Raw genomic sequence first — 142797 nt, forward strand, 5'->3', positions numbered from 1 at the left:
AGCCCATGCTTGTCATTGTGCATAGTGATCTTATGTTTGTGTATGGCTGCATGGCCATGGAAAACCATTCATGAAGCTCTTGACATGCAGGTCTTATGCTAATGTTGCTTCCAGAGACAGTTTGAGTGAGTGATACAACAGAGAATAAGTGGTTTTCAAGCTCTAGTCACTTCAGCACTCAACTCTCAACGGCCCTGCTTTATGAGTATGCATGGTATTTCATCACTTCACACTTGAGCTGTTAGTGCTTCTAGATTCTTCCAATTTATAGTAATAGTGTTAATGTCCTTGCAGGGTAAAAATTCAATGTGGCTTAGCTGACATGATATGACTGCCACATTTAATAACACTAAACTGTTTAGTATGAGATTGAATGGAGCGTTGAAAAGAGATTGAAAAGCCTATAATAGGTTACACACAATTTTAAAGAGCTGTAATTCCTGTTAAAATGATAAATAAATAAAAAATACTGCACAAATAAACTCATTTATTGTGTTATTAATGTTAGTTAGTCTTTAAAGACATATTGGTTATACAACAATTTGAGACCTGAATACATAAATATTCTGTTCATTCTGTATTCTGACTATTCTGTCAGCAGTGGCATAATGCAGAAAACTGGAAGTTGATTTTTTTCCAAAAACAGCACATGCAGAAGTGTTTTCTTCCTCTTATACCACACCAATGGCAACCTTTTTCCTTTTATTTTTCATGTTTTATATAGTTAGATTTAAATCTTGTGGAACATACAAGAACAAATTAGTTCCTATTATTGTTTATGGTGGAACAGCTATAAACTACTGTTCCCTTGCCAGCATCTTTTTTCACTCTCTCTCTCTCTGCAGCTTGTTACAGAGAAACCGAAAAGCTATCTGTTCTGAAGACTTTGTCATGCCAGAAAACTCACCAAATGTTGCTGTATGGGGTCACCACAGCAGATCATCTCGTCCTCATATTCAATTTGGCGCAGGTTTTACACCAGATGGCCTGCCTTACACAACCCTTCTGTTTGGGACCGGCACTGAATGTTAGCAGCTAGGTTAACTCCATGAACCGGGGAACGCTGCAATGAGAGCACAGGATCATTACACTGGACCACCAGGAGGCATGAAAAGCTTAATAAATAAAAATGCTAAATAAATGTCTCCAGGAAGTTTCCCCATAACTATGATTACACAAATTTATGTAGTGTATAACGTATCACGTACTCAAAGTGTATGTATTCATTCATAATGTTTCAAGGTCTAGTATTTTAAGTGAATACTTCATTTTTCTACTGTGCTTAGGAGAAAATATGTCTTTAACTCCTTAGCATTAGTGTGCTGTGAAATCTTTTATGGCCCACCTTCCAGAGACAGCTGTGGATCCATGAAATTTCCACCTGCATATTATCAAACCAATTGTAGCTCTGTAGCAGTTTCCATTCAAGAGTTGCTTAATAATATTGAGAACTTTATGAAGCTCCTTTACCTTTACTATGATTGCTAATTCTTATGTGAACCCTTATACTCTAATAGCAGCATCTGCAGCATTTGCATAAATGTGTTTGCAGCATGTATGTCTTTTCTTTTTTGTTTATAACATTTACATATATTCATTCATTTATTTTCTACCGCTTTATCTGAACTTCTCGGGTCACGGGGAGCCTGTGCCTCATTGGGCATCAAGGCAGGATACACTCTGGACGGAGTGCCAAACCATCGCAGGGCACACACACTCGCATTCACTCACACAATCACACACTACGAACAATTTTTCCAGAGATGCCAATCAACCCACCATGCATGTCTTTGGACCGGGGGAGGAAACCGGAGTGCCCGGAGGAAACCCCCGAGGCATGGGGAGAACATGCAAACTACACACACACAAGGCGGAGGCAGGAATTGAACCACCAACCCTGGAGGTGTGAGGCAAACGTGCTAACCACTAAGCCACCATGCCTCCCCTTTTACATATATTAAAAACATATTTTTAATGATGCTTCTGAATAATTTTCTTTTCCAAAACACCAGGTTAGACATTATGTGTGTAAGAATTAGTACTAGATATGTACTGGAATAAAACTGAATAACAAAAATGAATGTCTGAATACTTTATAATATTTTCCTTTACTGTAACATTAGAAGTTGCACATTAATATAAACTTCATTGCTGAATCTACTGCTAGAGTCATGCTATTATATAAAATTGATCACAATAAAGAAGTTAATCAATCAGCACAAATGCTTTACGAGAGATATTATTCAGCAGCTTGGAAAACAGAAATAAGCTACATCAACCAGAAAAAGGGGCTGCATTTTCCAAATAATTTAATTGTTGCACATTGCTAATAGTCTGTTAAATAGAGTTAACAGATAAGAGCACAGATTAGTTCTGCAGCTGTGACAACTGCAGACAAAGTAGACAAATCTAGAATAGATGTCTGTAGATGATTCTGTCATGATGTAAAAAAGTGACTAATTAATTTATTAAAATTATTTCAAGCATTTTTTTTTATTAAGCAAAAAACTCTTAAAAACAGCTGTGGTGCACCACTGTCTCTCTCTCTCTCTCTCTCTCTCTCTCTCTCTCTCTCTCTCTCTCTCTCTCTCTCTCTCTCTCTCTCTTTCTACTTGGTTATTCCTGGTCAGTGAAACTAAAGTAACCCATTCGACACCCTATATGTGGAAGAAAGTAGTGTTTTATTTGGACTTTTTAACACACACAGTCTGAGACACAGAGTAGTGCATTTTTGATACTGGGCTGCTTTCCTGCAAATGAGGTCTGTGTATCTTGTAATACATACTACTGCCACCTCCTGGAGTTCTGAGTCATGTCCTTTAATTCTGACACAGAACGTATGGACATAACCTACAGTATGTTGGCCATCACATGTCATTTCTGAGGTGTGTTTTAAAGAAAATGTAATTCTTATGTAATAATGGCAATCCTCAGTTGTCCATTCATCTTGCACCCCTTCTTCATTGTTTACGTTTTAGAGCCCTAAGGAAATATGAAAGGCTTTTTAACATCTTATCTGGAACACCAATTAAAAGTTGTCTATATATCCATTTACGGAGACATCAAAAGCAGTTTTGGAAGTTGGTCATCTGCTAAATTCCATACATTTAAATGTAAACAGTTTAAACTTCTCAGTAGAAAATAACATGCCTCTGCATCCATGTCTTTTGGTGCTGACCTCTATCACATCAAGTCTTTTGTACTAGTAGCATGGTCTAATGACAGCCACAAAGCACACTATTTACATTTCAGGAAGCTGTATTTATGCTGCTTCTTACACCTGTTTAAGAAAGACATACCGCAATGACCAGTTGGTTGGGATTCACTCAACCGCATTCTGAAACTTACAGCCAAGTAACAACTGACTTCCACGCTGTTCCAAATGATGAGCTCATGCAAGCAACAAAAAGCCATTTGAGTGACCATCTGGTGTACCACATCTAAAACTTGACCTTTTTACTCTGGAAAACTGTCTGTGTATGCATTACAGTTGATAATTAATTGTATTAAAAGGTGATTTTTGACTGTCAAATGTAAGGGTTCAGATAAACACAGAGAATATGTGAGATGATACCTTGCTTGAAAAATGCTAGAGAAAAATAACAAGAAGGTTCTCAGCAGGCCATGGTGCAATAAAATGGTGCTCTTGTGATGTGTTTAAGCTTATTTGTTGTTATGAGTTCAACATTATACTTTTATCTTGACTTGATACTGTACCTTGGTGATGTAAATCTTTTTCTGGTTCCAGAAAACCTATACGCAGATGCAGGAAGTAACGTAACCTCTATTACTCATAAAGAGATTAGAAAAATCTTTAAGGTAACCATTTTCCCCACCTGTATGGCTGAAAATTCAGCCTGCACCTCATATTAAAAGTGGAATTTATAAAAAAAAATTCAGTTATACTCATTTCCTGAGAAAGTGAAGAATAGTGTTACCATACCTGCGCTTGGAGGATTTTAAGAAAAGGAATGTGGGCTTCAATGGCTGGAGCTGAGTTAAACATTAAACATAGGGCCCCATGGTAATGTCTGTCGGACATGGCCATAAAAACTAATAGGAGAAACAGAACTCAATTGGGTAATGTCATATTTCATCTCTGACCTGTAAAAACAAATAAGAAATCTGTGTGATTGTCAGTTTACTACTTTGAGGCTCAGACTAAGTACTTTTAACTTTCTGGAATTGAACTGTGTATTTGGTGAATGGAAATTAGAAATTTGCCTGGAATGGTTCTCGGGGTCCTTTTTATGATGATTTGTTTGCCTCTTTCAGCTTTGAATAGGTAAATACAACCAGAGACATCAACACAGACAGAGCACACAAGGTAAGCATTTAAAGGCACTTTTACTAGAGATACTTTGGCATCAACAGAAGACAGTGCCGTATCATTATTGACTGGGAACACATGGAGTAGTTGTAACTGGTGAAGATTGGAATTCCTTTTTCCTATCTGGTGAAGAGGAAAGAGCCCAACTGCTGTTCTGTTTGAACATTATACAGTTGACGTGGCAGACATGTGTATCCCAGGAGTTTATCTCCAAGGCAGCATCATGGGATCTTGGCAGGGTTTTTTCTTTCTGCACTCATTCAACCAGGGAGACAATAAGATTGTATTTTAATTATCCAGATCTCATTTTCAGGCAAATGGAAAAGCCAGTGATGTTGTGGAATATCTACTGGACTTCAAATTTTGTGAATATCTGCTGGACTTCAATTTTGGAGAAGGAGAGCCCCAGAAGAAATGCCATCCAGCTAATGGACCATTATAAAGGTACAGGGGGAGAAAAAGAGAAGCCTTTTGTCACTACTGTTGCAGATTTATAGATTTAACCCCAACCCTGGCCTTGTCAAAATTTGTGTGAAAGAAAAAATATAAATCATCCAGACCTGACATATATAGATTCATGTTCAATTAAAGCTAACCTCCTTTCAAGATACCTTCTAGTTTCTTTGGCAGGCACATGGTATGTGGTTGACTGAATCAACATTCAGTGAACTATTAGTGCAAGTTTCTTACCAAGCCTCCTGAGTGTATGTATTGGGTTACATCAGTGGATCTGGGGGCTGTTTTGGGGCATGCACAATGTGAAACTTTAATAGTATACTGTGTGGCATTTTAAAAATGTTGGCATAATGAAAGAAAAATCAGGGAAAGATTTTTGCTCTGTTTATGTTAATGTGAGCCAATTGGGTATGAAATCAGGAGTGTAATGAAATACCAACTTGAAATGCAATTACACTGATATTGATTACAAATAAATGCATTTCATTTGAACAATGAGTATATGACAATGTGAATTTTTTCCTTTATTAAGTGAATCTATTATAAGAAATAGGGCATAAAATACAGATAATCAGTATACCAAATATGCTGATTTAATATATTATATCTAAGACTATATCACCACTACGAATAAGTAAAATGATCACTTTTTGGGTGAATTATATTTAAATGATTTTCTGCTAGGGGGCACGGTGGCTTAGTGGTTAGCACGTTCACCTCACACCTCGGGTTAGGGGGTTCGATTCCTGCCTTTGCCTTGTGTGTGTGGAGTTTGCATGTTCTCCCTGTGCCTCGGGGGTTTCCTCCCCCGATCCAAAGACATGGTAGGTTGACAAAGGTAGATTGATTGGCATCTCTGGAAAATTGTCCGTAGAGTGTGATTGTATGAATGAGTGTGTGTGTGCCCTGTGATGGGTTGGCACTCCGTCCAAGGTGTATCCTGCCTTGAAGCCCAATGACACCCGAGATAGGCACAGGCTCCCTGTGACCCGAGGTAGTTCGGATAAGCGGTAGAAAATGAATGAATGAATAAATATATGTATATATACCCTCAGAAATACACAAATACACAAATACCCTGATTGTAATTTGTAATTGTCATTAACAATAGTGACTGTGAGATGATATGGAGAAATACACTTTATATTCATTAGCTTTATATTTAGAATTATTTATTTATAATTCCAAAATGCTTTTTTTTCAAATCACAAAGAGCTCATTAATACGCCTCTGAAAATGGAGGAGGATAGATTACAAGGTTTATGAATCTGTTAAAATAATCTAGTCTAATCTAATCCCAGCTGGTGATATTAAAAAAGCAACATGTGCTTTGTGGGAGTGGACATGGTGGAAGTGGACATTTCCCAAATAGCCATTCCTAAACGTATACTAATATCTGCACCAAACCTGACACTAAATAACTATTTTATTAGAAAAGAAACTAAGAGTGTGGTGTCTGAGATGTTTTCACATTAAGAAGTGTGAAGGGAATTTTGTGTTTTCTGATGAAATGCATTTTTAAATGCAAGGTTAATTAGGGAACATCAGTGTTTTGAATGTTTATCAGGGATCACATGAACTGTTAAGAAATATTTGCTGATGTCTTCACAGTTTCTATGCATACAACATCTGTTTCCTGTTTTCCTATCTTAGCATGTTCAGGGGGATGTGATAAAATATTGCATTTGATTTGGAAAGTTATTCATTTGAACTTACAGAAGAAGAAGTATATCACTGTACTGTCATGTATATGTGAAAAATAAAGGCTAATTCTTTTCTACCTCTATGTTAGTTAATCATTATACTGCTGTAAATGTGCTACCACATATCAAAGCTACTGAAAATTATTTAGAATTAAAAAATCAAGGAAGCTAATCTTAAAGGACTCATCTAAAGCTACATTTTACCAGAATAAGCCATGCTGAATTCAGCTGAGGTCACAAGTTATAATAAACTAAGGGGATCATTAATAATTAGAACCAACTTATTATATGGTGAAGAAAATAGAGGACATTGGTTACTAAGGAAAGTTAGATAATAGATAAACTTGTGCATAATATTCATGGAAGGGGTCCCTTGTGCAACCATTGAACAACTATTTCATTTAAACGAATAGTCATTAAATAAAATGTAATAAATTGTAAAATGCTAAAATGCTGACAGTTGCTAAACTAATTAGCAAATTTAGCAACCGTCACCAGATACAGGTATTTTGCATTTTGTGTCTGATTGCAATATTATGATTATTATAACATTTTACAGACCTTCAGGTTTATATGCAGATTTTATTTATTACTCGTTTTTCACCTTTGTTTATTCTTCTTTTCATAAATTACTGTAGAATACTTGAATTAAAGCCTACTTGCAATATACATAACGTCAATGTCTATATGTACCTTATGCACAGTCGTAGACAAAAGAATACTTCATTTCATTTTTGTATATTGTGCACTTTTTAAAAAAATGTAAGCTATGGTAAGGGAAAACTTTAAAAGCATATGACTTATTAAAGGATACCAACCCAGTTACAAGGGATAATACAGATAAATATAATCCCGTGTAATCCCGTGTATAATGGAAAACTAAAAATAAGTCTATTGTGCAAAAGTTTGTGAACCCCCTGCCCTATCATCTCCTGGATATTGGTAAGCCCCGCCCTCAAGCAGGGCGCTTCTCAAGGTATATATGCGCGCGCGTGCTCTCGGTTTCATCGTGGCGGAAATTGCGGCAACATGGAGCGACTGACTCTGTGTGCGCTTGTTGTAACGTTAATCGCTGCGGTGTTCGCCGCAAAATCACCATATCAGTCTGTTCTTCAGCACAGCCGGATAAGAGGACGACAGCATGGGTAAGGACTTTTTAAAACATACATTCTGCCTACTTTTGGGCTATCTGAAGTGCTGCAATTCTGTGCGTCACTGCACTGATGATCAGTTTCATTGTTACTACTGAAATAAAAGAGAAGTTTTATTGTTGATCAGTTTCATTGTTACTACTGAAATAAAAGAGAAGTTTTATTGTTGATCAGTTTCATTGTTACTACTGAAATAAAAGAGAAGTTTTATTGTTAAACGTGTTATTTGGGACATTATTATTTAGATGTATTTATCTGAGAAAGGATCAATTCTTGGACACCACTAAAAGTTTGAAAAACAACCTAAATAACTAAAATGTTTGTTTTTATTTATAGATGCAAAATAATAATTTAGAAAAACGGTACAGTGAAGAGTTCTTAGTCTGTTTTTTTTTTTTTTTTTTTTTTCCCCAGCCCAAACGTTTGCGCTATGCAGAAGATCCAAGGAACCGAGAAGAAGTACTTTACCAACTGCAAGCAGTGGTATCGCCGCAAAATATGCGGAAAACCAACGTAAGTCAACACAAACCGGTCTGAAAAAATCTGTGTCGATTCTGTCTGTATTTTATTTTTAATCTTTACTTAGGGTTGCATAACGTTTTCACATGTTTAATGGCATGGAAATGAAATTGGAAAGATCCTGCAATATTAATATTTTTCATTCATTCTTTCATTCATTCATTCATTCATTTAAGTCCTTTGTCCTGGTCAGGACTGAGTTATTTACCCTGTTGAGACTCACTACAAGTGTGCAAACAGGAACAAAAAACTATTCTGTATGTCTGTGAAAAATCTAGCCCTTACTTTAAGGCGCTGGAAGATGCATTGTTATTCAGGAGCTTAATAGCAATGGTTTTAAAACTCCAAACAGTGAGGCAGTAAGTTCTGGAATGGCATTAGTGGGCTTTTTTCCCCCAGTATCTGGAGAAATTCTTACATGGTATTCGCCTTTTGATAATTTCCTTATATTGGGTCTGGTTTCTGTTAGGAGAAGTCATTATGGTTGTATCAGCATACCCAACAGTTTAGTCAACTGCAAAAGATAAAAGGTCATGAAATGAGTATTCATTATCCCATGGTCTTACTCAGAACAGCACATGGGTTAGGTTTTTTCTTTAGGGACTGGATTAATATTAGATTGCATGTAGGATTTTGTTGCAGTATATGCAAAGCAAATATTGAGTGGAAATAATAATAGTTAAAACCATCAATAGGTGAAGGGGTTCAGTGCTGCAGATTTTTGCACTGCTTGTGCAAAATTAAAGCAGTTACATTTTTCTTGCCATCACTAATTGCATTTAAAATCTCTCAGTTTATCAAAGTGTGGCGCATTTTAAAGATGATCTGCAGCAATTTGAAACAGGTCACTATGGTGTAGAGGTTGAGTCAGTTTTCCCCAGCCACTGCTCAAAGAACAATAGTGATAAACGTTAGCATGGCGCCATAGCCTGCAGAGAAGAAAGTTCTTGTCCCTGCTTAAGTCTGAGGCTTATGTGTTCCTGGAGTACTGCTACTTGTCAAGCGAATCATACAACTTTTCTCTGGTGGAATATTTTAATGACTGCTTCTTGAAGAGTGCATGCTTTCCTCTAAACTATCTACGTAACCTTGACATTGCATAACATATACAGTTTTGTCTGTGTATAGGAGATATCCATTGTGGTATTTAAGACGTTGTTATTTGTCACATATACATTAGAGAAAGTTCTTTTTAATATAGCTGTTCTGCAGTTTGAACCCCCAACCTTCTAATTAGTAGCCCGGAGCCTTAACCACCAAGCCTCCACTACCTTGTAATCATGCCTTATTGTATTATTATGCCTTATTGGTGATGTATTACAAATCTCTGGGGTTTCACTGAAAGCCATGAATTGGACAACACAGTGGAAGGATTGACTTTTTAAAAGGAAACTCTTCATTATTGAAAAGATCAGAACATTTCAGGCTTTGAATCCTTAGTTATTTAAAAAATACTAAAATGCTGTAAAAAAAAAAAAGAAAGAAAGAAAAGAAAAAAGAAATTACAATCAAAAGTTGTAAACTAATAATCAGCCATGTTTGAATATTGAAGCAAACTGATGTATACAGTACATACTACATGTTCTTGCTAAATGTAGTGGTTAGGAGACTGGTAGAATTTTATTAGGCTAACTCAACCCCAACTCTGTTTAGGCCAAAAATCACTATGAAGGGAAGTAACATGTACAAATTAGAATACAAAATAAATATTTAGCAATGGTCACTCGGGTTCTGTCTTTAACCAAAAATCATGGTAGAGGCTTCTTGGGAAATCACACCTCCACATCTCTTCCTATCATTGCTGTAGTGGAGATTATTTTAAAAAGTAACTATGCATAATACAGTACAAATCTGCCAAGAATTTTGTTAGATTGTGCTCCGACATGGAGCCTCTTCCGTAATTTGTGGACTGCAGAAGTGTCACTTTGTGCAAAATTAATTTTGGACCATTTCTCTTGAATCTATTGAAACTAGTGTTCACACAGTATAAAGGGAACTGAGATTTACTTATTATAAGAAAGCTAAATTGATTCTGTCTATACAGCATGAATGTGTATGACATAGTTCTTTTTGTATACCTTCGATATGTCTTTAGACATATTCACATTTTAACCAGTATCAATAACGGGCATGTTTGGAATCTAAGAATTGTTTAGGATTTATTTCTTGCATTCTGCAGTTACCATATTCTTGTTTGTCTTTTCATTTATGTGTTGCTTACCTTTTTTAGGGTATCTACTGAATTTCTGATGGTGAGTTCAGCTTGAAGGACTGATGCTAATAATGGCTTCCATGTGTCTCATGTACCATGCAGCTATGAGTCTTTGTGAGCCTGAATTGTTCATAATGTTGAGTGCTATTCTGTGGTCTCCACTATGCCATGGGGAGTGAGTCAGGCTCAAAGCGTAGCTACAGACTCCACAGAAGTTCTCTTTGATTGACGTCCAGTTTAATGTTCCCACAGGGGGGGAAAGGTGTTATTGGTTTCTGGCCTGAACATTCCACAGACATGTATATGAGGGTCAAAGGGAAACCACATGTGCAGAGTGTTACATTCGTAGGTATATATATATATATATATATATATATATATATATATATATATATATATATATATATATATATATATATATATATATACACACACACATTCATACACGAACACTTTTATCACTGCTATGCATTATTCTTAAAGCCTAGCCGAGGGCTTGTAAACGAAGAGTAAAAAGACTGCAAGACAGAAGAAGACTTGTTTTATTCATCTTTTCCTTTCTTAACAGTGTCTCTTTCATAGCATATTCTCATGAATGCCAGAGAGGAAGTGAGAGTTACCATGGGTGCTCAGATGTTTTTAGAAAATGACTGCTTGCTCTGAGTCAGGTCAAGGGCTGTAATATACCCCAAACACAGACAAATCATTCACAACTAACTCCTCATCCTCTGAATGTGCATGACATCTGTTGAGTAAGGCTGTAAAAGGACACCAAGTGACTTGTGAAAACAAAACTTACGCTATCAATTTGAAATTGATTTAGCTTTTTGGGTGTGTTGAAGCCTATGGTTTCTGCATTTCAGAGCAACAATCTTTTCTTTGTGTGTCTGGATGTTTGTAGGTCACTTGAGGAGAGATGGTTTGTAAGAGACATAAGAAAGGCAAACATTTATTTTATATATGAACGTTATCTGGAAGTGGATTTGCTAAATCCATGATATACAGTACCTAAGCCACTTTTGCTCTGGCTTTGGGTCATTCAACATTTAACATTTAACAAATTATAGGATACTTGAAACTGATTACCACACTTGTCTATGCCATTTTCTTATAGTCTGCTCGTGAATAAGTCATACAAACACTTCTCACACTGTTGTTCTTATGATGATACGTTTTATTTGGATTTCCCTCAAAAGGTGCAAGAGCTTCAGAGTATAAATAGCCTGACCAATGATTTTTCCTATATTGTATAAGGTCTTGGGAGACATGTTGGTGGCAGTGGGAAGCACTCACATCTCCAGAATTGGCTCTGAGCTTGTGTTACTATATGTGCTGCTTTCTATACATGTTCTCCTCCAGTCTTTGTGGATTTTATCTAGGTTCTCCAGTTACCTACCTCCCACTTCCCAAAAACATGTCAGTAGATGGCCTGGTGATGGTAAAATGCCCTTGTCTGAACGAGGGAATCTGTGTATATCGTTCCTCCTTTGATGGAAAGACATCCCGTCTGTGGTGTATTTACAGGATGTATTTTACACTTAGTATTTTTGGTATATTTTTGGCTCTGGAACAACTGTGATCCTCACCTTAATAAAGCTGTTACAGAATGTGAATATATATGATGAATATATTGTGGGTGCCTTGGCTGGAACCTTAGCTGGAACCTTAGTTGAGCCCTGTACCCATCTTGCATGGACACCCACCCACCCTGTGCACTCTGCGCCTCAATCCAACATATGTAATACAAAACACATGCATCACTCACTACATTGTACAGCCATTATAAGTACTTGAGTTGTCTTTGTGATACTCATAAGGCAGTTTTTTTTTAATGTAAAAACCTTGTGAAGTTCCAGTTTTAACTCAGTGGCCAGCAATGACAGCATTTTGAGACTTCATTGGCCTATAAATAACATTTATGAATTCATTTTAGATTATGTGATTTTGCAGTCATTGGCTAGTGTTCGTGTGTCATGTTCTGCATGACAGTGTAATAGCATAATCATTCATTTCAGATTGTTGATGGTCCCTTTGTGGCCAACAACTCGCCTGGCTGGTAATTTTTATTTTACTTGTAAAATTGCATGTGTGACAGAAGCTATACAGTATCACCTTTAGTGTCCGCCCAGGGTATTTTCCTTGCTGTAGCATTTGTTAGTTTTTCAATAGACATTTAAAATTGAATGAACAAATTACAGAATGTTGCTAAGGAAATTGTGCTGTTTGTTTTGACATCCATGCCATTATAGGAACTGATTTTTTTTAGCAATAACCAGACAGTATGCTGACTAAGCTGGAATTCGCTTTATAGCAGATGGTGATGTCCATTAGACTCATGCAACTTTCACAACTCTTCTTGTGGAAAACATAATGTGGTTTTTAGAAATGTAATATACGCTGTGTTTGAAATATCCAGCCATGGTGTTTATTTATCCGATGTCCATGGCTACCAACATTGTTTATGCTGGTGGAGAACAAATTAGAGTTGAGTTAACATCTGTTATGATAAACTGTCCAGTGTGCTTTTTACTTTTACAAGTGTAACCCATTCCTTATTCTTAGAATTTTCTACTTTGGATGACTAAGGTCTTTGGACATTCTATATTAAGCAAGTATCTCAAGAATAGAAGTATCTTAAGGAACCGCCTATATTATTCGAAAATAGTATATCATTTAGGAGATTAGATATGTATTTTATTATAAACCATCTAAAGTAGTGAGCCCTTATGCTAAGGTGGATGGGTGTATTCATGCCTTTCAAAGGAGACTTAAACTGTACCAGCAAAATATATGATGGATTATATAATAGTTTCTGTGTTGGTCAACTATATTATATTGGTTATTTATACAAATAGATTCTGTAATGAAATGTCTATGTACACTGTTACATGGCCAACAAAGTTAAGTGTGCCCTGTAAGTGCATTAAATGTGCCTGAAATAATGTAACTTATATTTTGACTGTTTTAAATCAAATAAAATATAGCATATTTAAAATGTATTACAGAGTGATAATTGTATTTTTTGACCACAAAAATATCCAGTAGTCTAGTGTTTGCACCTAGGCTTAGCAGTTCTTAAGAAAGATTCTTTTTGTTTGTACTGGCAGGAGTTATTACTTCAGTATGAGTCTCTAACTCCTTCTCTGGAGGTTCCTCTGGCTGGTGATGTGTCATTGGTTTTTCCCTAAACAGATTTCATTTGATGGCATTCCAGGGCCAACTGAAGCCTCAGAGGATATTTATTGGAAACACATCTAAATGGAAACAATGTGGGATAGTCCAGTCTGCCTAGTATCTGTGTACAATGAAGTGTGAACGATTGGAGCTGCTATGGTATTAAGATTCTTAGGAATAATATAAAAGAAATAAATAGGCAAGCTTTTCAGATAAAATAATAATAATACTATTATCTGATAATATATCCTAGGAGAAACTTTTTTGGGGTTGGGTTTGTTTTAATTCACTACTTTACTCAGTAGAGTTATGCAGATTATTATATATTGCATATAACTAGTGATAGACCTGGCTGTATAATAAATAAATAAGTTAATGATGATGATTATGATATTGTTATAATCTTAATCAATATTATAAGTATTGCCTTGCTGTGATTTTATTTTTGAAAACTATTAAAAATATATAATTTTTTAACCATAAAGTTTGTAACAATTTTTTGCAAAGGGCAATGGGGAAAAAAATTACCTGTTTATGTAATACATGAATTAAAGTGTATGTGAAGGTAAATGCTAGTGAATTCTATCCTGTGATTGTGACTTTGATAATTTATGTATTGTGATATACATTTTACTCTCTTGAACTTGTCTTACAGTGTGATTACCTATGAATGTTGCCCTGGTTATGAAAAGCTGCCGGGAGAAAAGGGCTGTCCTGCAGGTTTGAATATTATAATTTTAAAATTATAACATTTTTTTGTTTAAAGTAATTTTTCTCCAAAATAAATATATCTGAGTTTATTCATAGGGGTATGATGAATATTGTTCTTGGTCTCCACCAGCTTTACCTTTGGTGAATATCTACAACACCATGGGGGTGGTTGGAGCCACTACTACTAAGATATATTCTGAAAGAGCTAAACTGAGAGAGGAAATTGAAGGACCTGGCAGTTTCACATTCTTTGCCCCAAGTAATGAGGCATGGTCTGCTCTTCCCATTGTGAGTGAACATTTGACTGTTTTTACATTTTTTACTTTAAGCTTAGTCCAACCACATAATGCACATTACATGTTTCAGTAAATGCCTTTAATGTGTTTTGGAAGAACCAAAAATGATATAGCACTATTATTTCAGGAAATTCTGGATGCTTTGGTGAGCAATGTCAACATTGAGCTCCTCAATGCATTACATTACCACATGATAAACAAACGCTTGACTTCAGATGACCTTAAGCATGGGTCATCCTTCTCCTCAATGTACCAGGATTTTGATGTTCATATCCATCACTATTCCAATGGCGTAAGTGATTTCTGGTTTGACATATAAGATTATACCAAAAGAAAACACCAGCATTCATGTTTATAGTAGTGCCTCCAGTGCTATGCTGTTTATTTTATTTCCTTTTTGCCCACGCTACTTAACATTGCAGTGTAGAGTCAGTCCTTGCCAAGCTGCTACATCTTAAACTATTTTCCACTGGTGTCTGAACATGAAATTTGAGAATACTGTACACATTTGAGTATACAGTACAATTTCCATAGAATCACTGGTTTTAAGCACATTATTACTAATACTTAATATCATTAGTACTAAATTTAGATGGGAGGAGCAAATATCATTTGTTAACACTATTGATATTACTGTATAATATAAAAATTATTTCTCTAGATTGTGACTGTAAACTGTGCAAGGCTGGTGAAGACTGACCAGCATGCAACTAATGGAATAGTTCACGTTGTTGACAGAGTTATCACAGCTGTCACCAACAATATCCAGTCTTTTCTTGAAACTGAGGATGATCTGACAACACTGCAAGTATGATGATAATTCCTTATTATACATTATTTCCTGGATAGAATTGTCTAAACAAGTTTTAATAAGAAATTTTGAAGAAGTCAATAATGTCAGATTTTCTTAATTTGGAGAAAAAAAATCTGTATTATTTTATGTACAGAATTCACTTATCACCTTTTATTTTAGAAAGCTGTCGATGATGCTGGTCTTACCTCAGTGTTAGAGAATCAGGGTTCCTATACTGTATTTGCTCCAACCAATGAAGCATTTGAGAAGATTCCTCCAGAAATGATGAACAGAATCTTGAACGATCCAGTTGCTCTTAAAGGTGAGTTTGATTAACAGAATGAATTGTGTATATATATTTCTATACATAAATTATTTAAACATGTTAATGAATATTAGTTGTATATAGAATGTCTTGTTTAAAGAAAGAGAGGTTTGCATGGGACTGATTGTTTAAAGGTGCTTTGAGAATGTTCCACTGCATTAAATGGAACTATACTAGTCATTCTGTAATTTATAAAAAAAAAAGGAAAAAAAAAGAAAAGAAATATTGGCAAGTTGCTGTGGTATAATTGGAATAAAACACTTTTATCAGGGAAAACTTCAAACTATGCTGTGAGTTTCCAGGACAGAACCATAGAAAAAGTGCATTAGCAAAACAAATGATTATACAGCTTTTTTTTATTGAAATCAATGATTTGTTCACATTTAAGCCTAAAAGAATCAAACTTATATTTAGAGTTGTGTCCATTTTATTTTTTTCCCAGATTTGCTGAATTACCACATCCTGAAGAACATGCACTGTGCTGAGTCCATTTTGGCAGGGACTCCCCTAGAGACACTTCAAGGCACAGTGCTGGAGGTCGGCTGTGAAGACGACAAAATGACCCTCAATGGCAAAGCCATTGTGACAAGCACAGACAAACTGGGCACCAATGGAGTTGTCCATTACATTAATGAGCTTCTCATCCCTGACTCAGGTACCCCTACAGACGCTCATTCTTATCTTTTCACTGTCATGTTATATTAACAGCTGTTTTTTTATTGTATAATAGTTAAGACCCTGAAGGAACTTGCTGAAGGTGATCCCCAAGTTTCCACAGCTACTAGGCTTTTCACAGATGCTGGTCTAAATCCTCAACTTTCGGGGTCTGAAGCATTTACATTGATAGCACCTCAAAATGATGCTTTCAAAGGTTGGGATAAAGGCATTTCTATTAATAACTACATCGCTAAACTTTCTCAGCCTAATTTTATTTCACATGTATTATATATGAACAGGTACTGTTTCTATGACACCCGCGATGAGAAAACTACTGAGGAACCATGTTCTGAAGGGGAAACTCTCCTCCAAGGGTTTGTACCATGGACAGGAGCTGGAAACTCTTGATGGAACTAAACTTAGAGTGTTTGTATATAGAAATGTAAGTTATATTCATACTGTAATTCTAACAAGACAAAGACTAGCTCATGCTAATTACAATGATGTCTTAATATGTGAATAAAATGCTTATAATTTATGACTCATTTTATGAACTGTTCGAATAGATTTGGAAAATTCCATTTGTTGATTTCTTTCCCACACAAATTTGAAGTCAGTCATGTCATCCAGCTTTCACTATGACACATTACATAAGCATTACTTAATATGGAATATATGTGACATTCTTTTGTATCTGTGGCTTTTTGTAGATTTATTATGTGAAAACATTACTATGATTATGACTGGGCTACAATGTCAAAGTCTGAGGATAAGATATGTTAGACAACTCAATAATTTGTCACATTGATTTCAAGCATTTAATGTCCACTTATGTTCTTGGTACTAGTGGTGTAGCTCAAACTTCAAAAGTCTCACATTTCTTATGCGTAATGGAGTTTGCAGATCACCGGAAACCTCTCCTCTGGATCACCCTAACATTTTCCACAGCTGACTTGCACACCATCAGTCATCCAAGAAACACAAATTTAGCATCCCTCATGGGTAAAACAAACCACCATGAACTTACGGCTGCTCTGTCCTTCGCAGAACCTCTGCATCGAGAATGCCTGTATTGCTGCCCATGACAAAAATGGTCGCCATGGCACTATGTTCATCGTGGATAAGATTCTGGCTCCGCCCATGGGCACTGTTATGGATGTTCTAAAGGCAGACAGTCGTTTCAGGTGAGCAGCATATCACAGCAAAAACATGAATCATGCTTGACTATAACTAAAGAGGTAAAGTCAAGAAATAATTACAGACACAAAACCCATTATCTCACAGGTGCTACCTGGATATGTGCGGCTATTTTGTGTTTTCAGCAGTCCTCTTTTAAGCTTAAAAGCTCCATAAATTCTCAAGCAGGAAAAATCCCTTGGAAAGGGATTGTAATGGTTTTACCAGAGTCGTAGGTTGGAAAGAGTATATACAGCTGCTTCCCCTCCCACATACTGTACAGTACATCCAAAGAAGTCAGTGTCATTATACTCGGAACACTTTGAGAGTTTAATATTCTAAAATTCTGCCCAAATTTGACATTCCTTTTAGAAAAAAATAATCTGAAATCTACATTTCCAGATCAACAAGGCCTACACTTGTGAAATGTATACTGTAAAAACGAATAACTGCAGCAGAAAACTAATTGAACCTTATTAATCTTTGAGATACTGTTTGGTTTTATATAAATTTCTGTCTGTCTTTTCTAATAAAGAATAGATTATTTTCTAATCTATTACAATCTCTTATGCTAGCAGACAGAATCTAAATCAGCTTTATCTGTGAATTTGGAAATACATTATATTGGCAAAAGGTTGTGACCATAATATGTATGTCATATGCGTATGTGCTTCTTGAACATTCCATTCTTGATTTAGACCCTCTTCTGAAGTTATAATAATGTCCACTTTTTTGGAAAATGGCTGTGAAGATTTGTCCATTCAAAGAGAATTTGTGAGGTCAGGCACTGATGATAAGAGAGAGGTCTGGGGTTCACTTGGCATGACAGAAAGGTCTTCATTGGGGTTGAGGCCAGGCCTCTGTGAAGGACACTTGAATTCTTCCACTTGAACCTTCATAGACTTTGCCTCGTGCACAAGGGCAAGTTTGGGGAAGAACCAAATATGGGTGTGATAGTCAGATGTTCACAAACCTTTGGCCATATATTATATAATATTTAGGTTTTTCAAATATTTCACTAAAGCAACATTTTATTTCATTTAAATTCTAAAAGAAAAAATATGAATCATTTTCTGCTAATGCCAGACAGAACCTTTGTTTCAAAATGATCACTAGTAATTTACATGAATTTTTTTTTGTGTTTGATTGGGTGGAGTTTGGATTTCTAATGTTTACTACACAATTTACTATCTCACAGCACCTTGGTTGGCAACATACAGAGGGCAGGCATGACTGAGCTGCTAAACAAGAAAGGAACTTACACCATCTTTGCCCCCACCATTGATGCTTTCCGTGCCATGCCCGCAGCCGATCTCAACAAAATCACGAGTACTGTGCTTTCCTTTCTACTACTGGCTTGTGTATTTAAAAAAAACATGAATGTATCACTTTGGAAGTTCTTTTGCATTCCTGTTCATAACTTATAGCTGTTGGTAATGGTCTGTTTAGGAGATCACAGAGAGTTTGCCAACCTTCTGAAGTACCACATAGGTGAGGAGTTTCTTATTAGTGGTGGTGTGACCTCTCATACCAGAATGAAGCCCATGTCAGGGGAAAAGCTCGAGCTAGGCATGGTGAGGACACAACAGCTGTGTAAATTCGCAAAATCTGAAATTTGCTTTTTCAGGCTTATGTGTAACTAGGAACAACTGTATAAATGCTTGTTTTTGCCAGTTCAAGGAATATTTTAAGCAATTACTTTGTTTTTTACTTTTTTATTCCTAGAGGAACTCCACTTTGTACGTCAATAGGGTGCAAGTCGTTGACGGTGACATGATGGCTACTAATGGAGTCGTACATGCCATTAATTCAATCATAAAGCCACTGCGTAAGATCTTGCTTTTTTAATTTAAAAACTTATTTATATTTCATGCACAGTTCAATCATTTGTTACCTTTTATTGAATTTCATTTTAGCCCCCAAAGCTGTGAGTGACCAGGCAGAAGACTCTTCAGCAAAACATACTTCTGCAGTAAGGGTAAGTTATATTCTGCTATATGTTTAGAAAAATAATTAGTGCTTAAAAATAAAATTTTTGTTTGCAAACTGCAACTGTTTCCCCCCCCCACAGGCTGGCAGACAAGTTCTGAAAAAGGGTAAATATTCTTTAACAAATTACTAGGAAATTAAATGACATGTTTGATCATTTCATTTGAAGGTATAGGAAATAATAAATGACTGCTTATTTTATCATATTTCAGATGAACTTTTCCATAAGGTTGTGAACAGTCGTTCCAGCAGAACAATGACTCAAGTACAGTAAACTCGGTGAATTTATGAAAACCTGAAGTTAGTCCAAATCACCACTGATCTTGAAAGACTAACATGCACAACGAGTTATTGTTCTGTAAGCAATGAATTGGTAAATTAACTGATTTGCAGCAAAACTTTCAGCACACCAAGGGAAATGGATACATTAAAAGTGGAAACATTTTACTATTGTGTGTGAATACCAAAGACCGTGTTGATGGTAATTACTGTAGTTATATATTTGTTTAATTGACTTGTATCTCAATTTAAATTTGATTTAGAGCTCTAGAGCCAACTTTTGAGAAATGTTTTTTAAATGTTTTAATTTGTTTTCTACATTTGGGTTTTTATTTTGTTTTGTTTTATTATACATGTAGCATGTTTGCATGGACTAAGTTGGAACAAAAACTGCTATTCAAGCACAAGCAGTGCGGGCCAGGTTTAGATTTTTTATGGTGCAAAAGCTGTTCCTGTGAAAATACACTCTATTTAGAATTTATTGTACACATGTTTGACAAAAATGTCATATCTGTGTACCCACTAAGCAGACTCCTTAGCTAAGATCTTATAGATAAATGCCTGCATATCTCTAATCCAGCCAAAATAAAAAGATCTAAATACATTGTAGGCTGTGATTTCTTAAACAAAAAAAGGTTAGTTTGCACATATTTACATTTACGGCATTTAGCAGACAGCCTTATCCAGAGTGACTTACAACTGAGCAACTGAGGGTTAAGGGCCTTGCTCAGGGGCCCAGCAGTGGCAGCTTGGTGGACCTGGGGTTCGAACCCATGACCTTCCGATCTTCCGACCTTCCGATCAGTAGCCCAACACCACAAGAGGCTGAGGAAAAGCAAGTGACATCACTGTGATGGCTATTTTGTCTGCTTAATCCTGATGGAGCTGATTAATGTGTGGATGAACAAAGTCTTTCTGATTAAGGCACATTTCACAATAAAATTCCTTTTTTTACCCAGAGTTATTCCTTAGATGACTACTTAGTAATTCCAATGCTTGTGAATTGCTTCCCATTGTACTAAAACTAATATATAATATCATAATTCTTATTCCATAATATAGATGGATTGAGCAGAAGTACTCATATATCAGTCTTCCAAGAAAAGCATTGTTCATAACAGACACTCTGTAATGGAAAAAATGTGGGTCCAGACGTTGCTTACAAGTGAACAAAGGGTAATTAAAGTGCGTTAACAGGATGCAGACACCCAACCTTCAAAGTAACATTAAGGAACAATCATGGCATTTTGAACTAGTTTTATATCTTTTATCTCCATCATTCTGGAATTTAGTGTCCCACAGTAGCCCAAGGGATGTTACGTCTAATGGAATCAGGGAGGAAAACATGTGTGCACGGTAGCTCTCTCTCAGTTGGCAGTCTTTCTATGGCTCTGCTCTGAATGAAGCATTTCAGCAGGTTTTTAGTCTCAGAGCCAGACAACGGCCGGCTGTTTTGAGCTGTACTGAAAGGTCACTGTTAAGAGAGGAGCATGAGGAAAGACCATCTCATGTGGTCTGCATGTTTTCATCTTAAGGACTGCTCATATAGAGTGATATTAAAATCCAAACTTTATTAAAAGGTATTCAAGAGAATTTGTTTTGATCAAATCCATGTTTCTGGTGACGTTTTCCTCCATACAGTGCATTTCCAGTGGATGACTTATGGACACTTTGAACTAATTGTATAGTATATATTTAAAAAAATACATATATATTTACTTTACATTAAACATTCAACTAAAACTTTTGTCATCTGTCATCTAGTGTAGTGAAATAAGCAGCTTCTCACTCACACTAATCTATGTACAGTATATATGTATGTGTTTTCATTGATCCTTGTTGAAATATGAAGAATTATGGAAACTAGCTAAATAGGTAAAGTTATCTGTAATATAAAACATATGTGGAGTTGTTAACTCTCACTGTATGGATTTGCCATATGTAAAAGCCTTCAGTGCTGTTGCAGGAGGATATAGGAGCAAAAGGCCACAGGAAGCATTTGTTAAACAGTGAAAAAGCTCACAGCAGTAATCACAGAAATCTATGCTTAATACAACACAATAAAAGCAAAGCTCACAATTCCATAAAACACTTCATTGCATGTCATAGTTTTCCTGAGAAATGTCTTCTTTCCAGTACTGTTAAGCTGTTCTTCTTAGCAAGGCTTCGGTTGTCTGAAGAATAAAGCAGTTTACACTAAGCAACTGGGCAGTGTTTAGTTTTCCTGTAAGTAAACTGTGACAAAATGAAGGTGATAGATGGATACTATCGAGCATCAAAGAGCAAGCCTCTTCTTAGTGCTTACAGTCCAGGCAGCCCTCATACAGACAGAGACAGATGTTTTGGTATAGGGCTGAGAACTTTTCTAGCATGCATGACCTATGCTACAGCTGTTGCCCTCTGCCCTGGCATTTTTTTTTTTGTGTGTGTGGGCTTCACTCACAATAGCTCCTTTATATTACACACAGGACACCCAGTGAGAATACACTCTTGAACCAGATCGTTCGTGTTTCCAACCCTGACACTTTCTGATTACTACCACATTCTGCTTGAGTGATCAAGAATCAGCATGTTATGTGTCATGAAAAATGAGTAACCTGTATCTAAAATCTCTTCACAAAAAAATATATATATATGCATGTGTGTATATATGTGTGTGTGGGTGTGGGTGTGTGTGTGTGTGTGAGAGAGAGAGAGAGAGAGAGAGAGAGAGAGAGAGAGAGAGAGAGAGAGAGAGAGAGAGAGAGAGAGAATACACCCTAATTCTGCTGTTGAAAACATATAAAGCTAGTGTGTGAACTAAGCAGGCAAACGTCGCACCCTGCTGGTCATATTTGGAAAAGCATAAAATTACCAATGCAGCGTTGAATAACTAGGTAACTGTTTCCTGGAGTGTGCAGTTACCTACTTACTCAAAGATGGACTGGTTATGTTATGCCTTTCTAAATGTGGCCAGCAGGGTTTGTTGTTTTTGTAGATTCTTAGAACAGAAGTTTTTATTTTTAAGCTTAGAAGCGTAGTCATTAATCATTCAGGGCACCTTTCCAATATAGAGCAAAGGTGGCAAATTGTGACTAATAAAATGTACAGGTCTGAAAAGTTTGTAAAATTGTGGAATTTAAAAAACTAATTTATAAATGTTTTGGGAATAAAGATGAATTTTCTAGGTAGGACTCAGGATCCTTCACAGTTTCCTACATCACATCTCATGTTTTCCTTTTTCATGACATAACTAATGAGCACCAGACGTATTAAAAGAAAACTCATATAGGAGGTCTGTAGAGTTTAAAAAGCAAATTATGCAAAGTTTTATAGGTGAAAAGGATAAGATCTCTGTTAAAATATTTATACTGTACTGCTTGTCCTGTATTGAAGTGCTATAAATTTATACTTGTCTAAATGTATTTATTACAGCGTGAACCCATGGCATTAAATGTTGCACGTTTGTTACAAATGAGGCTAGTTAAGAGAAAGAGAGAGAGAGAGAGAGAGAGAGAGAGAGAGAGAGAGAGAGAGAGAGAGAGAGAGAGAGAGAGAGATTAATAGATTTGAAAACTGAACTCTAGTCTGACACGAGCAGTCAGAAAACACAGATAGATATCACTACTCAGTACTTATAAGTGCCCTAAATAATCTGGCTAAATATAAATAAATCAATGAAAGTGAACAGTGAGCCCCTGTACATGTGTGTGAGTGAGTGAGTGAGTGAGTGAGTACATGTGTGTGTGTGTGTGTGTGTGTGTGTGTGTGTGTGTGTGTGTGTGTGTGTGTGTGTGTGTGTGTGTGTGTGTGTGTGTGTGTGTGTGTGTGTGTAGTCCGGAACTCCTCGCCATTGGTTGCCTGCTTGTTGAGTTTTCAAAGCCAGACAGAGTGGAGCCAAAGCACGTGACGTCACATGGCTGCAGAACACCTCACAGTCTATTGGAAAGATTGGAGCAGAAGACGTGTCCTTCCGCCGAACTGCTCTTGACTACACCATTGTTGTACCTACATGCTGCGTGGACCATGAGCTATCAATTTTACGCAATTATACTAAGATATGTATAATATACAACTAATTTAATTGAACAGCTTATACGATAAGACTGCATTGTATCTCATGGTTATTACTTACATCAAACCATTGCAATAATAACTAATAATAATAACAATAACAACAATAATAATAACAACAACAACAATAATAATAATAATAATAGTAAAGATACTACTACTAATAATAATAAGTGTAGGGGAAATGTTAATTTAATTAATTGTTTATTTTTTATTTTCTTATTTCATTGTAATGGGGGGGGGGGTAATCTTGGGGTAACTTGGGGGTATAATGCAACTGGATCACCTCACACAGAAAAATGATCTTAGAACTAACCCTGATATCCAGACCGAAATATGACAATTCATTACAGTTGGAAAACATTTTTTTTCCAAAAGAATAAATAATATATTTATAATAAATAAATATAATAAATAAATTAGTATCCTTTTTAATTTCCTCACAACTTTCTGTTTCCCATCGTGCTCAATTGATTTGTCTTTTTACAGTGAAGTTGAGAAATTTCTCTCTTTTCGTTCAACTCACAACAAATCAAACGATGAGTAGCTGAGGTTGACTGTCATATAGGCGGAGGGATACACCCTGAAGTTGTTCGGCTCCAGTCTCTTAGACGCCAGGAGAGGAGCAAAGCGGGGAACGACTGAAAAAAAAAAGGGAAAAAGTCCTGCTTCATGTTGGTTGGTGAAAACAGAGGAAAGGTCGGAGGACGTTGTGATTTTAATTCAAGGTATGCGGTTTTCCATAATTCACCAACAATCCAAGGTGTTTTTGTACATTTTACATTAATCATGTTAAATAACTGGTATTTTCCACACAGGGGGTGGGGTGTATTGAAAAAAGTTTTCCTTGGATGGCTTTGCTAATTTTTCTTGCTAGCTATCCTAATGTATAGCCGAGTCAAGACAAACCATGTAAAAGTTAACAAAAAAAGTCTGAGTTTTTTTGTTACATAATTTGTACACGCTTTGACAACGTGTACGTGATTTATGAAGTAGTAGATAATCGAACAGAACGCTTAACCGGGTTAGTTAGCTAACTAGCAGTAACTTTTTAGACAACGAACTCCGCTTGTTCACGGCTAGTTAGCTTAGCGATGTAGCATTGTTGCTAGTAGTTCTCGTCGGACAGCGCGAGTCGGTGAAGAAACTAATTTGTTTTCAGACCGCGTTGACGCACGAGTGTGAACAACGTCAACTTTGTTTTAATCAGTTAAATAGAGCATGTTGGTGTAGGAAAACCCAGCGGTTTTGCTGGTTAGGCGGCAGCTAACACCAGTTGAAGACAGTTAGCTGCAGCTGCGTGTCGTGGCGTGTCTCTTGTTGGCCGCTACGATTTGATGGACAGCTGTAACTACTTTCCGAAACTGTTCTAATGTCAGGATTAAAGTAACGTGAGCTTATTTTCACGTGCAGTAAACATGCTGACCAAAATAACTCCTTTTTATGCAAAAAAAAAAAAATCATTTAGGTTCATCGCGAATCTGTGACCTGTTTTGGTTTTCAAGTAGAACGCAAGTGATGAGTTTATTTGCTAAATATCGTCCTTCTGGTTGAATTGTGCGAAATTGTGCTCTTTTACCTAAAAATAGTGTTTATTATTATCCGTTATTTTGGAGTCTAAAGCCATTAATTCTGCCGACAAAATGTGTACATTTATTTATTGCCGATCTGTTGGCGTACGTTTGAACTGTGCCTTTACAACCTTAGGGAAACCAAAGCCAGTTTGGTTGTGATTTTAATGTTCTGTCATTGTTCACAATTTGTCTTCGATTCGAGCTCGTTTGACACCTTCACATCTCATCATAGATGTGTATAGATTGACATTGAACACAAGTTATTTAGATGTTATTTGTGTGTCATGATCCATGGTAGGTCATGATGATCCATGATCGTTTAAGAGGTTGAATCCTAGGTCTGACATTGCAGATGAATTTCTACAGTGCACGATATAAGAATAAAAAATAAATATAATTTTAATAAATGTTTTAGGTGATTATCAGGTAGGATGCAATTGTTTAGAGCGCAATGTTGAGGTTGATCCTTTTTGTCTTGCTTGCATTATACTGTAGTGCATGGCACAATCTTTATCTAAAAGATAACCATTTGTATATCAAAGTGCAATATTTAATTCTGTGTAACTTAAACTATTTGCAGTCAATGCAGGAATTTTGTCACTGAATTGACTAAGCTCATCCCATACAGTTTTGTACAGGTTCACGTTGAATGTGATCTTTTGCAAACAAAGATTAACGCTGTCAAGTAATTTTGTTGCAAACATTATCAGTGCTGTAGTAAATACCTTTGTGTGGCCTGGCTTGTGGTAGTTTGTGTTGATCGAACACTAGCTTTCACTTGGTGCAGCAGAAAATTGTCATGGCCATCTGAGGCGAGGAGTCTGGAGAATTAATCTGGCTGTGCTGTCTGGATGGGAGGGATGGTGTACCTTCTGTCAATCACAACCAGATATGTCAGTATCTTCTCTCAATCGCATTTATATGACTCAATGCTTCACGTATGCAGATGAGGGCATATTTCCTGCAATTAACTATGGATGTGTTCTGCTGGCATGCAGTGAGGCATGTTTCACAAAAAAAAAAATTACATATATTATATATGGTACAATGGGGTTTGGTACCTTGAAATTTGAACATTTATTGTGACAATGAAATGTAAAGATTGGTCAGTTACTTGCTTGACAATAACCTAACAGCCTGTCTCTGTACTGTGTGGTTACTGAAAATTTAATCAGTTATCTGCTGTCATTGTAGTTATTTGGTCACTGAATCAAACTCAACTCAATTACAAAGCTAGCCTGAAATGTACAGCTTTGTGCACCTGGGTGGCTGGTATTGATATTTCAATATTGGGAAATTCAAATGTGTGTTTGTACAAAATAAACATTTATTTTACTTTCACTTTTGATTTTAATTACTTTCTAGTGTGCCCTTTTTGGAAGTCATTTTTTGTGTTCTTTTGGAAGACTCTGATTACAGCCCTACAACTGTTTTGACTGAAGGAGAAACACTGTATTGTGAATAAAAAGGCATGGCCCCCACTTGTGTGGATGATGCAAGTCTCTAAGGACAGAGGTGCTTTAAAATGTCAAGAGCATTAAAACCAAGCCCAGTTAAAGCAACTACACCTTTAGTCTACACTAGACATAACCTCTTTTTATATAAAAAGAAATTATTTATCTATTTTTATTATTCAGTCATTTATTTTAGTGTAAAGGGTGACTACTCGGTAACAAGTCGTACAGTCTATGTTTCTGCTTAAACGTGTGGCTGGTTATTTTTTGTACAGGCCCTGCACAGCCTAGATAGTTAGTTTTCATCATTTTTAGATAATGATGGTGCTTTAGAGTGTTCTGCACGTTTTTTCTTACCTCATTAAGGTTTCAGTAAAGCCTACACAAGCGGATGAGGTTTAGCAGGATGGGGAATCGTCCATGAAGACTAGGAAAATCAATAGAGGTAAATGCATTCGATTAGTGTGCATTTAGAAAATGCAACAACAAAGCGTGTGGTTCTTGTAGCTTGAATTAAGGGTGGATTTTGACTTGATTTTCAGACTTTTTTTTTTTTTTTTACATTAATCTTATCATGTAAATTTAAAGCTGGGGATAAGAGTTAAGTAATCGCACAAAAATATATTTGACATATCTGCTCTTAAAATGTACAGGCTATGGAACCTGATTGACTGTAGGATTAAGAACATCAGATGATGTGTTAAGAAACTGCCTGTCCTAAATTATGACATGACAGTCAGTTAAATTAATTTTAGAGTAATTTATTTTGTTGTATACAGTGGATGTATATTTTTTTTTTTTGTGTGTGTGTGTGTGTGTTTTTGGGGGTTTTTTTTTTCTTTATGGGGTGGTGGTGGTTTGTAACCTGCCAATTTTCACCCATATGGTGGCTCTCTTCAAGAAAAAACAATCACTCTTTAAACTCTTCTTATTTCTTAGACTTGGTTGAATTGCATCTTAAATGCTTCCTCCAAATTGTGTGAAAGCAGCCAACTGCATCATTTCAAGCTCCTCAATCCTCATCACAGAGCTACATAACATCCTTGAAGGAACACACTTTCTGCCTGCTTCTGTGTAGTCCCAGATGTCTACGATTTGCTAGTGTCTCTGTAATTGACAGGGAGAGGAGAGCATGCCATCTCACCTGCTGTAGACTCAGGGGGAAGGATGTCTTTGGCCTTGTTTTCATTTAAACTGGTGACCTCCTGATGATTGGGTAACAATTGTTCTTACTAAATTCTTACGTTTCTGTGTTACCCCTGCAGTAGTGCAATGGGACAGCTCTGGGATCAGTCACACGCAACAAACCTGTTGTTCCCAGTGTGCACAGAATAGACTTTTAACTATTGGTTAATATTGATCTACACAAATTGAATGAAACTGTTGCTTGTGGAGTGTCTATAAGATGATTACTGCTCCGGTGTTGTCTTGGATTCTCTGAATAGTAACAGTTTGTTCTGATGGGTTGGGGCAGCATAAGAGGAGGTTAGGGGGAAGGGATGTGGCTATAGGAAGTGGCTCACACCGGTCTGATATCCTTTTTGTCTTTATTCTGCTCTCGACCTTTCCAGCAGCTGTGTTCTGTCTGTTCTGCTGACTCGCTTGGAGAGCTCCCTGGGTGGGGCACGGGCAGCCTGTTGCTTACAAGTGCAACACAATGGCGCTCTGTTACACTGCACCACAGTACATGGCAAATGGATACTTCCCACAGCCATTTAAAAACCACGGATTGGATTTTTTTTAATGCTTTTGAGTGTATATTATATGACAATTGTAATAATCACATGTTTATAAATGTCACACTTCAGGATCTTTTGAATCAATTCTCAGTTTCCTTTTTCCATATATTTTTTTTTGAGACAACAGCTCTTGTTGAAAGTTCTGCATGTGGCAAACGTCAATTAATTAATGAACATCTGTGTCCTTGGCCTTATGACAGCTTGCTTGTTAGATGTAAAATGAAAGTATCCAAAAAAAAAACCTGGCAGGATTAAATATTAATGCATCAAATATGGAATTTATGGTTGGCTCTTTTGTAGTGAACAAGCTATGATCGTGTGTGTGCATATTACGGGATCTCAGGGAGACTAAATAGTCTTTTCTCTTTTATAACTTACTGTAATGAAGAATGATACAGAGGAGACTGCATTTAGAAAGAAGTGACTTTGTTAGGTCCTTAATACATTGCAGTGCATGTCTTATGTAGATTAAACAATGTTGTGTACAGGTGTTTCAAAATGTCATGCTGGTGTACAAGTTTGGATTTGTGTGTTAAGTATTTAATCTATCTTATTGTCTTGCAGGTGCTGAACTGTAAATTTGCCCTTTTCTTCAATCCATCCTGTTTTTTAGCATGGATTAAACCAGCTGCATTCTACTTGAGCTGCAGTTCATTACTGGTTTAACAGCAGCTCCAATTATTGGTTATTTCTCCACATTAGTTCCCAAGTGGTTGTGACCCCCAACCCACACACCCCCCAGTGCAGGCCTTCCTGACCACCAGCAGCTGCGTCCTGCCTCTGTTTCCTGTCCTTGGCCGTGCAAGGCTGAAGTCTTCCACTTGCTAAATACCTCCCCACTGCATACACAAACACACGCACACAAAAACAGGCATCCTCCTGGCCCGGCAAAGCCGAACTAGCGGTCCAGCTCCCTCTTCCTGGTGCACTGTGGCACGATGACCTCCATGTCCAGCCTATTCTCATTCACCAGCCCAGCGGTGAAGCGCCTGTTAGGCTGGAAGCAGGGAGATGAAGAAGAGAAGTGGGCTGAGAAGGCTGTGGATGCACTGGTAAAGAAGTTGAAGAAAAAAAAGGGTGCCATGGAGGACCTGGAGAAGGCCTTAAGCAGCCCCGGGCAGCCCAGCAAGTGTGTGACTATCCCTCGTTCATTGGATGGCCGTTTGCAGGTATCCCACAGGAAGGGCCTCCCACATGTAATCTACTGCCGCGTGTGGCGTTGGCCTGACCTTCAGTCACACCATGAGCTCAAGCCTCTGGAGGTGTGTGAATACCCATTTGGCTCCAAACAGAAGGAAGTTTGCATCAACCCTTATCACTACAAGAGGGTAGAAAGTCCTGGTAAGCTATTGCTAATTCACATGCTTAAGGATAGTAGATGTCGGACTGCTTCTTGTAATGAGTTCTAAAGTCAGTTCTCAAGGCTGTTACATTCCTCTTAAGACTCCAGATCCATGTAACACATGTTTTGCTCTGCTTTAAAAAAAATCTGTGTACAGGAAGTACTGTATTGAACTTTTCAAGGACAAATTTAATGTCGTGCAGGAGAGAAAACCTAATTTTTGTTGAAGTTGATTCATTTTACTTTTTTACTGTGTAGCCACAGCCAAATAATTACTTTTATCTAAAATGTTTGCTTTTTTTCTGTTTAGTGCTTCCACCTGTGTTGGTGCCTAGACACAGTGAGTTCAATCCCCAGCACAGCCTTTTGGTGCAGTTTCGGAACCTGAGCCACAATGAGCCACACATGCCTGTGAATGCCACCTACCCTGAGTCTTTCCAGCAGCACAGCGGTGGAAGTTCCTTCTCCATATCTCCCAATTCACCTTATCCACCGTCTCCTGCCAGCAGTGGCACATACCCTAACTCTCCTGCCAGCTCTGGTCCCTCCAGCCCTTTCCAACTTCCAGGTATTTCAAAATATCAAAAGTCCTCAAAGGTCCCCTGGTTGTTTAATTGTGTATGAAATTCTTAACTATCATTTTGTTGTTAGGAATTAAGAGAGAAAATACAGAATATGTGGCATTTTGAAAGAATTTTCATACAGCAGTAAACAATATAACAAATGCAATTAAGCAGATAGTACACAAGTCAGAACCCTATCTTACTAGAATAGAGTAAATGCAAGATAAAGAGCACTAATCAGAGACACAAAGCTCATCTCTACATACTGAATGTGAATTTATTTTACAAGATTCAGTGAGGAGGATAAAATGCTTTTTATTTATGAGACACTGTGTTTTTTGTCATGAATTGTTGAAGCTTTTTGACACCTGTGATGTTTACTGGCAAATTATTATCATGCTGAGATGTGATTTAGAGATTTTGCGCACAGATGAAACCTCACATTCATTTTGGCTAAAAATGTGAGCTTATTTTATGTTGTTACTCTATTTACACTAAAGACCCTGCTCATTCAGTGGACTTTCAGAGGACTTGTTTTCATTATTTGCAACTATTTTGATGAAGTATATTTCCTTAACATATTTTGTAATCATGAATTATTAAGCTGCATACTTCACTCCCGTTTTGCCCTGTGAGTTTGTTTTTCTGCCCGTGGTGTTTATGCAGATTTATTTGCTGTATATGTAGCTAAAGTTCTGGATGTTTATGATAAATTTGAGTAAAAAGTTGAGTTTACAATCAGTAAAAATGACCAAAACACACACTCAACATAAAATCTCATAGTATTAGTTTCCCCGTTTACAGAGAGAGATTTAATCTGCATGGCTGTTAACGATGTGACTTCTAAATTAAATTATAGCAGAATTTACTATTAAACATTTAACTAAAATGTTAACAGTGCTCTACAAAATATCTACAACGCTGACCACACTATTCAGTTTTAAAAAGGTAATCAACGTTGAAAGGATATTTGCATTTCCCTGATCATTATTTGTTTGATTTTATATAACTTACATTTTATATAGCTTTTTGTTTTTTCATTTTGTTTATTCAAGCTTTGTGCACAATATAATCTGATCATGCAATTTGTGCTTTGTAGCATCCTAGTAATTTGATGCATCATCCTTGCTGTTGTAGCAATAATTTCCCTCAGGAATCAGTAGACTTCTCTATAATCAATCTAACAATGATCTCTTGCTGTTTTGACAGGGTTTCTGCGGGGTCATAAAAAGTCATAAATTTAACAATAAGAATTTAAGGCCATAAAAAGACATAACGTCCGGATTTTCCATACAAGGTCATAAAAAACATTTAGCCACGTCTTAAATTGATATGCTTGTCCATTAATTTGTTCTTCAATCAAAATTTTTATTACTAAAATAATAAAGACTTTTGAAAGGAATTTTAATGACTGAAGTTATTTATCGTAATTCGTGTAGGTCATAAATTCAAATCATAATGGTCATAAAAAGGTCATAAAAAGTCTTAAATTTGACTGATTAAACCCTGCAGAAACCCTCTTTGAATACATCACTGATGATTGATAATGCGACATGCTCACCGGCACACCCAGCATGGCAGCATGGTAGTTTTATTTGTTTAATTTAACATGACAACCTTATTTGGAATCATCTTGTACAGGGTGAAATTAATTAAGCAAGCAATAATCATAAAAGACCACATTTTTTTCCTTCGCTTTCCTCTCCTTCTTTGAGTGCTCTGGAATGGAACTAGATATCCTTGTGGAAAGTGTGATGGCTCATGGGTTGATTTTAAATGGGCATTTCATGTCAGGGGCTTGTGAAATCAGACACTAAAAGCTGTCCATAAAATGTGGGAGGGAGAGGGGTTTCACTGCAGATCCATTGAAACATTGATTCAGAGGTATTGACTCTGCACTTTCTAAGAGCTCTTCTTGTGGTGTCTTATTTTTCCCAGCTGACACCCCTCCCCCTGCCTACATGCCTCCAGAGGAGTCGATGGGACAGGACGGCTCTAATCCCATGGAAACTGGCAGCAGCATGGTGCCAAGAGGAGGTAAGGATGCCAAAAAGAATCAGATAAACATGGCCCATGTTCTCAAAATCTTTATTGTACTCCCATGTTTTTAGGTGATTTTTACAGCATGAATTGATTTTGTTTGTAGTTCAATTATGTTTTAGATTGCATGGCTGTTTCATTTTTGGTAATGTAGTATTTTTTTTAATCCTTTGTCAGATGTGCAGCCTGTAGAGTATGAAGAGCCAAGTCACTGGTGCTCTATTGTGTACTATGAGCTGAATAACCGTGTTGGTGAGGCTTACCATGCCTCCTCAACTAGTGTGCTGGTGGATGGTTTCACTGATCCCTCCAACAACAAAAATCGCTTTTGCCTGGGGCTGTTGTCCAATGTCAACCGCAACTCCACGATTGAGAACACTCGCCGCCATATTGGAAAAGGTGGGCACTGTGTACTGGTGTGTGTGTGTGTGTAGAGGTTTTTTTTTGTGTGTGTCCAGCTAAAATTTGTCTCCTGTCAAATCATAGGTGTTCACCTGTATTATGTTGGAGGAGAGGTGTATGCTGAGTGTTTGAGTGACACCAGCATTTTCGTGCAAAGCAGGAATTGCAACTACCACCATGGCTTCCACCCTACTACCGTCTGCAAGATCCCCAGTGGCTGCAGCCTCAAAATCTTCAACAATCAGGAGTTTGCTCAGCTGCTTGCCCAGTCTGTCAATCATGGCTTTGAGGCTGTATATGAGCTCACAAAGATGTGCACCATCCGCATGAGTTTTGTAAAGGTATTATTTTTGTTAATGGTGTGCGTGCTGACATGCCCAATAGTTTTTTTTAGTCATGTTAAAAAAAAAAATCATTGCTATCATCTCTTCTCAGGGTTGGGGGGCTGAATATCACCGACAGGATGTGACCAGCACCCCCTGCTGGATAGAAGTGCATCTGCATGGTCCACTTCAGTGGCTGGACAAAGTACTAACACAAATGGGTTCACCTGTGAACCCCATCTCCTCAGTTTCCTAATGATGGGCCCTCCATGGGATATTTCCATACTCCATGGGATGAGAGGATATTTTTTCCAGTTTCTAAGGAAATGGAGGTCTTAAGGGCTGAACTGTTTACACTAGCTGCAAAAGGGTCATGAAACTCTGAAGCAGTGCGAACGATGAGGAAAAACTGAGGCACATCTAGCAGAGGAAAATTCTAGGCAGTGGCATACAATGGACTAACTACTGCTTTAGCATTTGCCTTTGTGTCTGTTTTTAAATGATGCTTGTATGTGTGATTTTTCTCTACCTGTAGGTAACCTTGTAGTTAAATAAATCTTTAACAAATTCACATATCTTGACTTCATCTTACACCAGTCAAAATGGCAATCTTTTGATTCTCTAAGAATCTTTGTACTTTTTATGTTGTCTAATCCCAGTTACTCTCAAGTAAGACATAGTCTCTCTTATGTTTACTATTAGACTCTGCTCACTATGGTTTGTTTCCTTTTTTATAGCTTTCATTGCCTTAAGGCAAATCAAACAGTTACTGCTTTTAAATAAAGTCTATTGAAATTGTCTGATGAAATTCAGGTGCATTCTTTTAGCTGGTATGCTGTTGGCCAGGTGTTTAACAAATAAGCATTTATCTTTCACTTTTTACTGTAGCCTACATGGATAACTAGGGGTTAAGTAGCACTGTTTTTTTTGTTCTACTTCAACTATTGTATTCATGAAATTCAACCTGGGTTCAGATTAAAGCAGCCATGAAATAAACGTATTCTCCTGTGTGTTTATTTAATGAATTACAAGTCTTAAGACTCTTGTGCGGGAGGATGGTGTAATCTACCGTTTTGTGCCCTACACTGGTTTTAAGGTTGTGGTTCCTTGCCAAGCTTTGGTTAGCCTGGAAATACAACACAGCTCTTAAACTTGCTGGTGGAAATGTGTATTAAGCTTGGCTTCCTAAAAAAAATGCTAATATGTTAAAAAAAAAAAAGAAATGCAGTGTTCCTAGATGTCATGCTCAAAAATATTTGGGGGAGCAAAACCTGATGAATAACAGAAACTCGTTTCAAGCTATTGTTTTTTAATAAAAACGTGCTTTTTAAGTTAGAAATATAGTAAGAATTGTAAGCAAAAAACCTTCAAGTATTTCAATCGCTTAAATAACACCCTTTTTTTAATATGTTAATAAACTAACTTTGAATGAGTTGTGACACATAGATGGTTTACGGTAGCAGTTCTGGGTTACCTGGACCAATCAGATCCAGCCTTTTCATCCAGGCGTTTACTTTCTGTAAAGTTAATCATATTTTAGATTTATATTTCCTGTAATCATTACCTGAGAATTTATTATTCTACAGTTATTGCTGAATACTTCTATGTTTTGCTAACATCTATCTTGCTTTCTTGTGAAATTCCTTTAAAAACATAGTAACCTGGAGAAATGACGTTGTTTTCTAATATTTACGGTTTTGTGAGGCTTGCCGGTGACGTCACGCAGGAACGGCGGAAGTGAGGTGGCCTTTTGTAGAACAAGCGAAAAATAAACACGTAATCGCCCGAGTGCTTCTGCGAGCCTTATATGTGTCGGCTGAACCAGACGTGATTGTGTTGGATGGGGATATAGACGTGGTCCATATTTTATGTGTCGGCTACAGCGTTGAGCTCCGCTCCTTTGGCTCACAGTGCGGAGGTTTCTGCCCTTTGTGAAGCAGAAGCGGGCGGTAAGAGGAGTTCAGGTCAATCCGCACTGCAGGAGCTCAGAGCTGAGCTATGCTATGCTATGCTATGCTATGCTATCCTATGCTACGATTAGCTGTGTGGCTAATTCACACCGAGGTAGAAGTAAACTACCATCATGATATCTGCGAGACATTTTGTCACCAAGTTACAACTAATTATGTTGCTTCAGAATCTATCAAGTAGTAGTTTAGCGTTTACTTTTCATCTGCTAGCTAGCTAGCATAGTTACAGGAGGATATCTAAACCAAACCGAAGATAAGCTAATAGATCTTGGTATATCTGGTTTAGCAAAAGTCCACAGTTATTTAAGATGTGCTCATATTCTTACAAATATGTATTTTATATCAGAACTTGAACAGAAAAAAAACCCATTTGTTTATGCTAATAAGCCTTCATCAAGTTAAATATATGTACATTTGCATACTAATTAAAACATTTGCTTTTTATTATAACCGCTTTATATTGTTTATTAATAAAAAATAAAACCATGCAACGTTTTTTTTTATTAAATCTAACATAACTCTGGTAACGAGTAGTAATAATAATTATTATAATAAACATTTAGGGTAATTTCTTTAATTATTTTTATCATTAGGAATAATATTGCAGATATAAAATGTCAATGCTGGTCCAAAAACTGGATCTGAATATAGGAAAGATTATTTTGAGTAACGTTGAGGTGAAAAATGCTCACCTCGAACCCTTATTATTAATGATCTGTTTAACCTGTCTGAAATACTGATAAAGATAAAAGCCTGTGTACTTTTTCCTGAGGCCTGTATTTTATTTGTTTTTATGTCCCCATTCTTACAGCACAAATATGGTTCGAGCAGCTTTGGTAACAGCCACCAGTCTGGCTCTCACCGGAGCCGTGGTGGCTCATGCCTATTTCCTCAAACACCAGTTCTATCCTACAGTGGTATACCTCACCAAAAGCAGTCCAAGCATGGCAGTAAGTGCATCCAAATGATTATGAGAGTGCTAGTCAGTCCATCATAATTATTTACTTTCTCTGTTTCATTATAGACTTTCATAACCAGTACATGGAGACATGTTTTTAATGAAGAGTAAAGCAGGCTTTTTTTTTTTTTTGTTCTCAAAGCCAAAACACCCACATCACATAAGATCGGCAGCGTCAATGGCAGTGTGTGACCGTTGCTATAACAAGTGGCACAAGATTTTACAGTACAGATATAGCAATAGCAGTGAAAATCCCTAAATGATACAAGTTAATGAACAGAAATGTTCCAGTTCCTGGCTCTATTTTCTACACAAGCCATGATCATGCTTATGGCTACCATAAACAGAATTTTTTTATTAATTGCAGGTCTATAAGATAGAATCAGAATCAGAAGGAGATTTGTTGTGCATGGAAGGAATTTTGTTTGTTTTGTACGATTCCAGGACACAGACAAGGACGACAACACACAGAACATAAAAAATAAGATTAGAATTAAAAAAAACATATTGAAATACAAATAGACAAAACTATTATTATATAATCTCTATTTTATAATCCGATATTGAGAACATATTTTAGAGCACAGACTGTTCTAAAATTGGGATTGTCTCGTACAGTTGAGGCAAGTAATCAATTTAAGACTGGTAATAATTATACACTGTAAAATCAGCTTTAGACATTTCCTGTGTTCATGCAGAAGAGTGATACTGTTTGTGAATACTTTTAAATATGAACATAAATTAATATAATAAGTATATAAGTAATATAATAAGTAATAAGTAATTTGTGTTCATGATTTGTGAATTTAGTAGAGTTCATCCGGTTTCCTGAGAGTGTGTTGATTATAAAGAGTCTGGTCTCTTTGACAGGTTTTATATATCCAGGCATTCGTGTTGGTTTTTCTTCTGGGAAAGTTCATGCGCAAGGTGTTCTTTGGCCAGCTGAGAGCTGCAGAGATGGAGGTATGCACATGTGCATCTGAGTAAAATGGGCTCTGGTGTAGCCTGAGGTTTTCTACATAGGTGTGATGTCAGCCTTGCATTTCACATTGTGTCCCTCCATCCACCAGCACCTGATCGAGCGTTCCTGGTATGCAGTGACAGAGACTTGCTTAGCCTTTACAGTCTTCAGGGATGACTTCTCCCCCCGTTTCGTGGCCCTTTTCACTTTGCTGCTCTTCCTCAAGTGCTTTCATTGGCTGGCTGAAGACAGAGTGGACTTTGTATGTAACTAGGAATTAGATATTCTGTTAATCCTGAGGATCATTCATTGTTGGATGATGCTTTAGTTCATAGGTGTTTAGTTTTGCTCCTGTATTACTCCTGAGTTGTAGATTGTTACTTTCATGCTATTAAATGTTAATGTTGATCCTTTTTATGAAACCCTATAATTTCACAATCAAAATGAAATATGATCTAAAATTATTATTATCAAAATGAGCATGTTATTTGTTTAATTTCTATTTTTGCAGATGGAAAGAAGTCCAAATATTTCATGGGTCTTCCACTTCAGAGTTCTCTGTGAGTATAAATTGTATACTTATTGTGTTTATATGATCACTAACACTGCATGGTGATGGCTTTTTTCCTACAAGGTTTTAGGAGTCACACATCATCACTTGTCACACAAACGGAAACTGTTATGAACTTGTCCCAGATTGCAAGCGTATTTACATTTCTATATTCAGCATTATGCAAAATTTGAGGCTGCACCTGGTCTCAGAATTGAAGGCAGTGTTTTTTTACCTTATTTGGAAAACATGGCTTTATATTGCATCATGTTTTCTCAGCTGTTGACACTTTTTTTTTTATCTTCTCGCACAGCTCTAATGGTGTTGCTAGGAGTACTAGATTTCTTATTTGTCAACCATGCCTGCCACAGCATTATCACCAGAGGAGCTTCAGTACAGCTAGTCTTCGGTTTTGAGGTGAGCATTGTTTGTGAGTTGAGATTCTTACAAGCTTAAATAATTTCATCTGAAGGAACCTTCTTTTTAAATGATCAGTTTCAAGTATGGGGTTACTGTTGCAATACCAGGTGAATGCCCTGGTTCAGGGGTTTCAAAACTTTTTGGGCAAACAACCCCTCAATTAACTACATGTTTAAATTCCAGATGCATAGTTTTAGTTTTGTAATATATAAGTAAGTGTCTAGAAACCAAAGGACTTGCACTGGTTTACCGGTCCAGTGGGAAATGTTGTGCTGTTCTAAGGAAAATCCACACCAAGGTCTTGTGATGCTGCCTGATGCCAAGCAGCCTGGATTACACACGATAAAAAGCTACATACTTGGTGCCTATCTTATGCACATCTGGTAGATTTAAAAAGTAACCTTCACTAGATGGCATGCCAGAGCCAGAACTTTCCACTCACGGGTTTCCAGGTCCAGCCGATGATTAATATTTCATGCACAGCAATGTTAAGTACAATATCAAGTTCCGTCTCTCAATACTTTTCGCAGTTGCTATGATAGTGTTGTTTAGTGCTGCATCTCAAATAGATCTGGAATCTAGAAAAACCAGAAGACTGATGTGCAAAAAGAGGTTTTTAAAATACCATAATAGGAAAGTCAGTGTTCATAACAACTTAGAAAAGTACATAGAAACTTGGCTCGTCTCAATGAGACTTCCAAGTAGCATTTTTTCCAAATATCACCACACAACATTTATCTTTAATATTTACAATGTTTATTTAAAGAGATTGTGAGTTTCTCTCACCACCCTAATTGTACATCAAGCAACCCCTACGTAAGGTCAGGACTCCTAGTTTGGGAAACCCAGTCCTAGTATTTTGTTGCACAGTTTAAACCAGGAACATATGACTCGTTCTCTCTGCCTTTCTTTCTTTATCACTTTCTCTTTCTCTCACTCTTTTCACTTTGATCTCTTTCAGTATGCAATTCTGATGACCATGGTTCTCACCACCTTCATTAAATACACTCTGCACACCATAGACCTTCAGAGTGAGAACCCATGGGACAATAAAGCAGTCTATATGCTTTACACAGAGCTCTTTACAGGTGGGATGTTTTTCTTTGAACAGTATAGCATGCAGAAGCATAGACATAGATGCTCTCTCACATGTTCACACGTGTTGTCATTTCTAACCTGCAGGATTTATTAAGGTGCTGCTCTACATGGCATTCATGACCATAATGATCAAAGTGCACACCTTCCCCCTGTTTGCCATTCGACCCATGTATCTCGCAATGAGGTGAGGCAATATGGAATCTCATTCTGATTGGTGTCCTTTATTATATGGATGAGAAGCTGAGGTAAAAGTCTTGGAACTAGCACATGGAAAGAAAAACACTATTAGTGTCAGAATTTGAAACAGTTCATCTGGAGATACTGTCATACCTGGTTTTGTTTTTGTATATAAAACTGGACAGACTTTATGATTTCTGTCTGAAAAATAAACATTTAAAACAAAATTTGTATTTAACAATAATCTGGTGCTCGTGACTTTTGCAGTGTTACATATTATTTTTTACTGGCGGTATTAGTCTAGGAAAGTCATTAATCGTTTTTCTTCCTCTTCTGGAAAGTCCCATAACAAATTGGCTATTTTTTCTCTAAACATAGCATTTGGTTGAAAACAAAAACATTTCCTTTTGCAATAGACAAAGCAGTATTTGCATTTAAACTGCAAAGAAGGAACTACAGGTATTTTTTTATGAAAAAAAATGTTTTTTCATTACAGGCAGTTCAAGAAAGCTGTAACAGATGCCATAATGTCTCGACGAGCCATTCGCAACATGAACACACTGTAAGTGATTTTCTAGAATATTTGAAACATACATAGACTGCATACATTTCGATATTAAAACATTCCTTGGTCTTTTGTAGTTACCCAGATGCAACTCCTGAGGACTTGCAAGCTTCTGACAATGTGTGTATCATCTGTCGAGAAGAGATGGTAACTGGAGCCAAGAAGCTGCCTTGCAACCACATCTTTCACTCTAGGTTGCTGTTTTCTTCTCTTGAATTGCACCTTCTTCAGTGAAACACATGGTTCCATAGCTTGTCTAATCTGTAAATTTATTTGTCACAGTTGTCTTCGGTCATGGTTCCAGAGGCAGCAGACATGTCCGACATGCCGCATGGATGTTCTGCGAGCTTCACAGCCAAATATCACTCCTGCTGCTGCTGCCCCTGCAGCCCCAGCAGCTCCAGCTAATGCTCCTGCTCCCCCGGCTGCTAATGGTAAGTCCAGTCTTCTGATCTGCACTCACTTTAAATGAATTATTATTAACCAATGTTTAATGCAGTCTCTTAATAGTTGTGTGTATATTCTTCAGTTGCTCCGGGTGTGATGCCTCAATTCCCCCCAGGCCTTTTCCCATTTTGGGCTCCCTTCCCTGGTGCAGTTCCTCCTGCTGCTCCTCCTGCTGCTCAGGCAGCCTCCAGCACACCACAGACCAGTGCAGATGCGATCCAAACGTCAGGGGCAGGTGAGAGTGTTATAAAGGAGATAAACATCTTTAGTTCAAGTAATTAGTCAATTAGCTCCATAACCACAACAACTAATTAAGAATAGATCCTCCATCGTTACGGCCCCCAGCAGAATTTCATGGATCTGTGGTGTTCACAGGACACGTCTCTGTGAGTGACAGTGCTAGAAATGATCAGACTAGGGATTGTGCTACACAGTTATTCATTTTAATGCATGTTTGTTAGCTAGCTGTAAATAAATGTTGGTGCGTTTCATAAAATGAGGAAAAGACCAGATTTTTATGAATGCCATGTTTACACATTGAATATGCAGAATCAGGAGCAAGTAGCTCAAGCCAGACTGGTGCAGATGGTGCTGCTGCTGCTGCTGCAGCTCCTGTGGCTGGAGTGCCTGGCTTCCCCTTTTCTATGCCCCCTCCATTTCCATCAGCACCATGGTTGCCCATGCCTCCTCCTCCACCTTTCAGTGAGTATGAATTTGCTTTAGTGCAGTCACATGACATCCAAAACCAACCAAGCTGGTTTATACTTGAAGCATTCTGTGAGATCTAAAGTATTTTCTGTGAGGTCATTATCTGTAGTGAAAGCACAATGTCGTATCTCTATTTTGATCTTAAACTGTTTACTGTCTGGGTGGAGTTTTGCATGTTACCTCTAACCTGCCAAAAACATGGCCTTAGATGGATTGGCTATGTGAAATTTGCTTTAATCTAAATTTGCTTTAATCTTGAAATAGACCGGAATTGCAACCGGGGTTAATTCCTGCCTTGTGCACACTGACTCTGTGATAGGCTCTTAATTTACTGTGACCCTGGCAAGGATGAAGGGTTTCTGAAGATGAACAAATAAATATATATCTGGTGGTAATATGTCAAATGTCAAACTGGAGAAGAAAAAAAAAATTCTGTTTTTATAATATAATGTGTATAATATAATGTATAATATAATATAATTTAGTGTAATATAATGTATATAATCCATTATATAAACTTTACTTGTATAAGATATTTAACTATATAAGCTTATTCGTTCCTCTATTTGTCCATTAGTGTCGACGATGCCTCCACCCCCACCATCTCTGTCCACAATGTCAGAGGAAGAACTGAGGGAGTTGGAGCAGGAAGGTCGCCGCGGTCTGGAGGCCAGACTGCAGTGCCTTCAGAACATCCACACACTGCTGGATGCTGCCATGCTTAATATCCACCATTACCTCACGACTGTAGCTTCGCTCAGGTACACAGTGACCTTTTGGTGGAATTCCAAAAAATGCTACACAACTAAAACAGAAGTACTCATCAATTGCACCATATTAATCATTTTTTTCCCATTCCCTGCTCTTCACCAGTCCTCCTCGAGCAGAGAGCAGCACTAGTGAAATGAGTGGATCAGGAAAAACTGAAGCTTCCACCCAAGAGAGTGGATCACAAATCGGTGAGAGCAAATTAATCAACTCAGCAACTTCTGCTTGAAGTAACTAAATCATTTGTGACACATATTTTATTATTGCTGATCCCTATAGCTGGTTCTGTCAGTGGAGCTACTGGATTTTCCCAACCAGATTCCACTACAGAAGTTGAGAAGAAGGAGGAAGAAGAGGCAGAGGTGGACGGAGAGCCAAGCGCTGCTGAACTGAGACGTCGCCGCCTACGCAAGCTGGACACCACACCGCCTCTGGACCAATGATTATTCAACCGGCAGTCCAGGCATTGCATTTTGACAAAGGACTTTATACAGTAGAAAGTCTCCTCATGTTACCCTGCTTGGGCATTTTGTGTGCTTGAGCTATTAAGTTGTTTCACAGTGGGCTCTTATGTTGGTCACTTAGACACTTTGGATGATTTCTAAGGAAATTCACAGATAGAAGAGTGGATTCCTCATTGATATATGCGGAATTAATAATGCATCCGAGGCAAAATCTTTTTAACATTTCATAGTTCATCTGTTTTGTTTTTGTTTTTTTATTTAATATAATCACACTTTTCTGCAAACCCACAAAATGAACATTGAAATAATATTATTGTTGAAAATGGATTTTTTTTTGTACTGTTTGTCTTTTCATTATTTCTAGCTCTTTTTTCAGATCTGATCTTTGCTTTGATGGGGAGAATTTACCATCGAGTGGCATAAATTAACAAACTGTACATACTGTATAAAGTATTTTAATAGGAAGATCTGTAAATAATGCAGAATAAATCAATCAATAAACTCACAGTTGTTTTTTTTAATTCCACAAAAGAAAATGATGTAAAAATAATTAGTCATTAGGAATCTCATGTTAATGCAATTAAATTAAAGTACAGAGAAAAAAAACACTTAAAATTGTTCACATTAAAAGCATTTAAAATAAAAATCCCTTAGTCTGAAAAACCACTTGCACATTAAGCACTCCAGTCAACATTTCTAATATGGTTTCTCATTTTTTAAACAAAAAAAAAGTCCTTTAGTGGTCCTTATTTATGTAAACAGGAGAGAGGCTGCTATTGTTAAGTTACAAGCATGAAAATGGAATGTGCAAGCATGTACACCAGGTTTCAGTGCAAATATGACCTAGCAGACTTCATAGGCATAGGTCCTGATGCATTATTGCCTGAGAATATTCAATCTCAAATCCAAAAACACCTTCTGTTGAGTACTCAGGTTTGTGGGGTGGAGTAGAGAGAGTGATGCTGGTTTGTCTGATCTGCCCTGTTGAACAATAGCGGAGTCGTCTCACTGGAGCCAAACCAGCTGTTAGGAATAAATGTTTTTTTTTTTTAGTGATTATACTTGTACTGATTATTCTTAGTCTCGTGTCTACCTTGAAGGCATCCTGGTGAAATAGTTTGTAGGCTGCACAAACATTCCTTCACTACTGGTAAAAGTAGGAGTGTGACAGCATTGTGTAACCGTCAGTGGTACTATACCTGCTGTTAGGCCGAATGCCGTGTGACCAAGCATTTGCGTCGCCATCTATCCCTCGTGGATCATCAAAGAAATATGCGCGTGGGGCCCTTGTGTTGATAATGGGACTACAGTTCTGAAAAGCATTTAAATCTGATTTTTTTAAAAAAGCATCAACAGAACAATAAACAATTAGACTTGCATTGAATGGGCAGGGTATAAAAAAGCTAGACCAAGTACAGAAGTACATACTGGAGTTTTTGTACACTGCCCCATCTTTCAACAGGGAAAGGTGAATTAAAATAAAAACTGACAAGGTGAGACAAATGGGGAGAGAAGGAGACAGCGCTTCTTGGAGGCGCCAGTTAATCGTAGACGTAGATGTACAGTTCAAAGCACCAATACAATTTCTAATTATTTAATGAGAGTCATGTGATAATTGGTTCTTCTGCAATCTTTATTCATTTATTCTTATGCCGTTAATTTGAGTCATAAGTTAAACCTACTTTTGCTTTCATCCCATTGTTAAAATGCAGGGTTTCTAAGCAAAATTTGTTAAGGCAAGAAGGTCTGCTATTACTGTTAACAGAAGAAAAGCTAACCATTTCTTTATGAGGACGTGGCACTCTGAAGATGAGAATGAGCATGCTTGTGGGCAGGAGTTCCCATATGAAAAGAATAGCTCCGAAATAAATGTAGCCCATGTCTCCAAGATCATTACGAAGATCAGCCTTGGGGGAAAACAGAAGTAAACATGGCTCTCCAAAATATTCGAATGCATTTCCATCATGATTTCACTTCATAAATCCGTCAAGCTTCAATACCTGATCTGAGATGTTGTACCAGTCAAAGCCAAAAGACTCCACCTTGTAATTCTGTGACAAGATGAGTACAGTAAGGTTATAGCAAGCTCTGCTTGAGAAGAGAATGATCACACCTGCTCCAAGCAAAGCTGTCCTCCAAAGGCTTGTACCCTGCAATACAAAAAAGGACAATGTAGTGTGGCTGGACACAAAATATGGACACTATGTTCTGTCAGTAAATTCAACATTGCTCCCAAGTAAACTTTATTATTATAATATCAAATCTTACAAGCATACAAAGTGATATTGTACCTTACTGTTTAAATAAGGGCCGGTAGTGGGAGAGAATCGGGTCAGGATAAGCAGCGTAGTGGCCAGGCACACAGCCTCGATTATGAAAAGAAGGTCATTTACCAAGACGCGAACTAGAACCAATGTCCATGTTTTGTTCCTGGCCCAACCTCTATCCCCTCGCTCCCCAAGGCTGGCACACACCACATTGACACATAAGAAGACCACACTCATGGCTGCATATGCACAGCGGGCAAAAAGCCTGAGAGAGAGAAAAAAGCTCTTTAAATAGTACCCTTAAAAAGTTGGGTCATCTTGGGTCACACATTTACTAAGGCAGCATTTTAGAAAAGAAAAAAAAATAGGAAATCAAAGTTACTCACAATCCTCTTCTCGGTTCGATACTAAACAGGTCTCTAACTTTGAGCAAGACCTGTTAACATATGACAATACAAAAACTGAAACAGTTCAAAGAAGAAATGAGGGATAGTTCTGAATGTTTGCATATGTCTTACCTGTGTAAAATAGAGATTGATGAGGCTCAGAGTAAAGAACTGGAGGCACACTGGGCAACAGTAGAGGAGCCAGTATATCGGAGTTGGCAAGTGATTGGCAGCAACAGCATCACCAAAGTAAAAAGAAAACAAAGTAGTTCGAAGTGCTGCCCAAAACAGGCAGAGGAATAGAAAAACACTCTGGTAGCTCCATCTCTTATGGCGATATAATAACAACAACCAGAGCTGGATGTATACGATCCAGAACAGAGCTCCATACAAGCAAGTGTAAAGTATGGTGACTCCAAGCTGTACAGATGGAGCCATAGCTGGCCTTATTGGGAAAGGTGGAGGAATGGAAGAGTTGGAATCAGTTGGTGTAACCTCCATGGCATAAAGAGAAATAAACCAAAACTAAATGGAAATGATATAAACTGGGTAAATTAAAAGAGAACAGCAGTCTACATGAACAGATGTATTTGGTTCATAGTGCTGAGAAGCCCTTATACGTATGGACTTTGTTTTTGTTTTTGTTCACTCTATCTCATGAAAAGATCAATAATTTCCGTTAGATATCCAAGGAGTATTAGGATCTAATCCCACAACACTCTTCAGAAATACATTAGGTGTTGATGTAAGACTTTCATGACAAAGGCAATGGACTAAGGATCCGATCCAATTAAAGTTGAGGTCCAAACCTGTAAAAGAAAGATAAAATAATCAAAATACTCAACAGCGCCTATGTGGGATAAACCGAAAGTACAAAGTTATACTGGGTACATTAGCAAAACAACTACATAATGTTCTGCTTGAAAAGCTACTCGAAACTAGCTGTAAACTACGAATAACACAAATAATATTTATGATAGTTGTCCGATCAGCGAGATTTAATGGATCTCCGCAAAAGATATCTCGCTATATAACATTTGCTTACCAACAACAACAGCAGCAGCAACAACTGAGGTAAACACAGCTAGCTATTTTGCTACAAACATTAAGCTAACTTTGCTAAGATAAGAACGAGCAATCCGTTAGCTGATAAAGCTATGCCGGGTCACACATATCTCGGGTGAAATGTTTTATTGTCGTTATTAAACCATAGTAAAAATGTGAAACAATCTCACCGTGCCTTAGGGGAAAGTCAGCTGTCACAGTGAAGTCCGGTTTACTTCCTCGGGGATTTCAGTTCGCGTCAGCCAGAAACCGACGGCACAGATTTCTGCGTGTTAAAGTTTCGCCGTCTAGTGGTACAGTACGGTATAGAATAGAACGGAATAGAATAGAATTAGCTTTTTCTGGAACTAAAGGGCAAAATATTTTCAGATTTTTATTTCTCTGTCTGTCTGTCTGTCTGTCTGTCTGTCTCTCTCTCTCTCTCTCTCTCTCTCTCTCTCTCTCTCTCTCTCTCTCTCTCTCTCTCTCTCTCTCTCGTGTGAGTTACCTTGTGACTTCCCTTTGCACACTAAACATGACATTCTGGGCTTTCCAGTGGTACCTAATTTGTTAATTTTGAGGTTAACTGTTTCTTTTTCCTGTCTACAGAATCGACTTCTACTACTGCAAAACTTTACAACTTAAAGAAACAAAAGATTTAGTAATATAATTTGTTTCTATAATATTATTATACACACATACCCCCCCCCCTTCACATTGCATGTGTGAGAGCAGTTTAAGTATTTGTGAATTAAAATACTAGCCCACTTATAAATATCCATTATAGTGGACACCATGGTAATCTTAATATATTTTATTTGCTGCATTGCTGTAGGAATAAAAGCATTTTGCAGGATTTTTTTTAGATACAGGATCCACAGAATTAGTACGTTAACGGATATTTTATTCATGTTGTATTTTTATGTACATGTTCATATGCAAGCCCTTAATGAAATTTAATTGAACCTAAAAAGGTAAAATATAGTTATAAAATAACAGAAAGTTAAAAATGATGTTGCTGTTGATTGTTACTGCTGTAATTTTGCTATGTACAAAATCGTAAGCAATTTGTGTAAACAAATAAACTGGAGTGAGCTCTACGTCGCCCTCTAGAGGAGATGGACTGCAGTGATGAACCAGTCCCTCACTCACAGCACCAATGGAAAGTGAGGACCGGAAACCGCGGCTGCTTCAATTTGGCTCATAAACTGTTTTCATTCGGTTTACGCGTCGTGTATCGGTTCACCCCTGTGTTTGAAAATCAACACAATCCCTCCGAGCTCTGATCTCATTTTGTAGCAGAATATTCACATACTTTTGCAGAGATTACAAACCGTGTTCGTCTTTAATAACGTGGTTATTTGGTTATTTTTGTTCAGATGGGACGACGAGCTGCACGCAAACAAACAAACGCTGCACTGCGGCGCTCATCACGACTCAGAAATATTTACAGTTTTTCAAAGGTGGGTGTGTAAGTGAAAGTAGGCGAGGTTTTCTCTCTCTCTCTCTCTCTCTCTCTCTCTCTCTCTCTCTCTCTCTCTCTCTCTCTCTCAAAAAACTGAACCGCAGCCACGTAGCAGAAAGGAAGAAAGAGACGGAGAGCGACTTGTTTCCATATGTAGCATTCTTGCTAACGGCGTTAGCTCTTAGTACCTTAAAATTACAGTTAGCTAATCGGCTAAAGCTAACACTGAAGCCACAACCTGGAACTTTGACTAGATTAGTAGTAATAGACAGACCTGTAAACTGAGCTGTCAGTTAGTGGCTCAAATAATGGTAAGTTAATTTTTTTTTAGCTGTGTGCATCCAGCTAATCTTGTTAGCTAATTTAACGAATTTTAGCTCATTCTGTTTAAAACCCATAAGCTAGCTATCCATGCTAAAGCACATCTTTACCACTGAACTAAGTGCATGGTTGTTTGTTTTTCAGTTTTGGTTTATTTTGATTGAATGGTCTTTTATGCATTAAAGGTTAAAGGTGTGGTCGGATGCAGGCCAGTCCTGCACCACTCTTTGTCCCGGCTTTATATGTTTAATAATTAATTTGTCATTTTACCAAATGAAATAACTGGATGTGCAAACCTTAAATTATTGTTATAGGAAACTGAAGATATCCATATTGGGACATCTGCAGACCAGATTTTAAAGGAGAATGAGGATGAAAAGAGCACTGAAAAGAAGACCGAGGGGGAGGATTCACGAAAAGCTGGAAAACCTTCCTCACGTATCCCCACTTTCCAAAGCTCGCTGACTCGCAAGCGAACTACTACCCAAATTGCAGAGTCACAGCTGCCATTAAAGCCTGAAGGACCAACTAGAGAATGTCAAATGAAAGAGAGAGGGATCAGCTCTGGAGAGAATTTGGCAACAAAATCGCCAGTGTTTGGTGACCGAGAAACAGCCTTGCCTATTCTGTCAACTCGCATACACTCGCACAGCACTGATGATCTCTCTGTGGCAGGTACGTCAGATCCCATCCAGTCTGAAAGTTCAGAGTCTACATCAATACCACATGAAGGAAACCAGGTTTCCGATCCAAGTGATAAAGAAGGTCTTGAGGAAGCACTTCACCGACCGAGTCTTAGAGAAGAATCAGAGTCCCATGACAAAGGTTCAGCCGCAGAACCACCTGCAGAGCTTCAAGATGCAAGTACAGAGTTTCAGTCAAAAGACAAGCAACAATCACATGCTGTTATTCAGGATAATCTGGAACAAAAACTTAGTGAATTTATGCAGGATATTGGAGATGAATTGAAGGAAAGGCTTGAAAAAGAAATACCACCAGCATCAATCCTGGAGGATGCCCAAAAGCAGTTTCTAAGATTAAAAGACAATAAAAAGCTTTGTGTCGATGGGTCTCCTGAAACATTTTCGAAGCAAAATGATGTGCCTGCAAGGAGCCAAACAGGCCGTTCAAAGGCAAAACCAAAACACAGCACATCTGTGAGTGTATGATCTAAAGTATTTGTTACATTGAGGATTATATTCTAATAAGAGCATCCACTGGGGTTTATTTTTCCTCTTACACCACAGCAATCTGTCAATGAATAAAAAAATTTACATTTTATTTATTTAAGAAATTCCCAGATTGTAGTTTCTTGTTGTGGAATAACTGTGAGAAGTTAGTTCTCATCACCACTCATATTGTAGTAGCTATAAACAGTTGTTCCCTTACAAGCCTAAACTTAACAAGACAAGAAAATTTTACTGTGTAATCAAAATGAACTCTGCAGACTTAGGACAATGAATTCAACAGTGTGGTAGTATAAACATGAATAACTTTTGGAATCAAAAATGGTACCCAATTACTAAGTAGGTGACCTCTGTAATGTGTGTTATTTTCATGAAGGTAAATTAAAACTTTTATTTTTGTTGTTGTTTGCTAGACAAGAGCAAAGAGCTTTGCACTCTTCTGTATTTTCCCATCTATCTTGCTGCTTTTGGTTGGATTTGGTCAACACATTTGGCTGTACGGTGTCCCTCGATCTGTGTCCCACCTTCTACTGCAGCTGGAACTGCACTGGCTTGAAGGTTTCTGGTTGCCCCAAGAGGAATGCAGTTCTGATTGTAGGTGAGAGAACTTGTTTTTGTTATCTGAGCCTGTAGGTATTTGTAATAAAAATAGTTTGACAGAATACTAAAATCTCAAGATGTTTTACACTCTGCCCTGTGATGGGTTGGCACTCCGTCCAGGGTGTATCCTGCCTCGATGCCCGATGACGCCTGAGATAGGCACAGGCTCCCCGTGACCCGAGAAGTTCGGATAAGCGGTAGAAAATGAATGAATGAATGAATGTTTTACACTCAAATATTATTCCGAATCCTACCCTCTAGGTTGACTCTTACTGAGAGTATCCCTGAAGGAATGCTTTTTCCCTCTGGCTCCCCACAACTGCAGAGCATCACACACACCTGGACTAACCTGCTGAACCGAGCTAACAGCTCAGTCAACATTGCTGCTTTCTACCTCACAATGAGCGACTCAGATATTGGCCTGATTGATCCCAGTGCAATGCAGGTGAAACAGCTTTGGTGTGTGTGTGTGTGTTTGCATGCAACAACCAATATTTTGAACTGTTATCTTTTACCACACACGGTTCATGCTCAGAAAGTCATTATTCTGCCTTCAGTTTTTTCCTCTGACTAGTTTGAATTATTTAAATTATTTTCTATTTCAGGGCAAAGTACTGTTGGATCACCTGAAACAGCTTGAATCTAGAGGTGTGAATTTAAAGATTGCTGTTAACGCACCTCAGACGTACAGAGCAGACACAGATGAGTTAACAGGAACAGGTAGTTTTGACAGTTTTACTGTCTTTAGAATTTCACAGGAGCAATGTGTCTTATCCATTGATTTTGGCTTCCAGGTGCAGAGATCAGAGAAGTTGACCTTAGTAACATCACTGGAGGTATCGTCCACACAAAACTTTGGGTTGTGGACAAGAAGCACATGTATGTAGGAAGCGCAAACATGGACTGGCGCTCGCTAACCCAGGTATCATAAAATATCAACATCTTGCATTCTAAATGTCAGAAAACCTGACAGTTTGTTTCTTTTAATCTAGATGAAAATAGCCTTTTGATGTGTGATCAAAAAAAGAAATGTCTATGACCACTGAGATCAAACAAGTTTTAGAAATGGTCATGCTGGATGTCCCATTCTGAATATACTATGATGTTCAGTATTATGATTACTATGATTACTAATATACATCAACATGATTGTCACAACAAATGAGGTTTCAATCCCTGCTTCCACCCTGCACACATTAGTGGTACTTTGCTTTTGCCCAAAAGTATAGTTATAAAACCTACATTGTAGGTTGATTGGCATCTCTGTATTGTGTGAATGGGTGTGTGTGTGTGCCCTGTGATGGGTGGGCACCCTGGCGAAGGTGTTTTCTGTTCTGTTCACATAAATTATACAATTTGGAAAGCCATACAACTTGAACGTCTTTAAGGATCCACTATAAGTCAATATTTTACTTCTTTCACTGAAATGTTTTGCAGGTAAAGGAAGTTGGTGTTTCTGTGGAGGACTGCAGCTGTTTGGCACAGGATGCAGCAAGGATATTTGGAGTCTACTGGGAACTTGGTGCTCAGAAGAATAGTACCTTACCTCCCTACTGGCCTGGCCGATTCTCCGCGCTCTCCAGCATTAAGTACCCATTAACTGTTAAATTCAACGGTGTTCCTGCACGTGTCTATCTGTCTGTGAGTTCCTTGGCCTTGCTCTCACGTGTATCAAATGGATGCCATAACACAGTATACTCCGTGTACTCAGTATAACGAGTATGCCATTGTTCTCTGTCTCAAAGTGTGGTCTTGAGTCACTTCCTTATTTCAAAAATACTGTTACCACACTACTCACATTTCACACACAGTGTTGTAATCCTCTGACGAATTCATTCTCATTCTTTGGTCTTCACTGACTCCTTTTACACCATTTGTGATATCCAATGGTATCCTGACATGGTAAATGTAATGCATGAACTTGTCGAATGTTGACTTAATTTAATTTTATTAAATTAACTTAATTTCATGAACACTTGGTGATCTTTTATACCACAGCTCGCTTGAATTGTCAACTCCTGTTGATCAGAAGGCATTAAATCCATATATAAGTGACTGTAGCGTCTGCTGCAAATCACAGATTTGTATTAATGCACGTGGTCTAACACATTATTGTTTGTATGCAGGAACTAAGATTAAGAATGGATTAAATGCATATTAATTTTCAAAGAAGAATTTATAATCATTTAATGCCACTGTTTTCAATAACCAGACGTTTATATAACATTCACGGAAGGAGTCTGCAGTGTCAGGCGTCATAATGATAAACAAGTATTCAGCCACTAGTGACTCCTCAGGGCAAAGGGCTGTGTGCTTTCTGGGGCTATTTTGGTTTTATTTACTTCATGAGAGAAAAATTGAGAGACTGGTGACTGATTGGCTGTTTATATCAGCTGTAATGTAATTCTTAACAGCAACAGATTTGACCTGAGGATATTTCACAACTTCAAAATACAACTATAGCTTGTTAATAAGCATGATGTGTTCTTTAATTATTAAAACACACATTGCTGTGGTATAAGAGGAATTAGAATTCGGAATGTGTGGTTATAGGAACCATCCTGTAACTGATTATTTTCCTATAACTGCACACCCTGCCACGTTTTATTCTTTACTTATTAATATGGCAAGTATGCTAATTAGCAAACCTTACTGTTTTTCTATTAAGAGCGCTCCACCTCAATTATCAGCTTCTGGAAGGACAGATGATCTCTCAGCTATCCTCTCTGTAATTGCTGATGCCAAAAAATTCATTTATGTGTCTGTGATGGACTACCTTCCCATTTCCCAGTACACCCCTAAAACAAGGTAACATCTTTTGAGAGGATTAGTGATAAATGTGATGCATCCTTTAAATCCTTTAGAAGAATAAATTTCTCACTTTATTCTATACACTGTATCGTATTAGGTTTTGGCCTGTTATCGATTCAGCGCTGCGGGACGCTGCATGTGCCCGAAAGGTGGAGGTGAAACTGTTGGTCAGCTGCTGGAGCCACTCTCCTAAATCCATGTTCATCTTCCTGCAGTCTTTATCAGTACTCAGCAAGACACCCCTCGGATGTAACATTCATGTTGTATGTTGGAGATTTCTAGTTGTATTTTATATACTTCCATACCTAGCATTTTAGTGGAATAATGACCTCATTTAATTTTTATGTGCATTTTCTAGAAAGTTTTTGAGGTTCCTTGTACATCAGTGCAACATCAGATTCCATTTGCCCGTGTAAATCATGCCAAGTTTATGGTGACAGATCGCGTTGTCTACATCGGTAAGCTTCCTTGTTTTTGTCAAGTATTTATTGATGTCTTATTTGTTGTTATTTAAACTCTTATCGGGTTGGTATTTCTATTCTGTTTGCAGGAACCTCTAATTGGTCTGAAAATTATTTCACCCAGACAGCTGGAGTTGGGCTTGTGGTGAATCAGACAGGCTACGTGGTGGAAGAGGGCCAGCAAACAGTGCAAAATCAACTACATAAGATTTTCCAGAGAGACTGGAATTCTGACTTTGCTCAAGCTCTCACAGACGATCTTGTAGAGCATTGCAGCAGGAGGGGGAAAACATTGTAAAGCTCTTTTATATAATAGAGAACATTCATGCACCATTCGGCTTTGCGACTTGCTGTAACTTGGAATGTATAGAAACATGCCTTTACTCTGGGCAGCATTTGTCTTGACCTTGAACGTAACAATTCTGTGATGTATATATTTTATTAGCTTGTTGTACATTTTGTTTTTTTTATAATTTGTTTACAAGTGTGCATTTGTCCATGCCCTAAAATCTGCTCAGATGTATGTACAAGTAAAGTGTTAAAACAGCATGCTTCAAATAATGCCAATGTTTCAAACAGAGAATACTCTTAATGGTTCTTAATTAAACCAGTTGCATCTTTCACGAGCTGTTGTCTAGTTACGTCTAAAACCGTATACCAACAAAACCCTTTTTCTTATTAGACGTGTGTTTTAGTGTAGTGTTTATTACAGCAGTGTGAGAATCAGGACCCGCCCTTTGTGCTGTACAGCTGCGACTGGCTGCGCTCGGACCCATAAGTAAACAGCATTTGTTTCTTGTCGGAAACCGGAAGTCGATATTTAAAAAAGAAGAACTCGTGAAAATGGCTACAGTTAGGAAGCTGTCATGTCTTTTCAGCTACCTAAACAAAGGCGTTTGCGAAATATTCCTACTTTTGTGGTTGCTGCAGTTTTCTTCCGTGTGCTCAGATATAACAGACGGCAACGCTGAGCACTTAAAGCGGGAGCATTCACTCATAAAGCCATATCAAGGTGAGCTAGCTGGCTAATCGAGAAACTTCTTGAGGAGCTAACCGTGCCTGAGTGAAGGGTTAGCTACATGCTATATGGGAAAGTTGATGGGTGGTAGTTGTTAGTAAAGAAAATAAATAATACAGCTAAATTGTCTAAACGACAGATAATTAACGCTAGCTTATTTTTTTTCCTCAGAAAGCTATTGTAAATCTGTACTATGCCATGTCAACATACTGTTAGAACAATTTTATAACTGATAGCTTGTTTTTGTTTTACAGTATGTGTTTTTTTTGTTTGTTTGTTTTTTAAGACTGTAGTAAACCTGACACTTCATCCTGGTGTTAAAGTATTTTAGATATATCACAGTGCTGCTAAGTATTTTCAAGGGGTAAGTAGCTTATAGGTTCTCGGTTGAAGAAGAAGAAGATAACATCATGGGCTCATTTGTATTGTCACTGAACTGTCATGATAATTTGCATATCTGTCTGTGTTTTATAACGAATCATTTCTGCAGAGATTTAGAATGGAATACAATATAAAAATGGCAAAGAGTTGATGGCATTATGTGCAATGAAGCCTAATATAGAAAGCAGAAGATTATCTTCCCAAAGCTGAATATATATGCTCAAATATTTTATTCCTTTATTTCAAGTGAAGCTCAGCGGGACTACACTCTGAACCAAACAAACTGCCCCCTCTCTCAGTTCGTGTAACCAGCAGCTGTGATGTGAGCTATATTATCAAGTACAGGACAGTCAAAGTGTCTGGTCAGAAAGCCAACAAAACTCTCTTACATCTACTTTTTTTTATGGCTTAATTTTGTCAAATCTAGTAACTAACGCTTAGCAGATCCTTGGTTGTGGCTCATCCATTTACATTTCCAGAGCGACTTACATTATTATATTTTTTTTTATACAATTGCGGGTTAAGGGCCTTGATCAGGGACCCAAGTGTGGCAGCTTGGTGTGGCCAACCTTGGAATCAAACTCACAACTTTCCGAGTGGTAGCCCAACACCTTAACCACTAAGCTACAACACGCTCCCAATCATGTTTATGTAAATAGTACACCTGAAGGCATGCCACAATGACCGAAAAGTGTTTTCACCGACTTTAATAAAATTTGAAAAAAGTTTGACAACAAAAGCAGTATTTATAGACACAAGTGGTAACTTGACTGCAACTTAAAATGACCCTTTACAACAGATTTGTTTATAGCCATGTTCAACCATTGATAAAAAAAAAAACCTCCTTCAAGCCTTTACACTTGCAGCCATTTGGCTAAGATGTGCATTGTATTTGACTACTTTTTTGCATGTCACTTTTTTTGCAAAGCCAACTTAAAAATTCAGCATAGCTTTGTGAGAATTTTTTCGAGAATATGTACTTTTTCTCTTTAGGTGTTGGAACAAGTGCTTCAAGTCAATGGGATTTCTGGGGGAGTACTTTAGTTACAAGCCAGTATGTGCGTCTGACACCTGATGAACGGAGCAGGCAAGGATCCATCTGGAACACAGTGGTGAGTGACGACATTGTCCATTCATTAATGATCGTATACAGTAAGTTTAAAATGTGTCATTATATCGTGTTCTGTTTTTACTTTGTTTTATATGTCAAGAGCATAAATGAAACATTCACTACAGTTACCATCTTGTAGATCACTTTCTAAAGTTGAGTGTTTTTTCCTTTTAAACTCTGCATCATATAGCTGCATTGTATCCTGGAACTTCGAATTTAATGTTTGCTGTCTCAAGAACTCGTACGCTGGGGTTCTTTTTTGGCCCGCTTAAAGTTTAATTCTCTTGTTAGAAAGTATGCTTGCACATACAAGGAATTTGTTTGTGTCATATGCTTCCAGTACCCAGAGACAACAAGATGAGATTACCAAAAAAAAAAACCCACATGTAAAAAAAATAAATAAATTGTATATACAGTTGTGCTATAGATTGTAGAATGGAATAGAATAGAATGAGATGTAGGGATGTACTAAGATGGAGATTACAATTAAACAATAAGATGAAACAATTAAATATAATTATTGCACATTGTTATTGCATAATGGTGTAACATTTAACTGTCAGACAGATTAAATGAGACAGATTAAATTAATGAGACAGATTGCCCAGGGTGAGAAACTGTTCTTGTGCCTGGTTGGGCTGGTATTTGGGACTCAGTATCGCCGGCCAGATGGTAAAACTTTTTAACAGTGGTGTCAATGTAAGTGTCCCACTTCAGGTCCTGGGAGATGGTGGAGCCCAGGAAGGTGAATGCCTTCACTGCAGCCATTTAAAAAGCATTATAACTGTCCAATCGCTGTTCATCCACTGAGAAACAAAAACCCTGGACCAACACATCACAACATTAGGATTCACTGATCACATCACAGATATTTCCACATAAAAATAATTCAATTGTTTCAGTGTAAAGATTTCCTTTAACTTTGTACTCTTCTACACTATTAAATCGTCAAATCTAAATACAGTCAATGAGACAGATTAGCGCAAAAGTAAAAAAAAGTATAATACACTATTTTCTCTATTTTAGTATTTCCCAATACCAGGAAAAGTAAATATTCTTTATTTATGTATAATTTTCTACATCACTGCATAAAAATGTTGCCTTTACAGTCTGATGTCTTAAAACTTTCAGTCTCTTTCCTTTGCAGCCCTGTTACTTGAAAGACTGGGAAATGCACGTGCAATTTAAAGTTCACGGATCGGGGAAGAAGAATCTCCATGGAGATGGCATTGCAATTTGGTACGCAAAAGAGCGATCACATCCTGGTAAGTGTGTGAATGTTTTGGCAGCGAGGTTGTCTTAAAGCACTCGACCTGCACTGAGTGATGTAGGGGAGGAATTACTGGATAATGTGTACTTTATATGTTTTCATTTTTGATTAATACGTCAAATATTTGAATGTTCTTAAGCTATCACCGGGAAATGTTTTTATTTCTAGACCATTACATTCACCTACAGATCTTTTTTTTTTCTGTGTGTAAATTGTTCCTCCAGTTGATTGTGTTTTGTCATATTTCCACCTTCATTTAGGACCAGTCTTTGGAAACCAGGACCATTTTGTAGGCCTGGCTGTTTTTTTGGATACGTTCCGCAATGACCTCAACGGCATGGATGTAAGTGTGCTTTACTCACAGCTGATTTTTTCCCAGCAGGCCCTGGCAGCAATGACAACTTCCATGGCTTGGGCGTATTTATAGACACATATCCAAACGATGAGGCTTCCTATGTGAGTTAAAGGGACAAATGGTATATATGTGTTCATGGCTTGTATTTTTTTCTTTTATATATAATTATATTTTTTTGGCTTCGTCATCGTTGGTGAAACAATGTCGATTTGTGAAAATGTTTTACAGATGAAATTCCATCTCTTTTTATTTTTTATTTTTCTTCTTCTTTCTTTTCCTTTTCTTTTACACACCTTGATGAGCGATTAAACGGATAGTTTGGGACAATAGTTTAAACTATCATTGTAGTTACGTTTTTTGCTTGGTCTACGTAACCTTAAAAAATTAATCAGATAAATATTATTGAAATGCAATATGAGTCACATATTTAAATGTGTAGTGCATTCCCAGGTCTGCAAAAATGCAGTTTTATTCAGGAATTTGTAAATAAATGAAACCGACAATCTGCAGCTAGCTGGAATCTGTAAAACAAAAGAAAGCTGTTGAGAATAACATCTTTGTGGAAAAGGTGGCAATAAATGCTTTAATTCTCTACACTATAAAAAAGATGTGAACTTCAGTTTCATTTCAAACAGCAATATAGGCTGTACAAAAAAAAACCCACCACTGTGTCTTAAATCCTGAACTCTCCCTTTAATATGACCTGTGCTGTCATTCATGTGCTTTTGTGCATTTGGCTGTGTTAAATATTTCATGTATAAAGATATACATGGGGTAAGTTCTTAGGCCCACATCATGGCATGATTTCTTTTTTTGTGAAGGATTCACCTAAACAAGTTTTGTACAAATGATACGAATGCTTCAGTCAACAAGCTGAACTGTTTTATCTCATGTTTGATATTCGCATCATTTTTACAAATGTTTACATTCTGTTCATCAACATATTTTGATAAGTTACTTCATTTGAATGCTTTTTATGAATGCAGAACTTTATTTTATGTCTTTATCATTAATAATCTCTGAGCGATTGTTTGCTGAATCAGAAACTGTATATGCATGCATTATGTGGATCTGCATTAAAAATCTCAGTAAAATATGTGAATGTGATGACCACTTGCTCTGTGATCTTATAGCGTTCCTTTCCCTACATTTCTGCAATGGTGAGTAACGGCACGGTGTCTTACGATCATGGAAACGATGGCCGCTCTACAGAGCTGGGGGGCTGCTCAGTCGAAATAAGAAACAAAGACCATGACACATATCTTGCTATCCGATACTCCAAAGGCAGACTCACGGTAAGAAATCCATTATAGCTTTCAATACTATTATATTCTATTTTTAAAATCCTCGAGTTAAAAAAAGCATTTCATTTAAATTATTCTTATACAGACATGGCATTACACTTATGTTTATTTATTTTATACATTGTATTGTAAGTGTGTATTAATATAAAGATGTGTGATGTATGAGTTTGTTTTTGTTACAAGACATTTTTGCCAATTCACTTAAATGTTACGTCGGTTTAACTTCAGAGTGTTCTTAATGAAAAAGAGGAGTTCCTTGATATGTCCTTGTTTATCTACTTTGTTCCGTAGATTATGGTTGATGTTGATGACAAGAATGAGTGGAAAGAGTGTATCGATATCACAGGCGTCCGCCTTCCTACCGGTTACTATTTTGGGGCGTCTGCAGCCACAGGAGATCTCTCTGGTAATTCTAGATCCCAATAAGATATAGTATATTTCCAAAAGTATGTGGACACCTGACTATACACACGCATATATACATCCAATTTCAGATTCAGTCCCTATTTGCAGTTATTAATTTCCAGTTTTTTTTTGGGAAAGATTTCCACTAGGTTGATTGTCCACATTCACCCTGATATTGAACAAAGAATTCTGGGGTACAGTTGGCATTCCAGTTCATCCGAAATGTGTTCAAAGGGGTTGAGGTTAGGGCTCTGTGCGGCCCACTCGAGTTCTCCCACTCAGTCTTCATATACCTCGCTTTGTTCACAGAGGCATCATCATGAAAAGATGGTTTGGGCCACTTGGTTCCAGTCAAGAGACATCTTGTACAATTATGCGCAATGTTTGTGAAAGAGCCACCTTTGGGTGTGACGGACAAGTGCCGCATATTTCATGGTGTATATAGACTGGTGTATCTGTTAATTATTTCTAATACTGAGTGTACGGTTTTGACTGCAGACAACCATGATATCATCTCTATGAAAATGTACCAGCTGATGGTTGAACACACTCCTGAGGAGGACAGTCAAGACTGGACTAAGATTGAGCCTAGCGTCAGTTTGCTCAAGTCTCCCAAAGGTACAATAGAAAAGTTTTTTTTGTTGTTGTTGTTGTTGTTCTCTTTAGCTACTGTTTATTTTACATGCTATGAAGTACTTTGTGCTGCAATTTAATTGTTTTGAAAGGTGCTATGTATGGAAGAAAAAGAAGATGGCACACATTTTACTGTTGAAGTTGATTATTTACCTAATAACGGTATACCCCGGTCTTCTGAAACTATAGCAATAAACCAAGGATTACATGTTTATTGATTAATTGAAAGTCATAACTTTTATAAATGTAAATAGAAGCTTGTTCCCTAACTTTCTCCTAATATAAATAAGACAACAAACCACACTACTGGAAGAACGTGTGGAAAAAATGTTTGTGCAGCTTGTTACTGAGAAACTTTAAAGTGCAGAATCTTCCCTCCTGAAGCCTTTCCCTGGTGGAGCAGCTTCAGCTGTTACAAATAAATATTTATTTGCATAAACTCCATCATATCAGTTGTAGCTTTTTACTTTTAAATAATAATAGGACTTATTTTTTATTTAGAAAATTCTCTTAACTCCATCTATCCATTCATATAGAAAATTAATGAACAACATTTGGCCAGTGAGTAATCAGTATCATCATTTGTTAAATATATTAATGGAAATGATGTCAAAATAGAATCAGGTTTTGTAAACATTTATTTCAGTATTTCATACTGAAGTATACGTATTAATTTTATTTCATTTTTTGCTTTCTTGTGACATAGACAATGTTGATGATCCAACTGGCAATTTCCGGAGTACACCTCTTACCGGCTGGAAGGTCTTCCTGCTTCTCTTATGTGCTCTTCTTGGGATTGTTGTTTGTGCTGTTGTGGGAGCAGTGGTCTTTCAGAAACGACAAGAGAGGAACAGGAGATTTTACTAGACATCAGTCATTACAGGACAATTTTATGAACTCTTTATGAATGTGAATGGGCAAGGGTTTTTTTTTTTGTTTGTTTGGTTTTTGTTTTTTTAAAGCATTTGGACAAATGTTGAAATGTTGAAGTGAACAATTAAATAAAAGAGGAGGGTGACGGATAGCAGCAGTAATTTCAGTTCATGCAATGCACACCAAATTACACATTTCTAAAAAATTAAGTTTAAAAACCATCACACTACTTAAATCAGTGTGGAGGCTTAAACAGTGTTGATACGAAAATTATGGTATCTACACTTACCACTTTAATCTGTTTACTAGTTTGATCGGTTTTAAATATGCATTAAACCACATACATGATTGTAGATCTTTTACGTTTATAACAAAAACATTTTGTTTTTAGGAGCATTTCGCATGTTTTCATCAGTTGCTTCTTTGGGCTTTGGATGGGATTATGGGGAACTTTGAGGGTTAAATATGGTTTGGTGTTATGTTTACTCCCGTTTTATCTTTGTTTTATGTTTTACCACACACACCACTAAGGCTCTGGATTATATTTGCTCTAAATTTCATTTTAGGGAAACTAAAAGAAATGAAAAGATGTTGAAAAACATGTTAAGTCAAGTTAAGCTGATTTTTGTCCAGTTTACCAACCTGCATCATTATGTTTAGGGTATTTTTTTTTGTCTTCTTCAGCTCCAGCAGTATTGTCTTTTTTTTTTTTAACCTGTGATTGCAAATGCAAAGTATTATTGGCTGCATTAATCTAAGAAATGATCTGCATTTGCTTCAAAATAAATGGCATATTTCACTAAACACGTAAAGATAAAGTGCAGTTTGGAGAATTTAATGAAGAAAAAAAAACTTAATTTTCAACCTGAAATACCTTAAACCTGTCTGATAAGAATCTTGTGAATGTAACACAGTACATGGTTTAGTTCTGGTTCAATAACACTGACATTTAACTGGTCCTTACCAGCATTTACTGTGAAACAGAAAAGGCAACATCTGTACAACAACTGTACTAAATAAAGACGTTCTTCCAGTAGTGTGGCTGGAATTTTATTCTAACATATTCACTAATAATGTGCATAAAATGTCTATTCATTTCTATCCACGAAGGCAGGTGTTTATTAGCCAGGGTGATACCGGAAACTGCTGCTATTGGTCAGGAGAAAGCAAAGCTGTACCTGTGATTGGTCGACAACCTGCCAACGTTTACGTGGCACTGGTAGCTTTGCGCAGACTCAGTGCACTGTTCCTCGGCAGTGGCTACATAATGGGGTTGAAAATGCAGCTAATGCTAGGCGCGTTTTTGTTTCTGAATACTTGCTGCAGTATTGTATCTGCGCTATACTTTCACATCGGCGAGACGGAAAAGAAATGCTTTATTGAAGAAATTCCTGACGAAACCATGATAATCGGTCAGTATGCCAAGAGAAAGTTTATCGGGTCGTGGATGCGGCTTGCTAAATGCTAACAGATTAGCACGTATCCGCTTCGGTTAGCTTAACGGCTAACAACACAGTCTCGTGAGATAAATAACACATTTTCAGCAACGGGCTGTTTATAAAAGCAGTGTAATTGTATAGGTTTCGATCAAAGTTTGGATTTGGAGGTTTTTAAAAGGGCGATGCAGATATCACTACGCTAGCTAGTTAGCATGGTGAGGAGGCTGTCAGATTCTCATTGAGCTTTCTGGCTAGTTTGGGAAGTGTGTGCTTTACCCTTTAAACAAAAAGAATGGTAGTTATGCTCACTATTATCATTAATCGTGTTAAAAACACGAGTATTGACGTTTCTGAATGGTAATGTAAATGATAGGGACTGAGCGTTTGTATCTTTAGGAAGAAATAGAAAATGATTCAGTTCTACTTGTAATGTTTTGCCTAAAGTATGATGTTTTAACTGATTCTAGAATTTTTAAGATTCAGAAAACTTTGTTTAGAATTAGCACTTACTTTTGTATCGTACTATATGGAAGGCAAAGCCATTGTTTGGGGGGAAATGTACCAGAAATGTAGTGACCAGTTAAATCCTAGTGATTTATAATACATCATATCATATAAGACTTTGGTTGGGACTTTGAGATATTACTGATGTTTGCACACTCTGAAATGTAAATATGCTACTTATTATGATTGTTTTTTCAGTGCTGGAGAATGTTACTCCACCCTCACTACAGGACCCCGTTCAGGATTTGCCTGTTTTTAGAATTAAGTTTAGCCATATACTCGATTTGTACTCAAATGGGTGAATGATTTAAAGTATTGACAATTGTACAAGCATGTTGTCTATAAAATAGAATATCAGTCTTAACATTTTCTTTAAAATATTCTTGAGAACGTACTCAAAATAGTTTTACTAGGTCTGACTTTAAAAAGAAAACTAAACTAAAACTAGATAGTTCTTGCTAAAAGTTCTTTAAAATCTACTTCAGTATAATATAACTGTCTGGACATTGCGTATTTTAAACATAAACTTTCTGTTGTATGATTTCTCTTTTAGCTGTTGTGAAGCCATATACTGTAGCTGCAGAATGTTTTTTTGCAGTCTCCTTTGCTACAAGTTGCAAAACACATGGATTAGAAGATGCATATTAAAAGCCAAATCTTTCTTAACATTTTCCAACTGTGCTATTACAATTCTTCCAGGAAACTATCGAACACAGCTGTATGACAAGCAGTCAGAATCTTACATGCCTGCCACACCAGGACTCGGGATGTTTGTGGAAGTAAAAGACCCTGATGAGAAGGTCAGTTGTCATCTAACGGGCTAATTAGCAGGCATGAGAAATTATATCAGTGATTCAAAAGCTCAAATTCGCATTTGTATTTTTCCCCAAATATTATTTAGGTGATCCTGTCTCGTCAGTATGGATCAGAAGGCCGGTTCACCTTCACCTCCCACACACCTGGTGAACACCAGATCTGTTTGCATTCTAACTCCTCCAAATTTTCTCTGTTTGCCGGTGGAATGCTTGTAAGTTTAGTCATGCATTCATACTACTAATGCTCAAAGATTAATGGCTGATGTCTCTATACTGTATAGTGTCAATTTTTGTGCTACTTTATAAATAATGCCACGCTTTGTGTGCTCTCCATAGCGAGTTCATCTGGACATCCAAGTAGGCGAGCATGCGAATAACTATGCAGAGATTGCTGCGAAAGACAAGCTGACCGAGCTGCAGCTGAGGGTGCGCCAGCTGGTGGAGCAGGTTGATCAGATCCAGAAAGAGCAGAACTATCAGAGAGTAAGTGTAATCCTTCATATGCATAAAAGCACATGGCTGCATGTCCTAGAAATAATCATTCAAAGGTGCCATCTAAATTTAATTCAATTTAAATTTGCAGTGCTGCTCATCAAACACCACTTGGTTAGATAAAGAAATCCATCAAATGGCCCAGAGCATCTTTCTATTTTATTCATGATTAATGTTTGTAGCTCCAATTGTCAAAGATATAAGATCATGTAATTTAAGCACTGTTAATGAGGATCATTCGTTTTAATAAACACATGATCTGGACTAGTTTTCCTTGCAGTAGGGAGAACAAATGCAAAAAAAAATTTAGCCTGTGTATACATCACACCCTCCCCTAATGCACACATTTATGTTGTGCAAATGGTTGCACATGTTCACAGATCCCCAGATTCCGAGGTATAATTCACAGCTTCACCCAGTGACGTAGCAAATAAGTTTTGTAATGTTTTTAGTCTTTTTCCCCTTTGTGTTTACTAACGGTTTTTAAATAAGCATTAAATAATGAAGCCATACTTTTGTGTATTATTACGGTACTGTTTTACTACTCCTTTGAGAGGTGTGTGTGTGTGTGTGTAAATATATATATAATATATACACACACACACACACACACACACAGTACTTTGTGAACAGCAAACTTCTTTGGCAATGAATGATGGCTTCTTTGACCATTTTGATGGCTCAGGAAACCTTGCAGGTGTTTTGAGTAGATTAGCTGATTGGCAGGTCACCTTATTCTAATTTTTTGAGTGAATTGGTGTTCTTTTGTTAAATGTGCACCAAAATGATCACAATTAAAAGTACCAAAGACTTAACCTACTTCAGTCTGTGTGTACTGAATTTATATAATACACTTACACAAGATTCACTATTTGAGTTGAATTACTGAAATAAATAACCTTTTCCACGACATTCTCATTTATTGAGATGCGCTTGTGTGTATACATAATGTGAGAGAGAGAGGTAGTAGTGTATGTAATACATGTTCTCTTTTTTTTTTTAGTACCGTGAAGAGCGCTTCAGGCAGACCAGCGAGAGCACCAATCAGAGAGTCCTGTGGTGGTCGATTGTCCAGACCCTGATCCTGGTGGCTATCGGTTTCTGGCAGATGAGACATCTTAAGAGCTTCTTTGAAGCCAAGAAATTAGTGTAAAGTGTGTGTCTGTGTGTGTCAGTGTTTTTGATTCAGTATGCAGTATACAGCTGATTGAAAAGTCATGTCTAGACTGCTGAAATGAACCTTTAAGTTGAAATGCCTCTCATAAATTTCTCCCAGAATTGCATTGAGATTATCTCACCAGATTTTGTTTGTATGCCACTTATCAGTCCGCTGTGTACCAGTTGATGTCCTAAGGCCAAAACCACGTTCCTTTTTTTTTTTTAAATATATATAAATGATTTCTGTCTATCATGAATGAATGGACATTTCACAAGTCTGAATATGATCCCAGTTTTGTTTATGAAGTTTGGAAGCAGGAGTTTTGTGTGAAGTTGTCCTACACTGAAGATGCACACATTTATCCCAGACACACAATCAACTCTCAGATCCTATTGCTTTATGTACAACACACTCTTTTGTGGGTTAGGATTTAGTGACGTTAAATATTGGTTATTTCTGAGTGAATATGAATTGTCCATACTTTTTATATAATATTCAGTTGTTCAATTAGCATGAACTGTTTTCCAGCCAAATCTGTTCAGATGGTTGTTTACAGCTCTAGTAGCTTTTCTGCAGGCAACAGCACAGACCACGGATCTGTCCTGAATTTTTTTTTCCACCTGCATTCTGTAATGCATTGAGGAAAAATACTACATATTTGTGGTTTGATACAGTTTGAACTTAAATCTGAATGCTTTTGGAGGGGGGACAGAATTATAATGTTCTATTAACTTTATTTTCTGGAAGAATATTTGGCAAGTAAAAGTCAATTTTATTAATAAACCACTCATGTGGTTTTTATAATTCTAATGTCTCATCCTGTATCTACCTTTATTTTAATATCCTGCAGTCATCTTGGCCATTTTTCCCCATGTGCTCAGATACTCAGGTATTTCTGAATTCAATAGAAGTTACTTTCGAAGCCTCATGAAAAGCTGCAATATCAACCCTGCAAATGAATGCTCTCTAAAGCTGAATTTTTGTATTTCAGTTCACTTTTAATACTTGAAGTTTCTTTGTCCCACATAAATTATTGTTCAACTTTATTTCTTTTATAGCTCCACCCCTAACTTCTGAACCATGTAGGATGTGACCCATGTACTTCTTTTAATTTGGGTGAGGGTTTAAGGCTGAGGATTTAAGATTTTTAAATGACCAGAGGGGAAGACTATGTTGTGATGTGTTCATGATTGCACTCAAATAAAGCTTTCATCTCCCTCCAGTTCATTAGTAACATTTTTTTAAAATACACAACTCTAATCTACTTTTCTGTGAAAGCAGTCATTCATCTGTTACAAAACTTTATGAACTAAATATTTTGGACTTGCTCATTTGTATGGGCTAATTATTTTGTATGTGCTAGATCACTTACTGGATTGTGCCTTCCAAATGAAATAAACCTGCAATGGCATTTTGAACTCATACTTTTTAGATCTGCACAAATTGGTACTGGGAGCCACTGCATTAAATTAAAATATCTTCCTTCAGTTACAGATTATTATATCATATACCTTAATATCTCCACATCCTCTGCACCACAGACTAAGCCCATTTTTTTATGCCATACCCAGACCTGCAACAATTATGCTGTTGCATTTCACATGTTCATTCCCCCTGTGTCTGTTTGTTTCCTGGAGGTTCTCTGGTGTAAATTGTCCCGAGGGGTGGGTGCATGCACAGCTAGAATCTTTTCAGAGCAACTCACCCACTAGAACTATACAATAGTCTTCAACTGTACAAGCAAGACAGCTTATATATCCAGAAACAGTGGCAACTTCACCCAGAAGTGGTGTCCCTTGGTAAGGACTAGTTTGACAAGGTACCAAGTCACCTGGGATTCTTTCACACAGGTGGATCCAGGCTTGCCCTGCCATGTATTGGACACACCCAGCTAGGTTATCTGAGCTTCTTGTTTAGTCCCTTAGCATGAAGAAAAAGCAAAATTTCACCAAGAAGAATCTGGAATAGTATGAATCGAACAATGTTTGTGGGGCGGACGGACATTACTGCCAAGGATTCTTATGAAGACAGGAACAACAGTATCAGTGAACACACACTAAGAATATTACACGAGCAAGGACTTTACAGGGCACCTTGCAACACTCGATTCTTGATCAAGAGGCAAATACAAAGTCACAAATGAAAAGAGGGAATTGCACAGGCCTATAAGACAGTTTATGAAGTGATGAAATGAGATCTATTTAGACCCCTTGATCAGCAGTATGTCTGGAATATGAATGGCAAGGCTTATGACAAAAAGAACACCATCTTTATGGACAAGCGTGCAGGTGTTTTGCTGCTGCATAAACCGGCAGTATTGACCTTGTGTGACACCAAAGCTTTCTTTGGGAATAAGCCATTGAATGTCTTTTAGTGGCCATCTTAGTCCCCAGATTTAAATTTCATTGAAAATATATGGAGCTTAAGAAAGCTGTGATGGTAGGGAAACCAAGGAACATTAATATGTTGGAAGAGTTGTTTAATGAGGAATGGGTAAAGATTCAATTATAGACATGTCAGAAATGTGTGAGCATTAACAGGGAACATTTGCTGAACAGAATAAAGTATAAAGGAAACTCCACAACATAAACAAACTTGAAACTTTCTATCAGTAGCAAACTTAATATTACATTCTCAGTCTCACTTGTTAGTATAAACTTTGATTATTAAAACCTAGGTTTCAACAGACATAGTTATCATTGCATTTATATACATCACTAGACGCCCTTTTTTCACTAGTCTGCTGAATTCCATTAAATAGAACTGTACTGTGGGTAAGAAAAAATGAAATAGGTGTCTGTGACAGCTGCCTTTGTGCTAACTGAATGGAAGTTGGAAAAACAATCAACTGACCTTGCAGTGCTCCATGAAGGAGACTCTGAGGGGTTTTGCTCTGTTTACACTTTTGTACTCTTTGAACCAAATGGCAGCCTTCACTTCTCAGACTGTCTGTCATAGAGGAAATAAATGAGGAGCAGCCATATCTAACCATCATGATACCGGCACAGCGAATGGCAGCTTGGTTGCCTACTGTGACATGCTAGTTTTATCATCATGGGTATGTCCAGATCCAAGACGTGTGTTGCTGCTATTCATTCCCCCAGAGTCATGCATTTGACTCTTTTAGGACATCATCTCAGTACACTATTCCACAACAGACTCACCAAAACCACATTACTTGAATCTCATTGTCTAATCCTCATAATACATTAAATGTGTTGAGTCCAATGGCCCATGAAAGACATAAATATTGACTACAGCTTGTTTTGAAAGATCAACTGCTATCTAGACACTTCATATATATATATAAATGATTTCTCTCTATCATGAATGAATGGACATTTCACAAGTCTGAATATGATCCCAGTTTTGTTTATAAAGTTTGGAAGCAGGAGTTTTGTGTGAAGTTGTCCTACACCGAAGATGTACACATTTATCCCAGACACAGAATCAACTGTCTTGATTCTTGATCCTGTTGCTTTGTGTACAACACACTCTTTTGTGGGTTAGGATTTAGTGACGTAAAATTTGGTTATTTATTAGTGAATATGAATTGTTCATACTTTTTTATATAATATTCAATTGTTCAATTAGAACGAACAGTTTTCACTATTCCACAGCAGTTCTTCATGACACTGTTACCCAGGGGATAATAACTGCCCCTGGTTGTTTATTGGGATCAAACAGAACGCAAGTAACATTTGTAACTGTAAACTCTTTGAACTCAGGAACCAGAGAAACTTATATCAAGGGAAACTTACATTTCAAAGGAAATTGTTGCATTTTAACTTTAACTTTTAACTTTAATGAAAAGAGGAAGAACACTTCCTGTTAGAGGATATAAAAAAGTTTTCAGTATTTCTGTTGTATCTTCAAAATGAATGAACTATATACTAAACAAGTATACTTGTAAAAACTAAGATTAGGCAGAAGTGGACATATTACAATACAATTCTACAAATCCTAATGCGTGCTTGAAATAATGAAACCCTTTTTAAATAAAAAACAACTCTTAAAATATACAACGTTCCTCGTCGAACGAGCCTAGGAACCTTTTCCTAAGACACGTGGTTTCCGTCTAGATTCTTTAGCGGTGGGACTCAAATGGAAATAGCCAGCGTGTGATATTTTTCCTTTTTTTGCCGCATTGTGGCAGTTTACACTATTATACACGGATGTGACGATGTACGAACAGAAAACGGTGTCTCTTAATAGCAAAGTAGTATCGTAAAGAAGCAATAATTTGTTTATTAGCCTGTAAAGTGGACACTTTAGCTGATCGATGCGGTTATATGGACAGTTAGCGGTGCGGCTACGTGTCAGATCTTGCAGGTTTCAGCCTGGAACAAAACCTTGCGACTTGCATTAAACGAAAATATGAAGCATAACAAACATCAGGATGTTTTGCCGTCTATCCGGTAACAAACCAGTCAGAAAGGATGAACTGGGAACGAGCTGATTATATAATGTAGCCAGATGGTTAGTGAGAGATCAAAATTTTCAGCCAATTGTTCGGTTCCTGTGTCTGAACACTGGATATAAAAATCCTTATAAACAGCAATAACGCCTGATAGAACCAAGATGATGTACTCTTCCAGGAGAAAACCAGTGCTCTACTTTAAAGAGGACAGAAGGTAAGAACCTTGGCTTTAATCACAGCTGAGATTATTTTCCTCTGGAGTTTATTTCTTTCAATCTATTAAGTGGTAAATCCCAAGCTGGTGATGCCACACTGCCCACATACAGGCAGCCAGCCATCAGAAGTAGCTGTTGTTTTTGTTTCTTTTTCATTTCTGAACATCCAAGAAATGAAAAGCTAGAAAGTCTGATCATCATGGAGATGTGCTGTGAGTAGTATCTAATCTATAGTACCTGTGTGTGTGTGTGTGTGTGTGTGTGTGTGTGTTTGCTTAAGACTTTATAAAGGAGAAAAAAGGAAAAAGGGGCTTTTTATGCTTTTATGCTTGTGTGTGTCAGCCAGAGTCAGTGCTGAACTCTGAACCGATTGCATGCACAAAAAATCAGCCTTATGATAGATGGATTCTTCACTTATCCTTTAGCCAAACGTTGCTCGTCAGTATGATTTTCCACACTTGGATTGTAACAATTGTACAATTTGCATAGCTATTAAGTGATTTTGGGTTGCACATATTCTATAATTGTTATCTGACATGATATTAAAGCATTAGTGTGTTTTCTTGCATTCTTTTGCATTTTTTGGTTGATCATGTGTTTAGTGAATCAAGAACCACCTTAAATGCATATGCAGCATTGTATGTTAGTTAGACAGGATGCTCTCAGTTTAAATCCAAAACCCTTTTTGAACAAGAATCGTCTAACATGAGTTTGGAAGCCTGAAGCATTGTTCATTGATGACAAGTAACCAGGGATGCATTGATCTTATGTTTTCTTATAATTTCTAATGTGATCTCAGTACTGGAGCCGCATGTATCTGCTCATACATGATATTGGTAAGAGATTGACTTTGTGCAACTCAGCTAGTTCTCTTCGATCTGTTGTGTATTTACTCCATTAGTGGCTTGATAGCAGTTGATCTTTCAAAACAAGCTGTAGTCAATATTTATGTCTTTCATGGGCCATTGGACTCAACACATTTAATGTATTATGAGGATTAGACAATGAGATTCAAGCCACTATAAACCCCTATACAAAGCTTTGTATTGGATTCGATGCACCTCTACATCTAACCCACTTTACATCTAATGCTGTGTTCTTTCTGATTGGTCTGATAGGAGCAAAGTTCACTCTTTTGTTTCTGCTTCAGATTTCTATGGAAAAAGTGCTCAGTGCTGAAGCTGTTCAGTCTCTGCATGGTGCTTGTCCTCGTCTCTCTTCTCTGGCTGCAGCTGAGCTGTTCGTCTGACCTGAACCAGGCACTGCTGGCTGATGGTCCACCACATTATCCATGTCCTTTAGAGAGACAGGCTGCACCCGTTGAAGACTCCTCATGGGGCCCTCACAAATTGGCCGTCATTATTCCCTTCAGGGAACGTTTTGAAGAACTTCTTATTTTTGTGCCTTACATGCATGCTTTCCTCAACAAAAAGAAAATACGACACAAGATTCTTGTCATCAACCAGGTGGATCATTTCCGGTGAGAGTTTGATGATATTATTTGTGATTAGTTAAGCTGTATTAAGCTGGTGAACTTGGTGTACTGTACAATGGGTTTTTATTATACACATGTACCTCATGTTCAAATGTTTTTTGGAATACTGTACTTTCTGTACACTGTTGCCAGTTTATTAGGTACACCCATCTCCATACTAACCATACATTAACTTAAATTAAAGGTCATATTGAAGGTAGACAGTTACTAACAGTTTGCTTTTGCTGGGATTAACAAGTAATCAGATCGTCTGTGCTGAGGTGCCAATATCTACATTTTATCTGTTGCTTATACAATTTTTCATCCCTTGTTACAGCAATACAGGAGAGACTGGAAAACTATGCTTTTCAATTTTCTAAGTTAAAGCAGTATTCAGAACAAGCATGAATAAATTTTACCCATCAGAAAAGGCAGTTCACTGTTGGGGATAGGATTTGGACAACAAGAGTGGGGCATTTGATTCTGTTAATTGTTCCATCATTATCTTTGTGCCAGCTTTACCTCTGTGAACTTTGGTACATGAATTCACAAGAATTCTTGTGAGCCAATAGAAATCAAGTAGGTGGCAGTGTGATTTCTCTGGACAGTTACACTGATTATTACAATTAAGTAGTGTTCACACTTTTGCCTTGCTTTTTTTCTTCTTCTGTTGCTTGGCTGCTGCTTGGGTGCTGGGTTTATTTTTTTTTTTAATCACTTCTGTCTACCACTAGAAAAGAACAACACTGACCAGATAGAACTAGTGTGGCAGTTCATCAGAAGCAGCAGCCTTTAAATATTTGGAATGGTTAAATACACAATTACTGTAAATAAACGTCAAATGAAAGAAAAATACATGTTTGAAATCTTGAGATTCCACATAACGTTTATTGACCAGCAAAGTACTGAAAAAATTGGCATGTAATCCATTTTAGGTACATACTTTGCAGAACAGAAGGCTGCTATATTTAGACAGAGGAACTTACAATAGTCATATCCTGTGTATCAGCTTCAACAGGGCCTCTCTCATCAACGTTGGCCACATGGAGAGTGGAAATGATACAGACTACATAGCGATGCATGATGTGGATTTGCTGCCTCAAAATGAAGCTCTAGACTACGGATTCCCAGAGGAGGGACCCTTCCATGTTGCATCACCAGAGCTTCACCCACTGTATCACTATAAAACATATGTTGGAGGGATTCTACTGCTTACCAAGAAACATTTTCAAATGGTAAGAAATTGCATTACATCTCTTTACTATCATACGCTTCAGAATAGTATATCTAACTGGACACAGTGGTATTTCTTCTCATAGTGCAATGGAATGTCTAATCGCTTCTGGGGTTGGGGAAGAGAAGACGACGAGTTCTTCAGAAGACTACGAACAGCAGAACTGCAGGTGGATAAGCGAGAAAATTCTTTTTGAGAAAAATAGGCTTTTGATAAAACAGTACCTTTTGATAATATGTTCTATGGCTCGCTGTCTAATCTTCACACAGCTCTTCAGGCCAAAAGGAATAACAACAGGTTACAAAACATTCAGGCACATTCACGACCCTGCCTGGAGGAAGAGAGACCAGAAGAGGATAGCTGCACAAAAACAGGTAAAAAAAAAGTATTGACCAAACTCATGCAAATAGACACCTCTTTGTAAATGATGCCCGATAATTGTGCTGAATGTAGCTGTCTAAGTTCATGATGAATTTCTGACTTATAAGCAAATTTATTTGGAAGAGAGTAATGTCACAATCATTATGACAATCCAGTAAACCTATCCAAAAGCTTGAAGAACAAGTGTCAAAAGTGCATGTTTGTCTAAACTGGGCAGTAATATTCTTGCCAGTGATTGTTCATCATCACTGCAATTTATAAAATGTCATTAAATAACTGGCCGAACCATCAAGTTACCACAAATCTGCATTAAGGAAGGCAGCAACTGTTATTGTTGTGCTGTGGATCTTTAAGAAAATTTAGTGCCATTTATCCTGATGAATATTCACCTCCTTTGGATTCCTGTTAAAATTCAGCACCTGTGTTAGTAGAAATAACTCAGCAAACCAGTAGGTGGCAGCAACCTGTAAAGGAAAACCCACTACTTTCAGAAAGAGGCTTATACTTGAAAATCCAATTCTACTGCAATAAATAACGTCAAAGTAGTTTAGTCCTACGCCAGGACCCTGACCACAATAAAGCTGTTACTGAAGCTCAATAGAAAACCTGTGTTTCTATCTACTCTGTCCCACAGAATTTTGTGAGCACTACTGTATTGTTAGGGTAAACCTTATTAGAACTAAGCTACAAATATACATACGTTATTTGTTATTGCCATATACAGTAGAACCGTTTCTCTTTGCAACCGTGTTTCCTTTGTAGTAACTTTTTTTTTTCTAAAGCCATGTAAAAGGGTTTTTTTTTGTTAGAAAGTCAAGTGCAGGAATACTGTGAATTAATTTTTTTAACTGTTGCCCAATAATATTTAAATTTAATTTGAATAATATTTATTCTTCTGTTGTTATTAGATTTATATATATATATTTACGTTTTTATGATTGCTCTGTGTGTTTTGACAGGAACAATTTAAAATCGACCCAGAGGGTGGTCTTACTAATCTGCGCTACAAGGTGGAGTCTCGACAGGAGCTGATGATCAGTGGCGCCCCCTGCACCGTCCTCAGCACCTCGCTGGAGTGTGACATAAGCCAAACACCCTGGTGCCAGTTCAGCTAACACACCTGACCTACTGAAGCATTGTGCCACGATAATGACATGCATTGGGTCGTTGTTGTCAGTTTTTCTAACTCGGAGAAAACAGAAAACAAGACAGATACTGAGGTTTTATTGCTACTGGACAGTATTATGATCTTTAATGAAACTGCCTCAGTTTCCTTGGAAAAAACTGTCAGACCTTTCAGGTACTGCACTGAGAACATGTGAGCAGTGTTATTACTCACATGAGCTTTCATTGTATGAATTTCAAAAGCTTAGTTTCTAAATGATGAAGCTGCATCAATGGCATTTCCTCCAACTCTTTCTCATGGTGCAGTAATTAAAACTGTATTTGTGTATGCTTTTTGAAAGAACAGCTTGAGGCTGATATACGTCTATTGGTTTAAGGGTACTTTGAGGACATTTGCACACTTCATATTTATATAAAAAGTCCCGTCTGTTTAGTTTTTATACCAAGTTTTATCGCTTGTCTATAAGTTAGTTTGTCTGGGTTAGATTGTCATGTTAGCTAATGTTTTAGGAGAGAGAGGAGAATGCCTTCGTTCTCTTTACCAAAGACGTCTAAAAGTCTCTTGACCTCTTGGTAAAGATGCAACATGCTGTGACATGGATGTGATGGTCAGTGTGGTCATTTCAAAGAATATGTTCATGACTTTTTTGAAAAGTGAATCACTTTTAAAGATTATTAAATGGTATTATAACAAATTATATGTTTACTTAATATGTTTATGTATGTCTTACTATTTCCCCAACCCCCAACCAACATTGGTTCTCTTGCCAATTCATATGCCAGATCTCCCCTATAATCTTACAGCTACCAAAAGGGGATGGTGACGGCTGACAAGTGCTTCTGCCATGAGGTGCTTCCACATCTTTTTAAGCTGCTGTACCTGGGGGATTTTCCAAAAATTCTACTTTAACACATTCATCCAAATTGACTTGCAACAGAAAATAAGCTTTGAATTGTACAAGTTAACAAGAGATTTTAGCTCAACTTTGCAGCCAGAGTAAATCTGGCTGATTGTAGGCTTCTTTTTCTTCTTCTTTCAACTGACTCTGTGTTCTACTGAACAATTGTTGGTTAACACAAAGATACCAAATCAAGGCACTGCGTATGCAGTTTGAAGCCATATGTGCTAGTTGGCCACTCCTAATTAGACTTGCCTTAAGTGTATACTCTTTTTTTTAAAGCTGATATCATGAATACATGCTAACAGTCCCATTTGACATAAATTCTGATGCATAAATGTAACAGCAAACTAACAGTTTTTATTCACAGTGCTCAAGATGAGATGAATCTGTTTGCCATGAAAATATCCAGGAACACGCCTCAACTTGTTTCAATGCTTCTGTAAAATTATTCTGGAAATGCATAGCTGTTTTGTGAGGCTAGTATTTGTGTCTGACTTCCAACTCCATGACTTCTGTACTCCATATGTGTATACACACAAAAAAAATAGTGCAACTAGTTCGTTCAAATAGATGTTCAAATGATAATTGCAGCGAATATTTCTGTTACTGGTAACCTGTTTCAAGAAAACCTATAGACTTGTGACAAATAGACAGTGTCTTACTAATGTGTTCATCACCAGAACAATTTGACAGATGCCCTTATCCAGAGTGACATTCAAAGGAGTCTAAGTCTAAAACAATTAATACATCAACAATAGTTCACCTGGTTACAGGTTTAGGATACTATCAGCCTAAAACTCTGTTGGGAGCACTTGTTTTTAATACATATTCAAATAGGGAAAATAAGTTTAGTGCTAGTTTGGGTTTCATGAAGAGGTAGATATTCACCTGTCATTTTAAGATAGCCAGTGAATCAGCTGTTTGGAACTGTATGGGAAGTTCTTTCCGGCATCTTGGTGCCAGAACACAGAAGATTCTTGATGTATACCTACCTCTCACCCTGAGAGATGTTGGGACCAGTCAAGCAGTGTTAATATGTCTGAGGTAACGAGGTGCAGTGTGAATAGTGATAAGAGCTTTGAGGTAAGAGGGAGCTGGTCCCTGTTTTTCTTTGTAGGCAAGGATCAACGTTCTGGATCTGATGTGTGCAGCTAACAGAAGACAGTTGAGAGAGTGCAGCAGTGGTGTGGGATGTGAGAACTTAGGCAGGTTGAAAACAAGTTGTGCAGCTACATTTTGGATAATTTGCAAAGGATGAAATGAGAAGAGACTGAACAAACACCTGAGCAGCCTGTGTGGATAAAAATGTCAGAATGCTTCTGATGTTGTAGAGAAGAAATCGACATGTGTATGACACTAGCACCATGCCAGGAAAAGGACAGTTGATTGTCCATGGTTACCCCAAGGTTGCGAGGAGTGGTCAAAGGGGAGATCGTTTGTCCTGCATTGACTGCATTTCCGTGAAAAAACACTTGCTCTTGTGTTATTTATTACATAACACAATAATCCACAAGCACCAAGGTCACTGATAGTATGCTTTGGCTAAAATTTACAATCCTATTTGCTATCTAAATGCAGATCTAAATGAAGAACACTTCTTTCACTTTTTTTAGTGAAAGAATAGTGGTGCTAATCATTAGATTAGCACCACTACTAGCTGGATAATTAGTACTATGGCTGAAGTTACTATCCTATATCCAAGCCTTTTAGATCTTTTCCTCTTGTTATCTGGATCCAAAATTAAGATTACCCCTAACCCTAACTCCAGGGTCTATGGTATGGTCCAGAGATCAGTTCTGTTAGGGATTTCTGTGCATGTCCTCTCTCTGCTTGTGTTGGTTACCTTCAGGATTTGGATCATTAAAGTTCTAAAAACATGCTGATGGGTGAATTTATGCTTAAATGTCACAGGTACAGTATGGATCTTCCAGAACCGGCTACCCTAAATTGCCCCTAGTAAGTCTGTGTGTGTGTGTGTGTGTGTGTGTGTGTGTGTGTGTGTGTGTGTGTGTGTGTGTTCTGGGTGTACATCTTAATTGTATTTCTAACTCATGATCTACAACAATCCTTATCAGGGTAAAGCTGGTACTTTAGATGAATGTGGGCACTTGTTATGTTTCTATCATTTATTTAGGGTTTTTCCAATTTAATGTTTTTAGGATGTTTTCATGATTCATTTGGACTCATCTGAGTAAGACAAAATTTTTACAGTTTTTACAGTTACAGGTTTTACTGTACAGTGACGATGTTCTTTCGAGTTTGTTTTGGTAACTCAATTTTAATTGATGTTAGCATGATGCTAATTATAACATCCTTTGGTATTTTTGTAGGTTAGACTATTTAAAAGTATAAACACACCATGTCATTAAAAAAGGAATTTAAAATAATATAAAGTAATATAAATCATTGCAGTGGACACAGAAATGTACCTTTTTTAATGACTGAAATATAACTCTTTGTAAGCTAGTAGGTTGTTTTGTGCAAATGGCTCGTTAATATTACTTTGATTGGCTAATCAACAAAACAACAATTTAAAACCTTTTAAAGCCTTTAAATCCACAAAGTACCATTAACCTTCTCGACTTTTCACACCAGTAGTGAGAATACTTTTCATACCAGTGGTGAGAATGAACCGTATTCACGTTTTCTTTAAATATCGAGGTGGTTTAAGTGATTAATATAAGGTGTTAAACTCGTCATGTTGTGGCGAGTGAGTGTATTGTAACGCGTGTAGCTACATGCGTTAACAATTCGCTTTAAATCTACGTGAAATTATAAAAACACAACTTGTAATTGGTCTGTTAGCATTTAATCAGCTCTTATGACAAATCACCCGTAATGTAATCCCTTCAAAACCCCGTCTCTGAGAATGGAAACGAAACTCACTGATGCTCCCATTTAAAAGCCCGTGCTTTCCGCCCTTCCTTCATTCTGCTCAGTAGCTTGTCAAGACGCAACATGGACACGACGTGTTTCGGAGCAACAGCACATTTTCCACCAAGAGCGCAACCGAAGAGCTTCAGCATTGACTGGATCCTTTCTTCCGGACACCGCAAGTCAGCTCTCGATAGTCATATGGCTTTTACACAACCTAAAGTTTTCATGCGGGGAGCTTTTTTCCCAACGTTAACGAACAGGCCTTTTGTTGCTGCGTTCTCATCCGGGTGCGTCTTCACCCCGGACTTTTACCATCGCCTCAATCCCGCATTCGGATACGCAGAGACGCGGCTCCATGATGGTAAGTCTACCGTACCGTATACTACAGGTCTGACCGTATGCCAACATATCAGACATTTTGTTGATTATTCCTGAACTGCCAGCGAGTTAACTTTAATTCACTTCTGTTTTTAGGCCAGCAGGCGGTTGGAGATTTTAGTCTGAAAACCTGTCGGCGGATCCGGACGGTTTTTAGCGCAGAGCAGCTGCAAAAACTGGAGGAGGTTTTCGCTAAGCAGCGATACATGACAGGATCAGAGAAAGTGCTGCTCGCCTCGGCGCTGCGTCTCACTGAAACACAGGTGAAAGTATGGTTTCAGAACCGAAGGACCAAATGGAGGAAGAACAGAGAAGTCGAGGGAGAACGACAAAAGGACCAGTGCAGTGACTTGAAGCATGAAACATCTATGACAGACGACGGAGATTTCAAATCTGTGGACAGTGACGAATCCTCTGAAACGTGAACCCAATACACAGACCATTGAATCTCTTCTAATTCTTGTTAAACAAGAACTTAATGCAACATGTCACTGTGTGGCTTAATAACTATTTGTTTTTTTTTCTTTTACAAAAAACAAACAAACAAAACGTTTATAGCATTTTATTGTGTGTGATGAAATGTAGACTTATTCTGGTAAAAATAAGGGTTTTTCATTGTTTTTATTTTTAAAATGTATTTTATTTGTAACTATTTTATTGATATTTTGAATGGTACTGAGGCTGTTTTTTTGTGTTCCCTAAAACAAAATAAACTTTTATCAAAACATTATATTGCATTATTATTATTATTATTATTATTATTATTATTATTATTATTATTAATGATTTTATTGGTAGTAGAATAGCACTGCTAAATTTTATTTGACCATTACATTCATAATTAAATAACTGAATATTAACGTTTGGATAAAATATTGATTTAGATATAGTTTTAGAAAAGCATGAAATTAAAATAGGCATAATTTGGTTTTCTAATAAAAGAGGATGTGGTCGGCAAGATGCATGTCTTTATTTAAAAAAAAAAACAGATATTAGAGTTGCATTAGTATTATATATTCTACATTAGTTAGATTTTGTATCCTAACCTATCTGTCCCGACTCCCACGGCCCTACATTGTTGAACACCAGAGGGCAGTGTGTATAAAAAGAAACAGCTTTCAGGCTCAGCATCCAGATTCCCACAATCAGATCAGATGAACTGTGATGAAGTAATGCGAGTCTTTATATAAGGTTTGCAGGCGACGACGCTTCATAGGAATGTGGCCTACAACAAATGACCAGCAATTCGGCTTTTGAAATGGACCCGATATTTACTCCACTTATTAGCATGGTATCATGCTTGTTTTTTGTTGAATGCATTTTTAGCAATCGAAACAACAACAACAACAAAAAAAATTAAGCCCATGAAATTATAGACCAATAATGATTTATTTCTGTCTTTTATGTTTGCAAATTGTTTTTCTATCAAGTTCAACGAGGACAATATTTCACAGGCTTTCCAATATTATACTTTAGGCCGGAGAGGCGCGATTTCTGTAAAACATCATTAAAGATTATTCATTTAAATATGTTTTTAAATTAATCTATGGTGTATTTAATTTTATGCACACTGAAAATAATACAAACAACAACAAGAAAATAACAATACAATAACAACAACAACAACAACAACAACAACAATAATAATGATGATGATGATGATGATGATGATAACAATAATAATTATTGTTATCATCATCATCATCATCATTATTATTATTGTTATTACTATTAATAACATTCACATTAATATTAATATTAATATTATTAAATTGAGGTACCAACGTAATAACACTAAATAAGAAATGTGTCGTAAATGCAGAATTATTAACATATAACCTCTGGTCATCTAAAGCTCTCTGCTTTCCTACTAAAAGTTAGATATGGGTTTTAGAAAATCGCCCTTCTTCTTCCTCTTCTTCCTATTTTTTCTTCTTCTTCTTCTTCTTCTTCTTCTTCTTCTTCTTCTTCTTCTTCTTAATAATAATAATATCAGTAGTAGTGGTATTTACACATAAATGGGATTAACGTTCAGAAATGTACAACGCAATACAGTTCTATCATCTGCTTCCACGAAACTGTTTTAATTGCCTACTTCAGCAGTCTAGACTCAAATTCGCTCTATAGTACTTTGAGAAATTGCTTCAGTCTCAGACTTTTCTATTTTCAGAGTTTTAATGTGTCTGTATTTAAATGTTGTAAAGTTATAAGAATAGATGGCGCTTCATGTCTTCTTAAATCTGCTACCAGTAAAAGAGCCAACATGAGCTTCGGGATTTTCAAAGGAGGCTTAACTTCAGTTAGTAGCAGGCAGGGGAACAATAATCACATTTTCGCCTTCACACCCGGAGAGCTTACAAAAACTCCAACTGTTATAGCCTTTCAGTGGCGCTCAATCTGTAATCAATGGCCAGAGGCAAAATTAATAGATGTTAATGACCATTTGAGTCGGAGGCAAAGGGGGCCAAAATTGGCCAGAGAAAGCTATTAATTATATGCTGCAGGATTGAGCGGGCAGGGAGGAGAGAAGGATTTTCGGAGCCAGCGGAAGGGTCTGTGGCCTGCGTGCTTCACACGGCTTTCCCGAGCAGGGGGCTTTTGTGCACTGCATAAGCCGCGATTGTTCGTCCTGAAAAGGGTGACATCTGTCCGGGGATTCCGGGACTCTGATCTAGCCCATTAGCCTCCATCCTCTCTCAACAACTTCGAACGATTGTAACTGACAAATGAGACAAGGAGAGGCACTTGAGACACGCTGAGCTGAGAGATCAATGGAGCGCTCCCATTGATCTGAAACCGCTTCATTAAGACGCGTTCATAAACTCCGTATGCTGAACTTCCTCCTAATTCCGCCCATGCGTTATAACCGGCTACGGGCGAGTGTACAGCCTCGCATCAAGAAAAGAGGCCATTAAGATTCTCTATATTAAACCACATGCATGATGTAAAGTAAATATCTTTAATAAGTTAATCATTTGAAATGATGCTGAGTTTCACCTAATAAATAAAAGTCTCATTTGCCAAATCAAAATCAGTTTTTTTTAATTAAACAAATGTTCTGAAGGCTATATTAAACTGCATATTATACATCAAACAAGCTACAAATAAATGATGAGCCACAATATAAGCGTCTGATATAAAGATTTCCTTAAACAAAAACCTTTGGTTCAGTGTGGTTTGCTAACTTGCCCTTTTTCCAGTCATTTGTTTTTATTCAAATATTGAAGTTTAAAATGCATTTTATATTTAAAATGACAGTTATTTAACTCAAATGATTCAGACATGATTTCATGTCTGTTTATATCTAAATTTAGATCAAACGGAATTGAGTCAAAGTATCCTTTAATCTGCAAATAACATTTTTTACATACAATAGCCTATAAAACATAGTAAACATGTTTCATAAGGAATGAGAACTTTATAATATGGTTAATGAAGTAATGAATTGAAACGTACAACTTTTGGATTTAAATGCTAGAATTAAGGATGTGACAAACCCTGACAGACTCCCCTGCTGAATATATTGCTCATGCATCTTGTTTTTTTTTTTCTTAAAAAAAACAGGTAATTTATTTTTGTTTTTGTAAAAGAACGATGGACGTTGTTTATTAGGCTACTGATATATGAGACGGAACGATTTAACGTGAACAAAATGGCTGTGTGCGTGGTGTTTGCTTAGCCGCATGTACGCATGCGCACCACACCTCTGCGCGCAGAGCGGGGAGCAGGTATTGAGGTTATTGAGTGAGTGACAGGCTGGAGCTCAAAGCTGTCTGATCATCGATCATATTAGTGTACTAAGGTGTTTCGCGCTTTTGCAGTTCAATCTAGATTGCAGACGAAGCAAACAGTCGGTGTGTGGCCAATACCTGAGCTGACTGTTCTATTGTAGAGCTGAGTTTTGAATGGGCATTTGGTGACATTGTCAGGTCAATATCAGAAAGCTGTCCGGATTTGGAGACAGAGTGCAGCTTTGCGGCGATACATTCACAGATGAGAGGAATGTTGCGCATATGAAGTTATGGATTTCAAAAAGACTCTGATTACTTCCAGAACCAATTTTTTGGAGATTTGCTAGGGGATTTTTTTTTCCTTTTTTCTTTTTTCCCCTAAACTTTTTTTTTTCCTTGCGCGCGGGGAATTAGTTTTAACTTGAAACCGTAATTTCAGAACCAATCGTCCAATAATGTTCCAGCACAAAAAGTGTTTCACAATTGAATCTCTGGTCGGAAAAGACTCGAACTCCGCAAGCGCTGGAGATGAACCGATTCGCCCGACTGCTTTGCGGTACACTGAATCTGTGCATCCGGCTCCGTTCGGCAGCTGTTTTCAGAACTCGGCTCGGTCGCTGTACGGGAACGTTAACACGGACATGATGTTCCCAGATCCGAGCTCCCACTCGGCCAACTCTGCGCTGGCCCTGCGGCACCTGCCAATTCCCACTCAGCCCTTCTTCAGTCCACACCAGCGGGACAGCCTGCACTTCTACCCCTGGGTGCTCAGAAACCGATACCTAGGACACCGATTTCAAGGTCAGTATTAATCAGGAAAAAATAAATAACTGTGCCAATCTGTCATCTATTTTATAGAAGATCGATATCTTAACCATGAGCATCTGTCCTGTGTCAAAAACGAATGAGAATAACGGCAGATTTTTTTTTGAATATCATATTTCTAAACCATTTTGCATCTCTTATCTCCTACAGCTGAATCAGTAACAGGTGTGTTATTGTAGGCTATTGCTATACAGGCCACAAAACCGCACGCAAAATGTTATTCCCAGACCAGTGCCAGTTCATGCGCTATCTCAAAATCAATTTTCTTCTATTTTACATTTTGCAGAATTAGATATTACATAACATAAATCAACCCAAAATATGAATACTTAATTTTTTTTTGTACACAAATGTCACTAAGTGATTAGTTGCAGTACTATAAAAGTTTCGACCACGTGTTATCCCACAAGGAGAATAAAACACTCTTCTGTACGTGATTTAATTTTGTGTGTGTGTGTGTGTGTGTGTGTGTGTGAGAGAGAGAGAGAGAGAGAGAGAGAGAGAGAGTGAGCGCGCGCGTGCGTGTGAAGGATTGCACACTCAGGAAATGATAAGTGTATGGCGGTGTGTAGGAAAAGCTAAATGAAATTTAAACGAAATGACTCACCAAGTTAGAACAATAATTATTTAACACAATAAATAAAATATAATATGCAAATATAATATTTAAAAACTTTTTTTTCATCTATTATTGACTTTCTAATTAAACGTCAATAATAGATGAAAAAAAGTTTTTAAATAGTATAAATAATTTAGGAACAAAATGCTCGGTATTATAAATCACTACATGAAAGAAATAAAAAAATGATTACAAAAGAAATAAAGGTCATTATATGCAATTACAATGAAATTTAGATTAAGGATATAATTTCTTTTCAATTGGCCTTAAAATTCTTATATTTATGTGTGAAGATATCTACTTTGCTAGTCATTGATTGTTTTTTTCCATTTATTTAATGTTCAGCAGTATAAAACTATGAGCAATTGTGTGATGATCAGTACAAACAAGCGCTGTTACTCATAGACAAAGAAATAATTGATTTTCAAAAGATTGAGAAGATTTGCTTTTCACTGTTGTTTACAATTTTTTTTATAGGACATAAACATTCGCTGACATAAGACTTGTCATATGAAAAACAGCAATTTTCCTTATCGTGTTTGTTACAGGACTTATCAATGTCTGGTCTATTCCTCTTCCTCTACTTGTCAAAGTCTGGTCTATTCCTAGATGATAGTGATAAGATCACTAATTCAACCATTTAAAAAGGAAAAATATAGTTTAACTATTATTGTAGATGAAAAGAATATTATAGAGAGAAGCAAATACGTTATACAAATAAGACATGTTATTAGGTAAAATAATACTATTTTACTGTTGAAACGATCACAGCTTTATTGTCATGTACGATAAATAATTCAGTGTAAGAAGTTGAGTGTAGTATATTTGCATAAAAATTCTGCTATTAAAATGATCCTCTAAAACATGAGGTCATATATATAAATTCAGCAGAGACTGCAGAGAGTAATCAGATCTCATTATTTGTATTCAGATAATTTTGCTGTGTTGTTTGATTTAACGTTTAGTGAATATAACTGATTGGTGGTCTTGCTTACAAGGCAATTTGTTAAAGCAACAGGCTCGTTGCTTCTGACATAGCTGTCCTTGCTGCAAGGCGAAGTGAGAAAGCTCAGACACATCAGGTGTGCTGGGTGACGCACTAAGCTCAGCTAAAGGCCCTGGGGGCATAGGACTCGGGTAATTGGTGGAAGTCTGAGGTTGTTATCGCTGTTACTCAGATCCGGGGACTCAGATAGAGTCTCTTTGTTTATGGACAGGGATGATCCATTCACTGATGGTGTCCAATAACCTAGAAAACCACTGTTTGGACAAGGCTAAATATAGCCAAGGGGATCGAGTGGGAAAGGATTACATATCATGAGTGTCACTTTTTTGTCAGCACTAATGTGTATATAGGATTTTAACTTAGTCACTTCCTGAACGAGCAAAACTACGCGTATATGTCCTTAGATCTCTCATGCAGCACAGTGTAAACAGGATCCTCGTCCAGCCTGCTGTTGTACATATGCAAGTTTTTCTGTTATGGGTGCATCGAGCAGACTGTTGTGTTGTTTTAGACTAGAGTAACAGACCGTTCTTTTTGCAATTATTGTATATCTTGGGATTTCTTGTAGTATCATATTACTTTAGAATACAAGGGGAACTGATGCTGCATGAAAAAATTACTTCCGTTGATTTCTTTAGAAAAAGCTTTACTCAACAGTAATCTATCTTCATACATAATTTTTTAAAAATATTTTATTGTTTTTCAATGATATTTTTGGTATTAATTTCTTTTATAATCTTATCTTTATTTTATTATCTTATATAAACAAAATAAATAAAAATATAATAATTCACAGCTTATTCCGTTGAATTCAGTTCTTTTCTGGTGAACAGTAAGATTTTATTTTATCATCTTTAAATAAAACAAGGCAGCATGAATTAACTTTTTTTGGTATTACTATTAGATTTTGTCAAATCTGAAAATTTAGATCTTAGTGCTTATAAAGTATGAGGCACTTGCTTACATAAAAATATTTATTTATTCATTTTTTTACTTGTTTATTTATAATCATTATTATTACAATTCATGCGTTTTTATTATAGTGTGTATATCAGGCAGTATTTATATTTGATTCATATTTAAACTGAGGGATGGCTGAATTGGCGGCTGTTGCACTGTGGTTGCAGACCAAATGATCCAGTGTGTCTTTATTTCCCACTGTATGCCACCCTTCTCCCTGCCTTTAATGAGAGCAGTACTGACAAGACCAAGCTTGTTTGTGCCAAGGGAATGCTAGTAAAGCTGATCTGGGTGCCATCTGGTTCCCTTTTCCTCATGGCGGGGGCATCCTTGCCATGGATAGGCCAGGGACTGTTTGAGCCCAAACCCCCGGAGGGGCTGCCGGCTCTTCAGGAGGCCTGAATCTCCATCACTACCCGCCACTATGTTCCACCAGCTCTCTCAAAGGAGAGCGCAAGGTGATACCACACATGGAGATGATGCCAGTATGAATAATATACAAAACAAGCATAGCCAAATGTTAAGTTCTGAATTCAGTGCTTTGGGTATGGCTTTATTAGCAATAGTTGTACGTTGTTGTCTTTATTTCTGCCCCTACTGCCTGTCAGAGCACCTTGACTATAGTTCAGGGTGACTTTTCAACACTTTCTGATCTCATAGGGCTGTTTACATTTTTCCCCTCTGCAAAGCAACTTGCATTTTAGCTCCGATGTACAAAGGGCCTTTCAGCACTGCTGCTGAAAACAACCATCAATGACAGTTCAGTGGCAGATAATATGCACCCATCAGTAAACAAGTTAGAGTACATACCTTATTAGTAGCTGTGCAAACCTCTGTTATTAAGAGTATTCTCCACGAGACCCTTTTTTCCTTCACTCTGTAAACAAACTAGTAAATCTGTGTATGGGGCCAAAAAAGCTCTTTATTTTCATGCTCTTCTCATACACAGTCGCTGAGAATACATCATTAGGTAATCTGAGGGGGTCTTTGAAATGAAATTGTTTCCCTGTGATGGCTTAATGCCTGACTGAAAGAATCAAGTCAGATGCATTGTCCTCAGATTCTGATAAAATCCTTGTCTGAGCAGCTTTATGGTAATCCACTTTACTTCCACTGTGGATGGCATTAGGGCTCTTTTGTACTGCAAATTGGTACACCTTTATAGTTTTCCTGATGACCGAAGTGAAGAATTTGTTCTATTTTAATTGTGTGCATATGCACAAATAAATAGTGTTTAAAGTTTAATCACAGTTAAATTAACCTACTTTATTTATATCAACTTAGATCAAATGGATCAAAATTTCTTTCAAAAAATGTCTGGGTATCTTAAAATTGTTGTACTTACTCCAAAAAAAGTGGACATGTGTAACTTTGAAAGTGGACATGTGTGGACAAAGTGAATTCATCATGAGATTTAAATACACACTAACCTTATTTGTATACCTAGCTAATTTCCAACAATGTGGTTGAAGTTACAACATCTATTCAGAAGATGTGTATGCTGATTATGAACTGTTGATGCACACCTGCACTCTGATACATTTTGGTTAGTTTTTTATTAACAATAGCTCATCATTTCCCACCTCAGTGGCCTGCACTGTCCATAGCTTCAACCGCTCCGATGGGACAAACTTTGTTTGTGCGTGCCTGCGGTTGCGATTATGCTGAATATTCCTTTCAAGGCTGACACATCCCATCTCTGAGTTATAGATCCATTTGTTTATGAAAAATGCTTCGCCTCTTCTGTGTGTTTTTTAATAAACGGCATATGGACTTGGGCTGCCAGATGTAGCCTGCGGTGGGATGAAGGTCACACACCCCACGGAACTGATAATGACCGCATTTTCCTATAGCCTTATGTTGAAAGAAATGAGACAAAATGTGGGGGTTTTACATTTGCTTAACTGCCTATCAAAATTCATATCAATTGTTTTTGTATCTTTTCATGCTAAGATATTTACTTAGGATGCGACATTGAGACGTTACAGCCAAGCATTTGTATGAAAATCAGGGTGACGGTGCTTGATGGACAAATACATCTGAATGCCGTTCCTTTCATTAAAACAAACTCATTTGAGCATGTTTTACCTGAGCGAATATGCTTAGCGCTAACTACCGATATTAGCAGTACTGAAATTCACATTATTTTTGCATTTTCATTTTTATTAAAGGCTGGAAATATTATTATATGAGAATAAAAAATGGATTATATATTATAATTAATTTATATTGTATATTGTAAAAACACCAGACTTCTTACTGATAATTTAATCTTTTATATTTTTAAAATAAAAAAATATGACCATGCATGCTAACAGATATCAGATTAATAGATGACAATATAATCTATAGACTATTTACGAATTGTTCAATTATATTAGGTCCCTTTACTTCTTTGTAAAACATCCCTTATCCTGTACACCTCTCTTGCTCTCTTGCGCAGGTGAGGACAGCAGCCCAGAAAACCTGCTGCTGCATGGACCATTCTCACGCAAACCCAAGCGCATCCGTACAGCCTTCTCCCCCTCACAGCTGCTGCGACTGGAGCGCGCTTTTGAGAAGAACCACTACGTAGTGGGTGCAGAGCGCAAGCAGTTGGCCAATGGCCTCTGCCTTACTGAGACCCAGGTAAGAGAGATAAACAAGACATACAGCTCCTAAATAAACACACACACACACACACAGACACAGACACAGACACAGACACAGACACACACACACACACACACACACACACACACACACACACACACACACACACACACACACACACACACACACACACACACAGACACACACACACACAGAAAAGAACATGTATACATTCCATATGACTGAGCCAACAGGATCTGGAAAACACATGCATTTTCATCCACGCACTTTCTTCATGTCTACATCATGTCATCACAGGACAGAAGTCAGTCGTCCTTCATTTCTCTGGGTTGGGCCTAAAGAATGCCAAGACATGTAGTCAGCATGCATTTACAGTTGGATTTCACAATCAGAGTTACACTCACATGCTTGTTGACGCAAGTGCTGCTGATTTGCCGCAGCAACTCAGTACTTTCAGTTGAGTCAGATTGGCTTAAGGCTATTTTAACATGTAATGCATTTTTAAACGAGGAGCAACTAACTTCTTTTCTTTATTTCCTTTGAATGTGTTACAACATCTATGTAAACACAGATAACGGAATTAACAGACTGGCACATAATGTAAATGTAAAGGATCTCTGTGTCAGCAGGATCAGACATGACCAAATGAACACATGCAATCAGAAAACCTCTTTACTGTACATGTTTTGTGGCATCTCTAAGGTTAGGAATCAACAGAAGGAATGTTATTGTCAGGGAATATAACAAGATTAGGCTGGTGTAAAACATATAAAAGCATGTACATCCTTTACAACTCTCCAGACAATTACACATTATGTGACTACTGAAGAAAGGACTCACTTGTGTGTATACTGATCGTTTAAGATGATTATTTAACCCAAAAAACTCAAAGCTGTCACCACAGAAATAAATAACCTAACATAACCTATGACCCAGAATAATGTTAATAAGAAATGTTCTCTTTATAGTGATGATTTGATGGCATGAAATAAAATCTCTATCTGTCTTTTGAAGGTAAAGGTATGGTTTCAGAACCGGAGAACCAAGCACAAGAGGCAGAAACTGGAAGAGGAATCACCCGATCTGCAGCAGAAGAGAAAGGGCAACCAGCACGTGAATCGCTGGAGAGTAGCTACTCAGCAGGGCAGCGCGGACGATATTGATGTCATCTCCGAGGACTAATGTCATGAACGCATGTACAATAACTCTCTGCAGCTCAGTCATAGTTAGTGGGAAAAAGCAGACAAGAAATAATAAACGAACTACGCTAATACCATTCGAGTTCCAGACCATGTCAGAATCGACTTGGCTGTTAAAACTAAGGAAAGGGAATCTGTGCTGTCAGCTGAAAATGATGTGCGAGCGAACACAGCGAGGATGCCTCAGCTTGAACTGCTCCAAAAGATTTGAATCCAAGACTTTTCGTATGCAATACAAACAGACCTCTACAGTTTGGGACTCCATCACAGAGCATCAAAGAGCGTCTTATTTTTCACTCCTCCGCTACCGTCCACTTGAACATTTCCATTTCAATGTATGTTCGCTTTGGTTAAGACAACATTCTGATGGATGAATTGTTTGTTTTGTACTGTTTAATTGTCAAACTGCTCAACCGCGTAGTTTAATTCTCTACCGAAGTCAAACTCTCAGCCTTAGATGTACAGTACATTGAAATATTTTGTGGATTTCTGTGTTATGCAATGTTTAAAAAAATGTCTTTTACCCTCAGTAATGAGCAGCAGGTTTTTAATGAACATATGGCATTGACACAGATCTGACAGATTTCAGTCTCCTGTTATGTGCAGTTGAACACTTAACAAAATATTTTATTTGTTCAGAATGAGCAAACTTTTCTATGCATTTGAGTGCCAAGTTTCACTGACATCAGGGTTTAAGCAAGAAACCTAATTTGTTGTTAAATGTCTTACTATGTAAAACAGTTTTTTTTCTTTCACTTTTATGACTCAAATTTAAAAGGGAAAAATCAACAGAAAGAATATAATTAACTAATTAAAAAAAAATTCTTCATGCTGAAAAAGAGAACATTTGTAATGTATCGTTTAAGGTCCAGAAACAGTTTGTAGCACTTCATGACCGAATTTTGGTTTAATGAGGACAAGAGATTGCACTGTAGCCCTACCAGTTCATTTCTATCTGTTGTCTTGAAATTCTTGTTTTGTACTTGTTTCCTGTTTCCTGCAGATTATTAGATAATAAAAAAAATCATTGATCCGACTAAGGGATTATTCATCACTTTTCCATACCTGGTAAATAAGTAAACTGTTAAAATTGTTTATAGTATAGGTTTTTGTAATCATCAAAAAATATTTTTTTTGATTTTTCTCTGTTTTTGTTGCTTATTAAATATAAAAACACTTGTTTGCCTTAATTAAGTAATTAATTTAATCTACTTGGCTCATGTAGAAACAGCTTAGTCGAACAAATCCAACCCAAACAATCACAAACCTATTTATATATAGAAGAATGTACATTATATATTGATAAGTGCCAATATGCAAATGATTTTTTTTCTTTTGTTTTTATATTGACTTAGCCATGTTGAAACTGTAGTGATTTCCTTGCCTGCCCATTAAAGCTGTCCTCATTAAATCTTTCCTCCAAGTAGGGCCTAATTATTTTCATCTGTTGTGTGATTCTCACCTCCAATCCATCTTTTCCACGTCTGAGTGTGTTTGCAAGGTTGGAAAACAGATGAGATCCAGCTCTCATGAGTTAAAGGCTCTGGGCTTCAAATTCTACCAGCTGAAAGATTAATCCATGTCATGCATTGTGATTTACACCTGTTAATTCTTCTGGCCCGGAGCAACCGAGACATGTGAGATCGCCATTTTTCTCACCACCTCTTCACAATAGACAGTCTCATTATCGTTGTATATGCATATAAACTGTGAAAGACAATGTATGAACAAATTATTCATATTCTTCATAATTGGTGGCAATATATCACCATTTAGATCCAAAGCATGAACAATGAACAGACCTGAAAGCAACATGCTTCAAATTAATTCAGGTTAAATATGAGTAATGTCAACAGAGAGAAAAAGCAAATAGGCAGAATAGACTATTGTTTGATGTGAAATAGAGCTATTACTGAATTTGTGAACTTTCACACTCTCCACGAAAAAACATATGACTGTGGCTATCACAAGTTCCAACCACAACACCCACTAAATGTGTGCTTCTATTTTCAGTCGCTGCCTTAGAATAAATCTTGTGCTCTCTAAGTTCATTATAAAGAAGTGTTCAGTAATGGAGTGTAGCCATGTAGTCTAGCTATTTCCCACTTCTACCTGCTTCCTTTCGTTGCCATGGAAACAGTGAGGTGTAAACAAAGGAACAGATGGTATCAAATCTTGGAGGTGTAGAGACAAGTCTGTGTTCTTTCGCCAGCTCCATTAAGTCAAGTAGTTCCGCTAAAGCACGCTAATTTGATTCGTTGCTGCAGAGTTGATTTGTGCTCTGCGATTCATTAGCAAACAATAACTGCTATTGTCAAGGGTTTTTTTTTAGCTGTGTGGTATCAAAGAATTACTTATTTATGGCTTCATAAACAATTCTCATACGTATGTTCCTACATGGTCTCATGACAAGATATGTGAAAGCTTTGTAGTGGGGGTCCAAAACAATTGATGATTCAAGTTAGTTATTACAAATGGCTCTATCGGTGATAGACACGGCCTGCTTGTTTTATTGAGGATTGTTACAGTTTTTGGGAATAGATGGTGTTTAATTTGAATTTATGTTTTGGGAAACCAAACATAAGGTGCCATCCACATACATAATAAGGGAACGAAAGAAAAAGCATCCCCAAGAAATCCTTTAATCTGCAATGATTTTGCACTCCCATTTAACCCCTTTAAGTCAACATTTAATCATATTTGTTAGTAAATGCTGTAAAATATTTAATACATTGACTAAAACCTATAGGATAGGTATGCAGTTACAAGAGTGAAGAAGGTAAATCTGGAGCTGCAGACACATTCTAAGAGTAAAAGGGCATAAATAGTGATGTCTCACTGCCTATTTATCTCACACCTTAAATATTAAGCTTCATTTTTGGTTTTGTTTAATATGCTCAAACTAATTCCACAACTTTAAAATAGGCTCTACTTATTGCTAAATAAATGTTTTAATGAGACTCTTTCTTATAATTACCCAAATAACTGAACCAATTATTGAATGACAAGCTGCAACCAGCCGACTTTTATATAACCTATAACTGTTGGCAGTAAATGTTGGGAGTGAAGCATTTCCACATTCATTTATCAAGTACAAGTCATCTGATGACATGATTAGAAAATATGAAGCATTTTTTAGCATTTTTAACGAGGCTCCAATGTGTTGTTTAAGTTAATGAATTTTACTATATACATATGAAAAATTATATATAGAAGATACGCTAACTACCAAAACCTAAAACATTTATTTCTACAATAACAGACAGTATGTTGTATTTTAAATCAGTGCTATTTGGTCAGAAAGTGTTGATTCGTTTTCTATAACAATAGATCTGACAGTAGTTCTAGCTACAAGCTTAACCCTAGGAAAATGAATAAAACATAATTAATTGTGGTTATAGTGAATCTGTTTGTAGGGAGTCAACTGTATCAGTGATTTGTAAGAGTTAGAAGTAAATTAACTGCTTTACCGCTTATACTGATATGTGAAAGTCAACAGGAGGGAAGGCTTTGCAGTTGCTTGGTAACGTAACATGTTAGATGAACTTTTATTTATAATATTATAAGTGACACTAACTTTAGTGGCTGTTTCCATAAATTAAATGTACATAGCAGTGGATAAAATGATTGCATGTTATTATTTAATAAATAAAACTGCTGTGTTTGAATGGGAGTAAAACATTTTTGGACATGCCTATTCCACCACTGATTATTTCCTAATAACAGTCTGGGGTATTTATTCCCTACTTAGAGTAAAAACTAGTTTTGATTAAATATGAAATACTTTCAACTTTTACCACAATCATCATGTTCATGCTGTGTGTTGGCAAAATGGCAGTTGAAAAAGAAAATATTTGAATCACTGCCTGCGTCCATATTTTTGGTCTGTAATGTATCTGGCAGCAAAAGTAGGTCATTTTGTTTATAACTGACAATTATAATAATAAAACCTGAGCACATTTCTGTTAATATGAAGGCTGCTGCTGACAGGAATATTAAAGCATTTTCATGTGTGTGAAGGAACTGGTGGTGTCTGGACCTGAGGAAGGGAAAGTCCATTCTAGCTCAGTTTTACATGCTTCTGCAACCCTTCTTCACAAAACCTGCCTCTTTGTTTATTAGACAATATCTTCCTCACCGACATGATTATAGTCTTATAAACTGCCATGGCTTTTTCAAAACAGGTGCCATCATTAAAAGTTATAAATGTGTTATAAACATAACACAAAACAAGGAAATATTCAATGTTATAATGGAAAAAAATCTTAAAGCTTCCATAATCATCTTAGAATGTCATCTCCTGAGTCACCAGGGCCTCACAAAAAATCTTCTTTCTCTCTGTCTTTTTTTTAATTGTCTGTGTTGATTTGCAGCATGAAATTGCCGTACGTCTGATGATACCATGACAAGAGGCACTGTGATTTACAACACAAATGATATGATAATTACAGGCTGGCAAGTTTCAGGAGCTAGTTAGCCAGTTTTATGGACTGGAAGAGCTTGTTTCCTCTGCTGCCACCTGTTTGGTCTGTACGGATTGGCTGTAGGCTACTTGAGAAAAGGAAAGCAGCCACCCAATTATAGGGTGCTGCCAGTCAAGTCTAGATGTGTAATTGATTGGTTTTTCTGAATCAGCTTCAAGGTTCTAATTAATGCACTATGAGACTTACCAATTAAGAGTAATGTCTGTGAAATCCAACAAAAAGAGCACATTCTTCAGTTCCTTGGTTACAATGACTTTTTTTTTTTTTCAAAGCCGTGTCTCATTTGTCAAAAATGTATTGCATCAGACATGGGCAAATCAATGTGCGTACCCAAAATAAACAGAGCGCTTTTTGTGTTTAGATAGCAATTATTCTGACTGTCTGAAACAATCCACTTCTGCTTTTTCACAAAACATCTTTCTGTCTATATCATGTGTTTGTAAAACACACACGGTGGTCATAACTGCTGCTGTGATAAAACCAATTAACAATGTGCAGCAGTTGGACAACTCAGCATAATGGGAGTGTTCAGTGTTCATGCTAGGGGCCAGCTGCAGCTGCATCATGACACTTGCTTGAATAAACACATCTGGCAGTTCACAACGCTTGCTTACATGATATCACCACCTATGGGCCTGAATACATTGACTGACCATACAAAAAAAGCTCGCAGTCGCATTCCCTTTACCACATTGTTCTGAGTGATGTACAGTATGTGTGCATATGTTTCTGATATGTGCATGTAATGAGGAACTCCAATGATACTTTTTGTCATTTTTCTGTATTAATTCTAGACACATTTATGAATCCGCATCAACATAAAATGCAAAAGCAGGCCTTTATCATCTAATAGTCAACATATATTCATGCTATTCTGTTTATGTCAGAAACACTTCTTAAGCTGACTTGTAACTCATTAAGCCCTCTTGTAGCCAAAACCACTTTGTGCATGCTCGGCGAGTATAAAAATACCACAGATATTACAGTATCATATCACGCCAATGATTAATAAACACTGATGAGAACGCTTTCTTTGCCTGCCAACGCCTCTTCTCCAGGCTCGGCTATAAAACTGACGCGCGTCCCCATCGGCAATTGCCAGACAGTGCGAATCAACACTCGACAGCAGGCTTTCTCCAACGTGATCACACATCCGCTGTTTGTGTGCTGGTGCTTTACTATTTAAAGGGACACAGGCTGGTTTTGGGACAGGTCTAAACTAATTTGTGGTTCCATTTTGATCTCATAAAGTAGTAGGAAACTATAACTATAAACTGACCCTGAGCCTCAGGGGGCAAAACAGCAGCAGGAAACTGAATTGGGACTTGAAATAAAAACTATGAAATTTCCTAATGGCCAGTTCATTTCTGCTCTAAAGTAATCTTATACTGAGTCCTAACTAAATCAATTACATATGAAACACTTATTGCTGTATGTCTGCTCATGACATTTGCCAATTTCTCTCAAATAGTCTGTACATTTCATGGTGCTTATTGGGTCTACATATGACAATTTAACTTAGTCATCCTCTCAGCTGACTGCAGCTATTCACTTCAATCTCCCATTCCTACATACCCTCAGATATTCCAGTAACTATCATGACTACTGAGTCATAAATGTAGCATAAAGGCTTTATCTACATGAGTAACGATTCATATTTGCAACATGTGCATTAAGATGTAAAATAGGATTTGTGGGTAAGATGTCACCAGGGTACAAATATGTCATTTTACAATGTTGTACAAATAATGTACAAAGGCATTTTAAATGTTGGTAAAGTTTCCCATCTACACTTTGCCTTAAAATCCTAATATTAAAATGCTTCAAAATGTGTATTATTTTTTTATTACTGTGTCAGTGGATTTAACAGCTGAGTCTGAGGTCATTTTTGTACATTTATTATTAAGTAATTATTTACATTTTAGTTCTACAACATTCACTTAAGCTATTTAAATAAACACATTCACCTCCTGAATATCATGTGAATACAAAAATCTCTTACTCTTTTTTCTTTGTTTGCAGTGATATTAACAGAGAAGGTCACTTTCAACACTGTTATGCAATTGCCAAACTGAAATTAAACAATGAACAATAATTACTGAATTAGTCTTGTTAAATCGTGTAATAAACAATCAAAAACTAAGGAAAATGCTTAAATGTTAAAACAACTCAGTTTAACTGATGTTAATGCCTACTTTTTTCCCCCCTAATATTTCCATTATGGTTCTCTCTGTGATTGTACTGATTTGAAAGAAGTGATTACTATTTACTCTACCAAGCTCTGCATTTATTCATTAATCATAGTAAAAAAAAAGACTTCCATACTTTTTAATAGACACATGCTAATATAACTCGCTATTATGTTGACCTACTTTGTGAGTCACAGCTTCTTTTTCAATGGGATATGAATTGCACACCACAAAACACGTGAGCCTTTTTTTCACAAGAGAAAGCTTGTACAATATGTGGTTTAATTTTATGAGGGACTTTATTCTTAAGTCTATACTGGGATATCTAAACTGTCGGATACGTGTGGTTACAGTTAGGTTTCTATTGACTACCGTGGCTTCTCTTTATTAGGCCTTAATATATTTTAGTCTGTGTGAAATTTAGAGAATTCATTTTTGGTTTCCTTTTCAACACCATTTAAATTGTTTAGCTTTGTTTATCATATGTTTACTTTACCTCAATGTTATCTTCTCATTAGGTGAATCTGAATATTTAATAACACTTGCCTTCTTCAGATCATCCCTACAGTGAAAAATGCAGATCATTCAGCTATAAAAATGATTCATTAGGTTGTTGTATGTGTCTGTGTTTTTTTTTCCTTACTATGGCATAGTGAATAAGAAGAGGCAGAATACATGAAAGATGAAATGCGGGGTTGAGGAGATTAAGACAGGACACGTCAAATTCAAACCTCACTCCATTGGAATTGGAATTCACATCATAACATTATTATTATTATTATTATTATTATTATTATTATTATTATTATTATTATTATTATTATTATTATTATTATTATTATATCTCTGACCAAATTATTGGCCAATTGTAAGCACTATAAAATTAATGATTGGCTGCTCATGAAGATTTGTAATGACCGTATGATCATTTGCATAATACATGTTTGCTCTTGTAGTAACAGTGAGTACTGGCAGGTATTGATAGGTCTTGTCAACAGCCTAGAATAACTCACCTCACTGCTTACCCACATTATGCAATTAGGCACAATTAAACAAGAACTTTTGACAGAGCATGTTAGAAATACACTGCAACAATGGAGAAATAAAACATGACAGAGTATATAATAATATATAATAAAATAATAATTGTGATAAAATTTCCAGTAGGAGCACATCGTATGTCTTACCATATACATCACAGCAATCGGACAATGATGACAAAAAACATAATATATAAATTTTAATTAAAGTATTGTTCTCCATGAAAAGTTAGCTCCTGTTATCACTTATGTTATGCTATAAACCTCATTGACTTCACTGAAATAATTTAAAAAAGATTTCCAACATGTTTTCATTTCATTTATCAGACATAAGTGTCTGCTATATAATCCCCTTAATCGAGTTGCTATAGAAACACATTTATATAAAGCTGCCACTATCATCAGAGCTGCTGCTATAGAAAATTAATCAACATCTCTTGATGAATCAGATCCAAAAATTCACTGTGTAATAAAATTACAGAAAATAAAGAGTTACTATTAAAGAATAGACTGTAAAAATCATTTGAGCATAAAATAAGTCAAAGCTAAAGGTATTAAGGAAGATACAAAACTTCATATCAACTTACTCGTGTGAAACATAACATAATAAAATCACACACTTCTAGGCATTGTGAACTATATATACATTTTTAGAAAATGGCAAATTATCAGAATTATGCGGCCTGGAGCTGCAGAACAAAGAGTTTGTATGTCATTGACTCTCATTACAACTACATTGAGAAACCAGAATAATCACAAATATGCTGTTTGTTGAGTTTCATGTCACATTTTAAATGAAATATGATATAATTGGTCTGACGTGATATTTACACAGTTGTATGTATAGGTATTAGTTTTCCACTTAGAAATTAAGCATGCTGATAGCACAAGTAGTCACTTACGCTATGCAAATGTATTGCTCACTCTTGAGTTTTTTGCATATTGTTAATTCTGTCAAAAGTATACCTTTGGTTGCCTATAAGAGTCTAAATATTTTTGGGAATTTTATTGCATGTGGAGTATGATATAAATGTATAACCTGTTTTAAGTTTGCCTTTGGAAGTGTGACTACTGGACTGCTGCACTACTAAGCAAGGAGAATCTCTGTCATCAGCCTGTCAGACATACACCACACAGGATGTTAACGTGGCTTTTGGCTTCAGGCAAACTTTTTTTAGAATGACAAATATGGGCTAAGTACATGCCTCTGGATTGCCAGGTAAAGTAGGCCTAGTAAATGTGTGGTTCCTAATAGACAGAGAGGATATAGCCTAGGACACTCAAAACGAAAAGTGTTTGAAGACAAGAAAGACGTTTGCCCCCAAGTGGGTATTCAAAGAGCTGAACTGCGAGTTATCGTGTGAGACACTTTTTTAGTATTTAACACTTACTTTACAAAGCTCCTTAATTGCTGCTCTAAGGAGCGCATTATAATAATATGCACTATAATATCAGGCCTAAGGTTAAGAACACATTCCACTGTGTTTCTGAGCCTATCTTGGTTTTCCCCTTTTCTTATCCGCGCCTCCTTGATTGTTGCTGTAAAATTCCAAATCACATGCTGTAATAAGTTGCTGTTAGTGTCCTTCTCAGATGGCTAAGCGAGCAGGCAAACTTGAAACAACCAAGAAGGAAAGCAAACTCAAACACACACACACACACACACACACACACACACACACACACACACACACACACACACACACACACACACACACACACACACACACACACACACACACACACACACACAGACTAAACACATGTGCAAAGTGAGACAAAGGAAGAGAGGAATTTATGTATGCAAAACAGGATTTCCTGCATAGAGAAGGCACTATTTCAGTTCTGTAGTTATTAATCTCAAGAGTAACCAAATCTGTCTAATATTTTAATAGTGCAATGATTAGAAGATGATTAACAAACTTAAGTAACAGCCACAAAGAGGGCATCATAAGCCGGTAACAATTGTCAGTGAAGAGAAACAAAGTGGTATAATTTTGAACCTGTGCAGAGATGCAATCTTTTTCTACTGTTGTTAATTAAATTTCCCCTAAACAGCATTGTCTTATTCAAATGAGGCGGTTTCTTCATTAGCACACCTGTGCTCTGCTGTCTCATTAAAATTGGAATCCTGTAAATTTTTACATCCGCAGACAGTGGCTCTGTAACCAAATATTGAGCAAGGTAGCACTCTGTTAATTAATGTTATAACAAGTCTGGGAGTCATCGAGGGCTAATTTGCATAACCTGTGCAAAAACACAAAACACAGATGAGTGTTCATCATCTCCTCAAGGCAGGTCGCTACATAGAGAAGGCTTGTTGTGCTGCTTTAACCCATCAGTGCTCTAAAAGAATTAAATGCATCCAGCAAAGGAACTTAGTGGATACTTGAAACAATAGCTGATTAAGATGTAATTGCTGTATTTACCCTCTGCAATCAAATTTACATCTTGAAGGGTTTATTATTTTTGCCGTCATTTTGCATGCTATTCAAAAAGACCAACTGACTACAATTTATTTAATTAATCTGATGATTCATGCACTGAATAAATAAAGTAGACTACTAACAGACCTGAGGGATGCCATGATGGAGCAGTGGGCATTAAGATAGTACCAAAACAATCACCATGTTTCATTTAAATAGGGACAGGGCACCGTCATTAACATTAGCATTCAATACACTGTAAAGAAGCTCATGGTCACCTCCGGATACATATCATAATTAAGCTTGACAACAACAAACACTAATGTTGACACCAGCAGGATCATGCCCTCGCCGAGAGTCTCCAAAACCTAACACGTCCCATCCGTTAACCCCACAGAGTACGATATGACATATTTCATCAAGCACAAAAGCTGTCTCTTTATATTAGGCTGAATAGTATTCCCTTTGTGGTGAATATTTTCTAAATTGGCTATTTGGACATGGCTTATTTAGATGCTATTTGTTTAAAATGGATTGTGGGTATAGGCCAAGGTTTATTCCTTCCCCTAAATTGACTCTTGTGCAAAAACTACTGGGTCTCATCTGCACTCATGCATGCTAAATAGGAGGTGGGTCCCACATCCTGCAAATTAGCAGGCCAATTTCCATCCAAAAGTTTATACAGCAGCAGGCTGAGCGGAACACAGAGGCCTAAAGTGTATGGTCATGCCTGCTGTGCCTGCGCCAGAAGCTCCTCTCCCAATTCAAAACAGCAGACTGAGTTATTATAGCTAGGGATTACCCAAATCTTTTTACCATGCTCTGTTAAGTTTGGCCCTTTGCACTTCAGCTAGGGGTTGGCTCTGAGCACACTTGTTTATTTAATGCACACATTTGGCTGGTTGTAGTTTCAAGATTGTTTTCACACTGCAAACTGGAGCATGACAGGTGAGAATTTCACTAGCAAAGTAATCAAATGCCCAGTGTATTTCTGATGGTGTTCGATTAGGAAAGAGAAAATGAACAGACATCAACTCAGTCATGGCGATTTAGAGTTCAAAGGATTTATTGGGTTAATCACGAATGACTCATTAAATGTTTTTTGCTAATGAGAAAAAATAAGCCTGTGAGGCTCTTTGCCCAATAGGTTGCATTTCAAAGAACCTTGGCACAAAACTGCCAGCATGTGATAGAGTAAAATAAATGCATTTAAAGTTGTAATCATAAACATATGCACCACAGTCTGTTGTGTTATTTTGAAGCACACTAATCATCAGGAAAAGCAAATTTAGTTGTCCTGCCTGTTAAAATTCTGGAAAGACTTCACAGTTAATAATTCATAAGCACTTGCTAATCTCACTGTAGGAGTCTAATTAACGCATCATTAAAAGCATAATTCTGATAATTATAATTTCTCACGTTTTAAATGGGAGTGCCACAGAGCTGTGCAGAGAGAGGAAGGGTGTCTGTGCAGCCAATTTACCGAATGAACCAGATTTGACAAACAGGAATTGGGGGCTGTAGGAAAGATGATTGGTAAAATAACAGCTCACTTTGAGGGTAACACCCTTTGAAAATGCATTTATTTCTTTTTGTGATAACAGATACAAATCAGTCATTGATTTATGGAGGTCTGTAGGTTAAACCCTAATTTGTAACCTGATCATTTGATGTTAATCAGGAAGAGTAAAACACTGTGATATAGATTAACCACCTAAAATGAGAATCAAATCCCAGCTGTGCCATGTGCTGTGCACAGATGGACGTCTATGGGGAATGGTATTGGCTATGTTCCCACTGTAGACTGACTGAAATCCAGTGGTCATATTCTCTCTCTTGGGAAGAGGTGGACTAATTTGTTAAGTATGGCAATCAAATAAGTAATTGTACCTACGTGTGTTAGGAATGTGGCCTTTGTCTTTAGGACTGGTGACACAGTCATGTGTTAAGGGGGGTGTGGGGGGTGCACTGGGTTGACAAAATGAAAAACCATTCCATTTAAATGCAGGTGATGAGTTTCTGATCAAAATTTGAGAACAGACATTTTCTATCTGACGTTTTTTATTGCGTGATTTTAACGATTTGATAATAACAATCCTCAGTAATGAAACATTAAAGCAAGCACAACTGTTCAACATAATATTTCTGAAAAAACTTTTACATATATTATTCTATATACATACACATATAAAAAAAGGCAAATTTGACTCCAGTCAGTGTGATTACTAATCAATTCTTTTATACAACTTTATACTATAAAATGATTTCAGTCTGAATAAGACTGCTGGAATAAGAACATGAACATTTTTATGATTATAGCAACAGACTCAGGTACAATTATGCAAGTGTCCACGGAAGCAAGGTTAAAGTAGATATCATCAGATATAACCTGGTCTCAACATGATAAACATACTACAATCATCTCTTGCTAATTTGTAGATATTAGATTTATTTACAGGGTAATTCACATGTAATTGACAGCCTTTCAGTGTCTTCACTTATTTCATGACAAGGTTAGTTGGTGAACCCAGATGTTTCCATCATGGCAGTCGTCCAAATCAATTATTCCACTCTCAGCACAAATTCAATTCTCCAGCTCTCATCAGAGGTGTGAATAGGTAAACATCACTCTCTTCTGCTTTTCCCTCAAGATGGAGCACTGCATAAAATGAGACACAAAAGTGATGAGTGAGACGAGAGTGTTTGATTGGGATTGCGGTGTTGCTGGCCTCCCAAATGGCAAAATAGGGTTAAATACAGTGCAGATTTCCCTGGTGGAGCGCCAAGTGTTCACAAACACATCACAGATGCGCACCCCTGTTGACTCTTTCTGAAAGTGAACAGCTATGCTGCTGTGTGTTGGTTTGGTAGAAATAGAAGCACCTGAATATGTTTGTTGATCCCTGGCACCTGGGGTGGGGTTCAGTACTGACAAGGATGCTTGTGATGTAGACCTAGAAGACTCTTTTGGAATAAAGACCCATTGTTTTTGCTTTCACACCTGGTTGTGTTCAGGAGGTGAGAGCTTTGTCACCTCAGGTGTGGAGAGGATGTCGACTTTCTTCGTATGTGTGCATGTGTGTGTGTGTGTGTGTGTGTGTGTGTGTGTGTGTGTGTGTGTGTGTGTGTGTGTGTGTGTGTGTGTTTGTGTGTGTTTGTGTGTTTGTTTGTGTATGACTTTCTTTCCCCTTTTAAGTTGACTCTAGCCACAAAAGACAAACTTCTAAATACAAAGAAAACTACTAACTACTATTTAGACTAAAATAAAAACTAAATTCCACTGCACATTTTTTTTTGTGAAACACACTCCATGTCTTTAATAATGTATTTTATATGGTGTGCTGTCTTGTATATATATTTTTTTCATTTTGTTATGTACTTTTGCACCTAACTGTAAATAACAATACTTTCAAAACTGATATTTCTCTTAGCCATCATTAACTACATAACAATCCCTTTCCCAGTTTAACTATAGCAGTAATAATCAATCATTTGCCCATAAAAGATCCTGATTTAACTGTCCTCAGCAGCTGACCCCACTTCCTCCACTACCACCCACAACACTCTGTCCACCAAGCATGAAGAGGACATTTAACACTGGCTAAAAGGATGCTTTCAGTGCCAGAGCGGTCTGAAGCGGTAAGGCTGAGTACCAGGGCTGCTGCTGACGCAGTGTGGGCTGGCTAAAGGCTCATCGCTGGCCGCCACTACAGATGGCAGGCGTTCACTCAGCCCTGGATCCGCAGTACAAGATGGCTGGATTGGCTCACATCTCCCAACCACCGTCTGCACACATTAAAGATAGCCAGCCACTCAGGACATCTAGGCATGCACAAAAAAAAAACAAAAAAAATAAAACTGAACCATCTTAAAGACTCTCGATTACATATTTAACAGATTTACCAAACACAGCTTATGTCCAATCTTGAATTAAATTGCACTTTTGATGGACAGTCTCCATTGACAATCATTTCAAAATTTAGGATGAGGTTTAAACTGGGTCTGGAAAGTCTCATCTTTGCAATAGAACTTAAATGTTCACTGTTCATGATTCTCCTCCTTCTACATTATCAACATGGTTGTCTTTTGTCAGTCATGGTTGAACTCTTAATATCAGTGGCCCAGATTCTGTGAGTGACAGGCAGAGCTGATGTCAGTGTGGGAGAGAGACTCTGACCTGAACAGAAGGAGGCTGGGGCTCGCAGCACTCCCAGCTGAGGTGCCTGCTGGTGCAGATGGACCGGGGCTGGGACTTGGGCTCCGTGTGGGAGAGAGATGAGCTGGGATCTGTACTGAGCTGGAGGGCCACTTCAATCCTTCAATCCTCCCTCGCCTCTTCAGATTCTTCTGGGGCTCAGAGTGAAGCACAAACCAACAAACCACCTACAATAAAAAAAAAACAAAACAAAACAAAAAAATAAAACATAAAGAATATGAAATGTGAAGGTGGGTGGTTTTATAAGTCAGATGAAAAGAGCTTATATAGATAAATCTTTCACCATTTAGATAAGCATACATTGCTGGAACAGTTGTCGTAAAGTCACACAAAACACAAGAAGCAGGGTGGAGTACCATCCAAACAAGCTGCAATATATAGATTCTATACCAGCAGAGGGAGCAAAAATGCACACCATGTACACTATAGATTCATCTTTAATATTAAGCCCACAAATGTTTTACATGTACATTTATTTACTCAAATGCTTGTATTCTTGTGTTGCACATCTGAGACTTAAAATCATTATTGTAACTCCTATTGCACTGTGATCATGTTTTAATCTGAATTCAGATGCCTTCATATATCATCTTCTTGAAAAACTCACTTTTTCCTACCACTAATCATATGGAAATCCTCCCTGTAACATGAGGAACACAACACAGCCTTTGTGTTTGTGCATAACAATCAGGGTCAAGACTTTAGAGATGTCCTGTGACTTTGGGCAGTGAGAAGGTCACCACTGCAGTGAAAATATGTTGTACATGACTTAGGTAAAATAAATGAAATTGTCTAGTGTAATACTGGAAGGTTTATCTAGAGGGTAATGTGTAAAAGTTGGTCAGTATTAGATATATTACTCTATCTGCTAGTTTGGCATTTTTTTTCATTTGCTTGTTGTCTATTTATTTATTTATTTATTTATTTATTTATTTATTTATTTATTTATTTATTTATTTGTTTGTTTGTTTGTTTGTTTGTTTGTTTGTTTGTTTGTTTGTTTGTTTGTGACTTGAGAGTAATCTTATTATGACTTACATAATGTATTTTCAGCAGAATATAGATCATCTATAATGATTTTGTCTATGATTTGTAAGGAAATGGTTGTTTTCTACTATGGTAAAATTGACATTAACAAATGTGTTAATATAGTGCAAAAAACGATGATGCACAAATTTCATACAGAAAGAAAAGCAAAAGGAGTGTTTAACTGTTAGTGTGAATTGCCTTTCCATTTATATAATTTCTAATTTATTGAAAAGTACAGTAGACTTGGAAAGGAATATAGATTTACGTCTATATGATTTATATACAAATTGTAAGAAAATAGTTTAAGCAAGTTAAAACAACAGAAAAATATAGCAGATTTATAGATAAATTATTGCATGTAGATAAATATTTGTAATTTTTATACAAAATAGTCATTTTACATATTATCATGCTTGTTAACCTGATGATGTGTTTATTAAAGATAATTCAAATTGATGGGAATGTTTAATAATTCACAAGGGAAACACTGTGGAAAAATGTGTTCTGACATGTGTTTGATTTTTCTGTGACATCATATTGATGCTGAATTATTCCTATGTCACAGTGATCTTTAAGAATTCTGTGATATCTCAGTGATTAATGATAATTCTCTGACATCACATTGACGTTGTATTATTCAGTTACTAAAAAAAAGATATTTGAGTTGTAAATGACTCAGTAATGCTTTGGTCATCATCATAAATGTTACAATAATACTTTAGTATTTATATGTGCCACAGTCCTGAATTGATAAGATCTTCTTGAGCTTTGAGCATAAAAAGGAAAACTAACAAAACTACTCTAGAAAAGCTTGAGATGAAATAAAACTTACCTTTCAAGCTGCTCATGACTGTAACATTAGCATTAGATATTGTAACAATAGCTAATATATATTTTATATGTTATATGGTGAAATAATATGACATTAAATACAAATATTTGTACTGAAAGATAATGTCCATACACTGTACCCCATCATTATCAAAACAAATAGGTTAATACTAGTGATTTTCATAAGACTAGCTTTAGATGGTTACACAGTGAGGTAAATATTTTTACCTTTGATGAATTCATTTGGATTTGTACATTTGTCACAGTGCTAATTGCTGTAAGTTCCCTCCCTCACAGTGATCTATATCGGCCTGCTGGATGCTTTTGCGGCCCTTGTATCTTGGAGAAAAGTCCTGACATGAGAACGTTGTTGTGGTGGATGATGCACAAATTTCAGACAGAAAGAAAAGCAAAATGAGCGTTTAGCTGTGAGTGTGAATTGCCTTTCGCACCAGACAGATTTTCTGATCCCATTATGGCTCCAGCTAGCGTTTTTAGTGCAAATTTCTCAGCGCTTGTGTAGATTGCACATGCTCCCGGTGCCTAATGAGGGAGCATTAGCCAAGGGAGAAGCAGTAATTAGACCAAGCGTCAGAGAGGAGGACAGATGGCATGCAAAGACAAGTCTTTTTCCTTCAGACTTATTGTCCCACTCCTTCAAGGGATGTCAAGACATACAGCTTTTATTCCAGCTCATCATACTTTTTATACACTAATTACAAAACAGTTTACTTTGTGAGGCTAAATGGGTTTGAAGTATTGCCTTAAATACAAATGGTTTGATATTAAGGAGTGACTAATGTATCATTAAATTGTTTCTGATCTCAGGTTAAGGAAGGCCAGATGCACACACTCACCTCAATAGAGCCATTAAATTAAAAGTGTGTTGTTTGATTTTAGAGGATTCCCTAAAATCCTGGTTAAGGCTAGATTTTGGGTTGTAGTATCCAGCAATTAACTTCACTTGAAAAAATACAGCCACTGAAGTGTTTCCAAACATAGCTAATCTTTCTAATTTATAGTTCTCAGCTGAAGATATTGGCAAGAGCCTCCTGATTATGAAAAATAATTCATGCCTCTGTATTCACACAAAATGTGATAGTTAAGTTTTGACTGTACATAATTAGCTTGGGACTATGTCATAATGTAATGTGTTTTATTAGTGTATTGTTTATGGTAATTTATTGTTCATGTAGTCAAATATTGCAATGTGTTCTGCATTTGTCGGTGGCACATTTGAGTCTCTAATTAGGCTGTACAGAGTCGCGATGAAAATTATGGGAACTCGATGACAGCCCCATCAACATCTCGCTGTGGTTTCAGGCTAAGTTGCAGCATGTAAATGAGCCTCATATGACAAACACTAAAGTGATGAGTCCTATGTGTGTGTGTTTAGGGATTGGAACATGCATACACACACACACAACGTAATTACATGTAAGTGCAATGTATGTACCTACAAATATCCGAAGATGTGAAAATGCAACTGCTGATGGATTTCAGTTGGTGTCATGTTTGAAAGACCTATATCTTTTAACCGACAGCCAACATCACATTTCTCCACACAGCTGCACACCTGGTCTCTCTCTCTCTCTCTCTCTCTCTCTCTCTCTCTCTCTCTCTCTCTCTCTCTCTCTCTCTCTCTCTCTCTCTCTCTCTCTCTCTCCCTGATATTGCTGTGAACTCAAATTTGGAATGAGAAGGTGTTGCATGGGTACAGAAAAAACAAGGCACATTAAACATTAAGGCCCAATCTTGCACTGGAGTTTGGGCTCAGGGTATTCTTTGTGATTTTTCCATAGCTTCATTACACACCTCCTTCATTTCTCTCACCAGCTAAACTGCCTGGATCATCACAATGGGTGCTTAAAGGGTCCTTGTTTCTCAAAGCAGGTCAGACAGCCTTGGCTTTTGTGGTGTTTTAATGTCACATTCCTGCCTAGCATTTTGTTTATTTTTTTTTCTTTATGCTGGTGCTGCCCCAGCCCTGTCTGCCTGTCTCACACACACCTGCAGTGCCCGAGGGGGAAGGCCATGGCCCAGACCTTGCACCCCCACATTCTGCTTCTCCTAACATGGAGGAAGTGAACACTTAGACTTGAACAGCTTAGCTGAAAGTCACAAAGTGTTGAGTTATTAGCCAACCAAAACAAAACTCTGTCACCTGGAGGAGGTGTATCTGTCTCCATCCAGAAAGGATTTGTGATAGAGATTTTCCAGTCTACAAACAAGAATTGAAAGAAGGGAACATAGTTTTGACTCTTTGCCAAAGTGTTTGGTTCACACATTATGTTTCTGCATAAACAATTTTGAGGCTTAAGCAACCAATCCCACAAACACACCTCAGAGTGTACAATAACAAGAAGCTACACAATGTATTATAACCAAAAGCATGTTTTTGTGTGCAATGAGGTGCTTTATGTAAAAGTGTGACTATGTATATGGGTGATCAGTAGCACCTGGGACAGCAGGGACCGTGGGGCGAGTACCAGCTTCCAGAGTGCTGTGTGGCAGCGCCTGCCTGGCTTTGGCACCTCAGCTGTCAGCCCATGCTGTTGATGACGCCAAGGTGCGGGGCGAGAGAGTCGATAATGAAGGTACCCATCTTGTTTTCACGACAGATTGTTTGCTCTGGGCCTTCCGAGGTGGCGGTGAGCTCCACGCAACTCCACGCCCCCTTCTGCCTTAGGGCTTGGCACCTTTGCCAGGAACAGGAAGGTATTTTTACCCTGCACGTATCCATCAAAGCTTCTGTCGAGATCCACCATGTTGAGTGCAAATGATAATATTTTGCCTGACGACTGACTCTATTTGGTGTGTTTGTGCGGTTGTGTTTTTTCTTCCTCTCCACTTTAAATCATAAACAGTAAACAAGATAAAGTGAATAACAAACACGTTAACTTTCACCTGCTCTTTAATTCCTTACTTCTGGAAAAAAAATCCTTTTGTATGCAAATCAAAACCCAAGGACATTTTAAAGGACAGATTTTACTTCCTGATTTTGAATTTTGGATTTTAGAAGTCATTATGCAATTCTGAAAAAAAAAGAACTCCACAGTGTTTTTCTGTCCTTCTCAAGAGCGGCAGAACTTGAGAGCCTGAATAGCAGGAGACTGGTTCTCTGTAAGCCAAGACTACAAAAGGTTGCTTTGTGAAATCTGTCACAGACTGGCCCCTAATGAGTGTTCGGCAGCGATGAGAGACACCCACTTCCAGCTCACTAATTGCTTTATTAATGGCCTGCCCGTTTTTGATATCGCCATCCGCTTAAGCACTAGTTGTCCTCCACACTTTCTGGCTCTACAAATCAAAGATACCTGACCCTATAGCCCTGTATCACAGGCTGGGAGCCTCGTAGGAGGCTGGAATGAAGGCAAGCAATGAGAGAGAGAGGGAAAAAAAACTTTTAAGGCTTTCAACCCACTGATGAAGAGGATCATTTGAAGAAAACCATATGCACAGGCATCTGCTTCTCCTGACTCTTAGCTTACTGACAACTATCTCTAGAGTCTCTCGAAGTACACCAAACACTGTTTTTAAAAGGAAGGGCCATCTGTCTTCCACTCTTCCCTTGCGAGGGCTTTTCTTGGCATGCTGAGATGCCTTACCTCTTCCGCCGACACTCTGAAAGAAGTGTGTCTCCCTAGATAAGTCAGTGGCAAGCATTCATCCAACTCCCAAAAGAAGAGAGAGAGATGGGCTGTGTAATCATCGGAGGTTCTTATGTGTGTGAATCTGTTACAAGTGCTAAGAAGAGAAGAGCGGATCTCACACTACATGTCACACAAAGTGAACTGCCAACATATGACATAAAGTAAATATTTTCTTAGCCATAATTCCTGCGACCAATTAACTTCCAATCTGTTTTAACTTTGAATCAAAAGTTCTAATGCAACCTTTTCAAAAAGATTTACACTTTTTCATTCCCCAAACTGTTAGAAAACAGAGTATCATATGATGCTCTAGAAATTGGAAATTGTAATTAATCAAATGTAATTCAAGGTATTGGAAAATATAATGATAATAGTTACATTATAATGCTTACATCATTTATGAGAAGCTTTGAATAATCGTATAAATTTGATAGAAAACGTACCGGATATGAGCTATGCCGCTGGCCTGTTCTAATAGGCTGAAAGTAACTGTATGCCAGCTCTACATTATTATAGATCCTTTTCAGGCTACTGTATTCCTTAACCATGATCGCCCAAGTAAAAGAGAAATGGCATTGATGCTGGAATGCATACACAGAGTGAAGAGGAAGTCATCAGCATGTGCTGGACTAATTACTGCTACTAATACAGTGAGGCCCTGCACCGCTATTCATAATGAGGCAGTTGTTTTGGGAACCTGGTCAGACAGAGATGCCTGCAGGTGTCCATTGTGCTCGCTCCACATGAGGGGTTTAGGAGTGGGAGGAGTGGCGGCTAGTTTGAAAACGGCAGCTCGAAAAGAACCGGGCTTGGATTAGCATGTTCCCAGCAGTATGGGGCTATTCTGAGGGTAACGTCATTAGATGGCATTAAAGCGATTCACTTTTTCCCCATTCTTCTGGAGATGTTCCACAGTGAGCCCAGGATTAGGGGGTAAAAAGCATCTTTAATTGACGGGAATGCATCATCTTTGATTTCCCCCTTAAAAATAATGTCCTCCCTTGCTTTGAAATTGGATTGCACCCGATTAGTGATACGTCATATTGTATAGTATCTAATTGTTAATACATTTTCAACGAAAGAAGAGGAAAACTTTTATGTGTTTCAGGTTGTTATAGTTACAGTGCTGAAATCAATATCAAATCTCTTAAACCTCCAAGTGTGCTTGGCATCAAGCGTGTTTGAATAACCAGACCAACGTCACTTTTGCAATTTTAAAGCATTAAAAAAAAAAAGATCTAGTGCCTAATTGTGCATAATTACAAGTATATTGCCAGACTGAACATTAAAGTCCTTAAATTAAGACTTTAAAATCAGGCCTATTTTTGTCACAGCCCTTGCTCGCCAGTTCCCTCCCTCATTTAACTTCTGCTGTTCTCTGTGTAGCAGGAACCTGGAGCCCCAGCACTAATGCAGCCTTCCATCCCTCTAGATCCGTGGTGTAATTAAAGCATGATTAAGAGGCAGGACCTGATGAATGTGTTTCTAAATGCCCCATGCTGTGCTGTTGTCAAGCCCAGCGTGGTGGTTTTAATTGATTCGGGCTAATCAGCAAGTGGAATTAAAACAGTCACAGTTGTTTGGGAGAACAAGAGTGCAGAACTGGGCATCGGGACCGGACCAGGCAGCATAAGGCTTGAGCTTTGCTGGATCAGTTATCAGCCTTGCATAATTTGCATCATGAAGACTCACCATGTGTCCAGCAGGTTGGTAAGACAAACGCTAGCTGCTATTGTTCATTATACCAGAGGAAATGCTTGATAAAATAGGGAGCTTGGTTTCTGGTTTCTGTTACTTCCATTTTATAATTCTTTTGCCATAAGCAGTGTGCATTTGCACCTGCTTCCTGAGCTGAAATATGACTAATGAAGCAGAAACATGATAAAATTAAATGATGCATATAAGTGCCAGTCTATGGCTATGAATCACACTATCAAACATGCACAGAATCACACTGCAAACAGTTTTATATTGACACGTTATGTGTAATAAGTAGGAACAATTCTGCAGAGTTTTGGGGGCATATCTTCAGGCAGAAAGCATTGAATCAATAGCTCAAATCTGACCGGTCAGGAGAGTCATTTGTTGTCACTTACCCTCCTGTTGAGGCTCCAAAATGGATGGCAGGGGGTCTTGCTGCTTAGGCCCCAGAGCCATGGAAGTCCTGTTTAGGTTTGTGACAGCAGTCTTTGGGAGCTGGACATAAGCCAGTTGACAATGGGATGGGCAAACAACATCAAAGTGCAACAGCCCACAGAAGCTGTGGTTACTTAATGTAGGTGCGGTCATGCAGGGGTTCTGTTGTTGGAAAGCCTCGGTTTGTTGCAGTACCAAACACGTATTCGGTAGTTTCTGGTTTGGACGTTAGGACTTTTTTTTTCGATGTTGATGGAATAAAAGGATGGAGTTTGATTATAGTATAGTAAGACTATAAATAAGTTCATAAATAGCCAAGCAGGGACATCTTGACTGAAAACAAAAACATTCAGCTCTATTTCCATTCAACCTGTTGCTGTTGGAATCCCTTGGTAAAATCTATTAGGAGATTTATCTATTTACTAAAAGAAAAAATGTTAGAACCCCCCATGATGTACACTGCATTAAGGTACAACAAAGACAGATGTTTTGGCTATGGACATTCTCATCTGTCATAGATAATACCAGCCTAATGAGGAAAATCAAGCTGGCTGTGCAGATGGTAGTCATGAGGCAGCTGTAACATACATTTGGACAGATGACATCTGCCTTTATGCTCTCCATTAGTATAATCACACAATTAAGCACCAGGAAACCGTTGTGGAGAAGCCCTGTGGTATTTGTACGTCAACAGATGAGTTGCGTGCAATAGCATTAAAAAATAAAAAAATAGTACAATCTAGGAACTGATGGACTGAGTATAAACTGTGGAAATAACTGATTGTTTGTTATGTTTAATTAAACCAGGTTTTGTAAAATGCTAAATACCTTTGCATCATTAAACGTGTTTAACCATTTAGACATCTCCCAAAAGCATGTTGAGTTACCAAGAGGAACAGGGCCTCTAACCGAATCATATCAAACAGGTATTCACCTATAAAAAGTTCCTTTAGAAGAAACAAAATATTGTCGACATTTTTAATTGTAACTTGATAACCTGAAGATGTATTAGGATAATTGTGGTTGAGAAATACAAATCACATTTATTTAGAAAAAAGAACTGGGAATAAGTATTTCTGGAGTCAGTGATAGATTTTACACTGCACCTTGACAGACAGATGGACACACACACACACACTCACACACTCACACACGCACACACGCACACACGCACACACGCACACAGACACACACACCTCTCCAGTAGGTCTGTTGTGCACAGTAACAGGCACACCTGGAGATGCTCTAGCGTTCCTTCTGTGAAGCCGGTATTATGCTAATTGTGACCCATGGGCACTGTGTGAAAGCTTGGTATAATTATCCGTGTAATTGTCTCGTATTTTGTAAAGTGCCAGATCGTTTAATTCCGGATTAACATTTCTCACCTCCAACAGCCGAAGGCTTTGCCTTAGCTCACCGCTGCTCCCCCGTGGGGAACTTGACATTATTCATATGCCACATTCTCTCTCTCTCACTCTCTCACTCTGTCACCTCATCTATTTTTTGTTCACTAAGAAAGGGGGTGAAACGCAAAGCTTCCACCAGTCCTGCAGCTCTGAGATTGCTCTCCACATTCCCCGCCATCACACAGCACAGTGTGCAACTCATGGTTTCACTGTGTTTGTTGAGGGGGATGACAGACCGGCTTTCATTTATGTCAGTGTCAGTTTTCACATGCTTGATGCCTTAATCCCCTCTGTGTTTGCCCAGGACTGCTTGGGATGATTTCCTCAGCGTGCATTGAATGGGCCTGCGATCTGTAGCACATCCAGCTCAGTAACCACAAATTAACACTTTATGAAGCCTTTCTACTCATCACAGATCATCTGTTATTAAGGTCAGACGAGGCTCCGATAGTAGCTCTGACAAATAACTAAAGCATGCTGTATGGTTATAGACCGTACATGCATTGGGCTTAAATATAGCTCTAACATATGTTGATTACTAAAATTTCTCACTTGTTCCCTACCCAGGATAGTAATGCATGATTACTTTTTTGTTTTAGACATTAGTGATGTTTATTACATAACACTTATCGTGTACTAACTCCAGGTTGCTTGCCAACAGTATAAAGGCCCTAAAGGGCAACACTCCCTAAGCTTGTTTCCATTAATTCCATCATGTACTCCTGGGAATAAATAAGCATTCTGTGTTCAAAGACACGACACATTCACTATATAGTGGAGTTCACACTGAAGTCAGAAACAAAAAATGGCACAAAATGTTCTGCACAATAATAAGCCTGTGCCACATAAGGAAACAATCAAACCCAAACAAACATATATATAGTGTAGTGTAACATTATATGAACAATATAGTTGTTTAAAAAATGTTTGGAGTGTTTTACTTAACAGTATTGCATGTGTGAAACTTTTATAATCTTTATTGATACCAGTCATGTACATTAAAAATAACTTATTTACAAACTCTTAATTTAACACATTTTAGTTGATTAAGCCATCAGGCACATATAAAATGTGCAAATCTGGTGTAAATAAATAGAGCTACAATAGTAAATACAATTTTTAATGAAGAAGCAGTCAATTTTGTATTTCTGCACGTTTCTGGTTAAAACCTTTTATTCTATAACAACAAACCTTTACTGTCTGCAAATTTATAATATAAAGTCACATTCAGACTCACCTTTTTACTTTATGGTGATTGTATAATATGTTTAATTAAGATACATAGCTAACCTGTCTGTATTTTTCTGAATGTATAACCAATAAGGGAATCTCACTATGGAGTTTCAGATGGCTGGAGAATGATATATTATTATTTACTACTTTATTTAGTACATGAAAATAGGAATAACCCAATCATTTTTCCTTAATTTCAGCAGAGATCAGTTTTAAATTTGGAGGTCATATTAACTGTATTTTGACTCCTACCCCATCCTGATAATGATAAGTGTGTATCCAAGTACAAAGGGAGTGCTGCTGCAAAATGTTTAGCCAGTAGTGTTTAAATTATTTTGGGCTAATGCCAATTGCAAGATCATGACTATGTACTGGAATGTGAACATACCTTTGCAAAGCAATGACATTTGTGATAAATTACAAATCAATCAAATGAATTTATTACGTGCATATTAACAGATAAGTTGTGGATAATGAGGAAGGTGTGACTTTATAATAAAATTATTATTATTGGAAACAGATCATGTATTGAAGTAGGACCTCATTGAGCCCAAATCATCCATGCCACATTAGTATGTGTACATAACTTAAACAAGAAGAGCAGTGCAGGGAAACAGCGATTAGGCTAGCAGCAAGACAAAGGAAGACACAGGTGTTTCAGGTGACACTAATCTTACAGATGCTAAACCCTCCTGTCATTGAAGATCTTTTTTATTTCAACACATCCCAGTAAATAGTCTATGCCCTGCTGATGTGAAGGTAAATAATACGAGTTTGAACGTGGTTTGACTGATCGGCATGCCACCTGAGGCGTTTGAAGAACAACTGAATTTACAGCGCTCTTTCAGTGAGTCAGATCCCCCTGGCACATGGACGCTTCACGTTTCCCAGAACTCTATTGCAGCATTCCTCTATCAGTCATCTGGTGCTGCAATTTAGTGATTTAAGATCTCAACTGACATTTGATCTAGTCATTTCCGGGCCTGACAAACAGAAATGCTGTGTGTCCTTCAAATATTTGACATGATGACAAGCGTTGGCTGCCAAATTACAGACTGTAATATTTTTTAAATACAGAATGACTAATGGACGAATATCTTAAGTACACTTCAGACTTCAGACCTTGACAGGGCAAAAGAGTTAATTTGAAGAGCTATATAAGTAATATGCTACCTTCAGATGGTTGTTTGTATGTTGGCACAAAGTTTGCATTAATGTGCTTTTGTAATGACTGTAATTACAAGCACACAGGAACAAGCTTAACAGCAAATCATTAATACCATATGGCAATCTTAGTTCATTAAATGATTCTTGAGTTGTGACATGTCAGAAGTTTGACAAAAAAACGTAATGGTTGATTTAAATAAACGAAAAAATGTGCTAGATTAAACAGTGATTAATTACAACATGGGAACTGCATCTGGTTCGTTTGTTTCTATAAAGTCGGTGTGTCATTAATGTAAGAACTTCATCATTATTTAGCAATGGTGTGACATACTTTTTTGTTTGTGTAAGAAACAGTTTACTGCTGAGGTAATAAACAAATCTACCATTGCGATTTATTCAGTATTTTATTTTAACTTTTAACAATTATAAACTTCTGCAGGTAGGAAAGTAGGACATTTTTGAGGAGCTTTTAAAAGCACCATAATTCGGTGGCAGGTAGATTGATTGGTTAAGGACTTTAGTTTACACTGGAATTAAGCCAACACCAAAGCTGCCAAATCAGCTATTATCTTTACATAGACTGTTTTTGTTTCTAACGTGCAGATAGCCCATCAACTATACTTGGTTTTCAAAGCAGGTATGTGGTTCTGGTATAAAACAACCTGTCAACCTAGACACAATAATAGTCGTGACAACACATTACACAAATGTTGAAACACCAGAAGTCCAACCACCTGTTTCTCTCCAGACTTAAAGCTCATTATTATTATTTGTGTTTGGAGTCATTATCTAGGCTAAATGTCAATGATCATGATGAGGCAATTTCCACTTGTATTCTACATGTGACTAATAGAACAATTATAGTCATGTCAAAACCAGTTAGTGACTTGAACTAGCCTAGCTTTTGACATACAATTACTAGAACATACATACAAATACTTTATTTAATACTTTCAGATTTTTTTTATTGTACTTTAACATACATTGAAGTTCTATAATTATATTCTATATTCTTATTCTCTTCCATCATTGCTATTAGTATTACAGATTGTTTCTTTACATGCATATTTTTAAGCATACAGCAGCTTAGAAGATATATGAAAGTTGCTTGATGAAATTTATATATTCAGCCGTCATATTTTGGTAAGACTATGCCCATTGTAGCCTGAAATTCTTGTTCTTGGTGAGGTATGTGACCCAATGTGATCTGTCTTTGTAGGCCATCTGCCTCAAGTTTTGAAGTGCTGTGCAAGCCGAGATGCTTTTCTGCTCTTCACAGATGTACTGATTTGTTGTTTGAGTGAACGCAGCCTTCTTCTCTATTCAAACCAGTCTGACCTTTCTCCTTTGAGCTCTCACATCAAACATAGCATGTTTTCCTTTTTTGCAACATTTTTTGTAAAGTCTACAAGGTTTTACATTGAAAATCCAGGATGATCAGATTTTGAAACACTCAAATTTTCAAAATATTCAACAGCCATGCTGCAGTTGATTTGATCACATTTTTCTCCAGTCTAATGTTTGAAGATGTTTCCTGAAACACTTTTATTTTGGATTCATGAATGAGCAGGGGTACAAGTCTTCCTAATAAAGTGGGCTGGTGAGTGTATATACTGTATATATAGTGGAAATAATCCCCAGAATTAGCACTAATAAATGTTACTGTAGATTATTTATATATTTCTTCCTTTGGGGTACATCAGTGCTGTATAGGTCTGAAGCTGAGGTGGGCAAACTTCAGAGAAACATTATCTGATCCAGACCAACTTAGGAAGACACCTGTGGAATTCAGAATGATAAACCGCCACTTAAGACCCATAAAAAGGAAGATTTAGTACCGTACCATGTCAATCCTGACAGCTGGAAGCATCGCTACTGGGTCCCTAGCTTTATAAACTATGAGTTACAAGGTAATGAGGGTCACTCCTTAACTGTTTTCTACAACTATTTATGTAGAACAGATAGTAAGTTGCAGTAAAAACAGATCAACAGTTGAAAATTCTCAGTGGATGTTGATCCCCTAGTGAGCCAAACAGTTATACTCATTCACACAGATTTGAGGGAAAGGATGATACAAGTTGCCAGTTGTCACTGTGAGGCAGGGATATAAAGCTGTGTTGTCGAGTGCGGGATTTCAGTTACCTGCAGGTCCAGGTTGAAAGCCAGCTTATTTGACACCTAATGTGTTGACAGGTGTCAAGGCAGGGTGCCTCTCCTTTTGTCTAGAGCAGAGAAGCTGGAAGGAGGGGGAAGCTGTCCAGCCCCTGGGGTCTTCCTGTGGTGGCGTATGTTTCCAGTGAAGTCCCTCAAGGTGAGGAGCCCTTAAATAGACGCTTTAACTAGCCCAAACGACTCCCTGGTGTGCACAATTAAGTGTCTTAAACACCTTTGTGCACCTCTGTGTTTGTTTTCCTCTTTTGATATTGACGTGTTGTTTGTTTTTGGTCATACCTCCAATTTGATGTTTGTGCTTTGTGTCAATAGAATTAACCAAAAAAAAAAAAAAAAAATATATATATATATATATATATATATATATATATATATATATATATATATATATATATATATATTAAATTGCAGTAAACTAGAAACACAAATTAAAAAACTTTAAGTAAATGTGCAACAAAATATTTTCCCATTTTTAGCAAATGTGTGATCAAATAAAAATTTTATCTGAATCATACTTTAATCAGAATTTTAATGAACATATTTTTACAAATGTATACATACACATTTGGATACTTAAACTGCAGAAATAAATCCCTGTGCTCAGCAGGAAGAGGAGTTAAAGAAAGAACAGTTTGATGCATTTTGGCAGGAAGCTTTTGCTAAGGGTTCTTTTGGGGGGGCACACATGATCTTTATCGATAGCTGATTTCTAATTTGTTGTATTTCAGGGAGATGACATGAGTTGACAGGCTGAGAGAAACTGGCGAGTGGAAAAGAGAGGAGAGCTGGGCTTCAAGTGGAATTTGCTAATGTTTGGCACAATGGTGGAGTTGAGTCGTAACTCATTAACTGTCTTTTCTCACAAGGCCGCAGCATCGTGAGCCACTCCAAGCCCAGTCCATGTGTGCCAAATTCACAGTAACATTCAGGATAAGAAAACATACTTGTATACATATACAGTACTGTACATATGAATGACAATGTCGAGCTCCTAGACCTTTTCAGTGTCATTCCTGGTTACATTAAACGCTGTAACCTGGTGTGTTCAGTGTTAGACTCTGTATAGAGCTTAGAATGAAGATCCCAGGTGGTAGTTTTATAAGTCACACAGAGTTCCTGATCCGTGTAATTAGTTTGCCTGTGGAGGATTTCAACACAGTATGCATAGACTCACACTCACCAGGGAAGGGATTTTAAAGCACCCCAGTGCCCTCGTACCCTGAAGGCTAAAACAGAAGTCTGAAGCTATTAATATTACATGAATATAAGTTGTTTAGTGAACACAAACAAGGTTATAATCTCAGAAACAAGTAAATGAAACAAGAACAATGGAATTCACCTGAACATCAAATTTAGCTTTTGTTAGAGCTTGCCAAAAGTGTTTCTGGAAGACTGTTCTAATAAGAGTGTATGTTGTTTTAGGACAAATTGCCACAGGCAATACATCATTAACTAATGTCTTTCCTCCGCATGTTTTCACCTGTACAGAAACTATGCAAAAAATCCCATAGCTCACGATATCCCCCAGGCAACCGGAGGCATATCAAGCATATGGAGGAGTGTGAGGAGAGCTTACAGCACCTCCATCAAATGGAGTGAAATGATTCACTCACTACCAAATGTACCATGCCATTCCATCATAACCATATTTATGGCATCAATTGACAAATTTCTCACTGGTGACAAACAAATGACAGACATGTTGACACAATGAAAGGCATAAAAAAAAAATTCCCCACCCCAGCTGCAGTGTATTCATTTGAAAGCTTGGATATGACAGTACTTTGCTGTAGGTTTCCTCAGCCGAGACCAACAAAGATGAATAATTGTATTCAACAAATTTGCTACAATGGAGTCTCAGCATGTTCCCAGCTTTTGATTTATTGATTGTTTGGTTAAGCACTGCCATTATTACTGACAAATTTGACAGCGTGGCTCTTGCATAGACGTTTACAGTGTTATCTGTTTGAAGGCAACGACAGGAATTGGTCCAACTTGAAACATATGTTCAACTGTAACACAGAGACCCCTTGTGGTTTCTTATGGCAGTTCCTGAAAATGGCATATGATCCTGGGGTATATGACTACAGTAGAGAGATGTGATATAGCAGTTGCAGTTTTCAAGCATATAGTTTTTCACTATTCAAACAATATTAGCAATTAGTGAAGAAGCATCCAGCTGGCTTGTGTATGAGCTGAAGTTAGTGTATGTGTGAGTCAGGCCATCTGTAGTTGCAGTTATTGGGATGATTTAGGCCTACATTTGGCTACAGCCTATACTTGGTGTCCAGGTACTATAAAAAAAAGGCAAACAGTAAATAAGAAACAGCCCTATGGTTAGTTCTAGTACCATAAATGAACCAACTTAATCGTTTACAACAAGCTAAGTTGGATTGTTACTAAAATGGATGAGTTTAAAACTTACCATAAATACAGTACTTTATTCTATCTGTGAATGGGATTTTGGTAGAGCATGTTAAAAAAATATTGCAGATAAAAACAGAGGGCCATGCTGTTTAAATGAAATTATGATAAGACACTGAGCTCAGAATGGTGGGTAAATAAGGGGCTGGGGGTAGTTAACCACACCTTTTAATCAAAGCTGTTTTCCCCAGGGTGCAATTTTCACCTTTTTTGTTCTAAGCCTAAGTGGCATTGAACACCTCTCAAGTCCCAAATAGCACATGGCATTAGGTTGGGTTTCTGAATAGATTCATTAAAAATCCCTGAAAATCGCTTTGACAATGAAATAGAATTTGAAATAAACAAGAAGCGCCTTTCACACATAACGCATGCAGAATGGGAACAGATGTAATGGCAACACGTTATTTTCCAGCGCCTTTAATGAATATGACTTCGATTACAGAGCAGCACAGATAGAAAACTGCAGCGTTCACATGGATAATAATGCACTGAGGGACTGAGAGAAATTCAGGTGTGTACAGAAAACCCTGCTCATTCCCATCTGAAAGAGCTGTTCCCTTTCTCTCCAAACCAACACTGTACTACCATTAGCAGATGTTAGGAGAAGCATTTGTAACATATTAGTAAGATATGAATTCACAAGATTTTATCAATCTATCTATCTATCTATCTATCTATCTATCTATCTATCTATCTATCTATCTATCTATCTATCTATCTATCTATTTATTTATTATAAAGTATCAAGACTGTATTTATTTATTTATTTATTTATTTATTTATTATAAAGTAACAAGACTGTTTGTTTGTATATTTATTTATTTACTTCTTATTTATTCATTGTTTTGTTATTATGTATTTCTGGATGTCCCCTAAGGGGTTTATTAAAGCTATAATCATAGTTTTGTATATATAGACTTATTCAGTATTTGCTCTAAGAAACGGTCAATATTAAATTGGCAGCCGACAACATAAACAGTCATAAATTCAACAACAAAGCATAGTTTTCAGATTTTGTTAAGCTGTATGTAAAAAAGAGAACAATCTCTTCATTCAGTTGGTTGTCCAACTGTAAGTCCTATACAAAACTGCTGAATCGACTTATCCTGGTTGGATAAACAGATGTCCATGTATACAAAATAATAGGTCTACACACAAATTAATTGACAAACGATCATTCAAACAAACAAGCTGAGCACATCATTTAGACAAAACGATGCACCCGAGCACTAAAATTTTCCACTTTAAAACATTGAACAAAGCGATTTTATGTATGCAAAGACAAGGTCAGGTGGAAAGGTTTGTTAGAAGAAATATTTGCTTTATTAGGTGCATTATAACCTAAAAATAATCTCAAACTAAAAAATCTACGGTTAGGACACAAGAATACTAAAGTCTACATTAAACACGAAGAAAACTAGACAGCGTTCATAATAATAATAATAATAATAATAATAATAATAATAATAATAACAATAATAATAATTTTATTATTATTATTGTTATTATTATTATTATTATTATTATTAGTCACTATGATCATTATTATATTATGATGTATTATCACATTATTGTTATTGCACTCCATCCCCTTTCTTTCTTTCTCCTACTGGTTTTGTCCTATATTATTTTTTAGATTTTGGGAAGAATGATTTTTTTTACCAGATAAATAATTAAACATAACATGAAACAGTTTTGGCTAAAAAAAAAATGAGTTAGTTAATTACTTAGTAGTTATCTAGATACCTAATATTTAGAGAACTGTTTGTGCACAAATGGCACATCTACATCAAAAACCTGACCAACCAGCACCGTCGCACTGAATTACTCCAAGAACAGTGATGATTTCAAGCCCAGTTACACCACGAGATTTTTAAGAAACGTCATCTATCCATCTATCTATCTATCCATCCATCCATTTAAATTTTAATGTGGTATTACAATTTTTCTGTATATTAATATAAATATATTAAGCCAATAACGCGTACCAAAACTAAAAAAAAAAAACATTTTAAGGCTAGGCAATTTAAAGCATAATCTCTGCTTTGTGCGTTAAAGATGTTTTAAAGGAACAAAAATAAACGAAAACACAACCGCTTAATTGTTTGAAGAACTGAGAGAGACCTCCTGGAAAGGTTTCAAAGAAGCAGGGGCACTTAATTTATCCACCTTTTCTTGTTGGAAGACTATTGGCATGAAATGTTAAGTGCAGGTGGGTCAGCACCTCTATTTGCACGAAAGGGGCTGTAACAGGACGCTGTGTTGACTACAGGTCTGCGAGCGTGTTGAGCTGCTTTCGTATCCCTTTCAAGTGCTTCCTCTCGGGCAACGAAGATCCTCCCAGGTGGCTGCTAAATGCTCTGGGAACCGTGTGACATCACTGCAGGGGACTGACCTGCACTTATCCCACTGCCTGGCCAGGTATTGTCCCAACATGTCAAACAGTCATAGAGCAAGTGATCCTCTTACATCCGCTCAGCCGTTCCACAAGGGCGCAGATTGAGGGAAGTGTTCCGCACCCCGCAAAGTGAGCAGAGAAACTGATGAGGAAAAGAGGCCACAACAGGGCACACATCACCAATCAGGATGTCAATCACGTATCTCTGCTGCTCTTATTTGGCAAGAACAGAACCCCACTAATCATTCTCTCTGCATGGGCCACAGTGAAAGTGCGCGTCTGGGTAACTTGACTCAGCGCTAAAAGGGTCACTTGTTAACCATCAACATGAGATCATGGCACCTCGAGGGTGAGAGACCATGTAGCCAAAATAAAGGCTTTCATACCCCCTGGGATTGAGTATAGTATACTTACTTAAATATAGGTACACTTTTGAAGAGTGGAATTATTAAGAATTGTACATGCAAATGGTGTCTGATCCTATGCAGTCTACAATGTGGCATAAACAGAGCACATTATAAACATTAAAGTGAAATCTTATCGTTCAATACTATAGTTAGTACGGTTTTTATAATGTTAAAATGCTACTATATGTCACTTCAGTCTGTCAAGTAGAAAAAATTAATAACATTTTGCTTTGTGGCCGTTTCATCATGACCGTTCTGCCCCCTGCTGGCCACATTTCAATTCAGTGGTACTGCATTTCTCAAAACGTAAATCTTTTCCATCTATTCTACACAAATTCTCAGTCTTTCTAACAATTCTGGAAGAACAACCAGTCCACTCAAAGGCACCCAGTTACATGTTTCCATGAGCACCAACAATCCAAAACATTTCACCGCAGATGCAGCTTTTATTTAATTTGAGTCTTTCTTTGTGAAGCCCTAAAAGGCACTTCTTCAGAGGTAAACACACAATGGAGTATGAAAATTGGCCACAAAGAAGAAAACGTGGATGGACAATAAATGCCTTCATTCTCAGCAACATTTGAACACACATACAGCAGTGGTCATTTAGCATCTGCCCAACACTTTTTTCTCCTGACAAACAATGCTGTACACACAGTCACTCACTAGTTACTCATATTTCAATGAACAAAAGGTTAATGCACTCAAAATGTATACTAATTATCGTGTCTAAGTCTAAGCATGCAAACAAACAGGTCTTACATGTCCCAACAACAAAAACCCTTCCTTATACAAATATATACATACATACATGAATACTGTTGTAAAAGTGCCAGTGCATCTGAAAAGCTATTGCTTTAAAATACACTTACAAGTGCTTTGGCTTTTCTAAGGCAAAGAAGAAAAAGGGGGGGGGGACAAAAAAAATTAAGTAATAAAAAAAATCTAATCAGAAAGCATCATCTGATGTCAGTTTCCTGGAATAACTGTAACATTATGCTAAATTTATCCATAAATTTAAATAATGTGTTATACATTTTCCAGTAACATATTACAATGCATTAGTTCTCACTCCAGTGGCTCTGAACACAACTCATCCAACAAATCAGTATCAAACCCTTCATGGGCTCAATCAGGTGTGTGAGGAAAATGAAATACTTTAAATTCCTCATCAAACTGCAGACATACATCATCATAATACCCATACAGTACAAAATGTTGTTTGATCCAATGTAATTCTAAAATGAACTGTGTTACAGGTACTAAAATTTTAAAAAATATAATAAAAACCTAACTTAAAACAAACAAACAAACAAAAAAAACCTGCCAATTTCCCCAACTGACACAGTGGTTGAGTATATGCAAAACTCATGTAATAGGTTACTTGTTTCAGCATGGCATAAAAACCAGTTTCCTCAAAACAGTTGTTTGGAAAGAAACCAGCAGCAGGCTAAAACTGAGAGGCATGGACTGCTTAACTCTGGCGTTTAAAAACACAAGGTTGTGGTGAGTGGAGTCCAATGTGTGAGATGGTGGAGCTGAGGCCAGGTCAACTTTGTGATAATTTAGCAGGTACTATGGCAGATATGTGAAAAGATGAGCAGGAGTCCCGTCTGTGGAGGAGTTTAAAGAGCAACTCCTCTTTTTCCTGACTGAGTTTCTGGCTCTGCAATGTTTGCTTCTCCAGCGCCTCCTGCAGCTCATTCTGCTCCTTGGACAGTTGGCTGAAAGAAGGAAAATAAAAGAATCAGGAAAAAATATAAAAGTGCAAAGGTTAATGGGAAAAAAAATAATTTACTTGCATTCTCAATATTAACAAATAAGTGTACTATCAGTATTTTATGAAAATAAAGAAAATGTATGACATTAAAGTTAGTACACAATTTCTCTTTAATCTTCTCTAGCAGTAAGTCATAGAAATACTGTCCTTCAACTCATGATATTATTCAGTAAGAAGGAATGTTTTTTTGTTTATATTTTGAGAACTTCCACAAGTTATTGCATTTGTTGGAATTCTAATAAATGTGGGCAATCAAAACTGATTTTAAAGTGCTTTACAAATAGCTCATGGGAGTTTAAAAGCTTAAACCCGCTTACTGTATTAATGTTTGATAATTGTCTGTCCGAACTCTGAGGTCCTCATTCTGCTGTAGAACCTGCAGAACCTGATCTTCCAAAGCCAGATTCCTTTCAACCTGAGAAAACAGCATGAACACAATCTATGGGTATTTGTTGAACTTCATGGAGATAAAGCGGTAGATGTTAAATCCGTAACTAGATCATGACTATCCAATAAACAGTCCACACTAGTTTCCCCCCAAACAAAGGGATGTCACTCTAAATTGCATGTAGGTGTGTGTGTGTATGTGCATGCTACCTTGCCATGAACTGGAGTACCATTCTACAGTTAATTTTTATAAACCTCATGGTTTCTGATCATAATCCAGGAATACCGAGCATGTGGAAAGAACACAATCCATCACAGACCAGCATACTGAACAGTATCATGTACATATATATGTAGATGGAATCATCCTATATTGTTTGAGTAGAAGACCATCCTCTGCACAGCATTAAATGACAGTGACATGGAATTTCATGTTGCAGAAACTGCCTACTGAAGACAAGTCAGCTAAACAGTCCTTAGTTTTCAGTGGTCCTATAGAGATAACATTTCAGAAATAAATAAAATAGAGGGACGGTACCAGGACAACAGAATAGCTTGACAGAAATTCAGTATATTTATAAACGGCACCTATACGGTTTGTGTACCTGACAAAATAGCAAGTGTGTAAACATGATGTCAGGGTGCCACTGAATACAAGATAATTATATAATTCAGTGTTTCTACAGTTGGAACTGTGTTTTTCCCCCTAAAAAAATGTTCTCTATTTTTTTTTTTCATTTGTAAGTCAAGAGTTTGGTGAGTTGAACATAATCAAGAAGCTCTAGCACTGCAATATGGAGTTGTTTTGAAACTCTGCATTTTGGTGAACTGGAATTTTAAATCCAGCCTGAAAGTGTAAGAGGAAGAGGTCATTTGTTTCCATTCTGACCAAAAATGGTGAGTGGGAGTTTATACCAGGGCCTCCATCTGCTGTAGCTTGCTTCCCTGATCCTGTAAACGCTCACACTTCATCTCTATGACAATTAGCAGACTCTCCTGTTCCTGCTCCCAGAATTCACCCGGGCTACCATGAGTCTAACAAATGAAGGACAAGACACAAAAGCAAAATGTTGCATTCTTACTGAACACATTGTACAGACAAAAGGCGATTTATTGAAAGTTCTATTCCATTTATTGTTATGAAATGTACTTGTATGTTTCTTTGAAGGTCTCTTTTCAGCGTGGATTCTTTAACTCGCTGCTTTAACTCTGTGAACAGCTTTAAGTCTGCCGTCAGTTGCTCAATCTGCTCCTGTTCAGAGTTCACACAGAGTTCAGACCAAAACATCATTCATATGTCAAAATGGCATGTGCAACTCAACACACTAAAACAAGGTTTATAAAATATAACGTATACAATTCATAAAAGAGAAAACTGACAGCCAGAACTGCAGTGTTTTCTTTTCAATTGAAGTACCTTTAGAGCAGTTTCAGCTGCTGTGTGCGTTTCCTGCAGTGCATTCTTCTCTTCATTGTGAAGCTTTTTCAGCTCTGTGGGGAAAACGGGTACCTTATTTTATACGGGTACATGGATAAAAAAAAAAGTCCATTCTTGCTGATGTGTTACAGGTACATACCTTCCACTTCTTTCTGGTGCTGTTCCTTAGAGCTCTTCAGCTGGTTCTCATGAACAGCACTGAGCTCAGCAGTTGTCTCAGACTTTACCTGTTGGCATGATAATGTATAAACCATATGATTAAAAAAAATACACAGTGCTTTGAACCCGCACATCTGTCAAGTAGAATCGTTTACTTCATTTTTTTTTTTTAGAAGCTCGACAAAGCGTACGGTTTTCAGCTGGTGTCTCACTGCTCTTGGGGAGGATGTGGCTTTAGACAGGTGATATATGTACTCTGCAGCACTTAAAGAAACAGTCTTTAAAAAAAAAAAAAGAAAGCCAAGGAGCACTAGGATTATGGATAGCTGAACACACCTCATGCATATCTCTACAGTTCGAGAAAAACATCAGACTATTGCCCTGTAGATTTACAGCATGACTACATTAATCATGACTGAATTTTGCAAAGCATACATCAGGCCCTCCACCAAGTGTAAACAATATAGGTACAGAATCCAGCTCTAAAGTAAATGTCAAGGTTATGTAAGAAATTTACATTTAGTCATTTAGTGGAAACTCTTTTCCAGTTTGTACAAGAGCTAGAGTGGTCTAGGTGGTAGCAACAATTTCAAACCTAAGCACACAGACATTACAAAAGTGAGCCACTAAAAGGACTGAAGATAAATTAAAAACCAGCAAGAAATAAGAAGAAATTCATGCAACTTAATTTTGGGGAAAAAGAATACGAGATGGTCTAGATGATGTTTTAGAATAGGAAGATCATTAAAACTGTTGCAGAAAAAAGGCTCTTCTGGCTGGAGGGCAAAGAACATTTCACCACAGAGACACTGAAGCAGCAACATCTTGTACTACAAGCGTGTGACAACAACAGAAATGGACATTCCAAGTATATGCCTGAATATGAAGACCTGGTGTCCATGTTCTGCAGTTTGAAGAAGAAATCTACAGGATTTGCAGGTGCTTGTGCTACTGTGATCAGAGAGATTTAATTAACTGGCATCCTATTTATGCAGCAGTGATGAGTAAAATTCTGAGACATATACACTCAGCCCAATAAATTATTAGGTAGAAGACTGGACACTGAAATGTCCAGTGAGCACCTCCATTATTAAGCATGTAAGGTGATGAATGCTTAGCCTCGTAGACAGAAGTTGTCATCCAGGAGGTGATTTTGAAGAACATTTACATTTATGGCATTTAGCAGACACCCTTATCCAGAGTGACTTACAACTGAGGGTTAAGGGCCTTGCTCAGGGGCCCAGCAGTGGCAGCTTGGTGGACCTGAGGTTCGAACCCATGACCTTCCGATCAGTAGCCCAACACCATAACCACTGAGCTATCACATCCCTTGAATAAAACATGACAGCTGGGAGAAAACTGCACAAAGAACAAAAGAACCTTGACTCCTGACAGAGATACATTATTAATTCGTCATTTGTAGATGCAAGCATATTTCTCCAGGGTATGAGCAAGCAGAAAGCCAGCTTTGCAAACCACAGAGCACACAATGAACAGGTCTGGCTTTGTTGGTCAGAAGATGTGGCAATAATCACAGCTCCAAACAGGAAATAGTGATAAATACACAGAAAATGGGCAATATTCCCAATTACATTTTACCTGTCTATATAATTGAAAGGGCACCTTGTTTATTAGTGACAGTTTTACAGTTTATAACTGGCTGACATTGTCTGGATTGTTTGCTCTTTTCTGTGTCTGAAAGGCTTGCAGCTTGAAGCAACTCGTCTGTGAAAGACCTGGTTCACATTCAAAGGCAAGTAGTAACTTTGTACTGCAATAGCCTAAATCCTGTGAATAAATAAGCCTTATTTGTTCTAAAACTTTAATCGCTAGGTTGTGAAGAGCAAAGCATGTCCTTTCAAAGCTGGAAACTAGCATCAATAAAGGCTGGTTACATTATTAGTCATAATAATGTTTCTGTTCTTCTGCTAAAAGCAACTCAAACCACTCACACAGGCAAAAAATGGCTATGATTAACACACTCTTTTTATCACTTTCAAGTTTTGAGAGAAATGGCACATGGAGCCATGATTCACCTTCCACATTCTTTCATCTCACACATTTAGTCATCACTTATTTAATAATTGAGAATTCAGTGCATCACAATAATAAACCCTTGTTATTCCTTCACTACAGGTGGATGCGATGAATCATTTAAAAATTCACTTACAGCTTAGCTTTCTGATGTTGTTTCTCCTTATTTATGTGTTGCCCTAGTTTATAGTAACAATTTATCATGATACATTTATTACACATGTTGTTCCTGAAACAATACTTATGCAGAGCATTTAGGGTCCTCTGCAGAACACAACCAGAGACAGCATCAGGGATTCAGATTATATAAGTATATACATGAAAACTTTTCATGGAGTTACCATCTCAGTGAGAGTGTGCACTAGCACGCAGAGTTCACCGTGATGATGATCCTTCAGAAGCTGGTCTCGCTCTTCACTTCCTGAAGCTGCAAGGACTTCATCTAAGATTTTCACCTGCCACTCGTACTTCTCCAGCTGTGACGCTGGACCAGTGCCGTTCTCATCTGCGGTGCATTGTCCTGGTAAGTAACAACAGTGGAATGAGCCACAACAGGTTGTAACAATCTGCACCACAAAAGGATAAACAGATCTCACATCATGTTGCTTGTCTTAATGCATTGCAGCCCATGCTTCATTAGTCCCATAAAGAATTACACAATAATATACAGAGAGTTCTATACAAAGAGAGTTACTTTGTAGTATTAAGGAATAGGAGTTGCTCCAGAACACAAAGGAGATACAGCAAGCTGAAACACACTAAACACAATTTTGTAACTGTGTAAAGCTCTTAATGGTGAAAAGCATGGCCTGCCCTTTAGAGTCACAGGTTTATGTTCTTCTGCATTTAATCATGTTCCGGTGTTTGTGTCTACCAATATGCTGGAATGTAACGAAACCATGTACAGCAGTTAGCAGTGTGACATGACAAATAAGAACTGTAAAAATACCCAACAAACAAGTCAGAGTAGTAAAGAGAATGACTAGAAGATGTATCAGATGTGGTCAGTTATCATGCGATCATTTGTGGATCATTTACTCACACAGAAACGCATTTCTCAAAGATGTGTTGTGAGTTTGAACATCTGTAAGGAATCAGGAGACTGTCCTTACACTAATACCTAGGTCAGGCATTCTCATGTCATAATGTTGAGGTCACTATGGTATTGCTATTTTTCCATTGCAATTTGTCAGTGCTAATAAAATTATTAATATAATCCAAGTGCTTAAAGACAGCAAACATGTTTTCGTCATAAAACACTCACTGGCAAAGGAGCATCATCATGTTTAAGTGAGATGTCAAGGACAGAAAAAACACTTACCACTTCCATCATGAGTGCTGCTGATCTCCTTGAGAGGGTTTTCATTCTTTGTTTGTTTTTTCTTGAGCAAGGAAACAAAAAAAAAAAAAAAAAAGGAAAAAAAAAAGAATAAAATTAATTTACAACAATGATGCTTGCTTACAATGGTAGTATTTTACAACAAGGGTACACGCTTTAGTGAACATATAACAAAGAACATATGACAATATATGCTATATATATTATAATACACAAATATATATTTTTTAAATAAAAACACTTGCAATTCAAGACATTGGGGCAGTTTTTATCTATTGCTCGGTTCATTATACATGGCAAACTCTAGAGGATTACCAAGAGGATTGCATTAAAACCTGAGCACTTCGAAATAAATTCACCAAGATATTTAGGCATTAAATGTTTTAGTCCAATATTTAACCATTCCAAAAAATAATTAAATGTTTGGCAGAACGGAACAATATTCAGAAACGGTTTAGGCAAATACCTAAAATTGAAAAGATAATCGTTAAAGCCATAGTTATACAGGACCCAATACAAAGTAGAGACAATTTAGTAGTTTTGTTTACATGAATTGAAGACAGCACCTTCAACCACCAATTCCTTGCAGTACATTCTACTTTGATAGTCTTCTAATGACCGCAAATGAACATTACTAAAGATTGGTTGTAGGAATATCAATTTTAAATAAACATTTTTCTGGATGTCCATGAAAACTACATTATTCATTAAAGTGACCATCATTCTTTATTTCAACATAAACCTGCCTTAGGGTGTGTTCATAAATAGCAACTGTCACTTTAAAGGTTTATTAAATCTTTTGTCTCCATACTTACAGGCAAAAAATCCAACAGAAACAAGACTTGCTCATGAAGCATTTCTTTCAATAGAGAATCAACATTATCTGAAGGTTTCAGACCAGCTCTGTGTTTTTTCTTTGAAAGAACCCAAACATAAAAATGAAATCCAACACAGAGTAATCATATAGAGAACTAGATGTGAGAGCAGCTTCTCTTGATTTCCTCCAAACGAAGCCAGAACAAAAATTGTTCTGCAATCCAGGTGGTGACTAAGCATTATTTCATTAACCAGTCCAATGGGCCAGTCAGTAAGTCACAGTCATGTCTTTATTATTTCTATTGATATATTTAAATAAAGTTGTGATTGAGTTTTTTTGCCAACAGAGTTAGTTTTGCATTGCACTTCATTTTACATGGCTTCGTTAGTGCTTCTACATTTGTTTTCCTTATTTGTCTGTCATCCATGCAAATGAAAGAGTATGTCTAGTTAAAATAGTTCTAAACTCAGATTATTGGATAAGAGACAAATAATGCGAGTGAACACGGTCTCAGAGCCTACTTACAGTAATCAATTTATCTGCTAGCTCACTAAATAGCCCTGATGAATAATCTGCTTGTCCCAGGCAGGCTGTGCTGTTAACAACTGCAGGGTAGCCAAATTAATTCCACACCTGATCTGGACATATGAAGCCAGCTGTTTTGAAAATCAAATACTAAACAAATGTAGCTTCTCCTTTCAGTTCTATCACTAAAACCAAGCCCCATCACATGCAAGTATGCTTCCTGGGTGCTAGGAAATGGGGTGGACTTTTACATATTCAAGTACAGTAAACTAAAATGCTTTTCTTTGCGCATCTCAGCTTGTTAGGAAACTGGGGCCAAGTATACTAATGCCTGACCAAGTAAATTTAATCACACTAGAATCTTTCTAAACCATCTTGGCAAATATTTGTGAACACCTGACGATTACAGCCATATGTGCATATTGCTGTTCGATCTTCTGGGGAGGCTATCTACTAGATTTTGGAGCGTGGCTGTGGAGATCTGTCGATTCAGTTTCAAGAGAATTCGTGAGGGTGCTAGAATCAAGTCACAAGTCCTCCTAGAGCAACCCTGTTAAACCATTCTTAAGAGATCTCATGTTGTGTGCAGGGACACCGACATGCTGGGACAGGTTTGTGCTCCTTAGTTCCAGTGGAGGGAAATTAATGCAACAGGATACAAAGATGTTGTATACAATTTAGTGCTTCTAACATTACAACAATTACAAGATTTTTATATGGATGTGGTGGTCTAGTGCCCACAAATTTTTGGCCGTTTAGTGCATTTCGTAATTCTGAGAAATTAATGTGTCATCCTTCTAATTTGGCAGTGACATGAATGCAACCCAGGGTTAAGGTGAACAGAGCGAGACAGAAAGAAAAGCAGTAACAGGTGGAACCAGATGGATGGAGTGGGTAAAACATTCTCATTTCCAATTAATGCTTGCATACTGATTAACCTACAAGTAAGACTGCTAGGCAGGAACTAACAAATGTACAGAAATTGTCAGTTATGTAATTTCATGATATATGTATGGTCTGTTTAAGGAGGTCCTAATATTAACATGCTCTCATTTTCTGCACACTTTCTTGGCTATGGTTTGAGATCATGTGTTCCCTACTGCCAGAAAGAGTCTGTTGCTTATAAAACAGGAACACGGGCTAACTTAATGAACAGATGTGTTAAACAAAATAGTTTCTGAATATTTCCCCTAAACTAGTTTACATGTATGAAGGCATAACCAAACATGTAATGATCACTTGAAATAATCAGTTTTAATGTAGTCAGACAATGCATTTTTAAATCTATTTCTTTTACCAATGATCTGCTATTTTCAGATGCCTCATGCATACAACTCATTCACTTCTTTGTGGGAAAATAAAAATAAACTGCAAATATATCAGTACATTTATTCAGTATCATTAGTGCTCATTCATTACAGAGCGCCAAGATTTCTTACAGTAACATATCTCTATATTTAACATTTCAACCAGACTTCATCTGGGCATATTTTCTGCTTACACCCATAATCTAGTTGCACAGTTTTGTGTTTGCGGTCAATGGGCTAAATCAAAAAGTTTTCTAAAAATATTATGAGGGAATATTTATTTGAAGCAGATCTTTGATTATAATATTCTGGATTTGTCATAAGCCCAGCCTGTTTGAGCTGACAGATCTCTGCCTTGGTAATGCGCCCAACAACAATTACAATCCTGCTAATCTATTAAGCTGTGTATGAACAATGGGACCAAGAGCTTCTACTGAGTAGATAAGTTACTGTCTGCTTCCAGAAGGTGAGCAAAATGCTTAGCAAATATTCAAAAGTTAACAGGACTTCAGAATGGTTTGTTTACATGGAAAAATACTTCTAGTGAATCTTGCCTTAGATCTACTCAAAAATCTGAGTGGAAATAGACATATTATGGGACAAAGTGGAATTTCTGACATATTATAAACAGGTGATAAACACAGCACAGAGAAATACTCAAGTGAATAAGTCTGTCCCAGTGATGATATTCATTTTACTACCATGCAATTCTAAAAGAATTCTTCACACACTGAAATACAGCTAGTCATTTATAAAGCCGAAGGGAAAACTCCCCCATTCGTCTACAAAAATGTGTGGCTCAACTGTGAATGTTTAAGAATTCTCAAGGCCATTGCTGTCTGGAGGTGATTTAAGGTTTTGAAGCTTTTGTGGCAAAGCTAAAAGACAAATGGATCCGAGATGTCCATGCAAGATCTCTCACATATGGACAACTTTACACAGGTCAGCGAGGAATATTTCAAAATTTTTACACCCTACAGCTTTTAAACTTAAACATGGCTGCATCAGAATTTCTGCTTTGCGGATTACAGAAGTTCTTGTGGAATTCAAACTCAGATCTGGTGCATACATCAAGTAATCACCTAATGATGAAAATACAAGTCTGAACCCTTAACAAATCTGTCAGCGGATTCAAGTGTTCCATAAAGCCGGCCATCAGAAACAACTGAAGCATGTAAAAACTAAAACCACAACCCTGATTATGTCATTACATCCTGAAAACTACACTGCTTTCTACATTAAAAAGTTTACAGAATATACTAAAGAACCTGACGCACAGGATTTTTACTGCTTTGTACTAATTCAAAACAGACCATGAGACATTTGTTAACCGGCTTTAGTGGGCCTTTATAAAGTTTGATGAACCCTTGGCTTTATTACTTACTGTCCGGTGTTTTTGGGGTGTTCTGAATGAAGCCACCAGTGGTCTTCTCTAGTGCTCCCTTACTTAGGTCACGGAGACTTTCACACTTTTCCAGTTGTCAACGTCAACCACACAAAAGGCTTGTAAAAATTTCAAGGCATGGCCTGTTTGGCAAGTTTGCTTAGTGGTCAACTAAGCCTTAATCTTGGATTTCTAGACAGATTAAGCTACATTCATGACAAAAACACATTTGGGGCTTCATAGGAAGTGCTATTTATTTTAATCAAATTAGTCCTTAAACACTAAGATGAATCTGTACGTCAACCAAACACCACAATACACAGGACTGCTTTTCCAGGTTTAGATAAAAAGCAGTCTAATATGTGTTAGGCAAATGATTAAGCTATTAAAATGACAGGGACAACGAAGAAACTTAACACACACAAAAGCGACGATGAAGAACTCAGATCAGGTTAGAGCTTGAACAGGTTTTAGAGCAGATATAACACAAATACAGCCTCGATCTCAGGTGTATCAACAACATGAATCAAACCCTTCCTCTGAACCTTAGATGAAGGATGGCAAGGATGACTAAATGTCTCGAAACATTTAATAACATTCAAGTTTGTGCTGAATGTAGATGGTAAGAGCAACACATTCATTTTCTGCTCAAAAGAAAACACAAAAGGCAAGTTGTGGAAAAACGTGGGATTAGTGGGATTAATACTCCTGTACTAGAAGGACTATTAGTATTAACTGGAAGGTTTTTAAACAGACTTGAACAAGCAAGTTTATGATGATATGCAGGTTTGAGAGGAAGTGATTTATTCCTCCATCAAACCCTAATATCTTTGCTTAAGGAAGTTAAAAGACCAAACAAAAACACACGGTCTAACCCAGCGTTTGTTAACGATACACACAACGTCTTACTAATCTACGATAAACAAGTCGAGTTGATATGAAATCGAAACCGAAAATTTCTACACACAAAATCTATAAACCTGACATCTTTTCTTCTGAGAAAGGAAGTCAGTCAGCAGCTTAAAGAGCAACAGCTCATTTCCTTCAGCTGGAAACCGCTCACACTCAAGTGTTTCTCTCCATTTAAACTTTACTCAAATCAAAACTGAAATCAAACTGAAAGCTTTTTAAACCTACCTTTTTACGGCGGACGTGGACACACACTTTGCTGTTGTGACAGCCCATGACTTTCTTGTCGCCTCTGTGTGTTTTGTGTGAGGCGAAAGAAACAGAAAAGCTAACCGGCTAAACGACGCGTTCAAAATAGTCCAGCTTGCACGAGTTCACCTCTCTCACCAGTGCACGCGCTGGGCGGCCACGCGCTACACTTTAATAAGCAGCGTTAACCTAATAAAACACCAACATGACCCGACGTAGCCTAACAAACTACTGTATGGCTACTCGAACAAAACAACAAACTTAGCAAGATGCAGAAAGTTTTTTGTTTAATAATATATAAATAAATAAAAAAGTTTAAAAACATTGAAAGCGCTTGTGAAGTTTGAATTTTACCGTAATTACCGATGTAGTTGGTCACCACATGTTCAAATGAAGCATAACAAGCACACTGACCTGATATTATCTTTGAATACCACATTTAAGAACTTACAAAAGGACAGCATTGTGAATATAAATCAATTAATATATTAATCATCATCATCATCATCATCATATTATTATTATTATTATTATTATTATTATTATTATTATTATTATTATTATTATTATTATTCAGATATTTTATTTTTTATTTCCACCAGAACTAATTTCAAAACATGTCATAACATATAAATTGCATTGAATTTAATTAATATTTAATAGCATAGAATTATAGCATAAAGAATATAAAAGCATCCTATACAATTACAAATTTTAATGTTAAAATTCAGTTTTAATGTATTGATCATATTGATCATATTTATACATGTGCATACTATATATATATTGTGCATGCAATATATATATATATATACACGTATATATATATATATATATATATATATATATATATATATATATATATATATACACGTATATACGTATATATGTGTGTATATATATTGAAGAACTAAAACAAAAAGATTTATTAAAGATTTCCACAAATTAATGTTATTAAATGTGATCAATACATTAAAACTGATCATATTTTAAACTGCATAAATGACAGTCCTCTTATTTTAATGGTACCATGTGGATCACACTATAGGTTACAGTATGATAGGTCACAGTACTCTGCCTGATCATACCAAGATCTATTTCAGGCCTCTTGGCCTGCTTATTTGGTTTATATTAAGCATCAGTGTGATAGCCTACCTCTGGCCTGGGCCATCTAGGGAATCTGAAACACTTTCATTTTTTTGTCAAAATGTAGTCTATTTATAGTGGATGGCTCTAATCTGACATAAAAAAGCAGTTGTTGCTGTGTGTGAGTAGAACTTTCCAAGCCCTAGCAGCTGTTGAGTCTCAGTTAGCAGCAGACCCTGCATCCATTGGATGAAATAACAAAGTGACAAGCTATAAGATAAATCGTGGTTTACGCGGTGTGCGGGAACAATGGCACTGCAATGACAAACAGTTTGTTTTCACACTAGGATAAGATAAATACATGCTGATTTCTTATGAGGTCCGTGACTGTTAACATGAAAATAAATTTCTGTGTAGAGACAAAAACATTATGAGACATTATGATCATTATTATAAGCAACAGATCTCAATGCATTCTCTTTAGAATCCAGAGATTTTTTTACTTGTGTATTAGACAGCACAGTCCACCACAGTCACACTTTTCAAATTGAATGGTGATCATCCCTCTGTAAAGTTCCAGAGACTTGCAGAAACTATGCCAAGGACCACTGAATCTCTTCTGCAGCTCGAGATAACATTCTTTCTGCTGCCTCCCAGGCAATGTACTCTCTCTCTCTCTGAATAACAAATTATTGATTTATTCACAGGGGGCACGGTGGCTTAGTGGTTAGCACATTTGCCTCACACCTCCAGGGTTGGGGGTTCGATTCCCGCCTCCGCCTTGTGTATGTGGAGTTTGCATGTTCTCCCCGTGCCTCGGGGGTTTCCTCCGGGTACCCCGGTTTCCTCCCTCGGTCCAAAGACATGCATGGTAGGTTGATTGGCATCTCTGGAAAATTGTCCGTAGTGTGTGAGTGTGTGAGTGAATGAGAGTGTGTGTGCCCTGCGATGGGTTGGCACTCTGTCCAGGGTTTATCCTGCCTTGATGCCCGATGACGCCTTATAAGAAGAAGAAGTTTATTTATATAGCGCCTTTCCATAGCTCAAGGTCGCTTTACAATAATATAATAATAATTTATAAGTCAGTTTACAGTTTAATAATAGTTTACATATATGCTCTATTAATCAAACAGAATTCCAATATATAACTGATATATAATAATTTGTCCTTGTGCAATGACAATTCTGATATTTTTGATGCCAGCAGTCATTTCATCACATTTTGATGCCTCTGCATGGACTGAATTGTGAGAATCTTTTTAGCATTCTGCATGATGGACTCAAGCAAAAATCCACCGTCTTTTGTTTTGCTATAAGAAAATGTTTGGAATCTGGCCGGTCTCTGAAACATGCTCTCCTTGAAACTGACTGGTGTGATTCAGCTTAAGGATGGACATTATGTAATCTATATTCTTTCTAATTTTGCCCTCTGCTTCCTACAAACTGGCAGAAAAACATGAGACAGAAATATTGAAATGAATTGACTGCATTATGTAGGAAGAGCTTTGTTCTGTCTTTTATATCAGTTATTAAATAAATGTGTGCTTTTTGTTGATGGTGGAGGATTGCTATGAACAGTGATCCACCTGGCCATCTGGAATAATGCTGGTGATGAATGACTTTGGAATGTTTTCTGCAGAATCAGGAATGTCAGGAATTATTATAACAAGTAAAGAGGCCATTCTCAGGTTTTACGGTGTAGCCTACAGACTGCACTATATAGACTTCAGCCCTCTGTACATTATTATTACAGCTGGATGAAAAACCTATTTAGAGTCTCACTTAAAAAAAAAACATTTCGCAACTTGTTAAAGCAATGCTTCTCAAGCAATTTACACCACACACCTTAGGCAATGCTTTAAAGGGATGGTTCAGCTAAACATAAAAATGTCTACAGTTTCTCCTTTGTGCCTCTGTAGTCAATCATCCAGTATGCTAGGTGTCTTAAATTCCCTTTAGCCTAATATTGTTAACACAGGAAGGAAATCCACCATGTTTAGCAGGAACTGCAAGTCCAAATTAGTGCACAATTTACTCAAAACCTGTAATGCTGCCTATTTGTTTTCCGTCACTGTATGTTACACTGTTAAAACACAGATAAAAGGGCATTACATAATTAAAAACTATGGCATTACCCATCTTTAAGCTGGAAACATTTTCTCCAGCATAGAAGAAGAAGCCCAAATTATGGCAGTGTAAGTGTAAGTTATTCATAACATATGTTCATTTAGATTTTGCATTTTATATGATAACTAAAATGCTGTTTGCTGGACCACTCTGTATACTTATGTATAAGTGATATCTTAATAAATTAGGGTCTGATTTAGAAATTTTGAAATCTTGAAGCATTTAAATATTTTTTGTGATCTGAGTGTTAGTGAATACTAAACAAAAATGCATTGTTAATAAATAGCATTGCATTGTGTACTGATGTAGGAATGTATGAAATATATAATACAGTATTCTGTATGCTTACATGCTGAAAGTCTTTAATGCAAATATAACAGTGTTTTTGCCGCCATCAAGTGTTCAAAGTATGAAATTCCTGTGTCAATGTAGCTGCTTATAACGAGCTGCTTCTCACTTTCCTCATTTTCAGTAATGCCGTCAGAAAAAATGACAGAATTGTTGTAAATATCTAAATATTTAAATATAAACTATCTAAAATAACGAAAATCTTATTTATTATTGTAAAGCATAATTCATCAGTTACCTTATGCAAACATTCTTTACGCAATGTTGGTGAAATTTAGCCAAGGGGCTGCTAAAGAGGTAAAAGACTCTCTGGACAAGGTACCAGTTTATTGCAGGGTATAATCACACACATGCTCAAATGCATTCACACACTACGACCAATTTAGAGACAGGAAAATAGAGCTGCAGGAAAACCCCAGAAGCACGTGGAGAATATGAGAACTCCATCTACCACCATCAAATCCTGAAGGTGTGAGGTCCTTAGAATTAAAATCCACAGTTTAAAATAATTATATTTTCAACCAAAGTAATTATGTTTATTATTGAGTTCTTGTAGTTTGTTTGACTGGTTATTTGAATTTAATGGGTCATAAGTAGCCCTGAAGTAGAATAAATTGAACTTGGAACTTGATCTGCAAGTGGAAATTTCAGGAATAGAACAAAACACTCCACAGCTCTAATATCTAGTCAAAATATTATTAAACGTGTTGAAATAATATACCAATACAGAATATGAATAGATTATGTCCAGAATACAAGTTCCAAATATTTTTAAGTGACCTGACCAAAATGATTTTAATGTACAAACAGTTTTAAATGTAACATTTTAATGAAGCTCTGTCACCATTTCTGTTTATTGATTATTCTTTTAATTTCAAATTTGTTCCACTTAAAGCATTTTAAGGCAAAAGCATTCAGAGTTGAACAACCGATAATATTAGGATGGTCCTCATCATGTGATTTACATCATGCAAGGAAAAACCTTCTAGCAACTGGTCGCTGTTTATTTCCTCCATGGTTACACTAAACATTAAATATATACAATATAAACAAGTTGTCTTAATTAGAAATAATTAAAAAGACATGAAAGGCATGATACATTAACAAATAATGATCGTACTCCCAATACATTTAAATCATTTTAAACTACTAAATCATTTGTAGAGTACCGGTCAGGACATTTTAAATGGTCAATTATGTTTGTAGAGAATCATAAATGCAGAATCATTACAGATTAAAAACAGGCTCAGAATTGCACAGATAGGACTATGTTAAATGTGATAATTCTACTGATGCTAATTAAAAATGATAAAATTTCTATATTAGCAAGTTCCCAAATTCAGCAGGTTTCTCAATTGCACCATTGACCAACAGAATGCATGCTGTGTGTAATAAAGTTTCTCTCAACACATTTTTGTTCTACTAGTTAACCTGAGTGTAGAGTGAGAGTAACTTTAAGGCAACCGAGCTCTTTCCCTGAGCTTCCCATCACCCCCTGGACACGGTACTGGCCATTGGTCATCCAGAATGGCAGCTCCACTTTTGGCAGGGAGAAAGTAGACTGAGGTAGAAGGTAGTCACCCTTAAAGAAAGAAGAAAAAGAAACAACAACAACAACAACAAAAAAAACCCATGAAGTGTATGTATTGAACTTAAAAATTAATTTTATTAAATGTAAATGGTAAATGTTGGTAAATGTCTTATTTTGCTAGCTAATTCCGATGTCTCCCTTTGATCAAGTTGTTGTGTGATAGTTATATGCTGTAGAAAAATGGACATAAGCCTAAGCAACTGGGTTTTAATCAGATAATAGCTATCAAAAAGTGTCACTGTTGAAATAAAATAATAGCTATCAAAAAGTGTCACTGTTGAAATAAAATCTAGTGCAATTTTCTCTTTTCACCTTTGGGATTACTTTACTTTCAATGCAAAAGAGTTCAGAAACGCCTGTAGGTTTAAACACTATAAACAGTAGGCTATGTAAAATGGAGTAAAAAGTTGAAAATGGATGTGTGAATTTCCTTAATTTTAGTTCATTGGAAGTGTGTGATCTGTAAGGATATGTTGACACTCACTGCTTTGAAGGGGCAGCGGCAGGGAAGGCCGTATGTGCGCAGAGGCTCAGGGCAGTCCTGACCTGGAGGAATTAGCTGGTCCAGTATATCACAGATATCCTGATAGTGGCAGCTCCCTAGCTCCTCCACACACGGGACTTTGACCCAGAAACCAGCCACCTCTTTCTCCAGAGTGACATTTAGCTGCGATTAGAGACACAGGGTCGTGTGTTGGAAAAATCATACAGTCTCACTCAGGAATCAGTCAGATGAATTTGCAGTTTGACCTCACATTGACTCATATCCAGTTGATGACATATAATCAGGCTGCGCTATCAGTTCTCTGGACCCATGTGATAAGCCACAAGTGGGAATAAACAAACACAGGGCACTAAGCACAAGAAAGAAGATACAATCTATTCCCACACAGGCTTTGAGTTAAACAAGGTTAAAAATTTGATTTTACAGCTTAGTCAGTAATGGTGTTTGTGTGACATAAGATCATGTTGCTTTATAACTTTGCAGTTTGACAATCTTCTGCTGGCTAATGGGTGATTAGCTGTATCATAAAGATTAATCCTTTTTACTCAATATACATTTTGTTATTCAGTCTCTACACTAAATTATGCACCACCAATGTGAGCCATCATATGATTTGTTCAAAGAAAAAAAGACAATACACCACAAAACTATTTAAAAAGTTCAAAAATAGGCACAGACATTAGATGATTAAATTACTATATTAATATCATCAAAAAGGCCCAGCAGAGGATGTAACTTCTATGCCAATTTAAGAAGTATGGTCTTCACTGTTCTACACTGCAGTCATTGAATCTGTCCTGTGCACATCCATCACCATCTGGTAATAATATAAAATAATTGGTTATAAAATAAGCACTATGTAAAATTACAATTAGTCAAATTAAAAGTTACCCTAAAAAAATGAGTTTTGAGCTGAGATTTAAAAGTGCCAAGAGATGTTGCTTGCCTTATTTCAGTTGGTAATGAATTCCACAGTTTTGAAGCTAGTGAACAGAAGGCCCTATCTCCCATCGATTTTAAATGAGTTTAAATGAGTTTTAAAAGGAACAGTTAAAAGACCAGTTTCGGAAGAACGAAGGTCGCGAGATGGAATATAAGGAATTAAAAGATCAGCCAAATATTGAGGAGCTAACCCGTGTAAGGCCTTGTAGGTAAGCATCAGAATCTTAAAATCAACCCTAAACCTAACGTGGAGCACCAGTGCAAGCACTCCAAAATGGGAGTAATGTGATCTTTTACTAACTTTGTCCTAGTATTCTCGCCGCCGAATTTTGCACTACCTGTACAATCTCTTTCAGCTCCTTTGCTTACTAAAACTGCCAGAGACAGGAACAGTTTATTTCCCCAGAACAATCACCCTGATTAACAACTCACCATAATTATAATCCCTGCTTCATATCTATAAGTACTGCATTATCAGCACTGTCAGTCATCACATTGTCCGTATAAGTCACACACACTACTGCTGCTATATATTGTACAAAAAGCATAATATTGCACAATATTGTTATTTGCACCATGCACTTCCCACACTTTATGTACATAACTGATCAGTCATATATTCTGTATTCATATTTAATACTCATAATGTTTATTGTATCACATCTGTCACATTGTATTGTATAGTCTGTATTATCTTGTATAGTATAGTGTTATTTATGTCTATTTTATGACTTTTGAGAGTCACAAACAGCTGGAACCAAATTCCTTGTGTGTATCAACACACTTGGCCAATAAACCTGATATAATCAGGCTTTGTAGCACAAACAAAACAAAATTCTAATTCAGACTTAAACTAACAGCCATATGACAAGTCTCAAAAAGGAGAAGTGATAAGTCCGTTTCTTCCATTTCCTGTATTTATTGTGAGATGAGAAACCATGTGACATTAAATTGGCAACAACAAGATGTTACTACATGAAGCATGACATGAAGCAAATAGGTCCACTTATAGGTTATATAACAATAACGATAACAATAATAATACATTTAAGTTATGTAGTGTCTTTCAAAGGCTCAAAGACTGAATTACAAAGAATTATTGCTAAAAAAAAAGGCACAAATGTTTTCTTTTTTTAATCAATGACAAAAAAATTGTCAACACCTTGCACTGGATATAGATGGCTATAACAAATATTACACAAATATTGCATTCACTAGAATCACATCCTGCAGAAACACCCCAACCTGACCCCTGGTTTCAGTGTCAAACAATTAAACAAACAAACAAAAGCAAGTGTGTATAGTGCTTACAGAGAGAGGAGACACCAGAGCCACAGAAGTTGTCCCAGATGCACTTGATGTCATATCTCCTGGAATTTTAATGGGATCTGGAAACAACTCAAGACTATTCATAACAGCTGGATCATCAGTCTTTCCGCAGTTCTCCCAGGAAAAGCCTACAATCTGACAGGCAGAAAACATGTTACATTAATGTTCCCAGTGTTAACATGTTAACATCCAAATGCTCCATTCTCACCTTGGCTAATCTCAGAGGTCTGCTGATCTCCACAGCACATGTTCCTTCCTTAAAAAAAACACCACCGGTCCATAAAACAATAAACAGAAGAACTGAGATCATTATTTTACTATTTAAAATGTAGCCTGTACCTATTTAATATGGAGTCTTTTATATAAAATCACAGCTGCAACCTTTAACAGGTTTCACACCTAAGAAACACTGAAACTGAATGGAAATCCTATAGTGGGAATATATATATATACACTCCAGTTAGCCTTTATCCTCTTCCGCGTTATGATGTGTGGTGTAATGTTACAGCCCCCTACAGGCCGGTGGAAACAGAACAAATCACCATAGCTGGAGTAAACAGTTGTGTTTATGCTACTTCACCACTAGATGGCGGGCTTGTACTGCTGCTCAGGGTGGAGAATAAACCCATCTCAAGAACTGAACAATGATCCCAATGTGGAAATAAAGTGTACTCTCTAAATTAAAATAGATCTTAGGGAAAAAAAAACCTTTTATTTCACTAG

At 37.1% G+C, this 142797-nt stretch overlaps 11 protein-coding genes, 1 long non-coding RNA gene and 1 pseudogene across 18 annotated transcripts; 9 read left to right on the forward strand and 4 right to left on the reverse strand.

The window, feature by feature from the left end:
* The first annotated feature begins 7475 nt into the window (after positions 1–7475).
* tgfbi (transforming growth factor, beta-induced) lies at positions 7476–20731 on the forward strand. The gene is made up of 17 exons (XM_027135469.2): positions 7476–7634; positions 8055–8153; positions 14201–14265; positions 14387–14544; positions 14680–14844; positions 15214–15360; positions 15526–15667; positions 16113–16325; positions 16401–16541; positions 16627–16769; positions 17375–17511; positions 18702–18832; positions 18953–19077; positions 19229–19331; positions 19420–19481; positions 19575–19599; positions 19705–20731. Exons 1-17 carry the CDS (start codon positions 7519–7521, stop codon positions 19764–19766), a joined length of 2034 nt encoding a protein of 677 aa, XP_026991270.2. The 5' UTR covers positions 7476–7518; the 3' UTR covers positions 19767–20731.
* Positions 20732–24362: 3631 nt separating this feature from the next.
* On the forward strand, positions 24363–34257 carry smad5 (SMAD family member 5). The gene is made up of 7 exons (XM_027135471.2): positions 24363–24552; positions 29156–29932; positions 30244–30501; positions 32435–32533; positions 32714–32935; positions 33023–33279; positions 33374–34257. The coding sequence occupies exons 2-7, from the start codon at positions 29530–29532 to the stop codon at positions 33515–33517; spliced, it is 1383 nt and encodes a 460-aa protein (XP_026991272.1). The 5' UTR covers positions 24363–24552; positions 29156–29529; the 3' UTR covers positions 33518–34257.
* A 734-nt stretch (positions 34258–34991) lies between these two features.
* On the forward strand, positions 34992–42852 carry syvn1 (synovial apoptosis inhibitor 1, synoviolin). The gene is made up of 16 exons (XM_047802516.1): positions 34992–35210; positions 36043–36181; positions 37060–37152; positions 37260–37412; positions 37662–37710; positions 38014–38117; positions 39082–39208; positions 39303–39402; positions 39892–39957; positions 40038–40154; positions 40243–40394; positions 40490–40642; positions 40957–41109; positions 41693–41876; positions 41989–42074; positions 42163–42852. The coding sequence occupies exons 2-16, from the start codon at positions 36050–36052 to the stop codon at positions 42324–42326; spliced, it is 1833 nt and encodes a 610-aa protein (XP_047658472.1). The 5' UTR covers positions 34992–35210; positions 36043–36049; the 3' UTR covers positions 42327–42852.
* On the reverse strand, positions 42586–46498 carry gpr137 (G protein-coupled receptor 137). Of its 2 annotated transcripts, XM_027135473.2 has the most exons (8): positions 46236–46496; positions 45133–45809; positions 45001–45050; positions 44639–44879; positions 44348–44497; positions 44126–44254; positions 43547–43659; positions 42586–43370 (listed from the first exon to the last, which is right to left on the reverse strand). In XM_027135473.2, exons 2-8 carry the CDS (start codon positions 45499–45501, stop codon positions 43277–43279), a joined length of 1146 nt encoding a protein of 381 aa, XP_026991274.1. In that variant the 5' UTR covers positions 45502–45809; positions 46236–46496; the 3' UTR covers positions 42586–43276. The 2 variants fall into 2 exon arrangements, with proteins under 2 accessions (XP_026991274.1, XP_047658473.1); XM_047802517.1 differs by lacking the exon at positions 44126–44254 and having other exon boundaries at positions 46236–46498.
* Positions 45869–53510, forward strand: pld7 (phospholipase D family, member 7). 3 transcript variants are annotated; one of them, XM_027135463.2, is made up of 12 exons: positions 45869–46074; positions 47424–47507; positions 48145–48987; positions 49431–49615; positions 49879–50062; positions 50223–50337; positions 50412–50539; positions 51055–51258; positions 52286–52425; positions 52526–52691; positions 52787–52886; positions 52979–53510. In XM_027135463.2, exons 2-12 carry the CDS (start codon positions 47424–47426, stop codon positions 53185–53187), a joined length of 2358 nt encoding a protein of 785 aa, XP_026991264.2. In that variant the 5' UTR covers positions 45869–46074; the 3' UTR covers positions 53188–53510. The 3 variants fall into 3 exon arrangements, with proteins under 3 accessions (XP_026991264.2, XP_026991263.2, XP_026991267.2); XM_027135462.2 differs by lacking the exon at positions 45869–46074 and adding an exon at positions 47148–47210; XM_027135466.2 differs by lacking the exons at positions 45869–46074; positions 47424–47507 and adding an exon at positions 47601–47820.
* A 167-nt stretch (positions 53511–53677) lies between these two features.
* Positions 53678–61275, forward strand: lman2 (lectin, mannose-binding 2). 3 transcript variants are annotated; one of them, XM_027135475.2, is made up of 8 exons: positions 53678–53901; positions 55282–55400; positions 56547–56664; positions 57049–57125; positions 58158–58319; positions 58620–58734; positions 59232–59351; positions 60073–61275. In XM_027135475.2, the coding sequence occupies exons 1-8, from the start codon at positions 53733–53735 to the stop codon at positions 60231–60233; spliced, it is 1041 nt and encodes a 346-aa protein (XP_026991276.2). In that variant the 5' UTR covers positions 53678–53732; the 3' UTR covers positions 60234–61275. The 3 variants fall into 3 exon arrangements, with proteins under 3 accessions (XP_026991276.2, XP_026991277.2, XP_026991275.2); XM_027135476.2 differs by having other exon boundaries at positions 57052–57125; XM_027135474.2 differs by lacking the exon at positions 57049–57125 and adding an exon at positions 56930–57012 and having other exon boundaries at positions 53679–53901.
* Positions 61276–61308: 33 nt separating this feature from the next.
* Positions 61309–65870, forward strand: tmed9 (transmembrane p24 trafficking protein 9). Its single transcript, XM_027135480.2, has 5 exons — positions 61309–61651; positions 62882–62982; positions 63084–63209; positions 63334–63480; positions 64493–65870. The coding sequence occupies exons 1-5, from the start codon at positions 61324–61326 to the stop codon at positions 64640–64642; spliced, it is 852 nt and encodes a 283-aa protein (XP_026991281.1). The 5' UTR covers positions 61309–61323; the 3' UTR covers positions 64643–65870.
* A 2836-nt stretch (positions 65871–68706) lies between these two features.
* On the forward strand, positions 68707–74192 carry b4galt7 (xylosylprotein beta 1,4-galactosyltransferase, polypeptide 7 (galactosyltransferase I)). Of its 2 annotated transcripts, none has more exons than XM_027135478.2 (6): positions 68707–69282; positions 70434–70763; positions 71767–71992; positions 72077–72160; positions 72261–72365; positions 73332–74192. In XM_027135478.2, exons 1-6 carry the CDS (start codon positions 69230–69232, stop codon positions 73485–73487), a joined length of 954 nt encoding a protein of 317 aa, XP_026991279.1. In that variant the 5' UTR covers positions 68707–69229; the 3' UTR covers positions 73488–74192. The 2 variants fall into 2 exon arrangements, with proteins under 2 accessions (XP_026991279.1, XP_047658558.1); XM_047802602.1 differs by lacking the exon at positions 68707–69282 and adding an exon at positions 69361–69495.
* Positions 74193–77001: 2809 nt separating this feature from the next.
* LOC113635817 lies at positions 77002–78378 on the forward strand (annotated as a pseudogene).
* A 3003-nt stretch (positions 78379–81381) lies between these two features.
* On the forward strand, positions 81382–90022 carry emx3 (empty spiracles homeobox 3). Its single transcript, XM_027135482.2, has 3 exons — positions 81382–82186; positions 87239–87423; positions 88423–90022. The coding sequence occupies exons 1-3, from the start codon at positions 81841–81843 to the stop codon at positions 88588–88590; spliced, it is 699 nt and encodes a 232-aa protein (XP_026991283.1). The 5' UTR covers positions 81382–81840; the 3' UTR covers positions 88591–90022.
* Positions 90023–100819: 10797 nt separating this feature from the next.
* LOC113635822 lies at positions 100820–116697 on the reverse strand. Its single transcript, XR_003438913.2, has 4 exons — positions 116560–116697; positions 102924–103129; positions 102400–102532; positions 100820–101405 (listed from the first exon to the last, which is right to left on the reverse strand). It is a non-coding gene; the product is annotated as an uncharacterized LOC113635822 (long non-coding RNA).
* A 5543-nt stretch (positions 116698–122240) lies between these two features.
* On the reverse strand, positions 122241–134422 carry ccdc69 (coiled-coil domain containing 69). Its single transcript, XM_027135479.2, has 9 exons — positions 134126–134422; positions 128938–128998; positions 127958–128136; positions 125563–125650; positions 125403–125476; positions 125136–125237; positions 124901–125020; positions 123916–124013; positions 122241–123542 (listed from the first exon to the last, which is right to left on the reverse strand). Exons 1-9 carry the CDS (start codon positions 134171–134173, stop codon positions 123368–123370), a joined length of 945 nt encoding a protein of 314 aa, XP_026991280.1. The 5' UTR covers positions 134174–134422; the 3' UTR covers positions 122241–123367.
* A 3591-nt stretch (positions 134423–138013) lies between these two features.
* On the reverse strand, positions 138014–142570 carry gm2a (GM2 ganglioside activator). Its single transcript, XM_027135484.2, has 4 exons — positions 142283–142570; positions 142057–142209; positions 139783–139965; positions 138014–139289 (listed from the first exon to the last, which is right to left on the reverse strand). Exons 1-4 carry the CDS (start codon positions 142382–142384, stop codon positions 139134–139136), a joined length of 594 nt encoding a protein of 197 aa, XP_026991285.2. The 5' UTR covers positions 142385–142570; the 3' UTR covers positions 138014–139133.
* Between the last annotated feature and the right edge of the window lie 227 nt (positions 142571–142797).

The sequence above is a fragment of the Tachysurus fulvidraco genome, chromosome 17 (assembly GCF_022655615.1).
Source record: "Tachysurus fulvidraco isolate hzauxx_2018 chromosome 17, HZAU_PFXX_2.0, whole genome shotgun sequence".
Classification (NCBI taxonomy): Eukaryota; Metazoa; Chordata; class Actinopteri; order Siluriformes; family Bagridae; genus Tachysurus; species Tachysurus fulvidraco.

Bases quoted from the DNA above. Each gene is read 5' to 3' on its own strand.
- tmed9 (XM_027135480.2), top strand. From the start codon at position 61,324: ATGTCTATTCATTTCTATCCACGAAGGCAGGTGTTTATTAGCCAGGGT. The intron at 61,652-62,881 runs GTCAGTATGCCA...CAATTCTTCCAG, and splicing joins TGACGAAACCATGATAATCG to GAAACTATCGAACACAGCTG. The intron at 63,481-64,492 runs GTAAGTGTAATC...TTTTTTTTTTAG, and splicing joins AAGAGCAGAACTATCAGAGA to TACCGTGAAGAGCGCTTCAG.
- gm2a (XM_027135484.2), bottom strand. From the start codon at position 142,384: ATGATCTCAGTTCTTCTGTTTATTGTTTTATGGACCGGTGGTGTTTTT. The intron at 139,966-142,056 runs GTAAGCACTATA...CTCTAATCGCAG, and splicing joins CTCTGGTGTCTCCTCTCTCT to CTAAATGTCACTCTGGAGAA. The intron at 139,290-139,782 runs GTGAGTGTCAAC...TCTTTCTTTAAG, and splicing joins GCCGCTGCCCCTTCAAAGCA to GGTGACTACCTTCTACCTCA.
- syvn1 (XM_047802516.1), top strand. From the start codon at position 36,050: ATGGTTCGAGCAGCTTTGGTAACAGCCACCAGTCTGGCTCTCACCGGA. The intron at 40,155-40,242 runs GTTGCTGTTTTC...TATTTGTCACAG, and splicing joins AACCACATCTTTCACTCTAG to TTGTCTTCGGTCATGGTTCC. The intron at 41,110-41,692 runs GTGAGTATGAAT...TTTGTCCATTAG, and splicing joins GCCTCCTCCTCCACCTTTCA to TGTCGACGATGCCTCCACCC.
- lman2 (XM_027135474.2), top strand. From the start codon at position 53,733: ATGGCTACAGTTAGGAAGCTGTCATGTCTTTTCAGCTACCTAAACAAA. The intron at 55,401-56,546 runs GTGAGTGACGAC...TTTCCTTTGCAG, and splicing joins GATCCATCTGGAACACAGTG to CCCTGTTACTTGAAAGACTG. The intron at 56,665-56,929 runs GTAAGTGTGTGA...ACCTTCATTTAG, and splicing joins AAAAGAGCGATCACATCCTG to GACCAGTCTTTGGAAACCAG.
- ccdc69 (XM_027135479.2), bottom strand. From the start codon at position 134,173: ATGGGCTGTCACAACAGCAAAGTGTGTGTCCACGTCCGCCGTAAAAAG. The intron at 128,137-128,937 runs GTAAGTGTTTTT...GTTACTTACCAG, and splicing joins CAGCACTCATGATGGAAGTG to GACAATGCACCGCAGATGAG. The intron at 125,238-125,402 runs GTACTTCAATTG...AACTCTGAACAG, and splicing joins CAGCTGAAACTGCTCTAAAG to GAGCAGATTGAGCAACTGAC.
- emx3 (XM_027135482.2), top strand. From the start codon at position 81,841: ATGTTCCAGCACAAAAAGTGTTTCACAATTGAATCTCTGGTCGGAAAA. The intron at 82,187-87,238 runs GTCAGTATTAAT...TCTCTTGCGCAG, and splicing joins CCTAGGACACCGATTTCAAG to GTGAGGACAGCAGCCCAGAA. The intron at 87,424-88,422 runs GTAAGAGAGATA...TGTCTTTTGAAG, and splicing joins TCTGCCTTACTGAGACCCAG to GTAAAGGTATGGTTTCAGAA.
- tgfbi (XM_027135469.2), top strand. From the start codon at position 7,519: ATGGAGCGACTGACTCTGTGTGCGCTTGTTGTAACGTTAATCGCTGCG. The intron at 15,361-15,525 runs GTATGATGATAA...CTTTTATTTTAG, and splicing joins ATGATCTGACAACACTGCAA to AAAGCTGTCGATGATGCTGG. The intron at 15,668-16,112 runs GTGAGTTTGATT...TTTTTTTCCCAG, and splicing joins CGATCCAGTTGCTCTTAAAG to ATTTGCTGAATTACCACATC.
- gpr137 (XM_027135473.2), bottom strand. From the start codon at position 45,501: ATGGAGGTTACACCAACTGATTCCAACTCTTCCATTCCTCCACCTTTC. The intron at 44,880-45,000 runs GTGAGTAACTTT...TCTCTCTCTCAG, and splicing joins ATCGAACCGAGAAGAGGATT to GCTTTTTGCCCGCTGTGCAT. The intron at 43,371-43,546 runs GTATAGTACCAC...TATTCCTAACAG, and splicing joins GGCATTCGGCCTAACAGCAG to CTGGTTTGGCTCCAGTGAGA.
- pld7 (XM_027135462.2), top strand. From the start codon at position 47,163: ATGGACTGCAGTGATGAACCAGTCCCTCACTCACAGCACCAATGGAAA. The intron at 48,988-49,430 runs GTGAGTGTATGA...GTTGTTTGCTAG, and splicing joins AACCAAAACACAGCACATCT to ACAAGAGCAAAGAGCTTTGC. The intron at 49,616-49,878 runs GTGAGAGAACTT...CCTACCCTCTAG, and splicing joins GAATGCAGTTCTGATTGTAG to GTTGACTCTTACTGAGAGTA.
- b4galt7 (XM_027135478.2), top strand. From the start codon at position 69,230: ATGATGTACTCTTCCAGGAGAAAACCAGTGCTCTACTTTAAAGAGGAC. The intron at 71,993-72,076 runs GTAAGAAATTGC...TTCTTCTCATAG, and splicing joins CCAAGAAACATTTTCAAATG to TGCAATGGAATGTCTAATCG. The intron at 72,366-73,331 runs GTAAAAAAAAAG...GTGTTTTGACAG, and splicing joins GGATAGCTGCACAAAAACAG to GAACAATTTAAAATCGACCC.
- smad5 (XM_027135471.2), top strand. From the start codon at position 29,530: ATGACCTCCATGTCCAGCCTATTCTCATTCACCAGCCCAGCGGTGAAG. The intron at 30,502-32,434 runs GTATTTCAAAAT...TATTTTTCCCAG, and splicing joins CAGCCCTTTCCAACTTCCAG to CTGACACCCCTCCCCCTGCC. The intron at 33,280-33,373 runs GTATTATTTTTG...ATCTCTTCTCAG, and splicing joins TCCGCATGAGTTTTGTAAAG to GGTTGGGGGGCTGAATATCA.